General features: G+C 41.0%; 4 protein-coding genes across 5 annotated transcripts in view; 3 read left to right on the top strand and 1 right to left on the bottom strand.

Annotated features, from left to right (window-relative positions):
• The window catches only part of LOC134303218 (cilia- and flagella-associated protein 69-like), a 44,939-nt gene extending 6,416 nt beyond the window's left edge, over window positions 1-38,523 (bottom strand). The window contains exons 1-19 of the mRNA XM_062988592.1: window positions 38,252-38,523; window positions 35,618-35,674; window positions 33,091-33,156; window positions 31,094-31,203; window positions 30,937-31,013; window positions 26,870-26,968; window positions 26,637-26,789; window positions 26,361-26,538; window positions 23,776-23,899; window positions 23,637-23,685; window positions 23,428-23,549; window positions 20,377-20,611; window positions 18,427-18,597; window positions 15,997-16,112; window positions 15,771-15,889; window positions 6,322-6,403; window positions 4,686-4,878; window positions 4,461-4,598; window positions 4,291-4,367 (exon numbers count right to left, since the gene is read on the bottom strand). Coding sequence (XP_062844662.1) covers window positions 4,291-4,367; window positions 4,461-4,598; window positions 4,686-4,878; window positions 6,322-6,403; window positions 15,771-15,889; window positions 15,997-16,112; window positions 18,427-18,597; window positions 20,377-20,611; window positions 23,428-23,549; window positions 23,637-23,685; window positions 23,776-23,899; window positions 26,361-26,538; window positions 26,637-26,789; window positions 26,870-26,968; window positions 30,937-31,013; window positions 31,094-31,203; window positions 33,091-33,156; window positions 35,618-35,674; window positions 38,252-38,374 — 2,289 coding nt within the window. The 5' untranslated portion in view covers window positions 38,375-38,523. The remainder of the gene's footprint in view (window positions 1-4,290; window positions 4,368-4,460; window positions 4,599-4,685; window positions 4,879-6,321; window positions 6,404-15,770; window positions 15,890-15,996; window positions 16,113-18,426; window positions 18,598-20,376; window positions 20,612-23,427; window positions 23,550-23,636; window positions 23,686-23,775; window positions 23,900-26,360; window positions 26,539-26,636; window positions 26,790-26,869; window positions 26,969-30,936; window positions 31,014-31,093; window positions 31,204-33,090; window positions 33,157-35,617; window positions 35,675-38,251) is intronic.
• A 1,970-nt stretch (window positions 38,524-40,493) lies between these two features.
• Window positions 40,494-69,258, top strand: LOC134303132 (lysine-specific histone demethylase 2). The gene is made up of 21 exons (XM_062988477.1): window positions 40,494-40,642; window positions 41,073-41,254; window positions 44,328-44,449; window positions 44,540-44,629; window positions 44,755-44,866; window positions 45,321-45,434; window positions 45,530-45,568; window positions 46,480-46,660; window positions 47,574-47,758; window positions 51,493-51,663; window positions 51,789-51,863; window positions 53,891-54,025; window positions 56,180-56,351; window positions 59,277-59,404; window positions 61,213-61,344; window positions 61,905-61,979; window positions 64,285-64,401; window positions 64,686-64,811; window positions 65,867-65,989; window positions 66,861-67,013; window positions 68,528-69,258. Exons 1-21 carry the CDS (start codon window positions 40,627-40,629, stop codon window positions 68,609-68,611), a joined length of 2,532 nt encoding a protein of 843 aa, XP_062844547.1. The 5' UTR covers window positions 40,494-40,626; the 3' UTR covers window positions 68,612-69,258.
• A 5,051-nt stretch (window positions 69,259-74,309) lies between these two features.
• LOC134319346 (uncharacterized) lies at window positions 74,310-92,229 on the top strand. 2 transcript variants are annotated; one of them, XM_063000457.1, is made up of 9 exons: window positions 74,310-74,676; window positions 74,785-74,859; window positions 77,336-77,419; window positions 77,563-77,658; window positions 81,218-81,304; window positions 82,067-82,243; window positions 83,989-84,102; window positions 87,926-88,030; window positions 90,340-92,229. In XM_063000457.1, exons 1-9 carry the CDS (start codon window positions 74,652-74,654, stop codon window positions 90,345-90,347), a joined length of 771 nt encoding a protein of 256 aa, XP_062856527.1. In that variant the 5' UTR covers window positions 74,310-74,651; the 3' UTR covers window positions 90,348-92,229. The 2 variants fall into 2 exon arrangements, with proteins under 2 accessions (XP_062856527.1, XP_062856538.1); XM_063000468.1 differs by lacking the exon at window positions 81,218-81,304.
• Window positions 92,230-94,750: 2,521 nt separating this feature from the next.
• LOC134319337 (probable C-mannosyltransferase DPY19L4) lies at window positions 94,751-124,055 on the top strand. The gene is made up of 20 exons (XM_063000447.1): window positions 94,751-94,818; window positions 96,347-96,424; window positions 96,796-96,984; window positions 98,893-99,017; window positions 103,530-103,620; window positions 105,657-105,778; window positions 107,108-107,250; window positions 107,878-108,001; window positions 108,244-108,378; window positions 108,466-108,597; window positions 109,720-109,821; window positions 109,905-109,978; window positions 111,878-112,036; window positions 113,657-113,776; window positions 114,293-114,413; window positions 115,466-115,522; window positions 115,651-115,733; window positions 120,384-120,516; window positions 122,115-122,273; window positions 123,891-124,055. The coding sequence occupies exons 2-20, from the start codon at window positions 96,349-96,351 to the stop codon at window positions 124,053-124,055; spliced, it is 2,310 nt and encodes a 769-aa protein (XP_062856517.1). The 5' UTR covers window positions 94,751-94,818; window positions 96,347-96,348.
• The last annotated feature ends 10,698 nt before the right edge of the window (window positions 124,056-134,753 follow it).

Below are 134,753 nucleotides of genomic sequence, written 5' to 3'. Positions count from 1 at the left end.
AGTGTAGTTCTTTGAGAACTCCACAACATTTTCCTGCACATTAGCATTATCAGCCTCATCTGGGTCAATGCTTTATATGTGCATCTCATGGCTAAGTTAACTCTCTTTAGACTAAGTCGGTAAATAAGATAAGATTCCTTTATTGATCCCCATGGGGGAAATTCGAGTGTTACCACAGCTCCAGTACAGTGTAAATACAGTAAATAAAATAGAGTAAAATAAAATAAAAGGAAATGATAATATGAAATTTTTATGATAGGAAATCATAAAAAAAAATTAGCTATGCGATGCAATTACTACTATACAACAGTATGGTAATTACAACAATATAATAAAAACACTATATATTCTATATGTAAATATATACATATGTGTGAATAATGAAACATAGAGTCCAGTGCTGGGAAAAAAGGTGGGGGATCTTGAGTTATTGTATGGGGGGAGCTGGCTCATGTATTCTGCTATTGTTATGCAGTCTGATGGCAGTTGGCACAAAAAAATTTCTTCTGGAGCTATCAATAGTTGTCTCAAATTGTTTATGGGTGTCATAGCATATTTCAAGCTATCTTTAGTTGATACCTTTTCCGAATTTATAAGAGTACAGTGGTACCTTTAAATTCGACGTCCCCTAAACTCAAAATCTTCGTCGACAAATTTGTACCCTTAAACTCAACATGTGTGCGACTGCCGTTTTGTTCAGCGCTTGGCTTGAGCGGTGCGGTGCGGTAAAACAAAGTGCGAATATGAGATGAATCTTCATTTGTGTGGAATAACCGTCAAATTCACTCTGAAAGCTCCACATGTATGTGTTTAGATGTTTCACTTTTAAACTTGTGTTATAGCTCAGAGTGCTGAGAAATGGTAAGAATCAGCGCTTCCAAAAGCATCTTAAACGTTAATCATTAAAAACAACTTAATGTGACCTAATGTATTAAAAGAAAGACACAAGAACACTAAACTTCTCTTAATTATTACTGCTCATAAGTTCTCTCCACCTATGAAATTCATCGCTTGTTGTTTTAGTACAATAAGTCACATTAAACTTTGTGCACCACCACACTAAATAGGAAATAACAGAACAGCAGCCCAAAGCGGTTTTGCCACTTCTCATGTGAATGCACCTTTAGTGAACAGAATACAGTATTCCAAGATCAAGCATAAACAATAAAGAAGTAAAGGTAAAGTGCAGCTTTTATTGTATTTAACTCTTTTTAATTATATTTCAGTGTTTTTCATATTATATTTGTGTTATTTTCAGTGTATAAGTGTCAAAAACAACCCTGTTATTTTACATTAGCCTAAAATACAAATCACAAAAGTGAGTACACCCCTCACATTTCTGCAAATATTTTATTATATCTTTTCATGGGACAACACTATAGAAATAAAACTTGGATATAACTTAGAGTAGTCAGTGTACAACTTGTATAGCAGTGTAGATTTACTGTCTTCTGAAAATAACTCAACACACAGCCATTAATGTCTAAATGGCTGGCAACATAAGTGAGTACACCCCACAGTGAACATGTCCAAATTGTGCCCAAAGTGTCAATATTTTGTGTGACCACCATTATTATCCAGCACTGCCTTAACCCTCCTGGGCATGGAATTCACCAGAGCTGCACAGGTTGCTACTGGAATCCTCTTCCACTCCTCCATGATGACATCACGGAGCTGGTGGATGTTAGACACCTTGAACTACTCCACCTTCCACTTGAGGATGCGCCACAGGTGCTCAATTGGGTTTAGTCCATCACCTTTACCTTCAGCTTCCTCAGCAAGGCAGTTGTCATCTTGGAGGTTGTGTTTGGGGTTGTTATCCTGTTGGAAAACTGCCATGAGGCCCAGTTTTCGAAGGGAGGGGATCATGCTCTGTTTCAGAATGTCACAGTACATGTTGGAATTCATGTTTCCCTCAATGAACTGAAGCTCCCCAGTGCCAGCAACACTCATGCAGCCCAAGACCATGATGCTACCACCACCATGCTTGACTGTAGGCAAGATACAGTTGTCTTGGTACTTCTCACCAGGGCGCCGCCACACATGCTGGACACCATCTGAGCCAAACAAGTTTATCTTGGTCTCGTCAGACCACAGGGCATTCCAGTAATCCATGTTCTTGGACGGCTTGTCTTCAGCAAACTGTTTGCGGGCTTTCTTGTGCATCAGCTTCCTTCTGGGATGACGACCATGCAGACCGAGTTGATGCAGTGTGAGGCGTATGGTCTGAGCACTGACAGGCTGACCTCCCACGTCTTCAACCTCTGCAGCAATGCTGGCAGCACTCATGTGTCTATTTTTTAAAGCCAACCTCTGGATATGACGCCGAACACGTGGACTCAACTTCTTTGGTCGACCCTGGCGAAGCCTGTTCCGAGTGGAACCTGTCCTGGAAAACCGCTGTATGACCTTGGCCACCATGCTGTAGCTCAGTTTCAGGGTGTTAGCAATCTTCTTATAGCCCAGGCCATCTTTGTGGAGAGCAACAATTCTATTTCTCACATCCTCAGAGAGTTCTTTGCCATGAGGTGCCATGTTGAATATCCAGTGGCCAGTATGAGAGAATTGTACCCAAAACACCAAATTTAACAGCCCTGCTCCCCATTTACACCTGGGACCTTGACACATGACACCAGGGAGGGACAACGACACATTTGGGCACAATTTGGACATGTTCACTGTGGGGTGTACTCACTTATGTTGCCAGCTATTTAGACATTAATGGCTGTGTGTTGAGTTATTTTCAGAAGACAGTAAATCTACACTGCTATACAAGCTGTACACTGACTACTCTAAGTTATATCCAAGTTTCATGTCTATAGTGTTGTCCCATGAAAAGATATAATGAAATATTTGCAGAAATGTGAGGGGTGTACTCACTTTTGTGATACACTGTATATGCAATTCCACGGGACCATGGAACACATTAACAGGTTTCCCATACATCCTTATGGGAAAAAAAACCTTGTACCTCAACGTCAACTCACTGCCACTCCCAGAACCAACTGACGTCAAGTTTTAGTGTACCACTGTATATAAACAGGTAATAATTCTTTCTCGCCCTCGTGGAAGACGGACGCGCTTTTTCCTTCCTCCTGCCTTATCTTTCCTGCTTGGCTTTTCCTGTATCGTCTTGTCTCGTCTACTCTGCTCTACAGAGATTTTTCTAGCACTGCTTCTCAAAGAACAAATTATGGAATTGGTTAAATGGTCTCTGAATGCTATTGACACCATCTTCTCATCGAGAAGTTCGGGTTCGGGGGAACCCACATGCCCCGACGGAACGCAGTTGGCAGGATACGCGACGGACTCGTGGGGGAAGTGGGGAGTCGTGTGCCTGGCACCTCTTTCGTTGGAGGACGCAGAGGATGTCTACATATTCGGAACTTTGATTGTGGGGTTTCCGCTGATTGGATTAGGCGTTATCCTGCTGTATCGGGAAATTAAAAGAGTTGGGTCAGTTGTCAAAGGTCCCCAGAAACTGCCCAATTTGATTTGATTAATATGGTGGGCAGAGCCGTTGGAACTCAGACTGCGCATATTAATCGCACCATGGAATCGATCATGGAGAAACTAACGGATTTGCGAAATGAGTCGAATCAGAGACGGATTAATTCAGAGAGTCTGTGTTAAAATTTTACAGCGCTCAGACAAAACAATAGTCATTTCTTCTCTTGGCTCCCCTGTTATCAGCAACGGCCTAGCTGATAAGGAAATTCCTCCGCAGGATTTGCTGCTACGTACCTACCCCGCATCCACTGACTGTTTTTCATTCTTGGCAGTAAGCGCTGTATACTGCCATGTTATCGCGAACTTTGTACAGACTTTTTTTTGCTGCAGGAATGAAGGACAGAACTCTTTCCCAACCCCCTCACCAAACGTCTCCACTCTCTGCTTCTTAGCTTAATTCCACCAATACAGTAGTTGGTTACTTTTCCGATCCCCCCATCCCATCCCTAACCCGTGGCTAGTTGTGTGATGTTTTTACATGTGCTTGTGTGCTGTATGGGGCTGTTTTTTTCGTGTTACCAAAATGTGCTCCTAAAGGGAGCACAATCTGGTTGCTGTTTTTTTTTTTATCCCCTTCTTTCCCATTTTTTTTTCTTGTTTCTTCGAAAGATGGCGCCGGTGAGGTGGCTGCCGTCAGACTGCTCCGAACTACTGTGGCGGCGCAGTCTCAAAAGCATTTCACTGCTAGTTGTACTGTGTGTATGACCATGTATGTGACAAATAAACTTGACTTTGACTTTGATATACACTAACATTTTTAAGCTGGTGCACTTTGCTTACCTTAAAATCCAGGTACCTGTTCACTACGCACAATGTGATTTGGTCTTCTGTAGTCAGGCCTGGCAGATTCTCAAAGCCTACAAACACAGTTATAGATAAATAGACTAATTTATTTTCCTATTTATACATATATACTTCCATATATCAAAGTATACATCAAACCCACTTACCCAGCCTGCAGAAAAGAGTGTAAATTTTGGCACGCAGGTTTTCTGAGACGTCTAAAACAGCAGGACTGGGTGTGTTTGCAGGTACAGACTGTAGTGCTTCCTGTTCCTGATACATCGAGAGGATGGGATTCTTCACATCTACACATTAAACAGTCATCAAAGCCCAATCAGTGCTGATTTCAACCCATTTTAACTTAAGAACATAAGACTTGATGAGATCTGTACCAGCAAGTTTGCCGTGCTGATCTCTTTTGACTCCGATCTTGGCCTCCTCATTTCTCCAGAGCTGCAGCAGTAGTGCAGGAGCTGTGAGGTCTTTGTTGCCCCTCCAGGCTTGAATGTGTGCCAGCGTTTTGGGGTTGTCGCACAGTTCTGATAGTGTCCCCAGCACCACACTCTGCATGCTCCTTTGGCTCGACTGAGAACGAAGTTGAGTTTGGAGTAAAAGTTGAGATAGTGGTAAAACCAAACCATGTGCTGGTTAAAGAGATCCAGTGTAATAGTTGCCTGGAACTTATTTTATACATAATTATAATGATTAGAATGAAATGATCAATTATAATGATCGAATTTGCCAGATTTTAAGGTCAAGACTCAAGGTCCATATGTCATAACCATGAATGTAAGCTCTCTATTTACAGTCAGTCCCACTGGCTCAAACCGAAATGTTGTTGCCATCTTTGCCCAGCACAACTGGCCTGTGGGGGAAATCCTTCCATACACTATATTGCCCAAAAGTATTCACTCACCCATCCAAATCATTGAATTCAGGTGTTCCAATCACTTCCATGGCCACAGGTGTAAAAAACCAAGCACCTAGGCATACAGACTGCTTCTACAAACATTAGTGAAAGAATGGGTCGCTCTCAGGAGCTCAGTGAATTCTACCTGTGCAACAAGTCCAGTCGTGAAAGTTCCTCTTTACTAAATATTCCACAGTCGACTGTCAGTGGTATTATAACAAAGTGGAAGCGATTGGGAACGACAGCAACTCAGCCACGAAGTGGTAGGCCACATAAAATGACAGAGCGGGGTCAGCGGATGCTGAAGCGCATAGTGCGCAGAGGTCGCCAACTTTCTGCAGAGTCAATCACTACAGACCTCCAAACTTCATGTGGCCTTCAGATTAGCTCAAGAACAGTGTGTAGAGAGCTTCATGGAATGGGTTTCCATGGCTGAGCAGCTGCATCCAAGCCTCACATCACCAAGTGCAATGCAAAACGTCGGATGCAGTGGTGTAAAGCATGCCACCACTGGACTCTAGAGCAGTGGAGACGTGTTCTTTGGAGTGACGAATGTCGCTTCTCCGTCTGGCAATCTGATGGACGTCTGGGTTTGGCGGTTGCCAGGAGAACGGTACTTGTCTGACTGCATTGTGCCGAGTGTAAAGTTTGGTGGAGGGGGGATTATGGTGTGGGGTTGTTCTTCAGGAGTTGGGCTCGGCCCCTTAGTTCCAGTGAAAGGAACTCTTAATGCTTCAGCATACCAAGAGATTTTGGACAATTTCATGCTCCCAACTTTGTGGGAACAGTTTGGGGATGGCCCCTTCCTGTTCTAACATGACTGGGCACCAGTGCACAAAGCAAGGTCCATAAAGACATGGATGAGCCAGTTTGGTGTGGAAGAACTTGACTGGCCTGCACAGAGTCCTGACCTCAACCCGACAGAACACCTTTGGGATGAATAAAATTATTTAATATGGATCCAAATGAATCACAAATCTGGACTGTACTGTGCATAAAAGAGTCATGTCAACATTGTCCAATTGTTGCCGGATATTTCTGGCTTTAATCTTACCTAAAAGGAACAGATGGGCAATGAAAACATGTACAGTGTAATATGGTCTGAGATAGCTTCTTACCTGGAGAAAGTCAAGTAAGAGGAAAATGCCCTCCTTCTCCAAAAACAGATCCTCCGTTGGGTAAGAGCCAACAATGCAGGACCTGCATGGTTATACAGTCGTAGATAATAATTTATTATCAACAAATTTCCTTTGGGATAAATGAAGTATCTGTCTGTCTGTCTGTCTCTCTGTCTGTCTGTCTGTCTCTCTCTCTCTCTCTATCTCTCTCTCTCTCTATCTCTCTCTCTCTATCTCTCTCTCAATTCAATTCAAAAAGTGCTTTATTAGCATGACAAATATTCATATTTGTATTGCCAAAGCGCATTTACAAACTAGATAATAAATGAAAAAAAAAAAATAATAATAATAATTGCATACGTAAACATTCATATTAATTTAAAGGATGTTCAATAACCTTAGTAATTAGCCTTAAAAAATGAACATAAACAAATTAGAACAAGTATATAAAGTGTGTATATGTATGTGTGGAAAAAGTATTTGTAAGTGTGTGTGTGTGTGCGCGTGTGCGTGCATTTGATGGTGTGTGTGTATGGTGTGTGTATGATGATGTGTGTGTGCGAGTATGTGTGAGTGTGTATGGGATACAGTATAAGGTCACTCACTGTCCCTCACCTGGTGGCAGGTGTGTAAGTAGAGAGCTGCGAGTGTGCAGCTCGCTCTGTGCTCCACCAGTAGGTAGGGCAGCTTGTCAGGGTTTGAGAGAGAATTAAAATTGGGGATAATTTTGTTGATTTTGGTAAAAAATTGTTTTCGAATTTGTGTGTATTTTGTACATTCAGTGAGGAAGTGCAGCTCTGTCTCTATTTGGTTTGAAGAGCAGTGTTGACACACTCTCTCCTCTCTGGGCATCCAGGACTGTCTGTGTCGTCCCGTCTCGATGGCCAGGCTGTGTTCGCTGAGTCTGTACCTTGTCAAGCTGTTTCTGAGTTTTGGATCAGTTATAGTGCTGAGATAATCTGCCACACTATACTGTCTATTTAGAGCCAAATAACATTGTAGTTTACTTTGGAGTTTAGTTTGTGTTTCCCAATAGGCCAAACAGTTTATCTTTAATTCATGTGTAATTTGATCAGTTCTGATTAGGTTCTGGTCTTGAGTCTTAATAGTGTTAGTCTGTGTTAGTGGTGTGTTAGTATGTGTTAATGGTGTGTTAATGCAATGACTCAGGACCAGTTGGATGAGGGGACTGGTATCTTTGCTCAGCTCTTGGTATTGCAGAGCTTTGTAATGATACGAGTGTGGGTCGCTCTCTTTGAGATGATTCCAGAATTTTATTGCCCTTTTTTGTCTATTAATAATAAGTGGGTATCGGCCTAATTCTGCCCTGCACACATTGTTGGTGGTGTGTCTGTGCACCTTTAATATTGTTTTACAAAATACAAAACTCAATTGGATGTTGTTCCCATTTGTTAAATTGTTGGTGTGTAAGCGGGCCCCACACTTCACTGCCATACAGGGCAATTGGTTCAATTATTGCGCCAAATATTTTGAGCCAAATTTTGATTGGGATTTCTACAGAAGTTTGTTTTTTTATGGCATAGAAGGCTCTGCGTGCTTTTTCTCTCAGTTCATTCACTGCCAGGTTGTAGTTTCCTGATGAACTAATGTTTAGTCCAAGGTAGGTATAGTTTTTAGAGTGTTCAATTTCATGATGTCCTAATTTAAATGTGTGTTTGGTTCCCTGAGATCTGGATCTTTTCTGGAAGGTCATAATTTTAGTCTTTTTGAGGTTGACTGTCAGGGCCCAGGTCTGACAGTACTGCTGCAGCAGGTCCAGTTTGTGCTGGAGACCCTGAGCGCTGGGGGACAGCAGGACCAGATCATCTGCATACAGCAGGAGTTTAATCTCCGAGTCGTGTAGAGTGAGACCGGGCGTGGCAGAGTGCTCTAACATGGAGGCCAATTCATTAATATAGATGTTAAATAGAGTTGGGCTCAGACAGCAGCCCTGTCTCACTCCACGCTCCTGAGAGATAAAATTTGTTTGTTTATTGCCAATTCTTATTCCGCACTGGTTTTCTGTGTACATAGATTTGATAAGATCATATGTTTTCTCTCTCTCTCTCTCTCTCGCTCTCTCTCTCTCTCTCTCTCTCTCTCTCTCTCTCTCTCAGTTCAGTTCAGTGGTGCTTTATTGGCATGAATGTAATTAGATACACTATTGCCAAAGCGGTAAACAATAAACAGTAAATAGAAATGAGAAAATAAGATACATATATATAATAATACAAAAACAATAATAATAAAAAAATAACTAATAAAACATTAAAAATACAACTCTAGAATTAAAGTTATTTACAGGATTATTAGTGATCAATAAAGAAAAATTAATAAAATAAATAAAAATAAAAACCATGTAATATCAGTAAAAATCAATAATAATTTGTGCTCAGCCTCACTGGTTGTCCCTCAGATTGTGACACGCTGCTACAAGTTGTGCAGCGTGTGTGATCAGTCCTCTCTTCTCTCCCAGTATGTAGGGCAGTTTGTGTGTGTTACTGCAGTGTAGGAACTCAGGGGAGATGCTGCTGATCTTCCCATAGTATAGACTCCTGATAGAGCTGTACTTGGGGCACTCTGTTAGGAAGTGCAGCTCTGTCTCCACCACTGCCAGCTCACAGTGAGAGCACAGCCTGGCCTCTCTGGGTGTCCAGCTCTGTCTGCGCCGCCCGGTCTCGATGGCCAGGCTGTGCTCACTGAGTCTGTACATCGTCAAAACCTTCCTCAGTTTTTTCTCTTTCATTTCTGTCAGGTAAGCCGCCAGAGAGTAATCTCGGTTCAGGGCTAAGTAGCACTGGAGTCTGTGTTGTTGTTGAATTGTCTCAGTCCAGTATTTAATGTAATTTTCTTTTTGTTTGGTTATAATTTGGTTGGGTCTAATGTTTTGGGCGAGTGTGTGGTGAGGCTGATTGGTGTGTGTGATGTTAGTGTGTTTTAGGTCACTGAGACTCAGGACCAGCTGGGTTAGGGGACTCCTTTCCATGTTCAGCTCTTGGCATGTCAGCACTTTATAATGGAGTGAGTGGGGGTCACTGGATTTGATATGTTTCCAGAAGTTTAGAGCTCTTTTCTGAATGCAGAATATTAGTGGGTATTGTCCCAATTCTGCCCTGCAGGCCGTGTTGGTGGTCTTCCTCTGCACACTGAGAAGATTTCTGCAGAACTCTGTGTGCAGAGTTTCAATTGGGTGCTTGTCCCAGTTAGAAAAATCATTTTGGGTTAGGGGCCCCCACACCTCACTACCATACAGTGCAATGGGTTCGATTACAGATTTAAATATTTTAAGCCAAATTGTAATGGGTATTTCAAACTGAATTGATTTCTTAATGGCAAAAAGAGCTCTCCTTGCTTTTTCTTTAAGTTCCTTCACAGCCAAGCCAAAACTTCCAGTGGAGCTTATTGTTATGCCCAAATAAGTGTATGCTTTTGTATGTTCTATTTGTGTGTTATTAATTGTAAAAATATAATTCCCCTGACTTTTACACCTTTTTTGGAAGACCATAATTTTGGTTTTTTGGTGGTTTATTTTCAAAGCCCATGTCTCACAGAAGTTCTCCAACAGTTCTAGACTTAGTTTTAGTCCCTCTCTTGTAGGTGACAGTAAGACGAGGTCATCTGCATAGAGGAGACATTTAATGCTGGTGTCACCTAAAGTGAGACCAGGTATGTTACTGGATTGATCCAGTTTTTCAGCAAATTCATTAATATATAAATTAGTGGGGCTCAGGCTACAGCCTTGTCTTACTCCTCGTGACTGGTGAAAGAAATCAGTTCTAAGCATTCCGATTTTTACTGCACATTTGCTCTGTGAATACATTGATTTTATGACGTCATACATTTTACCCCCCACACCATTCTCAATAAGTTTATAAAGTAATCCATTATGCCAAATTGAATCAAAAGCTTTATGAAAATCCACAAAGCAGGTAAAGATTTTGCTCTTATTTTGGTTTACATATTTATTAATGAGTGTGTGGAAAGTGAAAATGTGGTCTGATGTTCTGTGATTTTGTAAAAAGCCAATCTGAGTTTTGTTTAGAACATGATGATCTGTTAGAAATTGCGTAACTCTGGTGTTCAGGATGCTGCAGAACACCTTCCCCAGGTTACTGCTTACACAGATTTCTCTGTAATTGTTTGGATCAAATTTGTCGCCAGATTTAAAAATAGGAGTTATGAGTCCTTCATTCCAGACTCTTGGGAAGTGACCAACATTTAAAATAAAATTGAATAGTTTTAGAATAGCCAATTTGAATTTATAGCTTGTGTTTTGTAACATTTCATTTAAAATACCATCTGCGCCACAGGCTTTCCTGGATTGCAGTTTTTTTAGTTTGTCCTCTAAATCTTCTTCTGTAATTGGGAAGTCCAGGGGGTTTTGGTAATTCTTAATTATTGTTTCAAATGTTTGTAGTTTTTCAGATATATTTAATTGTTTCACATTCATTGATGGATTACTGTATAATTTTTCAAAATGGGTTTTCCATGAATCTCCATTAATAATTGTTAAATCGTCCTTTTGTGTTCTTTTTAGTGATTTCCAGTGGTTCCAGAATGAATTGGAGTTAATGGATTTCTCCAGGTCATTTATTTGACTTTGTATATATTTGTATTTTTTAATTTTAAGTATGTGTTTATATTCTTTAAGTGCCTCACAGTATTTTGTGCGCAGGTCCTGATTATGTGGTTCCCTATGTTTCTGATTGGATATATATCTTAGCTCTTTTCTCTTGTTTTTGCAGTCCTGATCAAACCATTTGTTTTCTTGGGTGGTCTTGGGTTTGCTTTTACTAATTGTCAACTTTGATATTTGAGTGGCATGGTCAAAAATACTGTTTAAATTTTCCACAGCCATGTCAACTCCTTCTGTATTTTGGGGATAGGTGTCTGACAGAAAAAAGTCGAGAAGTGTCTGAATTTGCTGGCTACTAATTGCGTGAAGATATTTTTCAGCGCTGTCCTGAGCCCACCTGGGGGGTTGTTTAAATGTATATAGTTTGCTGGGTTTTTGCCAATTAGTATTTACAGTTGGTTTGTTCAGGTATACTGTAATTTGGCTGTGGTCAGAGAGGGGAGTTAGTGGCTTGACTGTGAAGGCTCTCAGGAAGGTCAGGTCCAAGTCTGTTATGATGTAGTCTACTGTACTGTTGCCAAGAGCTGAGCTGCATGTGAACTTACCAAAGGAGTCCCCTCGCGTCCGTCCGTTCACAATGGACAGACCCAGGCTTCGACAGAGCTGCAGTAGATTTCTTCCATGTGCATTTATTGAGTTATCACAGTTTTCCCTGGGGGAGTAAGTGGGAAAATGAACATCATCTCCTGTTATGAAATGATCACCCTGTGTGCTGATGAAGTCTGGTTGGTCTCCCGTTCTAGCGTTTAGGTCCCCGCAGATCATTACATGGCCTTGTGTTTGAAAATGACTAGTTTCTTTTTCTAAATTTGGGAAGGTTTCTTCCTTGAAATAAGGGGATTCTGTTGGGGGAATATATACTGCACAAATAAATAAGTCCTGAGGTGTTGAAATGGTCTGTTTGTTGATTTTTATCCACAAATAGTTTTCTCCTTTTTTTACTACTTCAATAAAATGTGATAGTTCTGATTTAAACCATATGAGGATCCCCCCTGAGTTCCTACCCTGAGTCACTCCTTTTAACTTGGTAGAAGGGACCACCAATTCTCTGTAGTGTGGGGGGCAACCAGTGGGCTCTTCTCCTTTACACCATGTCTCTTGTAATATTAAAATGTCAATATCTCTAATCTGATTAACAAATTCAGGGTTTTTGCTTTTTAAACTAAACAGAGAAGAGTTTAAACCTTGAATGTTCCAAAGTGAAATGCGAAACGATGCCATTCTGTTTGAACTAAAATGTATGTCATTTAAATCTGGAAATGAGAGAAATCTTGAAATGATTAATCATTATATATATGTTATATACAATTATATAATAATTATATAATCTCTCTCTCTCTCTCTCTCTCTCTCTCTCTATCTATCTAGATCAATTTAAAAGAAGATAAATAATTTCCACACACTTTTATCACTCTGTAAATTATGAATGTATTTTCTTCTTGTTTCATTTTCCAGTTTTACCACAACCTTATCTTGATCAATGTTGTGGCAGGTCCGGTTTTTCCAGAATCACTGGGTGCAATGCAGTAATACACCCCGGACAGGATGCCAATCCATCACAGGACCTTAGCCCTTATTTAGTTACAGCCTATTATGTCTGTATGTATAAATCTGCCCGAGCAATAGCACCACTGGTGATTTAAACCCTGAATCCCAGCAGTAGTGGGTCAGTGTAATTTACTGCTGTACCACCAGAGCACCCTATTTATTATTTATTTATTTATTAGGATTTTAACGTCATGTTTTACACACTTTGGTTACATTCAAGACAGAAACAGTAGTTACTGGTCTCACAAGATCATCAGTTCAGGAGGAAACCGGAGCTCCCGGAAGAAAACCCACACAGACATGGGGAGAACATGAACTTCACACAGAAAGGACCTGGACTGCTCCATCTGGGAATAGAATCCAGGACCTTCTTGCTTTGAGGCAACAGTGCTACCTACTAAGCCACCGTGCCGCCCTCAAGGCGCCCTTTAATGTATGCATTCAGGAGACAAACTGGAGGACACTGCATGCCAAAAATGCCTCATACTATGCTTCAAAATAGTATGTACTAACTGGTGCACTTGTAGTTGGAGAATTTTGGAAAAATAGTAGCAATTTGCTTTAGTTTCACTAACACCAAAGCAAATTCAAATCAGAGATTAGAGAGTGTTGGAGAGGCCTAGTCAAGTCCTGACTTGAACAATTGGTATGCTGGGAAGGAACCTCTCACTCACTCACTCAGTGTCTTAACCGCTTATCCAATCAGGGTCACGGGGCAGGGTGGGGGGTGGGGGGAGCGTGCTGGAGCCTATCCCAGCTTTTCAATTGGAGCAAGGCACACAGTAACACCCGCGCCAGTCCATCGCAGGGCAGACACACATACATAAACACACACACACACACACATTCACCAATATGGTAATTCAGTGTCTCCAATTAACCTGACTGCATGTTTGTTTTTTTTACTGTGGGAGGAAACCGGAGCTCCCGGGGGAAACCCATGCAGTCACAGGGAGAACATGCAAACTCCGCACAGAAAGGACCCAGACCTGGGGATCAAACCCAGGACCTTCTGGGAAGGAACCTAAACAAGTAAATTATTAATGTCAGTTTTTTTTTAAATTGGTCGAGTGTTTGCTGTTTTCTCCCGTATCTAGTCATATCCAATTGATTGTATCTTACCCCTATTGCTGACAGAAGATAGTCACATGACTCTCACACGCCCCCTCTGAAACTTTTAGTGCCGACTGCTTCTTTTCACCTGCATGAGGCAAGTTATCCATGCACTGACCTCTATTATCCCTCACCTCATTGTGCAGGTGCTATTCATCAGACAGCAGAGGTCATACTTGCATTAGTTTATGAGGTTTCTCCCTCGGCAGCCCCACCCTGCAGATGAGCCAAGTAATGCCTAGTTCACACTACACGATTTTCGCCCTGATTTTCGCTCGCCGACGCTAGATCGGCGCTAGATTTGCCGGCTCAGGAGCAACTCCATATTCACTCAGCGATCAAAACTCAGCTCTCAATCGCTATGTGTGAACTGCTCAACAACTCGATCTGAGCAACTGAAGAAAGATATCTAGCATGTCAAATATCTGGATATGAGTTGCCCAACTGCGTTGTATCATTAAACCCCTCTTCACTTCTCGCGTTTGTTTTCATGACAAAACATAGTTTGGGAGACCAGAGAAGATCGCCTGCGATTCCAGTTGGTGATAGATTGTGTAGTGTGAAACCCCCTATCACCGATCAGTCGTGTAGTGTGAAAACCACAATGACTTGAAAGACTCCCGATTACAAGAGAGCCAGCTGTGTAGTGTGAACTGTACAGCGACCTGACGACTTGGCAAGTCGTGTAGTGTGAATTTGGCATAACATATAGGCACACGTCACAACTGAGATGTCAGCTCTGGTGTGCAAGCGCTACCTGTGCTCCATCAGTTCGTAAGATTTAGACAAGTATTGCAACAAAGAGTGGACTATAATTCCTCCAAGTAATGATAAAGACTGATAGTGCAGTCACTGCTGCCAAAAGTAGTGCAAGTTATGTCAGGCCGACTATTACCTTTTTTACAAGGGTGATATTGGTGTTGGAAAACCTTCCTTCAATACTGCTTCACAAATGCAGCATGAAATCAAGCTTTGCCTTTGTGTGAGAATTTCAATAATGTGAATTAATTTAGTATGATTAACTTATCCAAAGCAACTTACAGTATACAGTCTAAGCAGTTAAGGTTTAAGGGCCTTGCTCAAGGGCACAACAGTGGCAACCTGTCAGTGGTAGGGCTTGAACCAGCAACTTTCTGATTACTAGTCCAGCACCTTAACCACTAGGCTACAACTGCCTGATTCCAATACTTAGCTTGTTTTGTTAGAAATCAATATAGCGACTCGGTGGGTAGCATTGTTGCCACAAAGCAAGAAGGTCCTGGGTTTGATTCCCAGGTGAAGTGGTCCAGGTCCTTTCTGTGTGGAGTTTGCATGTTTTCCTCGTGTGTGCCCTGTGATCTACTAGCAACCTGTCCAGTGGTAGTTTCCTACCTTTCGCCCAGTGAATCGGACCCACCGCGACCCTTAATAGGATAAAGCAGCGGTAAAACAGACAATGAATGAATAAATACACTGATCAGCCATAACATTACAACCACCACCTTGTTTCTACACACACTGTCCATTTTGTCAGCTCCACTTACCATATAGGAGCACTTTGTAGTTCTACAATTACTGACTGTAGTCCATCTATTTCTCTACATATCTTTTTTAGCCTGCTTTCACCCTGTTCTTCAATGGTCAGGACTCTCCCAGGACCACTACAGAGCAGGTATTATTTAGGTAATGGATCATTCTCGGCACTGCAGTGACACTGACATGGTGGTGGTGTGTTAGTGTGTGTTGTGCTGGTATGAGTGGATCAGACACAGCAGCGCTGCTGGAGTTTTCAAATACCGTGCCCACTCACTGTCCACTCTATTAGACACTCCTACCTAGTTGGTCCACCTTGTAGATGTAAAGTCAGAGACGATCGCTCATCTATTGCTGCTGTTTGAGTTGGTCATCTTCTAGACCTTCATCAGTGGTCACAGGACGCTGCCCACAGGGCGCTGTTGGCTGGATGTTTTTGGTTGGTGGACTATTCTCAGTCCAGCAGTGACAGTGAGGTGTTTAAAAACTCTATCAGCGCTGCTGTGTCTGATCCACTCATACCAGCACAACACACACTAACACACCACCACCATGTCAGTGTCACTGCACTGCTGAGAATGATCCACCACCCAAATAATACCTGCTCTGTATATATATATGAATATAGTTCATGGCTCACCATACACAGTCCACAGCAGAGAGGAAGAGTCTGTTATGTCCCAGACCGCTGTACAGCTGAGCCGGATCCATTTTTAAATAATGAACCATCACCTCCACACCCTGTGCTCCAAACAAATCCTGCTCGAAACACATATCCGCATGTTCAAGTGTCACTGTGTTATATTTTTGTGTTTAACCTTTTACACTTTAAGCAATGGGAATGGCAGCATCTTAAGGTGTCTCACCTTCTTGTTCATGTCCTCATCACAGAGGCTGGACAGGAGGACCAGCACATCTGTCTGAATCTCCACAGATACAGCATCCTCCTCCTCTTTCCTCTCCTGGAATCGCTTTAACAGACCTGTACAGCAGGACACATAGAAACCTGATTCCAGTAAAGTTGTGACTGTAAACAGACATGTATAAAAATGTATTTAACTAAAAACAATACAATGCAAGATATTTAATTACTTTCAACTTATCTAGTAATGGTTATATACGTACTATGATGAGCCAAAACATTAGGACCACCCGTGTAATATGCTGTCACAACATCTCTGACCCATTGAGACACGGACTCTACAAGACATCTGAAGGAGTCCTGCGGTATCTGGTACCAGGTACCAGGATCTGGTACCATTGCAAGATGGATTGTCGTACTGTGCACCCTGGTGCCATCTCTAGTGTTCAAGTTCAAGACTTCAAGAGGGGCTTTATTGTCATTTCAGCTCTATTCAAGTACATATTGAAATGAAACAACGTTCCTCCAGGACCAGGGTGCGACACATAACACAAGTGCAAACAATGCAATATAATAAGTGGGGTAAAAGACATATTCTGATATACAGAATACGTGTGCAGCATTTACCCTCTTCCGTGGGTAAATGATGCACACGTGCCTGGCTGTCCACATGATCTTCTGACACCTTTCTATCAGAACCAGCATTAACTTCTTTAGTTAGAGCTACAGTAGCTCGTCTGTTGGATCGGACCACACAGGCCAGCCTTCACTCCCCACGTGCCTCAATGAACCTTGGCTGCCCATGACCCTGTCGCCGGTTTACCACTGTTCCTTCCTTGGACCACTTTTGATAGATACTGACCACTGCAGACCGGGAACACCCCACAAGAGCTGCAGTTTTGGAGATGTTCTGACCCAGTCGTCTAGCCATCACAATTTGGTCCTTGTCAAACTCACTCAAATCATTATGCTTGTCCATTTTTCCTGCTTCTAACATCAACTTTGAGGATAAAATGTTCACTTGGTGCCTAATATATCCCACCCACTAACAGGTGCCGCGATGAGATAATCAGTGTTATTCACTTCACCTGTTAGTGGTCATAATGTATAATGTTATGCCTGGTCGATGTATATTCAATGTATATCATCATTTGGGGATTGAAAACGTCAATTAATCCGGTTTTGAAAGTGTAATCCTTTTCCTGTAGTTATGCTAGCTGTGCAACCATATCAACCGTTTTCTATTGCTCCTATGTCCAGTTCTGATGCCTGCGTGCCCACTGTAGGTGCTTCAGACATTAGACAGGAGTTAGTTTGAGCACTTGTCCCAATCTATGCCTTGCAAAAATTTGATCTCAGAGATCCACAGACAGTTTCTTAGACTCATGGCTTCTTTTTGTCCTGATAATGCAGTGAAAATTGTGGGTTCTTATTAAATCAGCTGTGTGCCTTTCTAAATAATACCCAATCAATTCAAGTTGCAAGATGTGGACTCCAGCTGAGTTCTAGACACGTCTCAAGGATGATGAAAGCAAACAGGATGCACCTGACTACAATTTAGAGTAAAATTATTAAAATTGGTTTATTGAATTTTTGTTATGTTTCTCCGTGACCCATTTTTTTTGGCTCGTGACCCACCCAAGGGATTGAAAAACCCTGGTATAGATTGATGGGTAGAAATGACAGTTATGTCCATTCTAAATCCAATCCACAACATAATATAGTATGCAAAATGTGAAAGGATTCAGTTGGAATACTTTCTGAATGGCCAAACCTAAGCGAGATCCAGAAGAACGACACCTTTATTTGTCATATACAGTACATGTGTACAGTACAATGAAATCCTTTTTCTGCATATCCCAACTTGTTTGGAAGTTGGGGTCAGAGTGCAGGGTCAGCTATTGTATACCGCCCCTGAAGCAGACCGGGTTCAGGACCTTACTCAAGGGCCCAACAGTGGCTGCACAGCAGAGCCCGGATTTGAACTGTCAATCTTCTGACTGATATAGAAATGGTTTGACTAGTTTGCTGTATAGAAACTCTAGTGGCCTGCACAGAGCACTTACCTCAACCTTACTGAACACCTATGAGGTGAACTGTGTTAACTACAGGCCAGGCTTTCATATCCAACCTAAGAAATGCTCTTTAAACTGAATGGGCACAGATTCCATTAGACACACTCACACACAGTGGCAGCAAAGCAGGGTTCTGGATCTGTATTTGTAAAGGGATATCCGACCATGGTCAGGTGTCCAAATACTTTTGAAAAAGTTTGTTTGTTAGAAGATTTAACTCTAAAGCTAAGACGTATCTGATATTTCAGTGTAATGCTGAGCTCATAAACCACACATGCCGTTCTGTGTACTGTTTTTAACATTGCTTTGGCAGGTATTCCAATAATTCTGGAGCTGAAAATATGTGGCGTACTACTCACCAAGGAGTTGGCTAATGGCTCCCTGGTCGCTGAGGTCCTGGTTAATGAGGTCGTTGCTAAGCGAGGCCATGCAGCGAAGAAGACGTATGCAATACCTCATCTGTGCCTTCCTTTCACCTTGGCCTCCAATACCGTAGAAGCCTTGACCATGGCCACAATGGGAGTCTGTTCCTGGTAAAGAGGGAAAAGAGCATGTATGTCTTATTATAAATGTATTATGTATGGCTTAAATTCTGAATGCACGTTTAAGCTGATCTTGTTTTGCTTGCTGTTGTATTTGTTAACAGTGGATTTAATTATAGTGCATGTTTGTATAAATCACAACAGTTCATAAAATGTCAAATGACCTATACTTAGTATACATAAACTGTATGTAAATGCATCCATTTATTTTAATTCTTAATATCTTTACACATAATACATGTTTACATTAGCATGTTTATACATAATCATCATCTGGGGACAGAATGCGTCAATCGGTCCAGTTTTGAAAGCGTAATCCTTTTGTCATTCCTTAGTTATGTTAGCTGTGCAACTATACCCGGTTTAGTTAACAAATTGTGAACTTCATAATGTGCCGGCAGGCCCATCTAGCACCTGCACTCTCTGATTACACAGTCATGCTGTTATAACATGCACAATGTGGACACATCTCAGGAGTAAGTACAGTACGCAGGATGCACCTGACCTCAGTTTGGAGTTTCGTAGGAGTTCCAAAGGATCTGAATACTTTTTGTGAATAAGTGAATACTTTGTAAAAGTCTTTGCTTTTTAATTCATTTTGAAAAACTCTAAAAATGCCTTAATTTTGTCGTTATGGGTGATTAGTGTGGACTAAATGGCTGTAAATGGTTATTATGTTTTATTCAAAACTGAATCTACTAGGGTGCTCAGGTGGTGCAGCAGTAAAACCCGCTAGCACACCATAGCTGACATTTCGCACTCGTCGGTTCTTAGCTCTGCCATCCGGCAGGCTGGGCGCCTACATGAACAATGATTGGCTGTTGTTCATACAGGGTGGGAGCCGTAGCCAGGACCTCATAACTGATGTAGTTACGACCTCTGCTGGCTGATTAATGGTGCCTGCACAGAGACGAGGGATAATGCGGTGATCAGGGTGTGTTGAAAAGATGCAGTCGGCTATTGCACATGTGTCGGAGGGGGCATGTGTTAGTCATGGCTCTCCTCAACCAGGGAAGAGGTCAGCATCAGTAGAAAGGAAGCGTAATGCAATCAGGTAATTGGATACTACTAGATTGAGAGGAAAATTGGGGGAAAATAAATAAAACATTTAATCTACAAGGGAATATAGCGTGGAAAAAGTCAAGGGGTCTGAATACTTTTAAAACGGCCAAAAGTGACGAATTTGACTAGTAAGCTGTGCACCACACAGGGCTTTATGTGGCACGTTGCACTTTACTATGTTCCACAATTCGGGTTTCCACTGTACATCAGTATTTTTTCCCCCTTTTTCTCCCCCTTTAGCTCATCCAATTGTTCAATTTGCATTGTGCTTCCTCTCTGTCTATGCCGAACCCTGCCCTGACCGAGAAGATCGAAGCTAACCCATATCCCCTCTGAAACATGTGCAGCAGCCGGATGCATTTTTGCCACCCACACATTGTTGAGTGTTGTGCATGCGGAGAGACACACCCTAAGGGCACTCTTCCTCATCTCTGTGCAGGCACCTCTAATCAGCCGGCAGAGGTCGTAATCGCATTCTGACCGAGAGAGACCCACATCTGGTTCTTTGTCACGCCCCCCAACTGAGCAACCGGCCAATCGTTGCTCATACAGCCACTCAGCCTCGAACCGGTAAGGCAGAGCTGGATTCGATACGATGTACTCAGAATCCAGCTCTGGTTGCAGTGTGTCTTTTTACCGCTGCGCCACCTGAGCGGCTCCTGTACATTAGTATTAACAGTTGATTTCCGACCACAGGTCTGTTACCTTGCTGTAAGCACCAGTCCAGAAGCACGAGGAGGCAAGTGTTAGCCTGGCACGCCATGTACTCATCCAGCATGAGCGGTGCCACTGTGGACAGAGCGGCTAATGCCTGAAGTTGCAGCTCTTCCAGCTGAATGGATGTCCAACTGCGCCGGGTCTTCCCACTACGCCTGCCCTCTGAGGAGCCGGGTCGAATCAGCAGCATCAGAGCCAGCATCACACGGTTTTCTTTAAACAGCTACACAAACCACACAGATTACACACACTTGATCATAAGCATTCACTTTTATTTCTACAATGCCAGCCATATCAAAGACAGTAGCCTTACATTTAAAAGCTGATTTGGTTTAAAGTAGCCTATAGTGTCCCCAGAAATATTTAGGTGGTCCAAATATGCAGATATGCACATCGGCTATCAATCGTAAGATTGTCGGTTAAAATCCAGCCGCTGTTGGGTCCTTGAGCAAGGCCCTTAACTAGGGATGTCCCGATCAAGGCATTTTTTAACTGATCGGTATCGGCTTTACTAAGGCCGATCCTAAGCCCGATCCTTTGTTTTACGTCAGCATGTCCGCTGTGTGGAAATACTTTAAATTGGAAAGTGAAACAAGTCCAACAGTGAAGTGTAATGTCTGCACTGCGAGCGTTTCACGAGGCGGTAGTAGCAGAGCTGCGTTCATTACTGTAGAATTTTACTGTTTATATGGTGTGTGAGTCAAGAATCACACCGGTTTACAAAACAATAACTTTTAATCAGAGTATGAAAACTTCAGGACCATAACATACAGCTTTTACGAGTTTATGTGTTACAAGACTGAACGACATCTCAGTATCAAGCACTCTGATTGCCTTAGTTATGTAACCGAGCGTTGTAGTGATGCACTCGCTTAATAAAGAAATAAATACACGGTATATTCACAAATTGTCGGGAGCAGAACACTTTATTAACTTCTTCTGTTACGGAACCGAATAGCGGACAGCTACGTAGAGTCATTGCGTTATCCAAGCACGCTATTCTATGCACTATGGAAGCCCCAAAGGGTCAAAACACACTCACTTCGCGTAGAAACGTCCATCAAACCACTGTCACAATACAACCACAGAAAAGTTTGTTACAGTTACAACACGCATACAAGTACGGTGGCTCATAAGAAACAAACCAGATATCATTTAACCAAACGTTCTACAATTACTACCAATTTGATACGGCACCTAAAAAATAAACACTCAGTCGAATACAGTGAGTTTATTATTATATGATGAGAAGAGGAACCAGCTGTCCGCTAACAGCAGAGATGCTGATTTTCCTCAAAAAGAACCTTCACCTCATTTTGAGTGTTCTAGTTTTACTGCTACAATGCTGCACTAAGTTTGTTTACTTTTATTTTGTAAAAGAACATTAAGTAATAGCTTGGATGCAGGCAATTTTTTTACTACAGCACTGCAGAGCTATTCAGTTGTTAAACATGTACATTGGATTAATTTGAATAACTGTAATGTACTTGAAGTGTGCACTGTGTGAATAGTATTATCTAGTTCTTATCTAGACAATATCTAGAAAATACAAGTATTGGTTTGAGACTCGGTATCGGATCGGGATCAAAATTAATGATTGGAATCGGGAACAAAAAAACCTGATCGGAACATCCTTACCCTTAACCCTCTTTGTTCCAGGGGCGCCGTACAATGTATATATGACAAATAAAGGCACTCTTCTTCTTCTCAGTCAAATACACCAATGAGGCATAACATTATGATCACCATATCATATTGTGTTGGTCCCCCTTTTGCTGCCAAAACAGCCCTGCAACTGCGATGCACTGTGTATTCTATCAGAAGCAGCATTAACCTTCAGCAGTTTGAGCTACAGAAGCTCGTCTGTTGGATCTGACCACACGTGCCAGCCTTCGCTCCCCACGTGCATCAACAAGCCATGACCCTGTCTCCGGTTTACATTTACATTTTCAGCATTTAGCAGACGCTTTTATCCAAAGCGACTTACACAATGAGCTGAACACGATGAGCAATTGAGGGTTAAGGGCCTTGCTCAGGGACTGCTCAGGCATGCTCAGGGACCCAACAGTGGCAACTTGGTGGTGGTGGGGCTTGAACCGGCAACCTTCTGTTTACTAGTCCAGTACCTTAACCACTGAGCTATCACTGGCCCGTTTCACTGGTTTACCACTGTTCCTTCCTTGGACCACTTTTTAAAAATTATTATTATCTATTTTTCCCCACTTTTTTCCCACAGTTTTTCTCCGCTATTCTAGTCGGGTCCAATTACCCTGACTGCGTCCTCTATACTGATTCGACCCTTCACCGCTGACTGAGGACGCCTCTCAACTGACTTGCGCCCCCTCCGGTACACAATCAGAACAGACTGCATTTTTCACCTGCACGAGTCGAGTTCATACACTAATGGACGCTGTGTACGGAGGGTCACACCCCCATCAGCATTATTTCTCAGCCCTGTGCAGGCACCATCAGTCAGCCAGCAGGGGCCACAGTTGTACCAGTTATGAGGACCTATGATCCAACTCTCTACCCTCTAACCCTGAACAACAGCCAATTGTTGTTCATACTGCCGCCCAACCCAGTCGGAAAGGTAGAGTCGAGATTCGATGCGATGCATTCAGAACCCCAACTTTGGTGCACAAGCGTACTTTACCGCTGCGCCACCTGAGCGGCCTTGGACCACTCACTGACCACTGCAGACCGGGAACACCCCACAAGAGCTGCAGTTTTGGACCCAGTCGTCTAGCCATCACAATTTGGCCCCTGATAAACCTTGCTCGCTCAAGTCCTCACACTTGCCCATTTTTCCTGCTTCTAACACATCAACTTTGATGATAAAATGTTCACTTGCTGCCTAATATATCCCACCCACTAACAGTTGCAGTGATGAAGACATAATCAGTATTATTCACTTCACGTGTCAGTGGACATAATGTTATGCCTCAAACACAGAATACTTTCAAATTGCTTTTTTTTTTTAACCTATTTGTTCTATGCAAACCAAGTCTCTAAATCTAAATCTTCTAAATCTCTCCTTACCTGCACAGCAGTCAAATCTCTGGATAGCACAACAATTAGGTTTAGCAACAGCTTCTTCATCTCAAAGTCTTCACTTGTAAAAGCCAGCTTGAAGTTTCTGATCAGTGGGTTATGGCTTCTCACTGCAGCACAGAAACCAAAGTTGCTTTTAAATTATATAATAATCTTATTAATCATGAGATTATCCAGTGAATGGTTTGAAAACTTACACTCAGGATAGGTGGCGAACATGACAAGCTGCTTGGCAAACCCACTCTCCTGGAGGAAACAGCATTAACGTTGTTTTTTAATAAAATAAGAACAGTCAGGATTGAGGATGGTGACAGAATGAGCAATAGCCATACATACTACTAGAGAAGCTTTGGGGTTTTCTGCGATCAGGGTGGTAATCACTAGAAGGTCGTTGCGGAGCTGACGGTCGTAATGTCGATAGCCGTTAAGTAAGTGATGCAAAAAAGCCTCTTTCAGAACCCTGCCATACAAATCACACTTAGTCATGTAAGGAACAAATTACATCCTCAACTAGTCAGAATAGATTTATGACATAGTTATTGCCTCTAAACAACATGAACACAAACAGAACAAAATACATTAAAATCCAAAATTTAAAGCTGAGAAAATGCTTAGTTTAAACCCCAACACAAACTTACTCAACGCTCTTAAATACTTACCTTATTGGGTAATAAAAGCACCTGCAGAAATGCCATGAACCAGCATTCATTACTCAGCCCTGCCTCGCTCCATTTATTTTCTTCTAATTTATTCATTCATGGGTGGCACAGTGGCTCAGTGGGTAGCACTGTCACCTCACAGCAAGAAGGTCCTGAGTTCGATTCCCAGGTGGAGCGATCCGGGTCCTTTCTGTGTCGAGTTTGCATGTTCTCCCTGTGTCCGTGTGCGTTTCACCTGGGAGCTCCAGTTTCCTCCCACAGTCCAAAGACATGCAGTCAGGTTAATTGGAGATGCTACATTACCCAGCATTTGTGTGTTTGCCGTGTGAGGGCAGCACAGTGGCTCAGTGGGTAGCAATGTCACTTCACAGCAAGAAGGTCCTGGGCTTAATTCCCAGGTGGGATGGTCCGGGTCCTTTCTGTGTAGAGTTTCATGTTCTCACCGTGTCTGTGTGGGTTCCCTCATGGAGCTCTGGTTTCCTCCCACAGTCCAAAGACATGCAGTCAGGTTAAATGGAGATGTGTGTGTGTGTTTGCCCTGTGATGGACAGGCGACCTGTCCAGGGTGGTTCCTCATTCATTTGTCTTTCACCAGGTGGTGAGAGACGGATTTTAACACCAACCAGACCGTAGGAGGCGCTGTTTCATCATCAAGGTAATGACTCCATCTGAACTTTCCTTCCTCATAAATGATGGTGTTTGTTGAAGGGCTGACCACTTTTATAAATTGACTTGTGTCAGCAATTTATAATTATTTACCCTATATGCTTAGTAATGATTTATACACATTCTGCTAACCCTAACTGATGCAGTAAGTAGCTTCTCATTTGTAAACAACCATGTCATGGAAAAGATGTTAATCTGTTTCAGAAGGGTCAAATTACTGGCATGCATCAAGCAGAGAAAACATCTAAGGAGAAGCTGAAATTACTAAAATCGGGTTAAGAACTGTCCAACACATTATTAAAAAGTGGAAGGACAGTGGGGGGGAAACATCATCTTCGAGGAAGGAATGTGGTCGGAAAAAAATCTTGAATGATCGTGATCGGCGATCACTTAAACGTTTGGTGAAATCAAATGGTAGAAAAACTACAGTAGAACTCAGGGAAATGTTTAATAGTGAAAGTAAAAGCATTTCCACACGCACAATGCGAAGGGAACTCAAGGGATTGGGACTGAACAGCTGTGTAGCCTTAAGAAAACCACTTGTCAGTGAGGCTAACCGGCAAAACCGGCTTCAATTTGCTAGGGAGCATAAATATTGGACTCTGGAGCAATGGAAGAAGGTCATGTGGTCTGATGAGTCCAGATTTACCCTGTTCCAGAGTGATGGGCGCATCAGGGTAAGAAGAGAGAGGCGACTCATATAGATTTGAACAAGGGAGTATTGGGGCAATTGTTAAATTTTTGTACTTGTTTCGATTTTGAGGATTAGATCAAAATGGTGTCCTATGACGGTCGTTGTTGGTTTGCCAGTTTAAAGTACCACAGACAAAATGGAGCATATTAAATGAATTTTTTTTACAGTGGCTCTGGTTTACCGTCGTAGGTTTTAATGGAGGTATGTGACAGAATGTGGCCTTTTTTGGCCAGTGAGGGTGTCGTGAATGCAACTGAGGGCATCAGGGTACACAAAGGAAATTGGATATACCCTAGATGGGACAAAGTAAAGGGACGTACCCAGCAGACATCCCCAGCTTTTGATTGCTCTTGTTTTTGGGGATCGCCACAGCAGATTATTCTGGTGCAACCCTCCTTATTTTTATCTGGGCATCACAATTCAGTGGCTAAGCTGTTCGTCTGTGCTACTCCTGTTTCATCTACTTTTACTGTTGTGGGCTGCAGATGTTTTTGTGTCTTTGATTTGTTAATTTGTTTCTGTTATTTTGGCCATATTATTCATTTGCCTTTAGCCCTATTTGTTAGTGACTTTTTATCCACAGAATTTTTCTACCTTGGTTAGAACAATTGCAGGTGTGTGGATTCGTCTTACGTTTTAGAAGCAAAGCACGTCTAGCCTCGTTATAGTTTTATTTATTCAACAATAAATAAATAAAAAACATACAAAAAAAAACAGTTACAGAAATCATTTAAATCTGACAGCAAGTGTAGATGGGTAAGCAGTAGCAAAACTGTCCTGAGTACTTTTTTGCCATTACCGTTTTTCTATCTGTGACTCATTAAACAATAAGTTTACGTTACAGAAATGCATTTGTAAAATCTGTTTAAGTGCATAAGTCAGAGTAGATGAAGAGAACTCACATGATGCAGTCCATGTTGCTGAGCTGGTTGGTAACCTCCTCTCTGGAGCCTTTGTCTAACAGGTTCCACAGGATCTCAGTGGAGCGGAAAAGCATCTGTCCTGACGGATCCGGCTCGTTCATGTGAAAACAGATTTTCTGAGCTCCCTCTGCCTTCAGGATCAGGCTACAATTTACAGCTAGGAAGGCCACATATAGGATAGGATCATTACACACATGCTAACTTTATTATACACTCCTGCCATTACAAAATAATCTGACTGAATGAAGAGCTCACCAGAAGAACGGGACAGAATCTGTAGGACCTGAAGGACTTGCAGTTTGACCGACAGCTGGTTCTCCAGAACAGCCAGTGACATCAGAAGAGTTTCGGCCAGACTGCTGTGCTCTATCAGCTCCCGTCTGTAAGCCAGACTTGTGGGACACACACCTAATGTATGAAGACCCATTACATTAAATAAAACGAAATAAACACAAAATAAAAAAGTATGATGTTATGCAGAGACTCACCATCGTCATAGTGCTTTGGTTTGTCAGGAGTGTACAGTGATATAATGGAAGCACAGATTTGCTCTCTGACTTTGGTGTTTGGTAACCTCATCAGATAACCTGTAGAAATAATCTCAGTATAAATCACAACTACATACTCTCATCAGATAATCTCATTATAAATCACAACTACAGACTATCATCAAATAATCTCAGTATAAATCACAACTACAGACTATCATCAAATAATCTCAGTATAAGTCACAACTACAGACTCATCTAATAATCTCAGTATAAATCACAACTACAGACTCATCAAATAATCTCAGTATAAATCACAACTACAGACTCTCATCAAATAATCTCAGTATAAATCACAACTACAGACTCTCATCAAATAATCTCAGTATAAATCACAACTACAGACTCTCATCAAATAATCTCAGTATAATTCACAACTACAGACTACCATCAAATAATCTCAGTATGAATCACAACTACAGACTCATCCAATAATCTCAGTATAAATCACAACTACAGACTCTTATTAAATAATCTCAGTATAAATCACAACTACAGACTCTTATTAAATAATCTCAGTATGAGTCACAACTACAGACTCATCTAATAATCTCAGTATAAATCACAACTACAGACTCATCAAATAATCTCAGTATAAATCACAACTACAGACTCTCATCAAATAATCTCAGTATAAAACACAACTACAGACTCTCATCTAATAATCTCAGTATAAATCACAACTACAGACTCTCATCAGATAATCTCATTATAAATTACAACTACAGACTCTCATCAAAAAATCTCATTATAAATCACAACTACAGACTCATCAAATAATCTCAGTATAAATCACAACTAAAGACTCATCAAATAATCTCAGTATAAATCACAACTACAGACTCTCATCTAATAATCTCAGTATATATCACAACTACAGACTCTCATCAAATAATATCATTATAAATCACAACTACAGACTCTCATCCAATAATCTCAGTATAAATCACAACTACAGACTCATCAAATAATCTCAGTATGAATCACAACTACAGACTCATCCAATAATCTCAGTATAAATCACAACTACAGACTCTTATTAAATAATCTCAGTATAAATCACAACTACAGACTCTTATTAAATAATCTCAGTATGAGTCACAACTACAGACTCATCTAATAATCTCAGTATAAATCACAACTACAGACTCATCAAATAATCTCAGTATAAATCACAACTACAGACTCTCATCTAATAATCTCAGTATAAATCACAACTACAGACTCTCATCAGATAATCTCATTATAAATTACAACTACAGACTCAACTAATAATCTCAGTATAAATCACAACTACAGACTCTTATTAAATAATCTCAGTATAAATCACAACTACAGACTCATCTAATAATCTCAGTATATATCACAACTACAGACTCTCATCAAATAATCTCATTATAAATCACAACTACAGACTCTCATCCAATAATCTCAGTATAAATCACAACTACAGACTCATCAAATAATCTCAGTATGAATCACAACTACAGACTCATCCAATAATCTCAGTATAAATCACAACTACAGACTCTTATTAAATAATCTCAGTATAAATCACAACTACAGACTCTTATTAAATAATCTCAGTATAAATCACAACTAAAGACTCTCATCAAATAATCTCAGTATAACCACAACTACAGACTCTTACTAAATAATCTTAGTATAACCACAACTACAGACTCTTACTAAATAATCTCAGTATAACCACAACTACATACTCTCATCAGATAATCTCATTATAAATCACAACTACAGACTATCATCAAATAATCTCAGTATAAGTCACAACTACAGATTCATCTAATAATCTCAGTATAAATCACAACTACAGACTCATCAAATAATCTCAGTATCAATCACAACTACAGACTCTCATCAAATAATCTCAGTATGAATCACAACTACAGACTCTCATCTAATAATCTCAGTATAAATCACAACTACAGACTCTCATCAGATAATCTCATTATAAATCACAACTACAGACTCTCATCAAATAATCTCAGTATAAATCACAACTACAGACTCTTATTAAATAATCTCAGTATCAATCACAACTACAGATTTATTAAATAATCTCAGTATAAATCACAACTACAGACTCTTATTAAATAATCTCAGTATAAATCACAACTACAGACTCTCATCAAATAATCTCAGTATAACCACAACTACAGACTCTTACTAAATAATCTCAGTATAACCACAACTACAGACTCTTACTAAATAATCTCAGTATAACCACAACTACAGACTCTCATCAAATAATCTCAGTATAAATCACAACTACAGACTCATCAAATAATCTCAGTATAAATCACAACTACAGACTCTCATCTAATAATCTCAGTATAAATCACAACTACAGACTCTCATCAGATAATCTCATTATAAATCACAACTACAGACTCTCATCAAATAATCTCAGTATAAATCACAACTACAGACTCATCAAATAATCTCAGTATAAATCACAACTACAGACTCTCATCAAATAATCTCAGTATAAATCACAACTACAGACTCTCATCAAATAATCTCAGTATAAATCACAACTACAGACTCTCATCTAATAATCTCAGTATAAATCACAACTACAGACTCATCAAATAATCTCAGTATAAATCACAACTACAGACTCATCTAATAATCTCAGTATAAATCACAACTACAGACTCTCATCAAATAATCTCAGTATAAATCACAACTACAGACTCTCATCTAATAATCTCAGTATAAATCACAACTACAGACTCTCATCAAATAATCTCAGTATAAATCACAACTACAGACTCTCATCTAATAATCTCAGTATAAATCACAACTACAGACTCTTATTAAATAATCTCAGTATCAATCACAACTACAGATTTATTAAATAATCTCAGTATAAATTACAACTACAGACTCTTATTAAATAATCTCAGTATAAATCACAACTACAGACTCTCATCAAATAATCTCAGTATAACCACAACTACAGACTCTTACTAAATAATCTCAGTATAACCACAACTACAGACTCTTACTAAATAATCTCAGTATAACCACAACTACAGACTCTCATCAAATAATCTCAGTATAAATCACAACTACAGACTCATCAAATAATCTCAGTATAACCACAACTACAGACTCTTTTAAAATAATCTCAGTATAACCACAACTACAGACTCTTACTAAATAATCTCAGTATAACCACAACTAAAGACTCTCATTAAATAATCTCAGTATAAATCACAACTAAAGACTCTTATTAAATAATCTCAGTATAACCACAACTACAGACTCTTATTAAATAATCTCAGTATAACCACAACTACAGACTCTTACTAAATAATCTCAGTATAACCACAACTACAGACTCTTATTAAATAATCTCAGTATAACCACAACTACAGACTCTTACTAAATAATCTCAGTATAACCACAACTAAAGACTCTCATTAAATAATCTCAGTATAAATCACAACTACAGACTCATCAAATAATCTCAGTATAATCACAACTACAGATTCTTATTAAATAATCTCAGTATAACCACAACTACAGACTCTTACTAAATAATCTCAGTATAACCACAACTACAGACTCTTATTAAATAATCTCAGTATAACCACAACTACAGACTCTTATTAAATAATCTCAGTATAACCACAATCACAGACACTTACTAAATAATCTCAGTATAACCACAACTACAGACTCTCATCAAATAATCTCAGTATAAATCACAACTACAGACCCTTATTAAATAATCTCAGTATAACCACAAATACAGACTCTTATTAAATAATCTCAGTATAACCACAACTAAAGACTCTCATTAAATAATCTCAGTATAACCACAACTAAAGACTCTCATTAAATAATCCACAACTAAATATTATAACCAAATTATCTCATCATAAATCACTACAGACTTTCATCAAATAATCTCATTCAACATAACTGCAATCAGCTGATTATGTAATAATTGCAACATGTATAGTCTCATAACATACCCATCTGAGACAGCGAGTCTGTCACTACTTTAGCATGCTTTACTTCATCAGAAGTCTTCTCCTTCAGAAAAGGAAGTCTACAAAAGAATTAATCACCATTAACTTACTGCAGGAACCAAGTTATTAGTGGTATGACTGGTAAACATGGAGAACTTACCTGCATATGTGTAAGAGATCACACAGTATGGAAGCATATTCAGCATGTTCTTTAGATTTATCCGCACAGATGTTTATAATCTTAAAGATGTCTGCAATATCTTTCAAAAACTTGAATAAGTGATATTAAGGAAAAGCCCTTATTATAAGCCCCAAATTTAGAATTTCTAAATTTAACATTCATGACAGGGACGGTAGTCACTCATTACACAAGGTTAATCAGTTCACAAGTTTATATTGAACACAGTCATGGACAATTTTGTGTCTCCAATTCACCTCACTTGCATGTCTTTGGACTGTGGGAGGAAACCGGAGCTCCCGGAGGAAACCCACGCGGACACGGGGAGAAAACACAGAAAGGACCCGGACCACCCCACCTGGGGATTGAACCCAGGACCTTCTTGCTGTGATTTGCCATTTCATTAGGTGCACTGTCATTTTTTACAAGCAAAATTACAGTATACAATTACTGACTATAGAGCATATGTGCTTATTCCACCAGTATGATTTTTTCTTTCCAAGCTTCAAAGTTTTTAAGATAATGTTTTGGACCCCCACACAGGCCATCATGTTTTTCCCTTTTTCATTTAATTGCGGTAATGCTATACATTTTTTTAGCTTAACATGCATAGGAAACTCTATTCATGTTCTACACTACAGTAAAAAGGGGGTTAAATTAAGCTTGTAACATTGCTGTTTTTCACCAATAGCCTACATGTTGTCTAAATGTCTTATCATATGTTTTAGTTTGGAAATTATATTTTCATTAACTACCAGAACATCACAGAGCAAACAAATGCTCAACTCACACCTATGGGTAATTAACAGTAGTCAGTTACTCTTTAGCATGTTTTTATGAGGTGAGTGGAAACCCTATTCACTATTACTACTATGTCATTCACTATTTAAGTCATCAAACCAATATGCCTCCCAATATATTTATGCATTTCTATATTGCTGATTAGAGCTGTGGCAGGTAAAACACTGGCCACATAACAGAAATACACCCTAAACCATAGGTGCCAATTTATCCCAGGATGTCACAAATTCACTAAATTACACATATGGATACTTTAAAGTAGCCACTCCACATTGTGTTTACCAGAGTTTCACACTGTGAAACCAGAGTACCGGAAGAAAGCCCACACCAATAAGGAAAGTGATATTTACATTTCTTATCTGTTCAGCATATTTTTTCTCTGCTAGGCCAAGCTTTTTTTCTTGAGAGCCACTGCTCTAGTCCAGTACACCCTATATGGCCAACAGTATGTGGATACCTGACCATAAGCTTGTTGAACATCCTATTCCAAAACTATGGGCATTACTACACATCTACAAAAGCCTTCACTCTTCTAGAAAGACTTGCCAATCAACTTCTACATTTATTTCAAATGTGTTTAATGGGGTTGATGTCAAGGCTCTGTAAAGGCCACCAGACTTCTTTCACACAAAACTTGTTAAACCAAACTGTATGGACCTTCCCTTGTGCAAACTGTGGTCATCTTGAAAGCATCTGGATGATTTAAATGTATTGCTTTAATACACCTGTTAGCAGTGGGTGTTGCTAAAACATCTAAACTAATTAAGAAGGGTCTAAGTAATTAAGACTCATCTAAGTAATTAAGAGGGGTGTATACATAGCTTTAGCCATATAAAACATGTTAAGGTGTGTCAAAGTAGACTTACCATCTAAATAGTGTCTGGTCAGTAGTGGTTTACCTGTGGTCCCTACAGTGCACCCATATGGTTTGCATAGTTAATACACCTATCATATAGTTATTAGGTTTAAGGTAGGTGTACCAATGAGTCCAGGTAGGTAGTACAAGTTAAGTGAACCTAATAAACTGGTAATTTAATGTTAACCAGATGCTGGGAAAGCCCATATATAATAAGGTACAGTAGATAGTCCATAATTAGACTCAACAGAATCAGCCAGCCTGTTTAATTCCCCTTTAAGACATGGGCATGTGGCACTTATTATGTTCTCAGTAAGGATACATAGCCTTTCTGGCATCTCTTCACTACTTTCTTCAAGGCAAAAAGGTTCCTCTCTTTTAGGGAGCACTGAAAAAGAGAACATACTTAAAATAATCTTAGTATACCAAATCAGTTTACCAACCAGTATTTTACCAACCCAAGTATTTTTCAACCCAGGCTCTGTCTACCACATCTGCAGCCTAGCAGTAATTGCATCAAACATAGGCCAGTTGTCAGAGCAGACTAAGGCCAGTTGTCAGAGCAGACTTTATGCAAAATACTTTGTTTTAAATGGCTTTAAAAACCAGCTCCATTATTTATTAGAACCTCAAACTAATTATGTTAGCCAATTAGTGAAGAGATTCATTTATTCATGTTAGTAATTGATGTAAAGGAGAAAAAGTTTCCAGCTTTCATCCAAGGCTGCCCAATCCAGTTTTGAAAACGTATTTTCCCTTTACACAACATCAATCTCATACTGGCATTTTTATTTTTAAAGTTATGCATCTTTTACTGATTAAAAACTGCATGTTCTCATACCCAGTGTAGAATGTATGGTAATTGATTATAAAAGTTCAACTGAAGGTTGAATTTGCATATTTGATTTGGCACAGTTTTAACGCTGGATGTCCTTTCTGGGCTTGGGACCAGCACTGAGAGCACACTGACAAGCGCACCTCCTCACACACATCCAATCATGTCTGTGTAGGCACCCCACCAGCCAATATAACCTACTGAGATTCTAACCAGGATCTCAGTGGTGGTGGGCTAGAGTAACAGACTGCTGCACCACCCCAGCCCCTGTTATGTAAAATAGTATTATACAACAGTTAGTTCCGACCTTACAATCTGATTGGTTGAGAAGCGTTCTAACTGTGCTGATATTGGTGATAACAGCACGGTCTTTTCACACCACAACTGTATTACTCCGCTGACGCGTTGCCAGTAACGACAAGCTTCATGCACACAAACGCGCACGCAGGCGACACAGCCTTTTTTTCCTGATCGCGTTTTAAATCCATTATCTGATATACAATCTAGCGCACTGTGTAGGGAACATAACCAATTGTCTAATATATTGTCTAGTGCACTATGTAGTGAACATGAATGCGTTATCCGATACACAATCTAGTGCACTATGTAGGGAACATTAATGTGTTTGTAACGCGAACAGTTAGCTTAATAGCCCAGTTAGCAGCTCCTAAGAGTTCTGTTCTCACCAATATCCTTGGGTGTGTGCAAGATGTTTTTTGTTCCTTTTTTTCTCTTCGGAGGTTCTTGACTTTTTCTTCTTGTTGTTCTTACCTCCCTGAAATGAGTTTTTTCAACTTGGGATGTCTGCTTTGTAGTGTTAAACTTTATATTCGTTGTGGAACTACTTTTTGGCGGAAGGTATTGTCAATATTAAAGCATATTTATTATGAAATTCAGGGCTTCTTTGATTTATTTTCTTTCTTTATTTTGTAAAAACTGTTGTATTAAAGCAATAGAACACTCGAGGTCGTGTGTTATCACGAATAACATCACGGCTGTGATTCGGTCGCAGGCACGAGCCGAAGGCGATAACACACTCCCTCTCGTGTTCTATTGCTTAAATAAACAATAAATTAGTAATTTGTAAGTGTACTTTGACATATATTTAGACAAAACATTAAAAAAAAAAGATACACGATGAGGCATAACATTATGACCACCTTCCTAATATTGTGTTGGTCCCCCTTTCGCTGCCAAAACAGCCCTGACCCGTCAATACATGGACTCCACTAGACCCCTGAAGATATGCTGTGGTATCATTAACTTCTTCAGCAATTTGAGCTACAGTAGCTCGGCTGTTGGATCAGCCACACGGGATCAGCCTTCGCTCCCCACGAGCCTTGGCTGCCCATGACCCTGTCGCTGGTTTACCACTGTTCCTAGCTTGGACCACTTTTACTGACCACTGCAGAACTTGAAACACCCCACAAGAGCTTCAGTTTTGGACATGCTTTGACCCAGTCGTCAGCCGGCCTTTGTCAAACTTGCTCAAATCCTTACACTTGCTCATTTTTCCTGCTTCTAACACATCAACTTTGAGGATAAAATGTTCACTCACTGCCTAATATATCCCACCCACTAACAGGTGCCGTGATGAAGAGATAATCAGTGTTATTTACTCACTCATAATGGAACTGTTGCACAATGGAAACTTGTTTTGTGGTCTGAGAGTCGGCTGAATGCTACTTTGTTGACATTTTTAGGACTGGTTCTTTACAAAATACTAATTATTAAACCTGATGGTTGTTGTGGTCAATATGCTAGATCACAGCTAAATTACTAAATGCCCCACAAAGGAAAACATTTTCCAAAGCCCGACCTCCCAGTCTTAACCTGATCACATCTATTTCAAACAAAATACTGGTGACTGCAGTTTTTATGTGTTCATTTTCTGTTACTTTCTCGTACAATACAACAAGCTGAAACTACTGTCTATAATAATAATACATACAATGGCATACAAATGTGGTGAACAGAAATTGAAAGATACGGTTGTTTTAGCAATATTACTTACTGAAACAGGATCTTGCAGGAGATGGATGACACGGGGAAGATCAGGATGTCTAGTGGCCTGTAAAATATCAGCTTTTTAGATGCAACCCACAAGGGTATTTCAAAATAATAGTGAAGTGAAACAGGTATAATTGAAAATGTGATAAACATGTGGTTAAAAATCTTGCAAGCAGTGATTTATAATAAATACAAATACTTTTAAATCCAGTTTTATTGGTCTAATTTTAAACATGCTTTAGGTTATGTGTTTGGATATTATACACTTTAGTAAACAACCTACAACAATGAATAGATGGATGATAGGTAGGAGAAAAGTAAACTAACTTGCATGGATGGATAGATAGTTGTGTAAATGGATGGATGTATGAATCGACAGACGAATTATTGAATGGATTGATGGATGGATGGATGGATGGATGGTAAATGGATAAATAAAGAGATGGGTAGACTGACCCGAGCATGCATGAATGGATAGATGTATAAATGGATGGATGCATGAATGGACAAACAGATAATTGATGGATGAATAGATAGATGAACAGACTGATAATATGGATGGAGGAATAATGGAAATGGGTGAATAAAGAAATAGGTAAACTAACCCAAGTGAGCATGAATTAATGTATACTGTAGATCAGGGGTCATCAAACTACGGCCCGATGCTTTCATCTGACCGGCCCCTTTAACCACAGCAGCAATACATGTTGTCTGGCCCCTGTTCATCTTTAAACTCACAGTATTATAGCGGGGAAAAAATAACAGAAAAAAACAAAAATTGGCCACCTGGAGCCTCCGTAGATTATACGGCAGCGATCCAACGGGTGGCGCTCCAAGCATGGTGGGTTTGGCGAGAGGAGTGATTGTGCGTATCGTGATTGTGTGAATATCATTTCCATGTATTAGTACATGACTTGAAATAGTGTTCAACCAAGTTAGTACTTGTTCTTTTCAGTGGCGTATTAATATGGGATGATGTGAGGTGGTGACAGGTGCGCTTATATCGGGGATTTTACAACGGCTTTGAACGCGGCTCAGCCAATCAGATTTTAGGACCGGAACTATCCGTTTTATACATTATTTTATACAACCCCATCAACGTATAATATGCCAATAACAATAGGATTTTTTTTCATGGGAACGGATTAATCATTTTCCCTTTATTTCTAATGGGAAGAATTTGTTTGGTATACGTCCTGTTTGGTATGAATCCAAGGATCTGGAATGGATTAAGGACGTATACCGAGGTACCACTGTACCTGTGAGCAGACTTTATCAAGTTTAAACACCTTAAATCTCCAACCAGATTCAGACTCATTCATCAACACTTATTACCTATTATGACTGGCAGTAACAAATATGGAACCTGATGCTTACTGTCTCGTCAGGCAAAAGCAGACTCACAGTTCACACTGATTTTTGGGGAAACACGTATGAGTTGGGATAATGGAAATGATTAAAATAAATAAAATGTCTGCATTATCATTATGAAGTAAAATTATACTACAGTTATACACAGCAGACAATACATCCAGTATACATAGTAAATAGCTGTTTTTGGGGTGTGTTTACTATTTCATCTGCGGTCCGACCCCCCGAAATACTGAAGAACAATAATCCGACCCTTAAGTTAAAAAGTTTGAGGACCCCTGCTGTAGATGGATGGATGAATAATGGTAAATTGATAAAAAATAGAGATAGGTAGACTAACACGAGTGTGCATGAATGGATGGATGAATTGATGGATGAATTATGGTAAAATGATAAATAAAGAGATACACCGATCAGCCATAACATTAAAACCACCTCCTTGTTTCTACACTCCAATTTCTCTGCATACTTTTATTAGCCTGCTTTCACCCTGTTCTTCAATGGTCAGGACTCCCACAGGACCACTACAGAGCAGGTATTATTTAGGTGGTGGATCATTCTCAGCACTGCATTGACACTGACATGGTGGTGGTGTGTTAGTGTGTGTTGTGCTGGTATGAGTGAATCAGACACAGCAGCGCTGCTGGAGTTTTTAAATAGTGTCCACTCACTGTCCACTAAATTAGACATTTCTACCTAGTTGGTCCACCTTGTAGATATAAAGTCAGAGACGATCGCTCATCTATTGCTGCTGTTTGAGTCGGTCATCTTAGAGATCTTCATCAATGGTCACAGGACGCTTCCCACGGGGCGCTGTTGGCTGGATGTTTTTGGTTGGTGGACTATTCTCAGTCCATCAGTGACACCAGTGAGGTGTTTAAAAACTCCAGCAGCGCTGCTGTGTCTGATCCACTCATACCAACACAACACACACTAACACACCACCACCATGTCAGTGTCACTGCAGTGCTGAGAATGATCCACTACCCAAATAATACCTGCTATGTGGTGGTCCTGACCATTAAAGATCAGCATGAAAGGGGGCTAACAAAGCATGCAGAGAAACAGATGGACTACAGTCAGTAATTGTAGAACTACAAAGTGCTTCTATATGGTAAGTGGAGCTGATAAAATGGACAGTGAGTGTAGAAACAAGGAGGTGGTTTTAATGTTATGGTTGATCGGTGTATGTAGACTAACCTAATTATGCACAGATGGATAGATGAATGATGGTAAATGGATAAATAAGAAAAGAGGTAGGACTAACCTGAGTATGCGTAGGTGTTTCAGTGAGTATTTGTTTAATAACCGGGACTTTAGCAGTGCGTCTCTGTAAAGTAGATCCGGCTGATCTGTGAGTTGTATTTATCCGCGTCTCAGTTGAAATCATACCGCAAACACAAGATGCTCCTTAATAACTGACATTAATATTCTACCTTAATAACATAAATAAATCACAATATGTTAAAACAAACAACTTTTTAAACAGCGCTTTACTTCTCTCGTACACTCTGCTGAACTGAAGCTAAACTGTTTACACACGCTACTTAGAAACCCACCCTGAATGAGACGCGCAACCGTCACCATGGTAACAACTACACCATACGGTGTGTTAAACGGGTCAAACTTTATTAGTGCATTAAAAACAAATATAGTACTTTTTTAAGGGTTTCTTTAAACGTATATACATTAAATATAATATTGTTCTTTTAAAATCTGATGACTATTAATAATAATAATAATAATAATAATAATAATAATAATAATTACATTAGGTTGACTATTTAACAATAGTGACAGGTCTGTTTGTCCTCTTGTCCCTGTAATACCTGTAGTTCTCTTGGAACAAAAAGTCAATAAACATTTACAGGGAATAAAGATTGCTGTCTATTCTGTTGATTTTTTTTTATGACCTGAGTGTAAAGACACTTAAGTACACATTGCTCTCCCACATCAAGGGGTAATTTGGCCAAAATATTTAAGAAATATGTTTTTTATATAATTTAGGTGGCAGTTGTAGCCTAGAGGTTGAGGTACTTGACTAGTAATCAGAGGGTCTTTTGTTCAAGCCCCACCACTGCTAGGTTGCTGCTGTTGGGCCCTTGAGCAAAGCCCTTAAACATCAATTGCTCAGACTGTATACTGTCCCAGTAGTGTAAGCCGCTTTGGATAAGCTCGTCTGCTAAATGCCAAAAATGTAAATAGGTGACAGTAAAGCAGAACATGGTATCGGTCCAATGTGTTTTATGAATTATGCAATAATTGTAGATCTAGAATTACCTTTATCTTACATTAAAAACATAAATCTAAGATTTAAAGTAAACCTATTCTAAGGGAACGCTTGTGCATTTCACCCCCCATGCACAGTAAGAAGACTATGTGAAGTGAGAATTTTGTTGTACTGTACACCTGTATATACAGATCAGCCATAACATTAAAACCACCTCCTTGTTTTTACACTCACTGTCCATTTTATCAACTCCACTTATCATATAGAAGCACTTTGTAGTTCTACAATTACTGACTGTAGTCCATCTGTTTCTCTACACACTGTTTTAGCCTGCTTTCACCCTGTTCTTCAATGGTCAGGACCCCCACAGGACCACCACAGAGCAGGTATTTTTTAGGTGGTGGATCATTCGCAGCACTGCAGTGACAATGACATGGTGGTGGTGAGTTAGTTGTGTGTTGCAGCAGCGCTGCTGGAGTTTTTAAATACCGTGTCCACTCACTGTCCACTCTATTAGACACTCCTATGTAGTTGGTCCACCTTGTAGATGTAAAGTCAGAGTCGATCGCTCATCTATTGCTGCTGTTTGAGTTGGTCATCTTCTAGACCTTCATCAGTGGTCACAGGACGCTGCCCACGGGGCACTGTTAGCTGGATATTTTTGGTTGGTGGACTATTCTCAGTCCAGCAGTGACAGTGAGGTGTTTAAAAACTCCATCAGCATTGCCGTGTCTTATTTACTCATACCAGCACAACACAAACTAACACACCACCACCATGTCAGTGTCACTGCAGTGCTGAGAATGATCCACCACCCAAATAATACCTACTCTGTAGTGGTCCTGGGAGAGTCCTGACCACTAAAGGACAGCATGAAAGCAGGCTAAAAAAGCATGCAGAGAAACAGATGGATGACAGTCAGTAATTGTAGAAACTACTAAGTGCTTCTATATGGTAAGTGGAGCTGATCAAATGGAGTGAGTGTAAAAACAAGGAGGTGGTTTTAATGTTATGGCTAATCAGTGTATGTATATATGACAAGTTTTAATGTAATGGGTGAAGTCAAACCAGGCCTATTTATAAGAGTACACTGAAGTCACCACTTCTAGAGTATAATTACAAACCAGAGCTTTGAAAAACCAGTCAAAGTTGCTGTGTTTTGTAAGAGAAGAAAAGCTGTTACAATTGTATTTGAGAAAAGAGCTGGGCTTTTATTTTGAAGTCTGTTATGCGTTGAGCAAAACGGAAGTTGTAGTAAACGGTTTGATGCTGGAATAGCTTTTCTTTACTATTTTAAAATAAATGATTTAATTTGACAAATACATACAAACTATTGTGGTATGACTTATTAAACATATATGGTAAAATAAGTCATATTTATATCATTAAAAGGATAAAACCCGGTCTCTGTTATGCAGTCGGACACAGGTCTGTGTGAGAGCTTTTGTCTGCTCAGCTGTTTAACTACACAATACTACTAATACTACTCTACTACATAGTATACATCTGTCATACTTTGACCATGCTAATTTTACATACTATCTAGTACGGTAGTATGTAGGGTTTTTGCGATTTAAGCTCATTCAATTCCATATATTTACATTGTCTAGATGTCATGTGTGTAACCAGTATTGCCCAGCTGTGGTCTTTAAATGCAGTCTGCTGTATGTTCTGCATTATTCATCCCTATTCAGCTTATTAGTTTCAGTAGGTGTGTTTGCACAGCTTACCAGAGTGGACTCTTATATAGTCTCATGTTCAGGACCACAGCTCTCAGGCACACTGGTCATTAATGTCCTGGTATTACTTGGTCCTGATTGTGTGTGTTTGTGTATTTGTTTTCGTGATTGTGACTCAGATTATGGTGGGACGACATCCAGTCGCTCTCGGGGAAAGAAGAAAACTGCTCCAGTACCAGCTGTGGACTCATCATCATCAGGAGCAGGCGAAGTGGGAGAAGGCCACTCCACACGTCCACAAAGACAGGCGCCTAATGGCAGGGGGAAAAGAAGCAGCACTGCTCCCGCAGCACACATTAATGTACACAGTGCCTGTCTGTCTGTCTGTCTGTCTGTCTGTTCCAGTATATGTTTGTTTGTTTGTTTATTAGTATTCTAACGTCATGTTTTACACTTCGGTTACATTCATGACAGGTACGGCAGCCACTCACCACACAAGGTTCCTAATTTCTCAAGGTTATATATCGAACACAGTCGTGGACAATTTTGTATCTCCAATTCACCTCACTTGCATGTTTTGGACTGTGGGAGGAAACCGGAGCACCCGGAGTAAACCCACGCAGACACGGGGAGAACATGCAAACTCCACACAGAAAGGACCAGGACCGCCCCACCTGGGGATCGAACCCAGGACCTTCTTGCTGTGAGGCGACAGTGCTACCCTGAAGTATATGTACTTCTCATAACCATCCTTATGACTTACACACACACACACACACACACACACACACACACACACACACACACACACACATAGATACAGATTAGTGTTTTTAATACTATCTAAAGGTATCTGCTACCCATATGGGCCAAACTGAGATTATGTTGTAGTGTCCATCACTCACCTTCTGTAATAGCGGTCAAAGCATTCATTACAGAAGTGCTCTACACAGGAGAGGTGGTACCATCGAGACGTGTAACCGTTTTTTGCGTTTTTTTAAAAAGATGCATTAAAACTGGTCAGACCACTATAGTGACACCACAGCAACAGATTACAGCCAAGTGCTGACAACATGCAGTTTACCTTTCAGATGCGCTGGCAAAACACACAGGGTATGTAGCAGGGCAGCCAGCTTTCTCACACCTCCAGAACAACCATCCGTCCATCCATTAATTCCTCCTTCTGGTTTTGATCATCTGTACATCCATTCACCCTCCCTCTCTTTTCTACACACTTCTTTTTGGCTTCATTCATTTTCCAAATCTAGTTTTTCACGGACCATCCATACATCCATTCATCCAGTATTCAGTTGTCCAAGATGTCGAAATCTAATGCAGAAAATTGAGATCCATAAAATTAAACACATTTTCCAATGTGGGCCCCATTAATAGGAGACTGATCTGGACTGCAGTCAGGCCAGTCAAGCAAACACACTTTGTGTCTATGAAGCCATGTGGTTGTAGCATGTACAGAGTGAGACCTGGCATTGTCTCAAATCTAGTTTTCCACGGACCATCTATACATCTATTCATATTCAGTGTTCAGTTGTCTGTCCAACTCTGAATGAATGATGAATTAGATACAGCCTTCATTAAGAAATAAATTTTTAAAAACGTTAATTGATATAAATAGACTGACATACTTTAATACATTTATACTAGCACTAAAGTGGCCTTTACTTTTTTTATGGGGGGGATTCAGTTTTCTATGTATATAAACTCATTTCATCCAAGTTTGCCTGTTCTCCCATCTATATTATTGTTTCTTCGTTTGATTGTATGTCTTTCCATCTGTCCTACCTTTCATAATGACTGTTTATCCGTCAAATGTCCCCCCACCATGGCTGGATTGCTGACCGGGCCAGTGGGGCCAGCGCCCAGGGGCCCTTGAGGTCAGGGGGCCCCGGGGGGCCCTGGCCCAAAACATTCTGCGATGCCTATCAACATTTATGATACAATATATTTTTATTTCCGAGAGCCCTCCATTTTAAGGATCCTCTGACTATTAGGGACTTTCACCCCAGGGCCTCTTGGGGGCCCTAGCCATGCTTTTGGGCCCCTTATGAAAATGGATGAGGCGTTGTGGCACTGCTCTGACTTCGACTTCTGGCTATTAGGGGTCCTAGGAAAGAGGGGGGCATATTTTTAGAGGGCCCTGGTTATGAGAGCCCCTACCAGGGGGCCCTAGAGAAGAGCAGGGCATACCATTAGAGGGCCCTTGATCACGAGGGCCCCTGCTATGGGGCCCTTGACTTCCATAGAAGTCGTTTACCATGGCTCCTTGACTTTCTAGGGACCTACAAATTGCCAGGCAAGCTACCGTATTTCATAACAGACGTTTTGTTGCAAATATGCGATTCAGGCCCTTACTTAATGTTTCTGAATTTGTATTGTTTCAAAATTATTATGTTCAATTTCTCTTAAGCGCAGAGACACAAATTAATTTTGCAATTTTGCAAATATGTAAATTTAAGACAAGCAATTTCAAGCAGTTTGAATGCATACACACACTTAACTGAGCTATTTGATGTTCTTTTCATGCCTGACAATATGTCCAACAGTGAGCTCACTTTAAAGGCTAACTCACTCACTGCAGCATATCCTTCAGATCTGAACATGAGCCTGGCAACTCTTTGCCCAGGGGCCCAGACTATCCTTAATCCGTCCTTGCCCCCCACCCATTTGCTTCCTATGTACTCATCTCCAATTCCCTACCATTGTAATCTTGCTACTAGAACTGTCCCCACACTGGCTGAGGAGGCTTGAGACTATCAGTATATCCGACACAAGGGCAGTCTCTGAATGCATTGTTTTACCTTCCTGCATCGGAGTCTCATAGAGAGCTACTTTGCATACAGAGAGACACACTTAGCCCTCCAGATGATCCATCACTTGTGCAGTTGCCTCTACCAGACAACAGAGTCCGCAGTTGTACAACTGCAATGAATTCTGCCCTTTCCCTTTAAATGGCATAGCCAGTCAGGCCTGGGCACCTGGCTAGGTCAATAGCTTCTTTGTTTGCCCGGGCGGAACGGTGGCTAAGTAGCACTGTCGCCTCACAGCAAGAAGGTCCTGGGTTCGATCCCCAGGTGGGACGGTCTGGGTCCTTTCTGTGTGGAGTTTGCATGTTCTCCCAGTGTCTGCGTGGGTTTCCTCCAGGAGCTCCGGTTTCCTCCCACAATCCAAAAACATGCAAGTGAAGTGAATTGGAGACACTAAATTGTTCAAGACTGTGTTTGATATAACCTTGTGAACTGATGAACCTTGTGTAATGAGTAACTACTGTTCCTGTCATGAATGTAACCAAGAGTGTAAAACATGACGTTAAAATCCTAATAAACAAACAAACAATCTTTGTTTGCCTATAGGGAGTTGTGAGATGACAGAAGGCCTGCATGTGTGCTCATTATTGTTTGCTTTTTCCTAAATCCTAGCCCAAGAAAAAGGCCACGGATGGCGATGAAGAAGAGGAGCAAGTTGAGAAGAAGTTCAGGAAGTGTGAGAAAGCTGGCTGCCCTGCTACCTACCCTGTGTGTTTCGCCAGCGCATCAGAAAGGTAAACTGCATGTTTTTAGCACTTGGCTGTAATCTGTTGCTGTGGTGTCACTATAGTGGTCTGACCAGTGTTAATGCATCTTTTTTAAAGATGTGCAAAAAACGGCTACACGTCTCGATGGTACCACCTCTCCTGTGGAGAACACTTCTGTAACGAATGCTTCGACCACTATTACAGAAGGTGAGTGATGGAAACTACATGTGGGTAGCAGTTACCTTTCGATAGGATTAGAAACACTAATCTAATATGTGTGTGTGTGTGTGTGTGTGTGTGTGTGTGTGTGTGTGTGTGTGTGTGTGTGTTAGTCATAAGGATGGTTATGAGAAGTACATATACTGGAAGAAGCTGTGGACAGGAAATGGCAAGAGCGAACCAAGTCTAAAGGCATTCATGGCTGACCAACAGCTTCCTTTCTGGGTGAGACAAAGACTCATGGTTTTTAATGTTTTCTTTTACAACAACTACAAACCCCATTTCTAAAAAAGTTGGGACATTTTGTAAAATGCGATAAAAACAAGAATGTAATTTGTTTATTCTCTTTTATTGTTATTTATTTATGTATTAGGATTTTAACGTCATGTTTTACACACTTTGGTTAGTTGTTAGCTGTTGTTTTCAGACCCCCTTTTTCCGTAGTCTTCACTTATTTCTGTTTTTTTCATTGCTCTTATTTTTCTAATTGTTTTTATCTTTTGTTTTTTCCAATTCCAGTTTTATTTCCATATATTTGGCCTTTTCACTTTTTTAGCTTTATGTTTCGGATAATTCTGATGATGTTTATATTTCTCCTTAAGCTTCTGTTGTATTGTTTTACACATTCTGTACACTTACACTACACCATTTCCGTCCCATTTCTGGTTTGTCCCCTCAGGTGCAGTGTACAAAGCCAGGCTGTGGAAAGTGGAGGCAGCTTACCAAAGACACTCAGCTAACAGCTTCAGTGGCTGCTACATATCGCTGTGGCATGAAGCTTAACAATGTTAAAGTATGAACTTTAGACAGACCTTGTACATACACATACAAATATTTTTCTATATATATTTTTTTGTTATTAATTATTGTCATTTGTTCTTTCTAAAGAGTGAAGGACAGAATCAGTGTTCTCAGCCCGAAGACCAGGTGAGTAATTGAATACTTTACACAGCCAAACGTATTTGGACACCTGACCATGAGCCTGTTGGACATATAGAGTGACCTCTATATGATCTTTTCAGCTTGAAAAACCGCCACACCTCTGATAAGGCTTCTGACAACAATTTGAAGTATGTCTGTGGGAATTTGTGCCCATTCTGTCAAAAGAGCATTTGTATGGCTGGTCACTGCACTGGTGTTGATTAAGAATGCTTCAGTTAATGTTCCAGTTCATTCCAAAGCTGTTTAGTGGGCCTGAGATTGGAGCTCTGTGTAAGCCACTGGATTTTCTTAGACCAGGATTTTCTACGTTTTATAGAAACAGGAACAGGAAAGGGCCTTCCCTAAACTATTGCTGCAAAGTTGGAAACACATAATTTCCTTTATATCATGGATTTATTACACCTGTTAGCTGGGCGGCACGGTGGCTAAGTGGGTAGCACTGTCACCTCATAGCAAGAAGGTCCTGGGTTCGATCCCCAGGTGGGGAGGTCTGGGTCTTTTCTGTGTGGAGTTTGCATGTTCTCCCCGTATCTGCGTGGGTTTCCTCCGGGTGCTCCAGTTTCCTCCCACAGTCAGAAGACATGCAAGTGACGTAAAGTGGAGATATAAACTTGTGAACTGATGAACCTTGTGTAATGAGTGGCTACCGTTCCTGTCAGGAATGTAACCAAAGTGTAAAACATGACGTTAAAATCCTAATAAAACAAAACAAACACCTGTTAGCAATTGAGGCGGTGTCCCAATACTTGTCCATCTTTGATGTCTGTCTAGTCATTATTACTATTTATCACTATTTTGGAACATGATCTTTAGACATGGTATTTGAATATACTATAGAAACATTGATCTCAGACAGTCAAGCTCATTTCTGTCTTCTTTTTTCCTCTGTGTGACAGAGAGTGGCCGGAGTGAGTGACAGTTGGTGGCCCTCTATGTTGATCTTACCACCGCTGCTGAAGGACAGCCCGGCAAATCCTTTCCTCACCGCTTATTACCCTGACTGTGTGGGCATGAGCCCATCCAGCTCCACCTGTGATTTACGACCGGAGCAACGGCGCAATATTCAGCAGCCACAGAGTTAGTCATCTTTTTTTGTCTAATGACAAATCATAAGATTTTTAATACTTAGTCGACTACTAATAGTTTTTTGAGGTGACTGTAAATATATTAAATATTAATATACATATTAAAATATATTTACCCTGAATTAAAGAATTACCCAAGACACCTGCCTTAAACTGGTCTTAAGGGGGTGGGGTTTGACCAAACTTTTACAATTGAATGTGGCTTTGTCCAGGGTAGTCCAACCTTGGGCCCGGTGTTTCCTGGTGGAACTGGACCCAATGCAGCCCTGTGCAGGATAAGCACTTAATAGAAATCAAATTAAATGAGTAAAAAAACATTCATGAATTAAGAGAGAGATCAATTGACTATCTACCGTTACACTTTTAGTCACATAGACTTACCTCTGAGATTTAGGACACAGTATGACACAGTATGTATCTAAACACCACCCTGCTGGCTGACCAGAGTTAAGGGGGAAATAAAAAATGTACAGACCTGTATGAAAGATGGCATATCACAGCGGGAGGAGACCCCGTCCGACCTCATCTCCCTCAGACATGGCCAACTGTGTTCATATGGACAATCGGCCAGGTCGGTGGCTCTGCTGAGATTCAAACTTGCGAGTTCTGACACTATGTCTTCAAACTTCATTACCGTAGTGGTAAAATCTCCTATCGATTATAAGACAGGTCCAGTTTTGTTGAATTCCAATTACTCTGACCTTAATTAGCAATGATTGGGTCACTGGAAACGGTCTGTTTGCATATTTTTTTTACTTAATCTGGCCCCAACAAGAAAAGTTTGGACACCCCTTGGATAGATATAGATATAGAAATAGATATACGCAGAAATACAAACCATAAGCAAACCATTTGCACTGTACAGTTCTAAGTGTGTGTGTGTGTGTGTGTGTGTGTGTTCTCAGTTCCAGGTCTTTGCCCATACTTCCAGCCTTTCTACCAGCCCAACGAGTGTGGCAAAGCTCTGTGTGTGCGGCCAGACATGATGGAGCTGGATGAGCTCTACGAATTCCCAGATTTCTCCCGGGACCCCACTATGTACCTCGCTCTACGCAACCTGATCCTGGCCATGTGGCACAGAGACTGTAAGGTACGAGAATCTGTCTGTGGGAGATGATGGAGAAGAACGATACCTTCTAACATTAGAATAGCTGTTTGCTTCTGATCAATGCAACAATTGTAGGGTTTGTTCAGATAACACACTGCCAGCGTTTTATGTCCATTTATTTTTGCAGATTTTAAACCTAAATAAATTCAGTTATATTCACTGATCAGCCATAATATTAAAACCACCTCCTTGTTTCTACACTCACTGTCCATTTTATCAGCTCCACTTACCATATAGAAGCACTTTGTAGTTCTACAATTACTGACTGTTGTCCATCTGTTTCTCTGCATGCTTTGTTAGCCCCCTTTCATGCTGTTCTTTAATGGTCAGGACCCCCACAGGACCACTACAGAGCAGGTATTATTTAGGTGGTGGATCATTCTCAGCACTGCCGTGACACTGACATGGTGGTGGTGTGTTAGTGTGTGTTGTGCTGGTATGAGTGGATAAGACACAGCAGCGCTGCTGGAGTTTTTAAACACCTCACTGTCAGTGTTGGACTGAGAATAGTCCACCAACCCAAAATATCCAGCCAACAGCGCCCCGTGGGCAGCGCCCTGTGACCACTGATGAAGGTCTAGAAGATGACCGACTCAAACAGCAGCGATAGATGAGCGATCGTCTCTGACTTTACATTTACAAGGTGGACCAACTACATAGGAGTGTCTAATAGAGTGGACAGTGAGTGGACACGGTATTTAAAAACTTCACAACGCTGTTGTGTCTGATACCAGCACAACACACACTAACACACCACCACCATGTCAGTGTCACTGCAGTGCTGAGAATCATCCACCACCTAAAAAAATACCTGCTCTGTAGTGGTCCTGTGGGGGTCCTGACCATTGAAGAACAGGGTGACAGCAGGCTAAAACTGTATATAGAGAAACAGATGGACTACAGTCAGTAATTGTAGAACTACAAAGTACTTCTACATGGTAAGTGGAGCTGATTATAGCCATACGTATGGGGACATCTGATCATAAGTTTATTGGACATTTTATTTCAAAAAGTGGACAATAGCCTCCACTCAGCTGGGAAGGTTTTCCACAAAATACAGTATTGGGGTGTGACTATGGGAATTTGTGCCAGTTCAGGCACAACAGCCCAAATTATGTCTTGATGGGACCTGGCTTTGTGCATAGATGATAGATGCAATGTCAAGCTAAAACAGTAAAGGGCTTTTCCCAAATTTATAGCCACTATTAATGATTTGCAGTTTCTTGGGCAGTGGTAGCTTAGTAGTTAAGGTATTAGATTTGGTATTGAATCTTTTGGGCCCCTGAGCAAGGCTCTCAGCCCTCCTTCAGATAAAAGCATCTATAAAACCAGGCAAGATCAGAAACAGCTTAGTCATTACAGACAAGCACATTTTCCCTGTGTTGCATTCCCAAGAGTCATGACGAGCTATTACGCTAAGTGGAAAGTGCAGATGTGTGAGTTCTGAAAGGTGAGCTCCCCGCAGGGTGCAAGCTGGAACAGGACCAGGCCCGTGGCGAGGAGAGGTGTAAACGATTTACGCTCTAGCCATGGAAAAAGGTCACTAACAAGCCTGTCAACAGCACTGGGATGACGCTTAGCAAAATGGCTTTTACCTTAGGGACAGACAAATTGTTCTTGCAATATACCCCATTCAGGATGTGACGGGTTTTTTTGTATTCCACTCCTTTAATTTTCCAGTCTAGTCATTTCCAATTCCCACCGCTTGCACAACCCCGATCTGATCACCACGCCACCTGTGGTCGCTTCTTATCACTTGCCAGTTCTGGCTTCCCTCACAGACTCGTATCGTGTCCGCCCTGCCCTCGCACAGGCACCCGGACCAGTCCTGGAGATTGCATATCGCAGCGGCAACGAGAACAGACCCTGTCCGACCTTTCCTCCATTGAACATGACCGTTAGTGTTTGTATGGACGCCCAACCAGGTCGGTTATTCTGCTTGGATCTGACCACTCCACAGTGGTGTGCTAGTGCATTAGACTGTAGCAGGGCAATTGTAGGCTAGTGGTTAAGGGACTGGACTAGTAATCAGAAGGTTGCCGGTTGCAGCCCCACCACTGCCAGGTTGCCACTGTTGAGTCCTTGAGCAAGGCCCTTAACCCTCAGTTGCTTAGACTGTATACTGTAAGTCGCTTTGGATAATAGCGTCTGCTAAATGGCAAAAATGTAAATGTAGACTACCGTGCCACCCGTGCGCCCCCCCCCCCCCCCCCCCCCAAAAAAAATACGACTTTTAAAACGTACAGCTTGAGACATAAATAGTGGTGAATGGAATCTTAATAATTTAATATTTCATCATTTTATATTAAGTTAATTTAATATCATTTTATTTTTTTATTTGTGCCACAGCTACATCCTGGCCAGGGTCACTGTGTGTCAGTTTCTTTTAGAAGAGTGTCTTTATTTGTCATATATACATACACAAGTGTACAGTACAATGAAATTCTTTCTTCGCATATGTCATGTTTGGAAGCTGGGGTCAGAACGCAGGCTCAGCCATTATACAGTGCCCCTGGAACAAAGAGGGTCAAGTGCCCAACAGTGGCAGCATGGCAGAGCCGGGATTCGAACTCTCAACCATTCGATTGATAGCCCAAAGCTCTACCCACTAGACTACCACTGTACCACTGTTTTTCCGGTGTGTTCGGAATCACTGTGGCAATGCAGTAACACACCCCAGACAGGATACCAGTTCATCGCCGGACCTTGGCCATCCCCCTTACTTCCCCCCTCAGACACAGCCAATCGTGTCTGTAGATGTTGATGCCGGATGGCCGATAGCACTGCTAGGAATTCAAACGCTGTATCAAAGTAGAAGTATGCTAGCGGAATTTACAGTCGCGCCAACTAAATGAAATATTAATAATAAAATAATGAAAAATAATTATAAAAAATCATAAAAAGCCTTTTAATGGCGCCCAGGTGGCGCAGCGGGATATTCCGCTAGCACACTAGCGCCGAGTTTCTGAACTCTTCAGAACGGCCGGCTGGGCGCCATCTGGCGGGCATAATTGGCAGTGCCTGCAGCAGATACTAATTGATCTGCAGGGTGGGGGCTGGACTATATGTGGGTGGGATCTTTATACGCTGTGTAAGGACCCTGATTGGCGGAAGAGACGCCACTGTAGAATGCCGGGGGGCGAGAAGAGGAGGGCTGTGCACATGTCGGAAGAGGCGTGTACAGCGACGTGCTCTCATCTGATGCAAACGGGTATCTCTCAGCAGCGGAACACAAATTGACTGCACTAAATCGGGACGACAATGGGGAGAAAATGCATTTTGAAAAAGCCTTTTAAAAGCCTTGGGAAGCCAAGTTCAGTCACCTCAGGTCACTATCAAAATGTTGGCATGTTCTCCACACACATGTGGGATTCCTCCTGCTGCTAGGTTGACTAGTGTGTTTCTGCTTTGTGGCCTTTGATTTTAGGTGGAACTGGATCCACCACAACCCTGATCACAATGAAGTTATCTGTGAAAATGAATAGAAAGAAAGATGAGCAGTTTTAATCTGCTAGTGTTAGCTTGATAGTAGTAGTTTGGTGGTTAAGATACTAGACTAGTAATCAAAAGGTTGCTGGTTCAAGCCCCAAAATTACACACTTGCCACTTATGCGCCCCTGAGCAAGGCTCTTAACCCTCTGTTTTCACAAGTGTAAGTCACTTAGGATAAAAGTGTCTGTTAAACACCGTAAATGTAATGTTCGATTGCTCTGCAGGAGGCTCTGATGCCACAGAAGTGTGCCCCTCATGTGATCGTACGAGGGCTGGTACGAGTGCGCTGTGTTCAGGAGCTCCATAAAGTTCTCCACTTCATGACCCGCAAAGGTTTAATCAACACCGGAGTGCTGCTCACCAAACAACCTCTCCTCCCAGAGCTGTACCGCAAAGTGAGTCTACATAAACTTTCCTGACTGGTAACTACCCATGCCAGCGATCTGAAAAACAATGGCGGGTCACAAATCTAGGCTGACGATCTTTCTCTGTCTCTCTTTTCTTATTCTCATGTTCGCAGGTGAAGGTGTTGGTGATTGGTGCTGGAGCTTCAGGCCTCGCTGCTGCCAGACAGCTGCACAACTTCGGCATGCAGGTCAGACTCACATGTACATTGCTCGGGGGCCAGACATTGGCATGAACCAACAAGATTCTGATTACTAGTCTAGTACCTTAACCACTGAGCTACCACATGTCAGGTTGTTTATGCATCATTGGAATAATTTACATATACATTTACATTTTCAGCATTTAGCAGACGGCTTTATGCAAAGCGACTTACAGTACAGTGACAGTATACAGTCTGATCAATTGAGGGTTAAGGGCCTTGCTCAGGGGCCCAACAGCAGCAACCTGGCAGTGGTGGGGCTTGAACCAGTGACCTTCTGATTACAAGTCCAGTACCCTAGCCACTAGACTACGGCTTGCCCCTATTCTTCGTTGCAATTTTGCATCGGTTTTTCTCCTCCGTCCACATCCTGGAGGATCAGCTACAGTGTCATGGGCTGTAAACTTCTTAAAGACGTTGTTCTTTAGAGGTGGACTTGCAGCCTTGAGATTGTCCATGATTTGCACATTTTGTCATTCCAGACAATTTTGTCCAGTCTGTTGCTGGAAATCTGTCTAGAATGATCTCAGATTCGAATTTTTGGCTTAGCATATTTCTGTGTTATGCCTAAATCACAATACACAATTTTTTACCAGATTTTTGCTCGCCGACAGGTCGCTGCTAAATGTGGCAGCTCGGAAGCAACTCTGCGTTCACTCGGGGATCGAAACTCGGTTCTCGATCGCTGTCTCTGAACTGTTCAAGGACTCAATCCGAGCAGCTCGCAAAGTGCTCACAGACCGAAGAAAAATATCCAGCATGATAAATATCTGGACCAGTCGTCAAAATCATGTACTATGAAAGGCATTGCGAGCAGGTTGCGACTGGCAGCGAGTGCTATGTCGAACTACAGCCAATGAAAATGCCAGATATGGGGTGAGCTGTAAATATGTGGTTCAGGGTTTGGATTCATTTATTTTTCCTCCTTGCTTTTACGCTACACATCAGCCCATAAACAGCTTGGATCGCTCGCTTATTGCTGACGTGCATTTTTGGACATGGTATCATTAAGCCCCTTGTCACATCTCGCGTGTGTTTTCATGACAAAACATAGTCTGGGAGACCAGACCGACTCGTCTGATATTCATCCTGGTGATAGATGGTGGATGTGTGAAAACCACAACAACTTAAAAGACTCCCGATTACAGGAGATCAAGTTGTGTAGTGTGAAGTGTACAGCAATCTGAACAACTTGAAAGTCATGTAGTGTGAACCTGGCATTACTCTCAGAGAGACACCCTATTACCACCTGCACTAGTAGTGGCATACTGATAGACGGCAGAGGATGCAATTGTACAGCAACATTAAAAATCAGTCAACTTACCTCTCCCATCAATGCCCATCCAGGTCCATAGCACTGCCTGGGATCTGATTGTTGAAAGACAATTAGATAAACTGTTAGTAGATCAAGATGACACCCTGTAAACTCAAGTTTCTTGAGTTCATGACTACTATGCTGATGCTATGCCGATATTTGCCTGGGTTATCTACGTAACATAAAAAATGGAACAGTGGGAGCCTGGTGGGTAGAGCTTTGGGTTAGAAGTCAGAAGATTGTCGGTTCAAATCCAGGTTCTGCTATGCTGCCACTGTTGGACCCTTGAGCAAGGCCAGGGGTGCTGTATAATGAGTGACTCTGAGCTCTGACCCCAGCTTAAAAAAAAAATTGTACTGTACACGTGTAGACGTATAAATAATAAATAAAGGTAAACAAATCTTTGTAGGGCAGTTGTAGCTTAGCAGTTAATGTGCTGGACTAGTAATCAAAAGGTCATTGGTTCAAGCCCCACCAATTCCAGGTTGCCATTGTTGGGCCTTAAGCAAGGCCCTTAACCCTTAATTGCTTAGACAGTTTACTGTCACAGTACTGTGAGTCTAAATGCCGAACATGTAATGTAAGAATCTGTAGCCTGTGCTGATCTGCTCAGTCTGCTGGCATCATAAGGTGATGATAGAGAACTGGGCATGAGATTAGATGAGTTGAAACATTTGAATAGTACTGTCCTTGCTTTTAGGTGGTGGTGTTGGAGGCAAGAAATCGAATAGGAGGCCGAGTTTGGGATGACAAGTCGCTGGGCATTACTGTAGGCAGAGGAGCACAGATTGTTAATGGATGTGTCAACAATCCTATTGCTCTTATGTGTGAACAGGTAACACACACACACACACACACACACACACACACACTGGACTTTAATTAATATGCAGGTTGAACCCCCATGCCATGAAAACACATACAACAAGCAGTATGACCCCAGGTGATGCTCGAGTACCTGACCATATGGTCCTCCTCTCCTCCTCCTGTGTGGCAGCTCCACCCTCAACCTCCTTCTTCCCACAGAACTCTTATTCCTCCTCTGCACACGCCCAAACCGTCTCGCCTTCTTAACTATGTCTCCAAAACATCCTACCTGTGTATTCTTGTATTCCTCTATAACACATTCTCAATTACTTTGTACGCTTCACCCCAAGTCCACTTTTACTACCACAACTTGCAACCTGTCACATGTACTCTGTTTTACTGCTACGTACCCTATTTATTTTTTTAGAAATAATTATGCCAGGGAGGCCCTTTTTTGGCTTGAGCATCTGTCTGTGCATGTTCAGAACGGCTATGCTTTAATAGGGATATGCTAGTGTGCATCCTGTAGCCTCTTTTACACATGTCATCAATGTAAAAACCTGGATACCTTGATTGGAAATGTCCCGGCAGCATGTCGTTGCTATCACACAGCAGTTTGTTTTGGATTGTACTCTTTTTATCTATTATTCCTAGCAAACACTGTCCATTGTTGGCAAGGCACACTAATCATTTTGAAGTAGCATGCTTGTGACAGACGCTTGTGAAGTGTGTATTGCTCCTCTAGAAGAGGAACACAGATAGTGCTTTTCCACCAGAAGAACTTGAACCGGTTCTGTTCTTCAGAGAACTGGCTGCATTTCCACCAGTTTTGAGAGCCATGCATGCGTCAACAACAGTGTATGTAGAGAGTAGTAACAAGTAGTACAAGTGGAGAGTAGTAACATGGTGACGGAGTGTGTAGAGTGTGTACCTGCGAGCATTTGTGCTGTTCTTACAGATGTTCGTTTTTATGCAAAAGCATCGGTCAGCTATCGTTGATAAGACGTAGAAGGCGACTCCGTTCCTCATGTTTGTCACCATTGTTGCTTTCTTTAGTGCATTCACATGAGAAGCGTTTTTCGCTTCACTCACCGCGACCCTCGGCACAAATAACCGCTTTGCTCAAGTTCCTGGGTTCAATCCCCAGGTGGGGCAGTTCAGGTCCTTTCTGTGTGGAGTTTGCATGGTCTTCCTGTGTCCGCGTGGGTTTCCTCCGGGTGCTCCGGTTTCCTCCCACAGTCCAAAGACATGCAAGTGAGGTGAATTGGAGAGACTAAATTGTCCATGACCGTGTTTGATATAACCTTGTGAACTGATGAACCTTGTGTAATGAGTAACTACCGTTCCTGTCATGAATGTAACCAAAGTGTAAAACATGATGTTAAAATCCTAATAAACAAACTTCACATGTGGTGGTTTTACTTGTATTAGATAGATGGATGGATGGATGGATGGATGATGGCTGGATGGATAGATAGATAGATACTTTATTGATCCTTTGCAGGAAATTTCTTAATTATGCTTATTATGCAGCTCGGAGTTCTGAGAATCAGCTTCTCGGAAGAGTCGTAAAAGCTTAACGTAAAAAAAAGCTTAATGTGACCTAATGTTCTAAAAATCAACACAGGAACACTAAATTTCTTTCAGTTATTACTGGTTATAGGTGCTCTGTACTGCCAAAATTCATCAGTCGTTGTTTTAGTACAACAATCCACGTTAAGCTTTAATTTTCACGTTAAGCGTTTTTCGTACTGTCTGGGTCGCTTTTACCACGTCATATGAAACAGTTCATCTCATTTGAGGCGCTTTGAAAATATCAGCAGCAAACTGGCTCAAAATTTAGATCTCGTCATCTGAACGTTAGCGTTCAGGGAGATCCCATCATGCAAAACCTATTCAGTTATTAGTTAGAGGGGTAAATCCTAGTATTTCTATATCAGGTATAGAAAAGCTGGATGAGGAGTCACCATCTTGCTGCTACGACAGCGAGTTTCATTGTCTGTACAGGCATTAAAGGCTTTGTGTTCGTACTTGGTGTTAATCCAGGCAGCTCTGTTTGGCAGAGCGCAAAGGGGAATTGGCTATGTATAAACAAAAAAAAAAAGGAGGAAGAAAAAAGAAACTGATCATACTACCACCACCATGACACTTTAATCATTGTTTGATCTTCACTGTGTTGTAGCTGGGAGTGAAAATGCATAAACTAGGCGATCGCTGCGATCTGATTCAGGAAGGCGGCCAAGCTACTGATCCCACTATAGACAAGCGCATGGACTTCCACTTCAACGCCATACTGGATGTGATCTCTGATTGGAGGAAGGACAAGTCACAACATCAGGATGTCCCGCTTGGGGGTAAGTAGTGAAAAATGCACACATTTGGGAATATTGAGTCTGTTGGCAACCTTCAGGCAAGCACGTTTAAGAACATTTTAATGCCCGTTTCAGATTTTTCAGGTCCCAATTTGTGTCACTCTGAACTCAGTATCAAATCCAATTGTATGAACGTTTTATGAATAAATAAGGGCTCCACATGAATGTGGTCTAGGTCAGTGGTCCCAAATGGGCCGCACAGAAAGAATAAATAATTTTTTTAGTTTGTTTTATTGACAATCACACCCTCATTATCATCTGTTCCTCTTGACGTGTTTGACATGTACCTTTTTAAGTCTTGTCTTATAATTTTATTTCTTATATCTTAAATGAAACCAGTCTATGGTGCAAGAAAAGGGTTGGGGACTGCTGGTCTAGGTGACATTGTGTCTGAAACACATCACTTGTTTGGTTACATTTTATTGATTACACTCTGAAATGTAGTCTTTTGTCAAAACACATTTTCTAAACATTCAGCCAAATGATCGTTATGGGATACACTGTCTTATTAAATGTATAGTAGTGAATCCATGATTTTTTTTTTTTATGCATGTATTTATTATTCGTGGGATTTATTTACAGTGCTTATTTCATAGCCGCAAAGCTTGGACTTTTTGTAAAATGCAGTAAAAAAAAAAGAATCTGTGATTTCTCTGAGCTTTTTTTTTTTTTTTACTTTAGTTAGTTTTTATTTAAGTATAAAGGACTGACTTTTAATGTTTTGTCTGAGCAACATACTTGTATTTTGTTGCTATGAACTAATTTAGAATTGATGCCTGCAACACCATCCAAATAATCCCATAATTCCATAATAAGCAGGTGCATTGGTAACAACTGAGGGAATTATGACTGGGTATAAAGGAGAATCCACCAAAGGATCAGTTTTTGAAAGCGAAGATGGGTGGTGATCACTTTGTGCCAAACTTTAATGAAAGAATAGTCAGTTTAAGAAGAACATTTGTCAATACAAGCTTGCAAATAATTTAGGTCTTGCACCATCTGCCGTACATATTATTGTAAAAAGATTCAGGGATTCAGGAAAAATCTCAGTCCTATTTTGGTATTCTCAGTTCCCAAATAAGTAAAAAGTGTAATTAATAGGAAACACAGAGGTAGACATTATTCCAAGGCCTTTATTTGTCATATATACATATACAGACGTACAGTACAACGAAATTCTTTCTTCGCATATCCCAGCTTGTTTGGAAGCTGAGGTCAGAGCCATGGCTGGATTACTGACCGGGCCAGTGGGGCCAGCGCCCAGGGGCCCTTGAGGTCAGGGGGCCCCGGGGGGGCCCTGGCCCAAAACATTTTGCGATGCCTATCAACATTTATGATACAATATATTTTTATTTCCGAGGGCCCTCCATTTTAAGGATCCTCTGACTATTAGGGACTTTGACCCCAGGGCCTCTTGGGGGCCCTAGCCATGCTTTTGGGGGCCCTAGCCATGCTTTTGGGGGCCCTAGCCATGCTTTTGGGCCCCTTATGAAAATGGATGAGGCGTTGTGGCACTGCTCTGACTTCGACTTCTGGCTATTAGGGGTCCTAGGAAAGAGGGGGGCATATTTTTAGAGGGCCCTGGTTATGAGAGCCCCTACCAGGGGGCCCTAGAGAAGAGCAGGGCATACCATTAGAGGGCCCCTGCTATGGGGCCCTTGACTTCCATAGAAGTCGTTTACCATGGCTCCTTGACTTTCTAGGGACCTACAAATTGCCAGGCAAGCTACCGTATTTCATAACAGACGTTTTGTTGCAAATATGCGATTCAGGCCCTTACTTAATGTTTCTGAATTTGTATTGTTTCAAAATTATTATGTTCAATTTCTCTTAAGCGCAGAGACACAAATTAATTTAGCAATTTTGCAATTATTTAAATTTAAGACAAGCAATTTCCAGCAGTTTGAATGCATACACACACTTAACTGAGCTATTTGATGTTCTTTTCATGCCTGACAATATGTCCAACAGTGAGCTCACTTTAAAGGCTAACTCACTCGCTGCAGCATATCCTTCAGATCTGAACATGAGCCTGGCAGATGAATTGATACAATACAAATCATTCATAAAAGAAAAATGTCCTAGTAAAATGCTCAAAACCATGATAAATTTGAATTTACAGTCAACCTTTCCAAATGTCTACATAGCACTTAGACTTTTTTTGACTGTGCCTATCACAAATTGTGAAGGGGAGCGTTCATTCTCCAAACTGGCTCGTATTAAGAATGAACTCAGGATTAGGATGCGCCAAAACCGCCTGAACTCACTGTCACTTCTGGCCATTGAATCAGATTTGGTCAGACAGCTTAATTTTGATGAATTAGTGGATGACTTTGCAAGAAAGAAGAGTAGAAAGAAACTTATATAAAATAGATTCTTGTGTTAGGGTTAGTTATTGACAGGTTGTTTAATGTATTAATTTATTTATGTTTTTGGAGGGGGGGTGGTCCCCTGGGCAACTCTTTGCCCAGGGGCCCAGACTATCCTTAATCCGTCCTTGGTCAGAGCGCAGGCTCAGTCATTGTACAGTGCCCCTGTAGCCAAGAGGGTTAAGGGCCTTGCTCAAGGGCCCAACAGTGAAAACTTGGTAGATTTGAACCCTCAACCTTTCAATTGACAGCCCAAAGCTCTACCCACTAGGCTACCACTGAAACATTGGAAATTTTCTACTTTTGTCAGTTACCTAAAGGTTCAAATAAATGAATAAATCACAGATTCTTCTTTTTTTATTGCATTTCACCAAATGTCCCAACTGTTGCAGAAACTGGGTTTGCAGTTCTGTGTTCCTGTTCTACATGACTGCCATGTTAAACTTTTCAGACTGTCAAGAAGTAATCTGTTCTTTAATGACCTCTGCTCTTATGTACTTATTTACTTCTTCCATGTTCCCTTGTCTTTCGCTTCTAGAGAAGATCCAGGAGGTGTACAAGACATTTCTGCAGGAGTCAGACATCCGGTTTAGTGAGCTGGAAGAGAAAGTGATGCAGTTTCACCTCAGCAACCTGGAGTATGCCTGCGCGAGCACACTGGAACAGGTTTGTTTCATTGAGCATGAGGTCTGCGTGTTGAGGTCTGTGGCTAGGTGATTGATTTTATACACCTGTGGCAATGGTACGAACAGAACACCTGAGTTTAGTGATTAAGAGGTGTGTCCCAATACTTCAAGACTTAAACTGATATCCTATGTCATCCTATCTTTGGTACATATTAATAGAAAGACTCAGATTTCTTTCTAACTTACAAACACACTGTGGGTCTGTCTGAAAACCTAGTGATCTCTCTACATAGACGCATTTTATGTCATTTATACATGCTCCCAAGAAGAAGACTTCTGAATTCTTAGATGCCTTAAAATGCTGTCTACTAAGGTGCCTTATTTTGAAGCTATAAACTGACTGAATGACGAGGGAGCATCCGATGCTTCCGAAACTGTGGTGGTGTAATTGCTGTCTAAGTAGTGTGTCTAAATGAGTCGATGTCTTATTAGAATCCTTTTCACTTAGGCAGCTGCTTAGGTAGGCAGTAGGCAGCAAGGCAGCTCACTAGGTTTTCAGGCAGACCCAGTTTTTTTGTTTGGCTTTTTTCATTTAAGGGGTCCCCACAGTGGATCATTTTGGTCTGCATACCTGGTTAGGGGCAGTTTTCATACTGTATGCTCTTCCTGATGCAACCCTCCTTATTTTTATCTGGTTTTTGACCTACACTGAGAGCGCAATAACAAGTGCACCTCCCAGTATCTAGACTGTTCGGTCCTCTCTACCTCAGACATTGCCAATCATGTCTGTGTAAATGTTTAACTGGCTGATAACACCATTAAGATTTGAATCCAGGTCTAAGGGGTAGTGGGTTACTATATATATACGTATATATTCAGCCATAATATTAAAACCACCTCCTTGTTTCTACACATACCATATAGAAGCACTTTGTAGTTCTACAATTACTGACTGTAGTTCATCTGTTTCTCTACATACCTTTTTAACCAATTTTCACCTTGTTCTTTAATGGCCAGGACCTCCACAGAACCACCACAGAGCAGGTATTATATAGGTGGTGGATGATTCTCAGCACTGCAGTGCCAATGACATGGTGGTGGTGTGTGTAGTGCTGGTATGAGTGGATCAGACACAGCAATGCTGCTGGAGTTTTTAAATACCGTGTCCACTCACTGTCCACTCTATTAGACACTCCTACCTAGTTGGTCCACCTTGTAGATGTAAAGTCAGAGACGATCTCTCATCTATTGCTGCTGTTTGAGTTGGTCATCTTCTAGACCTTCATCAGTGGTCACAGGATGCTGCCTACGGGGCGCTGTTGGCTGGATATTTTTGGTTGGTGGACTATTCTCAGTCCAGCAGTGACAGTGACAGTTTTTAAAAACTCCATCAGCGCTGCTGTGTCTTATCCACTCATACCAGCACAACACACACTAACACACCACCACCATGTCAGTGTCACTGCAGTGCTGAGAATGATCCACCACCTAAATAATACCTACTCTGTAGTGGTCCTGTGGGGGTCCTGACCATTGAAGAACAGGGTGAAAGCAGGCTAAAAAAGGTATGTACAGAAACAAATGGAATACAGTCAGTAATTGTAGAACTACAAAGTGCTTCTATATGTTAAGTGGAGCTGGTAAAATGGACAGTGAGGGTAGAAACAAGGAGGTGGTTTTAATGTTATTGTCGATCGGTGGCTTTGCTGTATAGTGAAATGCCATGCATGGATGGTCATTTAGCATGACCAGTAATAACACCTTTCCCTGAACGAACAGTGAAATGAACAAAAAATAAATGAAACGCTGCACTAGTCCATAATTTGTCTCATCCTGTGTGTTTGTCAGGTATCTGCTAGATCTTGGGACCACAACGAGTTCTTTGCACAGTTCTCGGGCGACCACACACTGCTGACTCCTGGCTACTCCACTCTGCTGCACAAACTAGCACAAGGCCTCGACATTCACCTCAGCACACCGGTAATGAACCTGTTATTGTCTCTAAATAGGTTATTTAGCTACTGTGCACAATTGAATGAGAGGGAGGGTTGAAATATCTAGCTATTATTAGAGGAGTCCATATTTGGGTGCTTGGGTGATGTTGCAGTTTAATGTGCTAACTCACTGCCACTGAAAATTCGAGCTCTCGACCAGCCGTGAACCCAAAAACACAGGATCGGCTGTGTCTGAGGGTGGTTGGCTGTGTCTGAGGGTGGTTGGCCGATCGGGTTTCTGTCGTTGTTGCTGCAGTTGAGGCCTTTGCTGCCTTGTTGAGGCGGCTTTAGGAGGGATGGTTGATTCACGGATAGCAGGGTGGGACTCTCCATATGCTGTACTGCACATTGTGAAAAACAGTGGCTCTCCTCGGTCAGGATGGGTGTCTGCAGCAGAAGTATGAGTCAATATTTTGTCATAGATTGGATTTTATTAAACTGACCTGAATGTGTAAAATAAACTTGTAAATTTTAGATGATTTAGATGAGATTATTTTAAAATGTTAACGAATAAGCTAAATATGTATATGCATTATTTCTATACAGGTAAAGTCGATTGAATACTCAGGCGATGTTGTTATGGTCACCACCTCAACTGGAACTCAGTATTCAGCTCAAAAGGTAAAGAGAGAGACAAACAATCTAAAAACCGAAACATTTGCATACGTTATATGGCCAAAAATATTTGGACACCTCTTTCTAATTATGAAGCTTAGGTGTTTCAGCAGGTGTATAAAATCAATTCTATAAACCAGATAATATGCTCTTACCTTTGTGATAACAGTTTTGGGAAAGGCCCTTTCCCATTTCAGTGTTTCAGCGTGTCCCTATTTATAAAAAAGGCCCGTAAGGACATTATTTGACTCATTTGGTGTAAAGGAACTTCAGTGTTCTGCACATAACCCTGACTTTAACAGCACTGAACACATGTGGGATAAATCAGACCACTGACTGTGAGCCAGGCCTTCTCGTACATCATCAGTACCCGACCTCTGAAATGCCCTTTTTATAAATGGTACAAATACAGATGCACTCTTAAAGTTCCGATTTCCATGGTTTTTAATTAGGATGTCTAACAAGCTTATGGTCAAGTGTCCTTATACCTTTAGCCATATAGATTGATAGGATGAATGGAAGGATGGAGAAGGGTGGATAGAGGGACGGATGGTTGGATGGATGGATGGACGGACGGACGGATGGATGGATGGACGGATGGATGGATGGAGAAGGGTGGATAGAGGGATGGAGATGGATGGATGGATGGAGAAGGGTGGATAGAGGGATGGAGATGGATGGATGGATGGAGAAGGGTGGATAGAAGGATGGAGATGGATGGATGGATGGAGAAGGGTGGATAGAGGGATGGAGATGGATGGATGGATGGAGAAGGGTGGATAGAGGGATGGAGATGGATGGATGGATGGAGAAGGGTGGATAGAAGGATGGAGATGGATGGATGGATGGAGAAGGGTGGATAGAAGGATGGAGATGGATGGATGGATGGAGAAGGGTGGATAGAAGGATGGAGATGGATGGATGGATGGATGGAGAAGGGTGGATAGAAGGATGGAGATGGATGGATGGATGGATGGAGAAGGGTGGATAGAAGGATGGAGATGGATGGAGAAGGGTGGATAGAAGGATGGAGATGGATGGATGGATGGAGAAGGGTGGATAGAGGGATGGAGATGGATGGATGGATGGAGAAGGGTGGATAGAAGGATGGAGATGGATGGATGGATGGAGAAGGGTGGATAGAAGGATGGAGATGGATGGATGGATGGAGAAGGGTGGATAGAAGGATGGAGATGGATGGATGGATGGAGAAGGGTGGATAGAAGGATGGAGATGGATGGATGGATGGAGAAGGGTGGATAGAAGGATGGAGATGGATGGATGTTTGGATGGAGAAGGGTGGATAGAAGGATGGAGATGGATGGATGGATGGAGAAGGGTGGATAGAAGGATGGAGATGGATGGATGGATGGATGGATGGATGGATGGAGAAGGGTGGATAGAAGGATGGAGATGGATGGATGGATGGATGGAGAAGGGTGGATAGAGGGATGGAGATGGATGGATGGATGGAGAAGGGTGGATAGAAGGATGGAGATGGATGGATGGAGAAGGGTGGATAGAGGGATGGAGATGGATGGATGGATGGAGAAGGGTGGATAGAAGGATGGAGATGGATGGATGGATGGAGAAGGGTGGATAGAAGGATGGAGATGGATGGATGGATGGAGAAGGGTGGATAGAGGGATGGAGATGGATGGATGGATGGAGAAGGGTGGATAGAGGGATGGAGATGGATGAATGGATGTTTGGATGGAGAAGGGTGGATAGAGGGATGGATGGATGGGTAAGGATGGAGAAGGGTGAATAGAGGGATGGATGGATGGATGGATGATGGAGAAGAGTGAATAGAGGGATGGATGGAGAAGGATGAATAGAGGGATGGATGGATGGATGGATGGATGGATGGATGGATGGATGGATGGATGGATGATGGAGAAGAGTGAATAGAGGGATGGATGGGTGGATGGATGGATGGATGGAGAAGGGTGGATAGAGGGATGGATGGATGGGTAAGGATGGAGAAGGGTGAATAGAGGGATGGATGGATGGATGGATGGATGATGGAGAAGAGTGAATAGAGGGATGGATGGATGGATGGATGGATGGATGGATGGAGAAGGATGAATAGAGGGATGGATGGATGGATGGATGATGGAGAAGAGTGAATAGAGGGATGGATGGATGGATGGATGGATGGAGAAGGATGAATAGAGGGATGGATGGATGGATGGATGGATGATGGAGAAGAGTGAATAGAGGGATGGATGGGTGGATGGATGGATGGATGGAGAAGGATGAATAGAGGGATGGAGATGGATGGATTGCTGATTGTTTTGTGGTGTTGTAGGTATTAGTGACAGTTCCGTTAGCTCTTCTACAGAAGAACATTATCCAGTTCAACCCTCCCCTTCCAGACAGAAAGCTTAAGGCCATTCACAGCCTGGGGGCAGGTATCATAGAGAAGGTAAGACCCAACAAACTCTTCATTTATCATTTTTGGGTGTATCGTGTAATTAGTACCTATGTTGCCTGACTGTTTATTGGCTCTGACGAATCAAACATACCTGTTTGATCTACCAAAGTCAGATCTGGAAGAAAGTCTGATTTAGGCTATTTTACATTTTAGTCCTCATACTGGACCAATATGATGGAAATGTTACAGGACGTTTCCTCACTGTTTGTGTTCGTGTATGCTGTTCATTCTGGTTACCACGTCTGGAAGCTGAGACGATGTTTCCCATATTTTAGATTGCTCTGCAGTTTCCCTACCGGTTCTGGGACAGCAAGGTCCAGGGAGCGGATTATTTCGGCCACGTCTCACCAAGTCCTGAGAACCGAGGCCTTTTCAGTGTGTTTTACGACATGAGACCAAAGGTGAAACCATTTTTCCAAAACGATTTTAATTTATTTATCTTTTTGACCAGTTTTTAACAATAGGAACTTAGGAACACTCTAGAAACATTTTCGTTACAGGTTTGAGCCAACAGTGCAAAGCTAACATCAGTCTTCTACGTATGCTTAGTCAGCACTATCAATTGTAGGTTCAGTGTTCCATCCGCCTTATGCGATTGTCAGTTGCTTCAACTAATCACTGGAAAGGAATCCCCCCCACCCCCTACATGTTTAGAGAAATGTTTGTCAGCCCTACATAGGTGGGCCTCAAATACAAGTGCTGCACAATTTACAGGGACCAACTTTATCTTGCAGTACCCTGCAGCGCCACCTGTGGCCAAAAATAGACACATTTACTCATTCATTCATTTATTAATAGATGACAGAGATAGAACGCCTTTATTTGTCATATACATATACACATGTACATTACAACTAAATTCTTACTTCGCATATCCCAGCTTATTTTTAGAAGCTGGGGTCCAAGTGCAGGGTCAGCCATTGTACTACTCCCCTGGAGCCACGAGGGTTAAGGGCCTTGCTCAAGGGCCCAACAGTGGCTGCATGACAGAGCTGGGATTTTAACTCTCAACCCTTTAATTGATAGCCCAAAGCTCTACCCACTAGGTTACCATTGTGTTTTTTACCACTGCTTTAGCCTGGTCAAGGATGCAGTTGGTCTGATTCATTGGGCTAAAGGAAGAAAACACCATGGACAGGTCACCAGTTTATCACAGGGCACACACACACATTCACACTTAGAGCATTTTTAGTATCTCCAACTGGCCTGACTGCAAACCCACTCGGACATAAGGAGAACAAACAGAAAGGACCCTGTTCGCCCAGCATAAGAATCAAACTCATGCCATTTATGCTGTGAGGCGACAGCGCTACCCACTGCGCCACCGTGCCTACACTCCTCCTCTCCCCCCAAAAAAGTACATGAGATGCATTTAACACTGGCCTAGTAGTCTCTGTTTCTTCCACATAGCACATCCCAAAAGTAATTGTGTAATTGTGCTTGTGGTTGTGTGCAGGGACAGCAGTGTGTGTTGATGTCGGTTATAACCGGAGAGGCTCAGGCCAGACTGAGAGAACTTGAGGACAAAGAAGTGATTGAGCTGTGCATGAACGTCCTCAGGGAACTCTTTAAGGACCAGGTGAGCTCATCCAAAAAATAGGTGTACACACACAGGCTTATGCAAATTAAGTACAAGAGATCTTCAAAAAGTTTCTGCACTTTTATATTTTGGTTGGAAATGGTGAGGGTGGGAGGAGTAGTAATTGGTCGTGTCTGAGCGACTGAGAGAGAGCTTATAGTCCGGATTTAGCACCATCTGATTTTCACTTTTTTGGACACTCAAAGAAGCTTTAAGGGAAAGAAGATTTTCATGTGATGATGACGTGAAAGCAGCGATGCATCAGTCACTGGGAAAAATGTATGGGAAGGTGACTATGATGAAAAGTGATGTAATTTGTTTTTGAAATTCTTAATAAATAGAGTTTAAAAAAAATGCGAAAACCCTCGTATAAGATAAATACATACACTTTTATATGTTAAAAAAAATTGGCGCCAAGATATTCTGAACTCCTCGGTTCGAAACTCGGCGTTGCCACTGGTCAGCTGGACGCCATTTAGCGGACATTCTGCTAGGGCGGGATGACCAGACTATGTGGGTGGGGTCTTCAAATGCTGTGTAAGGACCCTGATTAGCAGATAGAGAGGCGCCTGTGCAGAACGCATGGGTAAAAAAGGGTTCCACTAAGGGCTGCACATGGGTTGGAGGAGGCGTGAGCAGCAATATACCCACCTTGACTGCAAATGGGGATCCCCCAGCAGCGGAAGACAAATTGACTACGCTAAATTGGGAGAAAATGCATAAATAAAATAGAAGAAAAAGATTTCGTCTAAATAAGACATTTAGCATATGGAATTTAGCCTGTCATGTTTGTATAAATACAAAGCACGCTATTACTACTATCTATTTTTTCTACTTCTATTACTGAGTAATGTGAATAACCTACTTGTAGGAGGTTCCAGATCCGCTGAAGTACTTTGTGACGCGATGGAGTAAAGACACATGGGCTCAGATGTCATACAGCTTCGTCAAGACAGGGGGCAACGGGGAGGCCTACGACATCATTGCTGAAGACATTCAGGGGAAGGTCTTTTTTGCCGGCGAGGTGAGACGTTCCACAATTTCTCTTTATTAGGCTGCGGCTCGAAAGCTAATCTACTTCATGTTACAAAATCAGCTGTGTAGTAATACACTGATTCTTTGTATTTTAAAAAGGTGAACAAACAAAGACCTGAAAACTCATGTCCTGTATAAATATGTGAGATGTGTGCTAGACTGTGGCCCTTTTCAGCCAGTAAGGGCATTACCCAAGAGCCGCCGGAATACAGTTCAAATCGGAGTAAAGCAGTATGGACACTAAAAGGAACATGTTGGAGGATCTGTATCATTTTTGAGCCCTTTTACCACCCTAGACCCATGATGTACAACAAGATTCTTTCAAAACAAATTTGTTTTTTTCCTTTTTGCCTTGAAACTAAAACTGGATCATGCTTAGATCACACAAATTGGTCGAATCTTAGATCTGCTATCGGTCGGCTGGGTGCCACCTAGCAGCCACAACTGGCAGTGCCTGAAGCAGACAAATTGGCTACTTGTCTTCTGGGGTGGGGTCCCTGCTTCGACACTGTATAAGGACCCTGGTTAGTAGCCTGAGGCGCATGTACGGAAGTGAAGGAACGCAATGGAGGAAACTGGCCTCAAGTGCAAATGTATTGAAGTAGGCGAATAAGAAGGGGTTAGAGGGAACGTGTATCAGGCAAATATACTCTCCTCAGTCGAGATTGGGGTCTCCAGCAGCAGGAGACTAATTGTCTACGCTAAAATAGGAAGAAAAAGGGAGAGAATGAATAAAATAGCACAAAAAACATAGTAGTTTAAATGAATAGAGACTCTGGGTGTTTTTTTATTTTTTCATTATTTATTTATTTTATTTTATTAATTATTTATTTATATATTTAATTTCCTAACTATTTATTTACTTATTTTAATGCACTACTCAGCAGGACCATGCGTGATCCCAGGCCAGGCTGGGGAAGGGAGGGGGGGGGGGTAAAGGGGAAGGGGGTAAAGGGGTGGGTAGCTTATAAAGTCAAAAGGGCGGGGCCAGGAGGGGGTTGAAAGTTTGGTGAATACACAGATGTAGGTATGTATATACACATATGTATGTAATATAATTTTTCTATGTGTGGTTTCTTTTCCTGATCTGTCTTCTTGGACTTTTTTTTTTCTTACTGTTGTATCACCTTATAAACCTAATAAAAAGATAAAAACTAAAAAACATAATAGTTTAATGACCATAAAACTAAGCTTTTGCCATGGCCATCCCGGTCACCTAATCCCCATTAAGAACAGTTATACCTGTAGAGTCCACAAGTGTGGATCTATAAGCCTGAAGGATCTGAAACGATTCTGTTTTGAGGTAGAATCTCATATACTGTGGATTTACTGTGGATCTCATCGAGCACTATCAAAGAAAATGTAGTGGTGTTATGGTGGGATGGGACTGCACAAACCTGATTAACCTGATGAACTCTAAATCTGTGCATCAGTCATTCATTCATAAACGTTTAAATGTTCAATTCATCTATCATTTATTGTTTCTTTCTTTTCACTCTGCAGGCCACAAACCGACACTTTCCTCAGACAGTAACCGGTGCTTATCTGAGTGGAGTGCGAGAGGCGAGTAAGATTGCAGCATTGTGACGGAGCTGAATGACTGTTGGAGCTCTCTTTATTTTGAAGCAGGCTTATTTAAAACCCCAGTCAGGAATTACAACGTGCGCTGTGTCGATATTTATAACTGTAGCACTACTGCACTCAGTATGATGTACAATAGTGTACACAGTCTGGAAAAGATGAGGGTGTGTTTAGTCAAGCTGTGTGATGTTAGTACTGTAGTGTAAGTGTTCCTCAGTTGGTTAGAAATGTGCAAGCATTATTTCCTCTAAACACATTTAACCCTGGAACATCAACCAGAGTCCAGGTACTGAACTAGCAGGTTTCCGGTTCCAGCCCCTTTTACCGCCATGCTGCTACTTTTGGGCTCCTGAGCAAGGCCGTTGACCTTCAGTTGCGGTCGCAATTAAAAGTCGCTTTGGATACGTGTCGTAAATCTAAATGATAAAAACAAAACTGACATTAATTGATTTATAGTGCTGTCATGAGGAGTTTGGGTTCTAGAGAATAGAAAGCTTTGGGTATGAAATGAGTACATCAGTCCATATTGATCGAAAATGATTTAGTACTTGCTTCAGTTATGACGACTGACTTTTCTTTATAAAAAAAAAATGTAATATATATATATACTGTAATTTATACCAGTGTTTGTCAGTTGTTTGCTTTTTCAATATAAATTCTAAAATAACTAAACACATTGAATTGTTTAATTCATCTTCAGCAATGTTCCTATTACATTATACTTTATTTTGTTAAGATTTTGAGGTCATGTCTTACACACTGGTTACATTCATGACGGGACAGGTAGTTACTGGTTACACAAGATTCATCAGTTCAAGTTTTAATGTCAAACACAGTCATGGGCAATTTTGTACGTTTTTGGACTGTGGGAGAAAATCTGTGCTCCTGGAGGAAACCCACACAGACACGGGGAGAACATGCAAACTCCACACTGTAAGGACCCAGACCGCCCCACCTGGGGATCGAACCCAGGACCTTCTTGCTGTGAGATGACAGTGCTACCCACTGAGTCACCATTGCATGTCATGATCAGGGGTCTATTAAATGTTGGGCTGATAGTAGTTACTTGTAGATCACAAGCAGCAGATCTAATCAGCATAAAGACCTAAGTGACTTTTATAAGAGCCATGTCACTGTGGCCAGACGGCTGGATTGAAATATCTTCAAAACAGCCAGCGACTGCTTACTGTACTGCTGTTGTATTTTGTATATTTTATATATTTTGTATATACACTGATCAGCCATAACATTAAAACCACCTCCTTGTTTCTACACTCAAGTGACTCAAGTGAATCGGATCACATTACTGAGTGACTCAGATTAACCCGAGTCCATAAAATGAACCGAATTTACCACCACTAATCAGTACTGTTAAGGTACTAAAATCAGTCTTGTTTACTTCAGTCCTATTTTCTCACTCACTTAGCGTCATCAGGTTTATTCGTTTATCCATTCATTGATCCGTTCGGTAATTCTCTATTTCATCGCTGCTTTATTCTGGTCTGTGTTGCGGTGGGTCTGATTCATTAGGTGAAATTCATGAAACACCTCAGACAGGTCTCTCAGTCCATCACAAAGCAGACACAGTCACACCCACACACACATACACACACAAGGCAATTTCTAGTATATTTATTTGGCTTGACTGCATGTCTTTAGACTTGTGGAAGGAAACTGGAGCGCTCAGAGAACATGCAAACTCCACACAGAAAGGACATTTGCTGACCAAGCTAGGCTGCGTAGAGCGACACATGGAGCAGCTCTTTACAAAACTGCTACCACATTACAGGGTGCTACTGCAAAATCCGGACCCACCGCAACCATGACCAGGATAAAGCAGTGGTAAAAATAAAGAGTTTCTTACATTTACTTTGACTTGTATTTGATTGCAGACATGATGAACCTGAGATATTTCATGTTTTATCTGCTCAACTTAATTTCATTTATTAATAAACATCCATTCCTGCATTTCAGGACTGCAACACATTCCAAAACAGTTGGGACAGTAAAGCATTTACCACTATGTAAAGTTGCCATTCCACAATTAAAAGACGTTTTGGCACTGTGGAGACCAAGTGATTTAGTGTTTCAGCTTTTATTTTGTCTCATTCTTCCTGCAAACACGTCTTAAGATGTGCAACAGTACGGGGTTGTCGTTGTTGCATTTTTAATTTAAAAATTCTCCACATATTCTCTGCAGGCAGGCCAGTCCAGTACCCATAACATCTTCTTCCACAGCCATGCCTTTGTAATGTGTGCAGCATGTGGTTTTGCATTGTCTTGTTGAAAAATGCATGAACGTCCCTGGAAAAGATGACGTCTTGAAGGCAGCACATGTTGCTCTAAGATCTCAATGTACTTTTCTGAATTAATGCTGCCATCACAGAAGTGTAAATGACCACTGACACCGCCCCATACCATGACAGACCCTGGCTTTTGTACTTGTTGATGATAACAGTCTGGATGGTCCTTTTCGTCTTTGGTCTGGAGCACACGGCATCTATTTTTTTCAGCTGATTTATCTGACCACAATACACATTTCCACTGTGTGATGGTCCATCCTAGATGCCTTCGAGCCCAGACAAGTCGACGCCACTTCTGGATATGGTTAACATAAGGCTAAGTGGCATTTGTGCATGTAACTCTGTATTGTAGTGCTTAGCAAAGGTTTGCCAAAGTAATCCCTCACCCATGTGGTTATATCAGATATTGTTGAGTGGTGGTTCTTGATGCAGTGCCGTATGAGGGACCTAAGATCACAGGCGTTCAGCTTAAGCTTGCGCCCTTGGCCTTTACTCATTGAAATTCCTCCCGATCTCTTAAATCATTTAATGATATTATGCACTGTAGAGGGAGAAATATGCAAATCCCTTCCAATCTTTCTTTGAGGTTCATTGTTTTTAAACATTTCAATCATTTTCTCACTCATTTGCTGACAAACTGGAGATTCTCTGACCATCTTTGCTCATCAAAGACTCAGCCTTTCCTGGATGCTGTTTTTGTACCAAACCATGATTACAATCACCTGTTGACATCACCTGTTTGGAATCACATTATTGTTTAGTTTTTCCACCTCATTACTAGCCCTAAATTGCCCCTGTCCCAACTTTTTTTTGGAATGTGTTGCAGGCCTGAAATGCAGGAATGAGGGTTTATTAATAAATAAAATGAAGTTGAGCAGATAAAAGCAGTTGAAATATCTCAGATTCAAACTATCTGCAATCAAATAAAAGTCAAAGTAAATGTAAGGAACACTGTGTTTTTATTTTATTTGCATTTATTTGCAAGATAAGAGGTGAAATTTTCCTGGAAGGGGACATTATTATTCATCAGGGTGCTCCTATTGACCGGATGTTTTTCATCAAGTGTGGACGGGTCATGGTGAAGGCACCCTCATACCAGGAAAAACTGTGTGATGGCGACTGCTTTGGAGGTATGTTAGTGCAGAAAAACAAAATCATGGGGCGTGCTGGAGCCTATCCCAGCTTCTCAATGGGCTCAAGGCATACAGTAACACCCTGGACGGGGCGCCAGTCCATCGCAGGGCAGACACACAAATACACACACACATTCACTTATAGGGCAATTCAGTGTCTCCAATTAACCTGACTGCATGTTTTTGTACTGTGGGAGGAAACCGGAGCTCCCAGAGGAAACCCACGCAGACACAGGGGAAAACATGCAATCTCGTGCACAGAAAGGACCCGGACCGCCCCGCCTGGGGATCGAACCCAGGACCTTCTTGCTGTGAGGCGACAGTGCTACCCACCCAGCCACCGTGCCACCCAGAAAGTATCTCCCCCATGTTATTAGAGCCTAATGCTGAAGCTCCCTCTTTTTGTTTGTTCTGATCTGATTTGCAGAAATCTCTCTGCCGAGCCGAGGAAAGGGAACGGCAACAGTTTGTGCCCTCACGAATTGCCAACTGCTCTCCTTGTCTGCAGACGATTTTCAGCAAGTCCTGCAGGAATTCCCTGATGTACAAGGAGATGCTGTGCAAGGGGCTTACCAGCGCCACAAAAACTCCTGGAGTCAAGATCGGGGTTCACCAGTGAGAATTGAAGCAGTAAATTAGTTACATGGAGCCGACAGCAGACCATTTAAACCAGCAATAACAAGCAGCAGACAAAGAAATTAAAAGCATGGAATCTGAACTAGCACTTGACTGACTGGGACAGCGCCATACCAGCATTATACCAACACAAACCAGCACCAACGAGAACAACAACAAACGAACAGCATCATATCAACAGAAGCCTACACAAGCCCAAAATTCATTTTACAAAAGCAAAATAAAGTCAAATAAATCAGACCTGATTTGTGTTTGTTTCACTTGAGCAAAACAAATCTCAAGTAATACCTTAACTGAAAGAGGGACAGAAGCTTTTAGGAATCAATAATGAGGCCAAGGATTAAGGTTCAACATGTACAGTATATGTTTTATTAACAAACAAACAAGCAATAGCAAGCAAAATACATACAGTAAATGACACATAAATTACTATAACAATATTAATATACATCTGCATACTTTGTTATCCTGTTTTCACCCTGTTCTTCAATGGTCAGGACTCTCCCAGGACCATCACAGAGCAGGTATTATTTAGGTGGTGGATCATTCTCAGCACTGCAGTGACACTGACATGGTGCTGGTATGAGTGGATCAGACACAGCAGTGCTGCTGGAGTTTTTAAATACCGTGTCCACTTACTGTCCACTCTATTAGACACTCCTACCTTGTAGATGTAAAGTCAGAGACGATCGCTCATCTATTGCTGCTGTTTGAGTTGGTCATCTTCTAGACCTTCATCAGTGGTCACAGGACGCTGCCCATGGGGTGCTGGTGGCTGGATATTTTTGGTTGGTGGACTATTCTCAGTCCAGCAGGGACAGTGAGCATTGCTGTGTCTTGTCCACTTATACCAGCACAACACACACTAACACACCACCACCATGTCAGTGTCACTGCAGTGCTGAGAATGATCCACCACCCAAATAATACCTGCTCTGTGGTGGTGCTGTGGGGGTTCTGACCAGTGGCGTAACTAGGGGGGGAAGGTGCACTGGGGCCCATGGCAGGGGGGGAACTCTCCTTCACCCACCTCACTGCCCCCCCCCCCCCCCCCCCCCCAATGGGCTGCACGTATTATGCATGTATTATGGCAAGCCAAACAGGAAATATATAAATATATAGCAAACACTAATTAATATATATGGAATAAATAAATATATATATATATATATATATATATATATATATATATATATATATATATATATATATATATATATATATATACATATATACAGTATATATATACATATACGGTATATACATATATATGACATTTGTTGAGGGGGCCCAAAAAATTTTTTTGCACTGGGGCCCATGAGCTCCTAGTTACGCCACTGGTTCTGACCATTGAAGTGTTAACAGGGTGAAAGCAGGCTAAAAAGTATGTAGAGAAACAGTTGGACTACAGTCAGTAATTGTAGAACTACAAAGTGCTTCTATTATGGTAAGTGGAGCTGATAAAATGGACAGTGAGTGTAGAAACAAGGAGGTGGCTTATCAGCGTATGTATTGCGTAAATCGTGCGCAGCTGCGTGTGCATGAACGCGTCTTCTCTCTGCATGTGGGATAATCTACATTAGCGGATTATTTTGCACGTTTTATGTTTTAGTCTCTTGCAGATCTTTATGAATGTTAATAATGCATTAAGAAGCGTCCACAGCGCGTTATATATGAATCCGATGGAGATGCATTGATTACAAAGTTAATGTAGCTTAGCCACGAGGTGACATGTAGCTACATTGGATTAGCTGTGACAGTCAACGTTACTGTGCATGCAACAGCCAGATCAAAGCTGTTGTGTTTGTTTATTTGTTTAAAAGTTGCCTTTATGTGCTCTTAACATACAGCACTGAATATACTGAACCATCTGTCCATGTAAATTGTAGTTATTTACCCACTTGCATCCATTTCTAATCAATCTAAGACGTGACAGTTTCTTGTTTAAGTTAAACTCCCTGAGAAGCATCTGTTATGACGACCATTCTTAACAGAGATGGTAAATGACTTCACATTCTTCTATTTGAAGTATTTCACTGATTCATGTCTCTGAGATCTGACTGTGAAGTGTGCTGGTGGTGTGTTTTCATATCCTCTGTGTGTATAGAGAAACTAGAAGATGATGATGAACCATTGAGTAACCTGGCGAAGCCTGGCAGGGCCAAACGCTCTGTAGAAAGACGTAAGAGATTTTTAGATTTATTGCATGTCCTTTTCTTTCTCCTCCCAATTTTCCTCCCAATCTAGTCGTATCCAGTTACCTGATTGCATCACGCTTCCTTTCTACTGATGTTGATCTGTACTCTGATTGAGGAGAGCCGAGACTGACACTTGGCCGAATGCACATTTTCACCTGCACAGTGCACAGGGCGAGTTCATACACCGATCAGCCATAACATTAAAACCACCTCCTTGTTTCTACACTCTCTGTCTATTTTATCAGCTCTACTTACCATATAGAAGCACTTTGTAGTTCTACAATTACTGACTGTAGTACATCTGTTTCTCTGCATGCTTTGTTAGCCCCCTTTCATGCTGTTCTTTAATGGTCAGGACCCCCACAGGATGGGGATGGCAACTTTCAGAACCGGAAATAAGGAACACCCTGGGCTGGCGGGTTGGTGGAAGGCATAGGGTGTGGGGTGGTATGGCGGGTGTTTACCTGAGCGAGAGCGGTGGGGGGGGGTGTAGGAGGTTAGGGTTGCACCTATAAAAAATATAACGGGTCTTACACCGTCATAGGAACATTATCAAAATGTTTTATTTAGGCTGTTTAACATTTATTATTTTCATTCTTTATAATAATAAATCAGAACCATATTTTAGGCAAAACAACATAAAGAACATCATGTAACATTTTTTCTCAATAGTGCAAACAACATTTGTACATAATCCATCTTCACACTGACATGCAGCCCCGGTTCAATGCCCGGACGATGCCCACCCCAGCGCCCCCATAGCGCCGGCCCTGCCTGTGTTAATTTAGTTTGGCCCAAAGCCGGATTCGAACCTAAGGTGTAAAAATATGCGCGATGCGCTCTGCCCACTGCGCCACTCAAACAACAGAGTAATAAACAGGTTGTTATGCTGATATAACCTGCACACACGGCGTTACTAAATCTAAAAATGAACACTACTTAAAATAATAACCAAACGCTGTCTAATTCCCACAGTAGCAGCAGTTTCCTTATGTTTCATACATATCGCCCTGTCTCAGTTTAATCTGCTGCTTTTCTCTCCCATTAATAAAAATACAGAACAAAGCGCGTCCTGTATCGGTTCAATACGGAACACGACGTTTAGTTTCTAAATAAGGAAGGATTCCATAATTTACGGGACGGTTGGCAACCCTACCACAGGACCACTACAGAGTAGGTATTATTTAGGTGGTGGATCATTCTCAGCACTGCAGTGACATTGACATGGTGGTGGTGTGTTAGTGTGTGTTGTGCTGGTATGAGTGGATAAGACACAGCAGCGCTGATGGAGTTTTTAAACACCTCACTGTCACTGCTCTACTGAGAGTAGTCCACCAACCAAAAATATCCAGCCAACAGTGCCTTGTGGGCAGCATCCTGTGACCACTGATGAAGGTCTAGAAGATGACCAACTCAAACAGCAGCAATAGATGAGCGATCGTCTCTGACTTTACATCTACAAGGTGAACCAACTAGGTAGAAGTGTCTAATAGAGTGGACAGTGAGTGGACACGGTGTTTAAAAACTCCAGCAGCATTGCTGTGTCTGATCCACTCATATCAGCACAACACACACTAACACACCACCACCATGTCATTGACACTGCAGTGCTGAGAATCATCCACCACCTAAATAATACCTGCTCTGTAGTGGTCCTGTGGGGGTCCTGACCATTGAAGAACAGGGTGAAAGTGGGTTTAAAATGTATGTAGAGAAACAGATGAACTACAGTCAGTAATTGTAGAACTACAAAGTGCTTCTATATGGTAAGTGGAGCTGATAAAATGAACAGTGAGTGTAGAAACAAGGAGGTGGTTTTAATGTTATGGCTGATCGGTGTATGTGGATCAGCTTTGTGTATGGAGAGTCACACCCTGATTAACATCAGCTCTGGTGCGCTAGTGTGTTTTACTGCTGCGCCATCTGAGCTGCCCTGCAGGTCCTTTTTACCCCCCTATTCCCTCTTTTATAACATTTTAGTTTTCAGTCCTCCAATACAATTCCTCTGCCGCTTGAACCTTTTTCACACTTGCAGACTACCGACCGCCCCTTCAGAAACCTGCAATTGCTGGACGCTTCTTGTCACCAGCTAGCGATTGATTTTTACTAAGACACATGCTGAATACAGAGAATCATGCTACATTCTGTTTGTTCCTCTACTATTTGTCCTAAAATAAAATAAAAAGATTTTGCATTTGCTGTGTCGATGACGAGAAACCCTATTCCACCTTCCTGCATTTAGACACTGCCATCTGTCTATTGAGCATTCCTGCTAGATATGATGGGAACCTGGCGTGTCTGCACCAAAAATGTCCAAAACTCACTATGGACTTTGTTACAGTCTGGACTTAATAATGATATTTGTGGTAGATTGATCATATTTGATTTCTGTGCTTTTGTGCGATTTATATTGAAACATGACTTAGTTGTGATCGTGAGGTGTGTTTGTGCTGTGTGTAGAGTCAGTAGAAGACAGCTCAGATGATGATGAACCATTGAGTGACCTGGTGAAGCCTGGCAAGGCCAAACGCTCTGAAGAAACACGTAAGAGATTTAAACCATTCTTTCAAAAGATTGTCTTTTAATTGATGAGATACATTTTCTGAAAATTGGGTTTGTTATTGAATCTAGACAATAAATAGATAAAGTACATGAAACATGTTGCTGTTTTACCTACCTAACATCAGATGTAAAAGAGCTGTCGGATGATGACCAGCCGCTGACGACGATGATCAAGAAAAAGAAGAGAAACAGACCAGACAGAGAAAAGCTGGCCATACTGGGTGAGTTATTGTGCATTATCTTCACTAACTTGCCTAGAATGTGTTTTATTCATTGTTGATTCTTTTTTTTTTGTAATATAATTGACATGAAGTTTTAAACATTTGATAGATTGGTTTTAGAAATATAATCATTTTTTTATTTTGTTATGAAATGTAAAAACATGAAATTATGCTCATCTTTTTTAATAGTATAAATCTTACTCTAGAGTCTATTAATGTTATATTATGGTAAAAATCCTACTACAGTGGACCCTTGACTTACGAATTTAATTGGTTCCGAAGGGCTGTTCTTAAGTCAAAATGTTTGTTAGTTAAACCTATTTTTCCCATAAGACATAATGTAAATGGAATTAATCCGTGCCAGACCCCCCAAACCCCCTGCCCATACCTAACCTCTCTAATGTCTTACATGCTCTTTTTTGTTATAAAAACAAGTATATTTTACCTTAAATCTTAAATTATAGAATAGACATTTCTGTAATAAACAATATTAAACAACAATACACAGTAGTACTGTACTGTACATAAAACACACATCACATCTCAGTACAGTTCGTGTGCTGTACCATACACCATAATACATTTCCTTCTTTTTTTTTATAAATGTATCTACCAGAAACAACAATAATTCTCATATTTCTCTATTATTTCCTTCTTTATTTCAATAGTGTTGTATTTTGTAGGTGTAATTGAACAAAAGAAAGAATACTTTACTCAGCCGACTTCCTTCTTCTCTCTCTCTCACTGCCCCCTCTGTCTGATACACAGTGACAGCTACTGGCAGGAGTAATTATACAACACATCAAATAGTGTTTTTTTAATTTTCTCACTACTGCGCTTCCTCTGCACATTCTTTGAGGCCATTTTAATATAGAATTTTACAAAATATAAAGAAAACACCGGAAAAACACTGTCCGCTGTTCGAATGTTTGCTAACTATATATACAGGGGTTGGACAATGAAACTGAAACACCTGTCATTTTAGTGTGGGAGGTTTCATGGCTAAATTGCACCAGTCTGGTGGCCAATCTTCATTAATTGCACATTGCACCAGTAAGAGCAGAGTGTGAAGGTTCAATTAGCAGGGTAAGAGCACAGTTTTGCTCAAAATATTGCAATGCACACAACATTATGGGTGACATACCAGAGTTCAAAAGAGGACAAATTGTTGGTGCACGTCTTGCTGGCGCACAGCAAGTCTTTGTGATGTATCAAGAGCCACGGTATCCAGGGTAATGTCAGCATACCACCAAGAAGGACAAACCACATCCAACAGGATTAACTGTGGACGCAAGAGGAAGCTGTCTGAAAGGGATGTTCGGGTGCTAACCCGGATTGTATCCAAAAAACATAAAACCACGGCTGCCCAAATCACGGCAGAATTAAATGTGCACCTCAACTCTCCTGTTTCCACCAGAACTGTCCGTCGGGAGCTCCACAGGGTCGATATACACGGCCGGGCTGCTATAGCCAAACCTTCGGTCACTCGTGCCAATGCCAAACGTCGGTTTCAATGGTGCAAGGAGCGCAAATCTTGGGCTGTGGACAATGTGAAACATGTATTGTTCTCTGATGAGTCCACCTTTACTGTTTTCCCCACATCCGGGAGAGTTACGGTGTGGAGAAGCCCCAAAGAAGCGTACCACCCAGACTGTTGCATGCCCAGAGTGAAGCATGGGGGTGGATCAGTGATGGTTTGGGCTGCCATATCATGGCATTCCCTTGGCCCAATACTTGTGCTAGATGGGCGCGTCACTGCCAAGGACTACCGAACCATTCTGGAGGACCATGTGCATCCAATGGCGGTGCCGTGTATCAGGATGACAATGCACCAATACACACAGCAAGACTGGTGAAAGATTGGTTTGATGAACATGAAAGTGAAGTTGAACATCTCCCATGGCCTGCACAGTCACCAGATCTAAATATTATTGAGCCACTTTGGGGTGTTTTGGAGAAGCGAGTCGTAGTGACCTGGCCACTATCCTGCAAGAAGAATGGCTTAAAATCCCTCTGACCACTGTGCAGGACTTGTATATGTCATTTCCAAGACGAATTGACGCTGTACTGGCCGCAAAAGGAGGCCCTACACCATACTAATAAATTATTGTGGTCTAAAACCAGGTGTTTCAGTTTCATTGTCCAACCCCTGTATATATATATATATATATATATATAGATTTATATAGATATATATATATATATATATATATAGATATATAGATATATAGATATAGATATATAGATAGATAGATAGATAGAGAGAGAGAGAGAGAGAGACGGTTGGAGTGAACTTGTTCGTGACGCCACGTGTTCCGCGAATTTCTGTTCGTAATCCAAAATTTGTTCGTACGTTAAGTTGAAAAAGATCGTTCGTAACCCGAAATGTTCGTATGGTAAACCGTTCATAACTCGAGGGTCTACTGTATTATGGTTATTAGCTGCTTTAGACTTAGAATTGAATTGCCGTAGGATTGCTAGGACCACTTTATAGTGCAAATAAACCAGTAAACGTGAGGCACTTGAATGCTATGTGAATGAAAAATTCCACCTCTAAATCCACAAATTAATATTCTATGTTGCAAAATAGTAAGCACCAACCCCCTGAGGATCTATGGCTTTACCCTTGCTTCTGGTCACTGTGTGCCTGTCAGTTGCCCTATGACAGATTGGTGCCCTACCCTGGTGTAAAGCACATGCACCAGTCCATTGCAGGGTTTCAACCAACCCCCATCCCTTCTCAGACATAGCCAATTCCGTCTGTGTATGTGTTTGACGGCACCACTAAGATCCAAACCCAGTTCTCAGCAGTGTTGGACTAGCGTAATAGACCACTGCGCCACCCGAGCTACAAAAATCCAAATGAAAAATACAATTTCAGCCCTAGAATGAATCCAGTCATGTAATATTAATTACATTTCATTAATTAAACCCTGATATGCTTAAATGAACTTTAAGCGTACAACAGATCCCTTTTATTTTCCATTTCTTAAGATGCCAATAATCAGTTGCTAAGAGATGTAATAAATCAATGATATAAAGCTATATATAAGTTTTCATCACTGCAGCAACAGTTTAGGGAAGGTCCTTTCCTTTTCCAGCAAAACTGTGCTCAAAGCATGATCTATGAAGACACAAAGAATATCTTGGTTTAAAGAAACTCCAGTAGCCTGCACAGAGCCCTGACCTCATCCTCACTGAACAGCTTTGGAATGAACAGGAACATCAATTGAACGTCAGTGCCCAGTCATACAAATGCACTTTTGACAAAATAGGCACAAATTCCCACAGACACTTTTCAGTCTTGTGTGATGCTTATCAGAAGAGCGGCTGTTGTTATAGCTGAAAAGAGCACATGGAGGTTACGCTATTTTAATACCATTGGTTTTTTTAATGGGATATCCAACAAGCACATGGTCGGGTGTCCAGATATTTTTGGTCATATAGTGTATGTATAAGTTGTTTTGAATAGTGTAATAATTCCTTTAATTTTCAGATATTCTTGTGCACATGTAACGATAAAGAATAAACAGTATTCTATTCTTTGTTTTTGTCATAGGCAAGGAGGACAAAAAAGCCTCTGCACATTCTCCTGATAAGAATGCAGCACCTAAAAGAAGAGAAAGTCCTAAAAAGCCAGTTAAAGGTAGATAACATGCAGCACAAAAAGCATTGTTTTAATAGAGTTTGGCCTTTTTGAGGTCCTTTTATGAAGTGTCATAGTTACATAACATTCAACTGGCTGGACAGACGGTAATAGGTTTGTAGGGCTAACAATGTATACAACATCTTGTGATGTATCTACAAATGTGTTTACCAGACTCCAGAGTTTAATTCCCAGCTATGCTACGGACCGGCCGGGTGTCTAAACTAGGGTGACCATATTTTTTTTAATGCATTTTCTCCCTTTTTCTCCCGATTTTTAGCGATTCCAATTTTTTACCCAATTGCGTTATGCTTTCTCTCTACTGGTACTGACCCCCGCCCCTGATTGAGGAGAGCGAACTTACACACGCCATTTTTTCACCTGCACCAGCCGAGTTCATATGCGAATCAGCCACACCCTGATCACCATCGTTCCTCTAATCTGTGCAGACACCGTCAACCAGCCAGCAGAGGTCGTACTCGCTTCAGTTATGAGGAATCCACTCTTGCACCCTCCCTACGAACGAGCCAATCATAGTTCGTGTAGGCGCCCAGCCTGCTGGTTGCAGAGCTGATGTTCGAACTCGAGTCATGTCAGCTCTGGTGTGCTAGTGTGTTTTACTGCTGACCACCTAAGCACCCAGATTTTTATTTTATTGTGTTTGACCTCAACTTTTCTGGTAATAGGGTTTATAGTTTTATTAGTTTAGCATGGTGTTCTGTTTGTATTCACATCACATCAATGTTTTTTGTTCGATTGCAGTGCTGTCCAATGACAGTTCAGACGATGAACCTTTAACTGAGTTGGTAAGGAAGAAGAAGAAGCCGCAGATGAAGCAGGCAGTGGTGCTGTTGGAAAAAATGTCCAAAGAAGATGTAATGGACTTGATCGCACAGAAAGACAAATGCAGCCAGAAGGGGAAAAGCACGACTAGATCAGGTGATCACAGTGCTAACAGTATCTACTCGCACAGCTCTACCGGCCTGGCTGAGCACTCAGAGGACACATCTGAGCGTGTCTGAGAAACAAAGGTTGAAGAGGGTTTTTCCTCATAGCTGCTGCAACACTGACCCCTGCTGTTTGGTGGAGGTGTCAGGACGAGTGGTGGAGCTCATTGATTGGGCATAGTGTGACTCCATAGATGATAAGTGAAAAAAAAACAGTGGCCAGAGGCTTCCCAAATGTTGGAAGGGGTGATTGCCAGTCTACTAGTCTAAGCCTCTCCTTGGTCAGCGTAGAGGTGGTGCAGCAGAAGTGGAATTGGGATTGGAAATGACTAAATTGGGGCAAAAAAAGGAAAAATGCCTAGCAGCTCAAACACAGCTGATTGTGTCTGTTAAGTGTCCAAGTGGGCAGGTAGCAAGTGTTTACAGGTGTGTGATAGTATGAGTGTGTGTATATATATATATTATATATACATAATATTATATTATATATAATATATATATATACACACACACACACACACTGATCAGCCATAACATTAAAACCACCTCCTTGTTTCTACACTCACTGTCCATTTTATCAGCTCCACTTACCATATAGAAGCACTATGTAGTTCAACAATTACTGACTGTAGTCCATCTGTTTCTCTATGTACTTTAGCCTGCTTTCACCCTGTTCTTCAATGGTCAGGACTCTCTCAGGATCACCACAGAGCAGGTATTATTTAGGTGGTGGATCATTCTCAACACTGCAGTGACACTGACATGGTGGTGGTGTGTTAGTGTGTTGTGCTGGTATGAGTGGATCAGACACACCGTGTCCACTCACTGTCCACTCTGTTAGACACTCCTACCTAGTTGGTCCACCTTGTAGATGTAAAGTCAGAGATGATCGCTCATCTATTGCTGCTGTTTGAGTTGGTCATCTTCTAGACCTTCATCAGTGGTCACAGGATGCTGCCCACGGGGCGCTGTTGGCTGGATATATTTTTGGTTGGTGGACTATTTTCAGTCCAGCAGTGACAGTGAGGTGTTTAAAAACTCCAGCAGCGCTGCTGTCTCTTATCCACTCATACCAGCACAACACACACTAACACACCACCACCATGTCAGTGTCACTGCAGTGCTGAGAATGATCCACCACCCAAATAATATCTGCTCCGTGGTGGTCCTGTGGGGGTCCTGACCATTGAAGAACAGCATGAAAGGGGGCTAACAAAGCATGCAGAAAAACAGATGGACTACAGTCAGTAATTGTAGAACTACAAAGCGCTTCTATATGGTAAGTGGAGCTGATAAAATGGACAGTGAGTGTAGAAACAAGGAGGTGGTTTTAATGTTATGCATGATCAGTGTATATGTGCAGGTGTTTGTGAGTGTATGTTAGTGTATGTGTATGTAAGTTTGTATATGAGTGTGTGTGTGTGAGAAGGTAAAGCATGATTTTAAATATTTTTGTCTTTGTACCATTTTAGTATGAGTACAGATCAAAGACATTTTTTTCATTTAACAGCCTGTCACTACATTGCTAAAAAATGATAATAAATGTCAGACAGGATTCTTGGAAATCTGATTGTTGGAGGAAAAAGGTTGTTCAGTGAAATTCTGAGTGATAGATGATTGTTCTCTGAATTTGGGTAACATAAATGGTTTGCTTTCAGCACATAATGGGTAGAGTGAAACATTTCAGTTCCAAAACATGACAGTGCTATTTCTTTTTATTCTGCTCCACACGCTCAGCAATCTCACTTCCAGAGAACGAGGTCGAGAGTTCAGATGACGAGCCTCTGAGTCAAAAACTGAAGAGACTGAAAGAAAAAAACAAACGTGCAAGAGATAGAAAAGCAAAAGCAGGTAAGAGTTCCTAAATAATTCAATCATTAAGTGACAATTAATGTTATGTCATGATACATTACAATACATTAATACAGATCAGATAAGTCCGTCCTGAAATTCATCCTAGGTGCAGATGATGTGAAAGCAGCGGTGCATCAGTAGCATTAAATAGTTTGTACGACGCTCTGTGTATGCGCCATCAATCAGCCAGCAGAGGTCGTAATTAAACCAGTTATGCCTGCCGGTTGCAGAGCTAAGGTTCGAACTCACTAGATTGAGATGACAGCTCTGGTGTGCTAGCGTGTTTTACTTAGGGCTGCCACTAACGACTATTTTTCTATCGATTAATCTATAGTCTGTTTTATTGATTAGTTGATTAATCTGACGATTAATTTTTCTTCAAAAAATTGTTCAAATTGTACAAACTGTAGGCATAATAATAATATGGCACAAAACTACATGTAAACAGTGTTTATGTCCATATTACCAAATTCTCAAGTGATCTACAGTAAACAAAGTGTAACGTGTTTATGGCATTCCGTACACAAAGCAAAGTGCTTAAACTTATAGCAGAAATAAAATAGAGGTAGGCACGTCTCATTAAGCCAACGTACAGTAACCACAGAATGAGCCCAGATTCTAACCTACACATTCACTCAAAACTTACTTCAAATTGTAGCTCAAAGTGAGGTAAATTGGAGATACTAAATTGTCCATGACGGTGTTCAATATAAGCTTGAGAAGTGATGAACCTTGTGTAATGTGTAACTACCGTTCCTGTCATGAATGTAACAAAGTGTAAAACATGACGTTAAAATCCCAATAAACAAGCAAACAAACTTCAAATTGTAAGCGATGTGAACACTGGTAAGCATTTTACATGAGAAGCTTTTGAGCGCTGCGGCAACCGCAATAATCGCGAGCCCAACGCAGCAAGTGTGCGGCGCGTGTGAATGTGCCCTAACTGAACTCGCTAAGAAATACAGTATTCCAAGATCCCCGCGATTAAGAAGCATAATGAAACAATATACAGTGCCTGACAGAAGTTCTGTCGCTTATCCCTGTTGTGGAAACAAAAGCTTATAACCTGACTTTAAATTCATCCATTGGTTTTAGAAGTGACTCATATGAAAGCTGAAACCCTCCCAAATGAGGTTTAATTTACGAAAATAAATTTGCTTCACTGCAGAAATATTGATCATTTAATGAACACAGAAAGGTCAGATTTTGGCAAGACAAAAGTTTTGTCGCCTTGTCATATAATGCACCCAATCCTAGTTTACAGCCTCACCTGTGCTCACTAATTGATCGGTTAATTAGTGGGTGTGTATAAAAAGAACCCCAGCACCCCAGACCTTCACTTGAACTGCAACTTCACCTCTGACAACATGCCAAAAATCCACCCTGCGACCAAAGCCTTGATTATCAAGAGGCTGAAGACCAGATCCACTGCAGAGGTGGCTGGCACCTTTAATGTGTCTCAGCGTCAAGTACAAATAATTAAAAAAAGATTTGAAGAGACTGGAGATGTTTTTGACAAGCCCAGGTTCGGCAGACCCCGCAAGACAACTGCTAAGGAGGAACGTTTGTTGGTTAGAAAATCCAAAGCCAGCCCCTCTTCCACTGCAGCAGAGCTCCACCAGGCCTGGTCACCTCAAGTCCCTGTGTCAACTAGAACAGTTTGTAGGATTCTGTCTCGAAATGGCCTCCATGGTCGAATCAGTGCCCAGAAGCCAGCACTAAACAAAAGGCAATTAAAAGGCCCACAGCCTGCTAAACGGATGGACGCTGGAAAAGTGGCAGAAGGTGGATTTCTCAGATGAATCTTCAGTTGAATTACACCACAGCCGCCGCAAATACTGCAGGAGACCTACTGGAGCCCGTATGGATCCAAGATTCACCCAGAAAACTGTTGTTTGGTGGTGGAAAGATCATGGTCTGGGGTTACATTCAGTATGGGGGTGTGCGAAACATTTGCAAAGTGGAAGGCAATATCAATAGCCTAAAATATCAAGAAGTATTAGCTACCTCTTACATTCCCAATCATAAAAGGGGTCAAATTTTGCAGCAGGATGGTGCTCCATCTCATACATCCATCTCTACATCAAAGTTCCTCAAGGCGAAGAAGATCAAGGTGCTCCAGGACTGGCCAGCCCAGTCACCAGACATGAACATCATTGAGCATGTTTGGGGTAGGATGAAAGAGGAAGCTTGGAAGACAAAACCAAAGAATCTTGATGAACTTCTTTGCTATTCCTGATGACTTCATCAATAAATTGTATGAATCATTGTCGAACCGCATGGATGCAGTCCTTAAAACTCATGGAAGTCACACAAAATATTAAATATGGCTCTAATAGCACCACAACTTCATTCACCAATGTTATGAAACATATCTTTGTATTTGAAGTAAATTATTTGTTTGATTTTCACATTACTTTCTGTGAGCGACAAAACTTTTGTCTTGCCAAAATCTGACCTTTCTGTGTTCATTAAATGATCAATATTTCTGCAGTGAAGCAAATTTATTTTCGTAAATTAAACCTCATTTGGGAGGGTTTCAGCTTTCATATGAGTCATTTCTAAAACCAATGGATGAATTTAAAGTCAGGTTATAAGCTTTTGTTTCCACAACAGGGATAAGCGACAGAACTTCTGTCAGGAACTGTAGAAGTAAAAATGTGCTGTAACTGACCTTGCTAAGGAATACAGTATTCTAGGATCTCCCCGTAGTTTAAAGAAACAAGACAAGCAACATCGCGCTAGTGCTTCTGTGGTACCATTAAAGCAGTGTATAAACCTTTTTGTTTTGTGCCAGTTTAAGTATTCCCAAACTTTTGATGATTTTGGTCTAGGAAAACTTTAAGCTTTTTCGCTTAATGCAGCCTGGACCAAATACGACTTAGGTCATGTATGCAGCAAGTAGTGCTGAGGGAAATCATATGAACGCTTATATGAATGGAAACATTGTAGAAATTAAAAAGCATTGACTTAAAATATTGACCAATCGCGGCAACTTTACAGAATCCAGGACCGACAGACCAAAAATCCCTGTTGAGCAAGCAGAGGGCGACAGTGGCAAGTAAAAACAACCTTAAAATTACAGGAAGACACCTTGAGAGGAAGCAGACTCAGCAGGGACTTCCATCATCCTTGTGTGGCCTGGAGAATAATTATATTAATTAGACCTACACATCATACATGCACAAAATTAATTACAACTTAAAGTTGAAAAGTAAAGAATAAACAAGCAGTTAGAGTTCTTCATTATTTAGCCCAGTCTGTGATAAAGTCCATAGTGAGTTCTGGACATTTTCGGTGCAACGTTAAGTTCCCGTCACATCTAGCAGGAGCAGCATTGTTGGCACAGCAGTCTCAACAGTGCCTCATCACATGCCCACAGTAACATAATTTGTGGGTCTTCATGTGTGTCCGTAGCTTCTTTTCTGTTCTGGCCGTCTTGTACACCAGCTCAGTGGTCATCATCTTCCTGCAGGAGAATTAAAGCAGTTTTCTGATGCACTTGTTCTCAAAAGCCTGAATGTGTCTTTGTTCCTCTGTCTTCAGTGTCCAGGCTTCACATCCATCTGTGGCTACTGACCAGACAGGCTTTTGATTGTATTGTTCAGGGGCCAAATTCATTCAGTAGTGTTGCTATAAGTAGTAAAGCAAGACCATCAGCTTGTTATGAGTTTAAAGGGAAAACCTTGAAAGGGGTAAAGGCTGAGGACCTGTGTGATGCATTGGCATCCCGTCAAGGGTATTCCCGCTTTGCGCCCACTGCTTCCCAGTGAATCCGGGCCAAATGATGAACTTTTAATGATATTACTTCTGTTCACAGATGCCAGTTCAGACGATGAACCTTTAGTGAAGTGGGTGAAAACTGTGAAGGTAAAGGACAAGTCAAGGAAGAGGACCAGCAGGGACAAGGACCCAGTCGAACAAGGTGAGCATATGTGTATATTACATGGTACATGGTAATGTAGTGATACCGTGTTATGCCAGGATTTGGACGCCCCTTGGTTAAATTCTGTTCTCTATAGCAGGAATTTTTTTTCAAGCCACCCACATTTTGTCTAGGATTTTTACCACGACCCAGGCAACACATCAAATTCATCAAAACAAAACACCAAACTAAATATACTTCATTCATGAAAATGGTGTCAATCTGGTTCCACTGTGGTTTACAAGATGTAACGTAAAGCCTCCACAATGGGACGGTCATGTACAAGTTTAATTTACACTGATCAGCCATAACATTAAAACCACCTCCTTGTTTCTACACTGTCCATTTTATCAGCTCCACTTACCATATAGAAGCACTTTGAAGTTCTACAATTACTGACTGTAGTCCATCTATTTCCCTTTTCATGCTGTTCTTCAATGGTCAGGACTCTCCCATGATCACCACAGAGTAGGTATTATTTAGGTGGTGGATCATTCTCAGCACTGCAGTGACACTGACATGGTGGTGGTGTGTTAGTGTGTGTTGTGCTGGTATGAGTGGATAAGACACAGCAGCGCTGCTGGAGTTTTTAAACACCTCCCTGTCCCTGCTGGACTGAGAATAGTCCACCAACCAAAAATATCCAGCCAACAGCGCCCCGTGGGCAGTGTCCTGTGACCACTGATGAAGGTCTAGAAGATGACCAACTCAAACAGCAGCAATAGATGAGCGATCGTCTCTGACTTTACATCTGCAAGGTGGACCAACTAGGTAGGAGTGTCTAATAGAGTGGACTGTGAGTGGACACGGTATTTAAAAACTCCAGCAGCATTGCTGTGTCTGATCCACTCATACCAGCACAACACACACTAACACACCACCACCATGTCAGTGTCACCGCAGTGCTGAGAATGATCCACCACCTAAATAATACCTGCTCTGTAGAGGTCCTGTGGGGGGTCCTGACCATTGAAGAACAGGGTGAAAGCAGGCTAAAAAAGCATGTAGAGAAACAGATAGACTACAGTCAGTAATTGTAGAACTACAAAGTAATCCTATATGGTAAGTGGAGCTGATAAAATGGACAGTGAGTGTAGAAACAAGGATGTGGGTCTCTCTCTGTCAGAATGCGATTACGTTCTCTGCCGGCTGATTAAAAGGCGCCTGCACAGAGATGAGGAAGAGTGCCCTTAGGGTGTGTCTCCCTGCATGCAACGCTAGGTGGCGCCAAACTCGTCAATATGCGGGTGGCAAAAATGCATCCGGCTGCTGCCCATGTTTCGGAGGGGATATGGGTTGGCTTCGATCTCCTCAGTCAGGGCAGGGTTTGGCATAGACAGAGAGGAAGCACAATGCAAATTGAACAATTGGAAAAAAAAAAAAAAGAAATTTGTTTATTTAATTATTATTATTATTGTCTGCAACCCATTTTTTTGACTCTTGACCCAAAAACTCTGTCCCTGTATTTGAAGAAATATATATGACATACAAGAAACCCAAACAATTGTTCCAAAAGTATATGGACTCCCTAAATAATTTAGATGTTTCCAACTTTGTGGCATTAGTTTGGGGAAGGCCCTTTCTCTTCCAGCATGCCAAGAACTCAAGTGGTCAGCACAGAGCCCTGACCTCAACCCTATTGAACATCTGTAAGAAGAATTGGAATGTTGATTGTGAGCCAGGCCTTCTCGCTCCAACATCAGATGCTTTTTTCGACTAAATGGACACAAACTCCCACAGACACACTCCAAAATTGTGTGGAAAGCTTTCTTAAAAGAGTGGAGTCTGCTAATATGGGGTAATTCTATATTTATGCCCATTGTTTTAAAATGAGATGTTTCACATGCTCATGGTCGGCTGTCCACATACTTTTTAACTTAGTGTTTGTACAGTCTGTTAGATGAAGTGATTTATATATGTGTTTTTACCAATGCAGTGTGAGGCGGCACGGTGGCTAAGTGGGTAGCACTGTCGTCTCACAGCAAGAAGGTCCTGGGTTCGATCCCCAGGTGTTCGGTCCGGGTCCTTTCTGTGTGGAGTTTGCATGTTCTCTCCGTGTCTGCGTGGGTTTCCTCCGGGTGCTCCGGTTTCCTCCCACAGTCCAAAGACATGCAAGTGAGGTGAATTGGAGACACTAAATTGTCCATGACTGTGTTTGATATAACCTTGAGAAGTGATGAATCTTGTGTAATGAGTAACTACCGTTCCTGTCATGAATGTAACCAAAGTGTAAAACATGACGTTAAAATCCTAATAAACAAACAAACAAACCAATACAGTGTACAGATAACCAGTTTCTTTTCTTTCAGGGGTTTAACTTGGACATTGTGTGAAAGCAGAAGGTAGAAGACAGTACAAAAGGGCTTGCTGACTGGATGAAGAATGAACTTCTTGTTCTGTAGTACTAGATTTTATTCTGTCATTAATTCATAATTAGGGTGACAATGTTACTCATTTCTTTTAATCAACAACCGATCCACAGTGGAAGGTTAACTGATAACCGACAAGCTCCTAGCGTCATGTTAAGATATTAAACACTTCACTGAGTTTTATATCAACAACTTTATTTATTACAACAGCATCATAGCAATCATGGCAGTGATGTAGAACAGTACAATTAACATAAACACTGTGAGCAGAACCAATCCAGTATTCTGATCTTATACAGTACAGGTCATTACAAACGTGAACTGAACATGCTAATCATAATGAATAGAGATGCAGTCGGTATATAAAAGCATCCTGACAACATTACTGTGCTTATTAATAATTGATAAGCAGAGTTTAATCTTAATATTGATGCACGATACAAAACATCCACATCATTGTATAAACAAAGTTACACACAGATTCACATGTGCAAAATGCAACAGGCAGTCAGACTTCAGACTGACACCAAACAGATTCATCGAATGTAAATGAGAATATATATATATATATATACACTGATCAGCCATAACATTAAAACCACTTCCTTGTTTCTACGCACACTGTCCATTCTATCAGCTCAACTTACCATATAGAAGCACTTTGTAGTTCTGCAATTACTGACTGTAGTCCATCTGTTTCTCTGCATGCTTTGTTAGCCCCCTTACCTGCTCTGTAGAGTCCTGACCATTGAAGAACAGCATGAAAGGAGAAAGGTTTTGGCTGATCGGTGGGGCTTGAACCAGCTTACAGTACGCTTACAGTACGCTTACAGTACGCTTTCAGTGCCAATCACAAGCTCGGATAAAAAAGGGAAGCCAAATCAGGTATGCAGACCAGAATGTTCCGCTGTGGTGACCCCTGAATACAGGAGCTGCTCCTATTCAGGTTACGAAATGGCAAGAGGGGCAAGCCGTAGCCTAGTGGTTAAGGTACTGGACTAGTACTCAGAAGGATGCTGGTTCAAGCCCCACGACTGCCAGGTTGCTACTGTTGGGCCCCTGAGCAAGGCCCTTAACCCTCAATTGCTCAGACAGTATACTGTCACAGTACTATAAGTCACTTTGGATAAAGGCATCTGCTAAATGCCGGAAATGTAAATGTTTGGACAGTTGTAGCCTAGTGGTTAAGGTACTGAACTAGTATTTAAAGTCACTGGTTCAAGCCCTGCCACTGCCACTGTTGGGCCCTTAAACAAGGCCCCTAACCCTTAATTGCTTTGGATAAAAGCTGGGAATGTAAATGAGATGAGGTTGTATTTAAAGCTGGAACATGCACCCAGAGGGTGGGTGTGTTACAAATCAGCACTATCAATAGAATCTGTAGACATCAGTATTATCGCTCTCGATTCAAATCAATCAGCAGCTGTTGCAGATGAATTTAAATGACGTTTTTAACAGACAGCATTAATCAAACGACTTCTTTGTTGGTTATCTGTTAACCAGTCCATCATTGATATCCCATTTTATAATAATTATCAAACCAACTACAATCATGATACACCGATCTGACATTCGTACAGTTGAACATACACTGAACTATAAATTATATATATTTAACATCATGCATCTAAGTAGCGTTTTTATTTTATTTTTTACATTGTTTTAAATATTTTAGATTTTGTATTGTTTTAATTAGTTGTATTTTATGCTGTTTATGCTGTTTTTTTAGTAAACTGTACTAAATGTATTTTACTGATTGTTTCTTGAGAGACAAGAATTTGGGACCGTATGTAAAATACCAATAAAAAAAAAACTTTGTGTAAATTGAAACTGATTGTTTTATTGTTTTATTTTACCAGTTTTGTTATTTTTGAAAATACTGTAATGCTCATTCTAAAATTGGCATCTTAAAGACATTCCAAGAAATGCTGGGACAGGGACTATTTAAAATGACTTAAGGATGTTTTATACGTTTAAAAGACATCTTAAACAGGTGATCATGCTAGAGAGTAAAAGCAGCTTCCAGGAAAGGGCCAAGTCTTTATGAGCATGAAATGGTGGGTAGGGTAATAAAAATAGAAGATCAATAAAATAGAATAAAAAAAAAACAAGCTTATATATAAAAATATAAATGTGAGTGTATATATACATTTAAACATTGTAAAGTGCAAATATGCATCGTTATCAACTGCAAACAGTGGCAAGATTTAAAATAGCTTTCTAGTGTGATTGATAAATTGATGAATAATACTGCATGAGAGGTTAAGTCCAGACTGTAGTTTGAAGTGATGTGATAGTTGTAGCCTAGTGGTTAAGATATTGGCTAGTTCAAGCCCCACCACGGCCAGGTTGCCACTGTTGGGCCCTTGAGCAAGGCCCTTAATCCTCAATTGCTTAGACTGTATACTGTAAGTCATTTTGAATAAAAGCGTCTGCTAAATGCTGGAAATGTGATATAGCACATGTCCAGTGTGTGAGTGTATGTAATGTAAGTGTTGGTAAAGTGATTAAGAAGAAGGTGAGTAATACATTGTTCAGCATTCTGATGGCCTGCAGGAAGAAGCTGTTCTTCTGGATTTTATGCTGCGGTACCGTCTACCTGAAATGTCTATGCATAATGGTTAAAAACAAAAACCACTACTGAATGTTTGTGACCTTTAATCTCCAGACGACACTGCCCGAAAAATTGTTTTTGTAATATAAACAACACAGGCCTATGAATGCCGTGACAATTTTGTCATGTCAACACTGTAGTGTAGCATCCACTCATGCAATAACACCAAAGACTTTTGTGGCCTCAAGCTCATTTAAAATAGCCTGAAATTACCTGTATGAAGTTTGAAAAACCTGAGATCATCATGGTAAGCGTATTTTGGTGCCCCTGCCATTAGTAACCAAATTTTTTAAAGCACTTTTATTGCTGAAATATACATACGTAAAGATTGCTGGTGCTAGCTGATTGCTATTTTTTTTAATTTTTTTTTAATTTTTTATTATTTGTATTATTATTACATATTTTTAAATAAATGCAGCTTTTTATACTTTATTATTAAATTTATCCTCATATATTTAATGGTATAGTAATATGCATAATTATTATTTAAAAATTAAATAATTATTTAATGATACTTTTATGGTAATTTTTATTTTAAATAATTATTCGTGTGTAATAATAATTGTCAATAATGATATCAACATTATTATTAAAATTATGCTAATAATTGCAGCTATTGTATAATAATTATTTGTATTATCATTACTCTTATTCTAATATTAAATGTATAATATTCACCAATATTATTCAAAACATGTATACTTCATGACTATTTTTTATCAATAATGATATATTAATAATAATAATAACAACAACAAAACAATGGTGATAATAATAATAATAACAACAATGGTAATAATAATAACAATAATAACAGTAATAATAATAATAACAATGACAATAATAATAATAATAATGGTTATAATAATAATAATAATAATAATAACAATGGTAATAATAATAATGGTGATAAAAATAATAATAATAACAATAATAATAATAATAATAACGGTAATAATAATAATAATAATAATAATAATTATTATTATTATTATTATGTAGTAATAATTATCATCATTGCCAGGGCAGTTGTAGCCTAGTGGTTAAGGTACTGGACTAGTAAGCAGAAGGTCACTAGTTCAAACCCCACCGCTGCCAGGTTGCCACTGTTGGGCCCTTGAGCAAGGCCCTTAACCTTTAATTGCTTAGACTGTAATACTGTAAGTAACTTCTTTAAAAGCTTCTGCTAAATGCAAATTTAATGCGTAAATGTAAATTGTCATTATGGCATTCAAGCTACAGACCCACGTTGAATCTGATCAAGATGAAGCTGTTACTACAAATAAAATAAATAAATAAATAAATGACTTAAAGCATACAATAATGAGCCAAAACATAAGGACCATCTGTCTAATACTGTATACTGTTGACAGAGCCCTGTTCATGCTCTGCTCATCGTTTGCCGTTCCTAATATTTTGGCTAAGGTTTATTCGACTTGTCTGCGCATGTGGTGCGCAGGGCTGATGTTTAAAACTCATCTGCGGTTGTTGCACTATGCGAGACGGTGTTTTGTCCCTCGGAGTGATCCGTACTTGCGTGGTGTAAAGTTGAAGCTGAGACAGCTGGAGGAAGTTCTAGTTTAATACAGCTCTGTTCCTGATGCTTCACATCATGATTATAACGTCCTTCATTAACTCTCATCATCCTGTTATTACTTAGAACAAGTCTGTACATCAGCGTCCTTTTTATTCTGTAATAAATCATCTCCAGCTGTGCTGAATCAACATATAACAACAAACACAGCAGAGTAATGCTCTTCTAACTGCTGCTCGAATCTTCATCTTCATCATCAGTCTGTGTAACGGTAAGATACAGACATATCTGACTCTAAACAGGTCTTTATGTTACAGTCAGTAGCTGTGATTGTAATACTCTTTATATGTAATCCATTGCTAACGTTAGCCAGCATCCTTATAGTGTAGTGTAGGGCTGGACGGTATGATCAAACATCTGTATCACGGTATTTTCTAAGATTCTGACGGTTTCACGGTATATCACTGTGTGTTTTTTTGTATTACTGAGACTTTTCATATGTCTGTGGCTTATTTAACATTGTAGTTCTACAATTACTGACTGTAGTCCTTCTGTTTCTCTGCATGCTTTGTTAGCCCCCTTTCATGCTGTTCTTTAATGGTCAGGACTTTCCCAGGACCACCACAGAGCAGGTATTATTTAGGTGGTGGATCAAACACAGCAGTGCTGATGGACACCTCACACCTGTCACTGCTGGACTGAGAATAGTCCACCAACCAAAAATAACCATCTAACAGCTTCCATAATGCAGCGTCCTGTGACCACTGATGAAGGTCTAGAAGATGACCAACTCAAACAGCAGCAATAGATGAGTGATCGTCTCTGACTTGACATCTACAAGGTGGACCAACTAGGTAGGAGTGTCTAATTGAGTGGACACTAGTGAGTGGACACAGTATTTAAAAACTCCAGCAGCGCTGCTGTGTCTGATCCACTCATACCAGCACAACACACACTAACACACCACCACCATGTCAGTGTCACTGCAGTGCTGAGAATGATCCACCACCTAAATAATACCTGCTCTGTGGTGGTCCTGGGAGAGTCCTGACCATTGAAGAACAGCATGAAAACAGGCTAAAAAAGTATGTAGAGAAACAGATAGACTACAGTCAGTAATTGTAGAACTACAAAGTGCTTCTATATGGTAAGTGGAGCTGATAAAATGAACAGTGAGTGTAGAAACAAGGAGGTGGTTTTAATGTTATGGCTGATCAGTGTATATAATGAAGATTTTGAGTACTATAAGCTTTGCTTGGCCCCACAAGATGACACAATATATAATGGAACCAGTACGTGTGAAATGGTTTCAACAAATACAGTTTTATTTAAGTATTGTACCATTAACCCTAGCTCTCCCTTTAACAAATAAAACAACATTCACAAACTCCACTGTACAACTTGACCACAAGTCTGTTGTAGAAAAGTGGACGACTGCTGTGGGCGGTGCTGCTGTTTACCGTGCGCTTTTATTTTGCAATGATAGCAAAGCATTATCAAATATTGAACTTTTTTGATGCTCATTTATTTGAAGTAAATTGACTGTGGCTTACTTTGTTAAGTTTATGTTATATTTTATCGAGATATGAGTTTTTTAGTCATATCACCCAGCCTTAGAGAGTAGGTGTCTCTTTTAAAAGACTCGTGATACTTTCATGTTTTATTAACGTGTTAATGTGTGACTAGTAACTATCGGTAAAGTATCAGGGCAGATCAGCAAAACTGCATGTGCTATGGTGATAGCCCTAACAAGATCAGATTTTTTATTTTTATTCATATTTAACCCTAATTTTTTACAGAAATGGCTGAACTGCGATGTAGAAAACCAGGTGAGAAGAAGGAGGCTGATTCTAAAGTGGATAAAGCACAGGACAAAGGTAACGGAGCTGACTAAGGTTCTCCCGTACCCCAAACATAATCTGTAACAGCAGCCATATATACAAGCCCAGACATGTGACGATAGCTGCCATACTCTGCAAACTAATGTTAGATTTAAAGTGCTGATCATGGTGTTTATGGCAGTTGTAGCCTAGTGGTTAAGGTACTGGATTAGTAAGAAAAGGTTCAAGCCCCACCACTGCCGAATTGCCACTGTTGGGTCCTTGAGCAAGGCCCTTAGCCTTCAACAGCTTTGACAGTATACTTTCACAGTACTGTAAGTCACTTTAGATAAAAGTGTCTGCTAAATGCCGAAAAATGTAAATGTAAATATTTACAGATCTCCCTGTTCGACAATGTTTTTCTGAAGATGTTAAAGCAGATCCCAGCGCTGTCAAAACAGAAGACACAGACAGAGAAGGAGCAGCGGATGATACCGTGACTGAAGAAGTGCAAAAAGGGGGCGTTGCTGACACCTCCTCACCCGCCGAGCAGGAACAGAAAGTCGAGCAGGACTCGAACCCAGCGTCAGCCAAGGAGGCACCCAAGAACAGCAAATGTGAGTTTTAACCATCTTCCTTCCTTGACGTGGCCTAGTTGAGCAAGGCCCTTAACCCTCAATTACTTGTAATTGCAAGTCATGTTGGGTAAAAGCGGCTGCTAAATGCTGTAAACATGAACACCGCTGCACCTGATACTCACTCCAGAACTTCACACCGCTACCATTGGTTTGAATGGCCTGAGGCTAACTGTGTTAGCTTAGTAAGTGAAACTGCGGTGACGTAATAACCGTGTAAGGCAGCAAGGCAGCTCACTAGGTTTTCGAAACAGACCCTAGGTTTTACTGTAGTGCTGAGAATGGTCCACCGCCCAAACATCACATCAACAATACCGACTAAGACCCTTGGACAAGCTCAAAGAATGCCAGCATGATAAGCTACATTTGTAATTTTTTTAGCCTGACTGCTCAGGTGGCACAGAGGTCTAACACACTAGCTCCCCGCTGTGAAGTGTCTGAGTCTGTGTCTAAGGGAGGGAAGGCTTTTTTCTATTCAAATAGGACCTAGTGTGACTCTTTGTACGCGGTATGTCTAAGAAGTGGCTGCCGACCACCCAATTTTTAGAGTCTCTCCTTGGAAAAGATCAAAGAATGCCAGCATGTGACCTGGCAGAAATAGTAGAACCTAGCCTCTTAGGTGACCCAGGAGTCACTGAGGCAAGGACACCATACGAACACAAAACAAATAAACAAGTCAGAAAGCAAAATGCCCAATAAGTACTGGTAAATAAAAGGATCTCCTGAGACTCAGAGACTGTATGATCAAAGAGACCTATGTCCCTCTGTGCCCCCTGCTGGCCATTAATGGCAGGACAGATAGACATGATTCTGCAATCCAAGCCCACTTCCAATCTCCATGGGAAGTGGTCTAATTACAAGAAACTATACATTTTTTAATTGTGCTTTTAAATATTAATACTGTGGAACCTCGATTCAATGGACTAAAAGGGGGGAGCACTGGTACGTAAAATGCAATTGTCCAAAACAATAAGGGGGTGCAAAAATACATGAAAACACAGCACTAAGATCCACAAAAGTGCTAAACCTGCACATATAATAAACAGTAAAATGAACAATGTTAATAGATGTATAAATATGTCATGTATAACATATATTAAAATTGGTGTACTGTACTACTGGGGAGACATTTCATTTACCTTGTGTGGTGGAAGAAATGTTGTTTTTACCTGTGATCGTATAGTGGGGATTCAGAGTATCTATTTTTCTGAGTCTGAAGCACTGCTGGTGGCTACTGGAACAGCGCTGGTGCATAACTAAGCACTAGAACTTCAAAAATGAAGCATAAAACGCCAAGGAAAAGGCGAGAACAAAGTGAGCCTCCAGACAAAATAAAGCCCATCACTCATATAAACACAGAGATGTCGCCGGCTAGTGGACAGTCACTGAACTACTGGTCTTGATACGCCACTCGCAGGAATTGTAAACAATCAGACCAGGTGTTTGGTTTTCCAGATTTTGTCTGTTAAACCCGAAATCCGTTAAATGGAGGTCCGTTAAATCGAGGTTCCACTGTATTTATTAAAGTAAAATTTTTTTTAATTTAATATTTAATTTAAAATTGTACACAGACAGAGACAATCATGTCTGTATATATGCCCGACTGGCTGATAGCACAGCTGGGATTTGGATCTGAATCTTAACCATAGTGGCCTAGGAGGAAATGCTTTGCCCAAACTCATATTTACATCTTATGTTGATTATTTATTTATTTATTTAGGCTTGTTTATTAATAAATATACTACAATTACAATTGCTTTACTTTAGTTGCAAATTCGACATTGTATACTGTAGTCGATATAGATTACTGAACCTGTCCCTGAACACCTGTGACCTGATTATATCTCGATTTTCCTCTGCACCTCACCCCCCACCCCACTTCCTCTGCAGCTGTACTGTTCCAGCGGATGGCGAAAGTGTTTACTGGATGCGTGGCAGCAGTCACCTGCGGGATGATGTACGCCGTATACCTCAGCACATACCACGAGAGGAAGTTCTGGTTTTCCACCCGCCAGGTATAGAGACACGAGCATAAGCAGCACATTGGTGGCACATTGTTGTTAGCACTGTTAGTCTTCTGTCATGTCTGATCAACCACATTCGTAATATTTTTAGACTGATTGCTTGTGTGACACAGAGGTCTAACACACTAGCTCCTCACTCCAGAGTGTCTGAGTCTGTGCCTGAGGGAGGGAAGGTCTGTTGGGATCTGAGATCTCTGGGACTTTTTCCCGAGGATTCATATAGGACATAGTGTCACTCTCTGTACATGGTATGGCTATGTGTGGGAACCCACAATTGGCAGGTGATAAGAAGTGGCTGCCAACCATCCACTTGTTAGATGGGGCGAGTGATAGTCTGCAGCTCTCCTTGGCCAGAATAGGAGAAGGGGTTCAACAGCTAGATTGACAGAGAGATAGACAGTCAGACAGTCAGACAGTCAGACAGTCAGACAGTCAGACAGACAGATAGATAGATAGATAGATAGATAGATAGATAGACAGACAGACAGACAGACAGACAGACAGACATAGATAGATAGATAGATAGATAGATAGATAGATAGATAGACAGACAGAGATAGACAGACAGACAGACAGATAGATAGATAGACAGACAGACACAGACAGAGATAGATAGATAGAGAGAGAGAGAAATAGATAGATAGACAGACAGACAGACAGACAGAGATCGATAGATGGATAGACAGACAGAGATAGATAGATAGAGAGACAGAGACAGACAGATAGATAGGTAGGTAGGTAGGTAGGTAGGTAGGTAGATAAATAGTAGATAGACATACAGCCAGACAGTAACAGAAAGACAGACAGACAGAGATAGATGGATAGACGGATAGACAGACAGACAGAGATAGATAGATAGATAGATAGACAGAGATAGATAGATAGATAGATAGATAGATAGATAGATAGATAGATAGATAGATAGATAGATAGATAGATAGATAGATAGATAGACAGAGACAGACAGATAGACAGATAGATAGGTACAGTGTATCACAAAAGTGAGTACACCCCTCACATTTCTGCAGATATTTAAGTATATCTTTTCATGGGACAACACTGACAAAATGACACTTTGACACAATGAAAAGTAGTCTGTGTGCAGCTTATATAACAGTGTAAATTTATTCTTCCCTCAAAATAACTCAATATACAGCCATTAATGTCTAAACCACCGGCAACAAAAGTGAGTACACCCCTAAGAGACTACACCCCTAAATGTCCAAATTGAGCACTGCTTGTCATTTTCCCTCCAAAATGTCATGTGATTTGTTAGTGTTACTAGGTCTCAGGTGTGCATAGGGAGCAGGTGTGTTCAATTTAGTAGTACTGCTCTCACACTCTCTCATACTGGTCACTGAAAGTTCCAACATGGCACCTCATGGCAAAGAACTCTCTGAGGATCTTAAAAGACGAATTGTTGCGCTACATGAAGATGGCCAAGGCTACAAGAAGATTGCCAACACCCTGAAACTGAGCTGCAGCACAGTGGCCAAGATCATCCAGCGTTTTAAAAGAGCAGGGTCCACTCAGAACAGACCTCGCGTTGGTCGTCCAAAGAAGCTGAGTGCACGTGCTCAGCGTCACATCCAACTGCTGTCTTTGAAAGTTAGGCGCAGGAGTGCTGTCAGCATTGCTGCAGAGATTGAAAAGGTGGGGGGTCAGCCTGTCAGTGCTCAGACCATACGCCGCACACTACATCAAATTGGTCTGCATGGCTGTCACCCCAGAAGGAAGCCTCTTCTGAAGTCTCTACACAAGAAAGCCCGCAAACAGTTTGCTGAAGACATGTCAACAAAGGACATGGATTACTGGAACCATATCCTATGGTCTGATGAGACCAAGATTCATTTGTTTGGTTCAGATGGTCTCAAGCATGTGTGGCGGCAATCAGGTGAGGAGTACAAAGATAAGTGTGTCATGCCTACAGTCAAGCATTGTGGTGGGAATGCCATGGTCTGGGGCTGCATGAGTGCAGCAGGTGTTGGGGAGTTACATTTCATTGAGGATCACATGAACTCCAATATGTACTGTGAAATACTGAAGCAGAGCATGATCCCCTCCCTCCGGAAACTGGGTCGCAGGGCAGTGTTCCAGCATGATAATGACCCCAAACACACCTCTAAGACGACCACTGCTTTATTGAAGAGGCTGAGGGTAAAGGTGATGGACTGGCCAAGCATGTCTCCAGACCTAAACCCAATAGAACATCTTTGGGGCATCCTCAAGCGGAAGGTGGAGGAGCGCAAAGTCTCGAATATCCGCCAGCTCCGTGATGTCGTCATGGAGGAGTGGAAAAGCATTCCAGTGGCAACCTGTGAAGCTCTGGTAAACTCCATGCCCAGGAGAGTTAAGGCAGTTCTGGGAAATAATGGTGGCCACACAAAATATTGACACTTCAGGAACTTTCACTAAGGGGTGTACTCACTTTTGTTGCCGGTGGTTTAGACATAAATGGCTGTATATTGAGTTATTTTGAGGGAAGAATAAATTTACACTGTTATATAAGCTGCACACAGACTACTTTTCATTGTGTCAAAGTGTCATTTTGTCAGTGTTGTCCCATGAAAAGATATACTTAAATATCTGCAGAAATGTGAGGGGTGTACTCACTTTTGTGATACACTGTAGGTAGGTAGATAAATAGTAGATAGACATACAGCCAGACAGTAACAGAAAGACAGACAGACAGACAGACAGACAGAGATAGATGGATAGACAGACAGAGATAGATAGATACAGACAGACAGAGATAGATGGATAGACAGACAGAGATAGATAGACAGACAGACAGACAGACAGACAGACAGACAGACAGATGGATAGTAGACAGACAGACAGACAGGCAGGTAGGTAGATGGATAGTAGATAAACATAAAGACAGACATACCGACTGATAGACAGACGGATGGACAGACAGAGATAGATAGATATAGATAGATAGATAGATAGATAGATAGACAGGTAGACAGACAGACAGACAGACAGGTAGGTAGATGGATAGTGGATAGACATACATACAGACAGATAGGTAGATAGATAGATAGATAGATAGATAGATAGATAGATAGATAGATAGATAGATAGATAGATAGACAGACAGACAGACAGACAGACAGACAGACAGGTAGGTAGGTAGATGGATAGTAGATAGACATACAGACAGACATACCGACAGATGGACAGACAGACAGACAGACAGACAGACAGACAGACAGACAGACAGGTAGATGGATAGTGGATAGACATACAGACAGATAGGTAGATAGATAGATAGACAGACAGGTAGATAGATAGATAGATAGATAGATAGATAGATAGATAGATAGATAGATAGACAGACAGACATACAGACAGACAGACAGACAGACAGACAGGTAGATGGATAGTGGATAGACATACAGACAGATAGGTAGATAGATAGATAGACAGACAGACAGACAGGTAGGTAGGTAGGTAGATGGATAGTAGATAGACATACAGACAGACATACCGACAGATGGACAGACAGACATAGATAGATAGATAGATAGATAGATAGACAGACAGACAGACAGACAGACAGATAGATAGTAGATAGACATACAGGCAGACATACAGACAGATAGGTAGATAGACAGACAGACAGGTAGGTAGGTAGATGGATAGTAGATAGACATACAGACAGACATACCGACAGATAGACTGGCGGATAGACGGACGGATAGACAGATGGACAGACAGACACACAAACAGAGATAGATAGATAGATAGATAGACAGATAGATAGATATAGTTTGCTGCATGTAGCTCTCACTGTGGTTTGATAAAGTCCTACAGCTTCTGAATGTTTTTAGGACCCTTTTAAATAAATTCATTCAGTTCATTTCCGATTCCTGATTGTGAATCCGCAGCTGCTTGCAGAACCCCAGATCTGATCAAGGAGAGTCTGAACACTGCAAACCTGTTCCCATATGTGTCCAGTTTGCGTCTGCTTCTGGTCACCTGCAGTGTTGGGTTCCCACACAAAGCCATATTACGTGTACGGAGGGCCACCCTGAGCTCCATGTGACCCTCCAACTCACACAGGCACATGGACCATTCACCGAAACTGCATATTGCGACACTCTGTGCTAGAGTCTGACCTCCCCTCCTGGTGGCTCACAGTGGTGTGCTAGACAAAATACCTTATCTTTTTTTTTAACTTGTTCTCCTTTGTGTCATATCTGCACCCCACTTTGGAATGCTGTATCTGATTCCAACATGTTCATGCACAGACTAATCACATGAGCCCAGCAGCAGAGTTGAAGCTTCACTCACACCAGTTCAAACATCTGTACTAACAGACGACTGCAGAGATCAGGGCCAGTTATACTTTATACCAAGTACAAATCTCCAACCATGCGTATGCATCTTACTCCTGCACAAACAATGTCATGCAGTAGCTTAAACTGAAGGTAACGGCAACTATCATTAGGTATAATAAGTATTATCAGTGTTTGTTTTCTATCCCCCCCCCCTCAGGAGATGGAAAGAGAGATTACTTTCCAGGGAGGCAGTGGTCTTTATTACTACTACTACAAACACATGCTCTTCGCCTCATCCTTCGAAAGGGGTAATCTCACTTTCTTTATTCTACTGTATAACTGTAGCACTTTTATTAACAAATGTATGGTGGCAAATCATATCTAAGTTTTTGCTATTTAATTTATGCATTTACTCCCTTGTTCCCCCAGTTTTGCTGGAGACACCAATCACGTCTGAGAAGGGCATATTTGCCTGACACATGCTCCCTCCAAGACCTTCTTATTGGCCCATATTTTGGTGGATTTGTGCATTAGGCCAGTCTCACGCAGGAAGAGTCAGTATCCTAGTAACAGAATAGAGGAATGTAGAGATCAGCGTGTGACTCTCCCTGCGTGAGACTGGCCTCATGCACCACCTTTTTATAGTCTGGTCTCAGCATAGCCGTTTTTCCCATCCAGCAGACTAGTGGCCCATTTTTTCTGCTGCAAGCAATAGCAGTTGTGCCTGCCAGGGGGCGCCCAGCCAGTTGGTAGCTGAGCTGAGATTCGAATTCCGAGAGATCAAAGTCCCAGCACCTTGGCGCCAAATCCCATCTCTCACAGTGGTCTGCTATGCCAACCCACCAGACATGATTCCGGTACCATTGCCCTGTTTGGATGCTCAGCATACAAGTTTGAGCCTTTTGCTGCTCCAAAAGCTACTTCTACCTCAGAGAAGTTTAAATCAAAGCAGTGTCTTTAAATGCTCATGTAGATGCAATCCGTAGGAAATCCATAATCGTTTATATATGTTAAGGCTTTCTGTAAGAATCCACCAACAGTTTGATACGTTGGAAAACCTGTGCTAGCCTGTTCTTGTCTTTGCCCAGCATTACAGGGTTGCAGTAACAACAGAGAATTGGAAATGACTAAATTGGAGGAAAAACCCCAAAAAACACCAGTTCACATGACTTGCTTTTGGAATATCATTTAAAAACGACACAGTGTGTAACTGGTTGATCTCCCATTGATCTAATGCAGGGGTCACCAACCCGGTGCCCGCGGGCATTTGGTCACCCGCAGGGACCACGTGAGTCGCCCGCAGGGCATGTTCTAAACAGCACTAGTGACGGTAGAGCTCCATCTAAAAATTATATTTGCATTGCTGATCTAATAACACTTGCATTGATGTAGATTTGAACTGACAATAGTGAATATAACATTTTAAGAACAAAAATGTTGTATGTGTATGAGAAAAATGTTGTAAGGTTATATGATCTTGTCTGGGTGCGGAGTTTTATGTCGTGCGCATAACGCTGAGACGAGCAAGATACGCATGCGCAGCTACTACACTGAGCGAGACGCGGGTTTTACCATGAAAAAATAATAATGAAAACATGTCAGAAAAGCAAAAGAAAACTTAATATTTTTGTGTGTTTCATTCGCTGGCGACTGGCGACAGCAGAGAGCTGCACAACGTGGAGAGAGGCTTCAGTACGTGTCACAAAAACGACCATTTGAATCGTAGCTTTTAAAAAAATCTTACTTAAGTGATAATTTGTACAAACATGGGACAGAGTTCATGATTTGTTCTAAAACGTTACAGAGGTAGTGATAAGTACAAACATGATTTGTACAAACGGGACATGATTTGAAGACGTGACTGTTATGATTTCCTAAAAAATTCTACAGAAATGATAATTCTAATAAAAAAAAAGATTTAAAAAAAAAAAAAAGGTGTGATTTTCATCAAAATGCTACAAATGTGCTCATTCATACAAAACTGTCAGGAACAATATTTACAACAATATCAGAGATGTAATGACTGACTTATGTAGCTTAATGTTACATGTTTAAACATATGTGTGTTTCCTGTCATGGTAAATCATTGTTAATAATTATTGTGAGAAATGATTAACGTGTGATCAGACAGTCTCTTCACAGATATATATATTATTATTATTATTATTATTATTAATCATAACATTATCATTAAAGGTGAACCATGCAACTTTATGGTGTTCAGGACATTTGTATCCTACAAGTAGCCCTTCGGCTTACTCAGTACCCTTAAAGTAGCCCTCTGTTTCGAAAAGGTTGGTTACCCCTGATCTAATGCATGTCTAATCTTTCTCTCTGTGTGCAGGAGTATATGAGCTGACGAAAGATAACAGGACAGTTTCAGGTCAGACCATTAATGCAGTAGAGCAGCTCTCGCTCTACCCAGAGCTCCTCAGCAGTCTGCTTTATAAACTGAGTGGCAGCCAGGTAGGAACACTCAAATTAAATTTGTACTAAGCTGACTCATCTCCTTGTTTCTACATTCACTGTCCATTTTATCGGCTCCACTTACTATATAGAAGCACTTTGTAGTTCTACAATTACTGACTGTAGTCTATTTGTTTCTCTGCATGCTTTTTAGCCCACTTTCATGCTGTTCTTCAATGGTCAGGACTCTCCCAGGACCACCACAGAGCAGGTATTATTTAGGTGGTGGATCATTCTCAGCACTGCAGTGACACTGACATGGTGGTGGTGTGTTAGTGTGTGTTGTGCTGCTATGAGTGGATCAGACACAGCAGCGCTGCTGGAGTTTTTAAACACCTCACTGTCACTGCTGGACTGAGAATAGTCCACCAACCAAAAATATCCAGCCAACAGCGCCCCGTAGGCAGTGTGACCACTGATGCTGCTGGAGTTTTTAAATACCATGTCCACTCACTGTCCACTCTATTAGACACTCCTACCTAGTTGGTCCACCTTGTAGATGTCATCTTCTAGACCTTCATCAGTGGTCATGGGACGCTGTCCACGGGGCACTGTTGGCTGAATATTTTTGGTTGGTGGACTATTCTCAGTCCAGCACTGACAGTGAGGTGTTTAAAAACTCCAGCAGCGCTGCTGTGTCTTATCCACTCATACCAGCACTACACACACTAACACACCACCACCATGTCAGTGTCACTGCAGTGCTGAGAATGATCCACCACCTAAATAATACCTACTCTGTGGTGGTCCTGTGGGGGTCCTGACCATTGAAGAACAGCATGAAAGGGGGCTAACAAAGCATGCAGAGAAACAGATGGACTACAGTCAGTAATTGTAGAACTACAAAGTGCTCTTACATGGTAAGTGGAGCTGATAAAATGGACAGTGAGTGTAGAAACAAGGAGGTGGTTTTAATGTTATGGCTGATCAGTGTATATATTAGAATTAAGGAGCTAGTAAGGAGAAAATTTTCAAGAAGGATTGAGTGACCGTGTTGGTCCTATAACAGCAAACAAATACGAGATACTTTTACAGGATCAGGTGCACCCTATGGTGCATCTATGGTAAGTGGAAATTCATTTTGGAATCAAAACCTAGTGAGCTGCCTTGCTGTCTACTGCCTACCTAGACAGCTTTCTAAGTAAAGAGGATTCTTATAAGACATCAAACTTATAATACATCACTTAGCACTACTTAGACAGCGATTATGGTGATTACGTCACCACAGTTTTCTCTTACTAAGCTAACACAGTTAGACTCAGACCATTGGACACCCCTGTGCTAGAGTGTCTGGTTTTAATTTTCTCTTTCTCTTTCTCTGTGCTGCAGGACATTGAGCCGGTGTATTTCTACATTGGTGTGGTGTTCGCACTACAGGCCGTCTATGTGACGGCTCTGTTCGTCTGCAGCTGGGTGATGAGTGGAACCTGGGTTGCGGGCATGCTGGCAGTGGCCTGGTACATCATCAACAGGTCAGAATGACATAGAAATATGAATTAAATCCATTACTAAGCTGAATGGACTACGTAACTGACACATTGGCACGAGTGTGGCTAATATGGGCTTACATAGCTACACTCTGAATGATGCTTAGCCAGTTCTGTGGTTCTTAATTCCAACTGACCAACAGAAACAGTAGAACAGTTCTTGGTGTTCAGGACGACACGGTGGCTTGGTGGGCAGCACCAAGGTCCTGGGTTCGATTCCCAGGTGGAGCGTACTGGGTCCTTTCTGTGTGGAGTTTGCCTGTTCTCCCTGTGTCTGTGTGGGTTTCCTCCAAGAGCTTCGGTTTCCTCCCACTGTCTAAAGACGTGCAAGTGAGGTGAATTGGAGACACAAATTTGACCATGACTGTGTTTGATATTAAACTTGTGCACTGATAAATCGGTTAAGTACCGGTCCTGTCATGAATGTAACCTAAGTGTGTAAAACATGACATTAAAATCCTAATAAATAAATAAATAAATACAATTTGGTTTGGTGCCCAAATACCTTTTGGCCATATATTGTATAACTTTAAACTACAACGGACATTGTATTTTTTCTGATTCCACTTTAATAATATGTAGATCATTTTCTCTGCTCGGTTTGCTTTTCAGGCCAGACACCACTCAGGTAGACTACGCCATTCCTCTGAGAGACAACTGGGCTCTGCCTTACTTCTCATGCCAAGTAGTGGCACTAACAGGCTTTCTGAGCAACAGCGTAAGCTCTGCTACAGAGGTGAGATTTCATCAATACACATCAACCTGTACACACAACCAGCAGGACCAAAACACAGGCGACACAGTGAATACACTTACACTTAAGCTCATTTTATGTATGTTTTATGAACTAGTAGTATTATGCAGTAATATCAAAATGTTTGTATTTCTGATGTTTATAATGAAACGTCTTGCTTCCTGTGTACTATAAGTTTTATCAGTGTCCTGCAGTGATGTCTTCATGCTTGTGATGTGTTTCAGATGTTCTGTTACCTGCTGATGAGTGTGACGACCTTCACCTTCATAGTGATGTGGGAGCACAGTCATTACGTGTTGTTTGTCCAGGGAGTCGCACTCTTACTGCTTGACTGCTTTGACCTTGTACCAGCTCGCAAGGTGCACAGAGCACACTTATACTTTTATAATAAGTCCTTTATTTCCCCGTCAGGTGAATTTACTCGTGTATTTCTTGTTTCCGTTCAGACAGCAGATGTACATAAAGTATACGTGAGCTCCTTGTTGCTGGCCTATGTTCTGCAGTACCAGAAGCCGAGTCTGCTTTCCTGTCCTCTACTCAGTCTGCTTATAGCCAATACGCTGGCCAAATACCTGCAGGTAACCTACTTTCTGAGAAGGACCTGTGTGTGTTACATTAATTATATGCATTTTGTTAACTTAGTATACTGTATGTTACAGCTGCTTTAGATCATATTGTGCCTGGGTTGATTTTTCAAAGCCATTTTTCTCAAAAGCAAGTTTTGCAAACTAAAAAAAGAATTTTAAATACTGCTGTTATCAGCAAATGGTGCTTCTTCTTGTGTCTGCTTGGGTTTCTTCCGGAAGCTCCAGTTTCCTCCCACAGTCCAAAGACATGCAAGTGAGGTGAATTGGAGATACAAAATTGTCCGTGAAAAATGTGAATTGATGAATCTTGTATAACCAGTAATTATTTGTCCTGTCAAAGTGTGTAAAACCTGATGTTAAAATCCTAATAAATAAAATATAATGAAACAAATAAATGAATCAGCAAAAGGTGCAAAAGCCAACATCATGGTATGCGGGTGCATCTTGGGTGACTTGCGTATGTGTGAAGGTACGATTGATTCAGAGACGTATATTGGACTTTTAAAGAGACACATGCTGCCATTAAGACAATGCAAGGGGCCTCATTCTGCACAGGCAACAACAGAGGGGCTTCATAGATACAGAGTGTGTGTGCTTAACTGACCTGCCTGCAGTCCAGACCTTCCTTCTATTGAAAATATATAGTGCATCATTAAGACAAGAATCATACAACAGTGACCATGGACTGTTGAGCATTTGATGTCTTGTATCAAACAAGAATGGAGGCAAAAATCCACCTGTACCCATACAGGTTTTAATAACAATCAGCTAATGTTAATGTCAGACAATCAGCCCAAATTTGATTGTTTCAGCTTTGCATTATTTGTTTGCTTTATGTAGGACAATTTTTTTGACTTTTTTGAAACATTAACATCTTTTCCATGGCACTGGTTACTCATGGGTTAAAGTACTGGAATATTGTTTGGAAGGTTACACAAGGCCCCTAACCCTCAATCACTGGCATTGAATCAAAGAGTCACAATTGTAAGTCGCTTTGGATAAAAGCAAGTCTCTAATAAATGCAAATGAAATGTAAAATCACAGAAATGTTTACCCAAACACCTAACCTCTACCCCTACCCCTACCCCTACCTGTGCATTTTTGTCCTTTTAGCAAAATATGAAGATGGGCCCTTTGGTTGCGAGACTAATAAAGATTGTCCTGCACCTCTACTTGGTTTTTACAACAGGCATCACGTTTAATTACCTCATCACGGTGAGAATGTGAATCTGATTCACTTGTATTTGATATGAAGTGTTTTTTATTTTTTTTATGGAGACTCTCTATTTTATTTATAGAAAATGGTTCCAGGCAGTCAAAGTGATCTCATGCTGAAATTTCTGGAGGTCAAGTTTGGGCTGAATACGACGACGTGAGTGTAAAGCAAATCATCCAGACACAGGCACACTTTCACACAAGATCAATTTCAATTTAGTAAACCTTTAGCTCACCTCCCCTGAGGCTCTGCAGGTCCTTAAATATGTATTAAATTGACTAAAAATGCTATTACATTTTTACAGGTATGAAAACATCTTACATTGATTTGAGGTGCAGTAACCTAAGGTGATGTAGACAGATCGGGGTGATTTACGCTGTGATAGCATGCTCTTATAAAAAAAAAAAAACAGTTCAAAAGGGAGATTAGATGTTACCAGGATAAAACATATAAAAATAGCAAATATTCTCAGTGAATAAAAATACACCAATCAGGCATAAGATTATGACCACCACCTTGCTTCTACACCCACTGTCCATTTTATCAGCTCCACTTACCATACAGAAGCACTTTGTAGTTCTACAATTACTGACTGTAGTCCATCTGTTTCTCTTCATGCTTTGTTAGCCCCCTTTCATGCTGTTCTTTAATGGTCAGGACCACTACAGAGCAGGTATTATTTGAGTGGTGGATCATTCTCAGCACTGCACTGACACTGACATGGTGGTGGTGTGTTAGTGTGTGTTGTGCTGGTATGAGTGGATCAGACACAGCAGCGCAGCTGGAGTTTTTAAACACCTCACTGTCACTGCTGGACTGAGAATAGTCCACCAACCAAAAATATTTCCAGCCAACAGCTCTCCATGAGCAGCTTCCTGTGACCACTAATGAAGGTCTAGAAGATGAGCAACTCAAACAGCAGCAATAGATGAGCGATCGTCTCTGACTTTACATCTACAAGGTGGACCAACTAGGTAGGAGTGTCTAATAGAGTGGACAGTGAGTGGACACAGTGTTTAAAAACTCCAGCAGCGCTGCTGTGTCTGATCCACTCAAAGCAGCACAACACACACTAACACAGCACCACCATGTCAGTGTCACTGCAGTGCTGAGAATGACCCACCTGTGGGGGTCCTGACCATTAGAGAACAGGGTGAAATCAGGCTAAAAAAAAAGTACGTAGAGAAACAGATGGACTACAGTCAGTAATTGTAGAACTACAAAGTGCTTCTATATGGTAAGTGGAGCTAATAAAATGGACAGCAAGTGTAGAAACAAGGAGGTGGTTTTAATGTTATGGCTGATCGGTGTATTTGCGTGTGTGGTCCATGACCCCTCTTATTTGCCCATACTTCAGTGGATTCATGCGTGAGGCTAGTTTCGCTCATGAAGAGTCACTCACTGACCTCCTCATTCCTCTATCTCAGAACAGGCACCTCGCGCTACTATCAAGAGTCCTTACACAGCATCTAAGACTCCGCCCCCTTTTTAGTCTGGTCTTTTCCCACATAGCATGGGCACCCAGCTGCCTAGTAGCAGAGCTGAGATTTAAACTCGGGGAGTTCAGAATCACAGCACTGGTGTGCTAGTGGAATGTGGATGCTTTTTTTTTTTTAATACTTAATCTTTGATGACCTCACCTGTTACCAGTTAAACTGTGGAAGTGTGGAACCTTCCAGAACAGTGTTACTTGTTACCTTAGTCTTTTTTGCCTCAGTCCTAACTTTAAGTGTGTTGTAGGCATCACACTAAAAACTTTACTTTGTACATTTATCAGTTAAATAAAAGTTCAGGCAATTTGACAAATTACAGTTTTTAGAAAGTTTTCCAACTTTATGGAAATGGGGTTTGTTTGTAATGGCTTACAAATTCCAAATATTAAATTATCTATGTATCTATCATCTGACTTTCCAAAATGACGTTTAATAAGATGCTGTCCAAAACATTCTGTATTTCTACCTATAAGATCTCAAATCCTGAGGTTATACCCAGCACCTTTAAGCAAACCAGAACAAATAGTGAGTAGGAGGTGTTTTCTGTTTGTGTGTGTGTTAGGGAGTTCATTCCAAACCTTCTGCTTTGTGAGGAGGGATTTCAGGCACCGGGGCAGGACTTCTTCCTACGGCTCACCCACACCTCTGTCCTGCCTTTCTATGTGCTCGTGCTGCTTGTCTGTGTGCTCTCAACCATGCAAACCATCTACAGAAGACTCAGGTATATATATGTGTGTGTGTGATTGTGTGATTGTGTGTGTGTGTGTGTGTGATTGTGATTGTGTGTTATTGTGTGTTATTGGATTAGCAATGTCCGTTTTAATGATTAACATTGTTATTATTGGTCAGGGTCGCTGCAGGTCTGGTTTCATGGGAAATGCTGAGTGCAAGCCAGGAATACCCTGAACAAAGCACCAATCCATTGGATGGTTTTGGCCTACCACTGTAGGGACATTGGTAGCCTAGTGCAGTGTTTCCCAACCTTTTTGAGCCATGGCACATATTTGACGCTACAAAAATCACAAGGCACACCACCAAGAAGTTGTACTGCTCTCTAGTGGAAGAGAATGTAATTGTTCTGCCTGTCACTACACTCCGCTCGCTTAGATTACCAATTGTAATATTCTGTTATATACTTTTAGTGAGACTCTTATTTTGATATAGCCAGTATGAGAAACAGTAAGTGTGGTTTACCACTAGTTGGCTTCGGTGTGTGTTACGTGCATGAGTGAATGAGTGTAACGGGAGTTAATAAAGAAAAAGTTATAGAATTCATATAACGGTGTGGAACTGGATTTATTAATAAACAGGCAGACACAACACCAATCAGGTGAAATTGGATAATCTTCCACGGCACACCTGATGATTTCTCACGGCACACTTATGTGCCGCGGCACAGTGGTTGGGAAACACTGGCCTAGTGCTTATCACAGGGCAGTGATAGCTCAGTGGTTAAGGTACTGGACTAGTAAACAGAAGGTTGTCGGTTCAAGCCCCGCCACCACCAAGTTGCCACTGTTGGGTCCCTGAGCAAGGCCCTTAACCCTCAATTGCTCATTGTGTTCAGCTCATTGTGTAAGTCGCTTTGGATAAAAGCGTCTGCTGAATGCTGAAAATGTAAAATGTAAATGTAGTGGGTAGAGCTTTATGCTATTAATGGGAAGATTGTGGGTTTGAATCCCGGCTCTTTAACCTTGTTGTCTCCAGGGGTGCCTGGCAATGACTGACCCTGCTCTCACAGCTTCCAAACACGCTGAAATTTATGAATAAAAAACACTTTTTTATTGTACTGTACACATGTATTTGTATATAGGATAAATAAAAGCATTATATTCTATGCTGTTCTATCTCCCTCCCCAGACACAGCCAATCATGTCTGTGTAGATGCCTGGCTGGCCGACAACACAGCTGAGATCCCAGCAGTGATGGGCTATAGGCTAGCTTAATAGACCACTGTGCTACCCCAGCACCCCATTAATGTCAATATACAAGGCTTCTAAATGGTTTATATGACAGTTCTTTATATAATGCTATCTTACCCATCGCTGCAGTCCAATCCTGAAAGGAGTTCCCACTGTCTACCACCCTCAAATAATTATTTGCCTGCCAATCATTGTGCTGTTTTTTGTCTAATTTTCCAAGTATTCATCCCCATCAGATACGTTTCGTAGATCCTCTAAAATATAAATTTAGGGACAAAATGGTATTTGAGTCATGCAACCTTTCACGGATCATTAAGTAAAGCTTGATTGTTTTTGACCGTCCTGTTGAGTCTAAGTGGCTGTTTTACAAGAATCATGGGAAACCTAGTTTCTGAGAATTTCTTGGTGTGTATATACAGTGGGGAGCGGTTTCAGGGCAGCGTACGGATGGAGGATGGCCGGATTGGACAGCGACCGGAGGTGATCTACCACGTTTTCCACACTCTGCTTTTCGGAGCTCTCGCCATGATGTTTCAGGGGTATTAACACTTTCATTACCCATCACTATACCACTAAACACATTCTTTATCCTAGCTAGTTTTGCAGGACCAGATGTTATTTCGAACAAGAATAGAATTTGTTGGATTCTGTTCTTTCAGAAGCCTTTTTATGCAACACTAACAGCTTTTGTTATTTTGAGCTTTGATGACCGATTGCATTGTATTAGATTATGAAATTCAAACTGTAGTTCGGTTGACCTGTGGTGGATTTTAACAGCGGTATAGCACATAGAGAGCAAATCATCCATCACTAGTGCAAACATTTGAACCGGAAAGCATAGGTCACAGTTGTACAGCAGCAGTTTAACCCCAGCCAACTGCCTAATTGGATGCCTGGTCAGGTCAAAAACACCGCTTGATCAGACTCTAGCATTGACCAATATAATTAGCTTACCTATACAGTATATTGGTTAAGCTCTTATTTGTTGCGCGAGGAGAATTAAATAATAATAAACTCTATTAAAATTCTTGCTTTCTTTGTCTCTTTCTCTGCAGGGTGAAGTATCTTTGGACTCCATACTTGTGTATGTTCACTGCATTTGGTGTGTGCTCACCTGAGCTTTGGATGACTGTGTTCAGATGGGTCAGATTAAAGTCGATTCACCCTGTAGTGCTGGTAATGCACACTGCTCTTTATTTATGCTTTATTTAACCAGCAGTGTTCCTAGATGCACTGCAATAAACAGAAATGCAATGCAATGCAACTGTGCATCTTTAAAATGGATTTTAAAGTCACGGGAAGTTACATTGTGTATGAATCCTGTTCATGAGCAAGGCAGCTTTATTATACTGCTACATACGCTTATGACTAGATGCTTGAATGAATGTGTGGTTAAAGGTCTGGATGGGTGAAGGTACAGTTGCAACAGAAAATATTCAAAGAACCACCCAGAGATTCAAATATTGAAGGCGTGTTGCAATCATGGTAAAAACTAAGGACATGATACAAAGGCTAAGAGAGGAAATAATTTTGTCGCACTGGGTGTAAGAACATTTCCAAGACTTTAAACATTTCTAGAGACGATGTTGGGAGTATTGTTTGGAAGTTCTAAACTCATGGTGCTGCAGGAAGTCTGCCTGGCTGTGGGTGAAGGCCCCAAATTTCATCCAGAGACCTTAGCAACCTCACCAAAACAATAATAAACAGTTGTACTATAAAGGAATTACAGGATGGCCTGATACAGTTTGGAACAACCATAAAAGCACTCAGTAACCAAGGACTTCATGGCCTAACTAGAATACACCAGACGAAATTTGGATAGGCCTGAAGAGTTCTGGGACACAGTTCTATAGAGTGACAAATCAAAACTAGAACTGTTTGGCCATTATGACCAGAAGGATACTGTCCCCACTGTCAAAAATGGAGGTGGGCCATTAATGACGAGATGTTTTTCTGCTGCAGCAACTGACCATGTTGACAGTGTTACTGACATGATGGATTCACAGAAACAGAAATGCCAGACATTCATATGGAGTTGCAGGTCAGACCTCAACCCTATTGAACACATTTATGGCTTTGGAGTGGGATGCCCAACAATAGTCAGGTGTCTACATACGTTTGACCGTGTAGTGTATTTAGGAATGGATGGGTTAAGGTGTATCTAGATTATTGTGTAGATGGATGGAAGCCATATTATTATTTATTGTTTATTGTCCTTGTTTCACTAGGCAATGATATTGAGCACAGCAGTACCAACCATCATTGGCTTCAGCTTATGGAGAGAGGTGAGATTGTGTTCTGTTACAGTAAACATACAGCCGTTACAGTCGATATTAAACAAATGTTTTTAATTAAACCGACATTGAGTGAATTGTGTGTGTTTTCGTGTTAAACATACTGATTGTCTTGTCAGTATTTCCCACAAATGCTGTTGGAGCTGACAGAGGTGCAGGAGTTTTATGATCCTGATACGGTCGAGCTCATGAACTGGATTAGGTAAATTTGATTCCAAGTTGATGCTGCACTTGAGTTTTTATGTGTGTTCACATTAGCTCGTTGTTTTGCTTGTAACAAAGACGTATGCATATCAGCAAACTGTTGTGCTGAATCTGAATATGTTTTCAGAATTTCATTTTTTGTTCCAGTATACACACAATACAGTATTTTCATGTATAGTATAAATGTACCAGAGCATTTGAAGTGGTAGCTCACAGGTTATGGTACTGGACCAGTAATCAGAAAGTTCTTGATTGCTGATTCAAGCCCCACCACCACCAAGTTGCCACTGTTGGGCCCTGCATTGCTTGCATTGTATCAGTCATAACTGTAAGTCAATTTGGATAAAAGCACCTACTAAATGCTGCAAATGTAAATGAAACAGAGCTGTTTTCATTGTTTGTGAAGCAAGGACGTAGCCATGAATTGAAAAATGGGGGCGACAAGATCTACCTGGATTCTGGGTTGGGGCATTCTAAAACATTCCTGTCATCCTAGCAACTGATGGAAACACTGACAAATCCTAACTTTACACAAATATAGAAAGTGTATTATGTTTATTTATCATTTTACATCATTATATTTGGGGGGGGGGGGCATATCTAATTTTGAGCATATCTAAATATCAGTATATATTGTGATTACGGGCTTGTTGTGAAGTGCAATAGCTTATTATTGATGATGAACGATTCACCAGAGGCTTGCAGTTACACCATATTTTTGTTCTAGCCTATGAACCTCCTATGTTATGTGCCTTTGAAGTTTCATGACAATTGGTGCAATGCTCTCTGAATCGGAGCAGTATATGTGTGCTTTATGCTTGGCTTGCTCCACTCATGTTTTTGATTGGCACATTTACATTTACATTTTTGGCATTTGGCGGACGCTTTTATCCAAAGCGACTTACAGTACTGTGACATTATATTGTTTAAGCAATTAAGGGTTACGGCCTTGCTCAAGAGCCAACACTGGCAAACTCGCAGTGGTTGGGCTTGAACCAGCAACCTTTCGATTACTAGTCAAGTACCTAAACCTAAACCAGCAACCTTAACCACTACACTACAACTGCCTTCAAAGCACCTGGCAACGACACTATATAGAAGGAAAGTTGGCAACCATGTCATATTAGCCAGGATGCAGGTCTTTAGGTCAGCTTTAGGGGGCGTCAAAACATTTAATATGTTTTTAATTAATTTGTGACAAGAGTAAAGAAACGTTTTTTGTCAAATTAGAGCTGCTTTTTTTGTACATCATAACAGGCATCATATGGACAAATTGCTAATTTATTATTATAATTTAATTACAAATTGGGAAAGAAATGCACATTATAAGATACGAGATAAGATAAGATAACACTTTATTGATCCCGAAGGAAATTGCAGTGTCACAGTACTTTAGAAACAAATTACACAAGGGAAGACAGACATTATTCAACACAATTAGACATAACAGGGCATAGGCAAAAGACAAGACATTAGCAAAAACAGCAGCATATGTAATTATTTCACTAAAGAGAAAAAAAAAATATATATACAGTGTATCACAAAAGTGAGTACACCCCTCACATTTCTGCAGATATTTAAGTATATCTTTTCATGGGACAACACTGACAAAATGACACTTTGACACAATGAAAAGTAGTCTGTGTGCAGCTTATATAACAGTGTAAATTTATTCTTCCCTCAAAATAACTCAATATACAGCCATTAATGTCTAAACCACCGGCAACAAAAGTGAGTACACCCCTTAGTGAAAGTTCCTGAAGTGTCAATATTTTGTGTGGCCACCATTATTTCCCAGAACTGCCTTAACTCTCCTGGGCATGGAGTTTACCAGAGCTTCACAGGTTGCCACTGGAATGCTTTTCCACTCCTCCATGACGACATCACGGAGCTGGCGGATATTCGAGACTTTGCGCTCCTCCACCTTCCGCTTGAGGATGCCCCAAAGATGTTCTATTGGGTTTAGGTCTGGAGACATGCTTGGCCAGTCCATCACCTTTACCCTCAGCCTCTTCAATAAAGCAGTGGTCGTCTTAGAGGTGTGTTTGGGGTCATTATCATGCTGGAACACTGCCCTGCGACCCAGTTTCCGGAGGGAGGGGATCATGCTCTGCTTCAGTATTTCACAGTACATATTGGAGTTCATGTGTCCCTCAATGAAATGTAACTCCCCAACACCTGCTGCACCCATGCAGCCCCAGACCATGGCATTCCCACCACCATGCTTGACTGTAGGCATGACACACTTATCTTTGTACTCCTCACCTGATTGCCGCCACACATGCTTGAGACCATCTGAACCAAACAAATTAATCTTGGTCTCATCAGACCATAGGACATGGTTCCAGTAATCCATGTCCTTTGTTGACATGTCTTCAGCAAACTGTTTGCGGGCTTTCTTGTGTAGAGACTTCAGAAGAGGCTTCCTTCTGGGGTGACAGCCATGCAGACCAATTTGATGTAGTGTGCGGCGTATGGTCTGAGCACTGACAGGCTGACCCCCCACCTTTTCAATCACTGCAGCAATGCTGACAGCACTCCTCCGCCTATCTTTCAAAGACAGCAGTTGGATGTGACGCTGAGCACGTGCACTCAGCTTCTTTGGACGACCAACGCGAGGTCTGTTCTGAGTGGACCCTGCTCTTTTAAAATGCTGGATGATCTTGGCCACTGTGCTGCAGCTCAGTTTCAGGGTGTTGGCAATCTTCTTGTAGCCTTGGCCATCTTCATGTAGCGCAACAATTCGTCTTTTAAGATCCTCAGAGAGTTCTTTGCCATGAGGTGCCATGTTGGAACTTTCAGTGACCAGTATGAGAGAGTGTGAGAGTTGTACTACTAAATTGAACACACCTGCTCCCTATGCACACCTGAGACCTAAAAACACTAACAAATCACATGACATTTTGGAGGGAAACTGACAAGCAGTGCTCAATTTGGACATTTAGGGGTGTAGTCTCTTAGGGGTGTACTCACTTTTGTTGCCGGTGGTTTAGACATTAATGGCTGTATATTGAGTTATTTTGAGGGAAGAATAAATTTACACTGTTATATAAGCTGCACACAGACTACTTTTCATTGTGTCAAAGTGTCATTTTGTCAGTGTTGTCCCATGAAAAGATATACTTAAATATCTGCAGAAATGTGAGGGGTGTACTCACTTTTGTGATACACTGTATATTATTTTACAAAAATATACTGCACTAAAAGAGATTGCACAGAAAAAAAAAAATCAGTCAACACTGTTTGGGTGGCAGGAGATCCGTAGATAATGGATTTTACTTTGTAGTAATCTTGGTAAGGTGTGACTTGTGATGCAAAGTGAAGTCTTGTTCCGATCAGCCACAAGCAAGAGGAACGTGTATAGAAAAAGTAGATTTAACTTCAGCTCATGAGTCAAGGTCCTGTTTTTAACATGTTTTACAACTTGTGTATTAAATTACTTATTCAGGATCCTTGTATGTAAAGTTGTGATCTGCAGTGGCAGATCAATGGTGAAGGTATTGCACTAGTAATCAGAGGGTTGCCAGTTCAAGACTCACAAGTTATCGCTGTTGGGCACCTGAGCAAGGCTCTTAACAATCAGTTACTCAAATTGCTTTAAATAAGCATCCATGTGGTGCAGCGTGATATTCTGGTAGCACACCCCGAGTTCGAATTTCAGCTCTGCTACCTGTCGGGTGGGCACCCCCTAGCAGGCACAATTGTCCACTAGTCTACTGGGTGAAAAAAAAGACTGGACTAAAAAGGGGCGGGGCCATAGATAGACAGATAGATAGATACTTTATTTTTTTATTTATTTATTTTATTTTTATTTTTTTCTCCCCTTTTAGCGCATCCAATTGTTCAATTAGCATCGTGCTTCTTCTCTGTCTATGCCGAACCCTGCCCTGACGGAGGTGATTGAAGCTAACCCGTATCCCCTCCGAAACACGAGCAGCAGCCAGATGCATCTTTGCCACCCACACATTGACGAGTTTGGCGCCACCTAGCGTTGCATGCGGAGAGACACACCCTAAGGGCACCCTCTCCCATCTCTGTGTAAGCGCCTCCAATCAGCCGGCAGAGAACGCAATCGCATTCTGACAGAGAGAGACCCACATCCGGTTCTTTGTCCCACCCCCCATATGAGCAACCGGCCAGTCGTTGCTCATATAGCCACTCAGCTTCGAACCGGTAAAGCAAGGCTGGATTCGATACCACGTTCTCAGAATCCAGCCCTGGTTGCAGCGCGTTTCTTTTTACCGCTGCGCCACCTGAGCGGCGATAGATACTTTATTAATCCCGAAGGAAATTGAGGAAGCTGTGTAAGGACCTTGGTTAGTATACCGAGGCACCTGTACAATAGTGGAACACAGAGATCAGCGCATGACTCTCCATGCACAAGACTGGCCTCACACAATCCACCAAAGTATGGGCGAATGTGTATTGGAGGGAGTGTGTGTCAGGCATATATTCCCCTTCTCAGATGCAATTGGGGTCCCAAACAGCAGAAGACTAATTGGCTACATTAAATTGGCAGAAAAAGAGAGAGAATGTATGAATAAAATTGTAATTCAGCATGACACATTTGCAATAACAGGCAACCAAAAAGACTTTTAAGGTTAAGGGATTTAACTTTTGACTTCTTTCTCTTCTCTCTGTATTGCAGAAGTCAGGCTCCACTCTCTGCCGTATTTGCGGCGAGTCCTGCACTGTCCGGAACAGTGAAGGTGTGCACGGGTTGGCCGGTCGTGAGTCTGCCCCTCTACACTGATCTCAGCCTGCTGCAGAGGAGTGAGAGCGTGAGTGAACGCCTCTGTCTATCGCTGTTGTGGTAACAGAATGTGATGTGTATGTCTCAGTGTGTTTCCACCTGGCAACTCAGGAGGCGTTTAACGGTCCGCTGATTGAATTTCACACCCGTCTCTATTTGTAAAGCATGTACTTACAGGAACGCTCATCTGCAGTCCGCTTCTGAGAAGAAAGGTCAGGGTGTGGAGGGGGTCACATATTTACAATTTACGAATCATCTCTACATAGGGAAGCTGTTTTTAGTTCAGCCAGGCATGCAGGGGTTGCCTGCACATGCAGAATCACCCGAGCTGAATCAGCCTGTGGTAACTACAGAGACACAGAGTGTGTTTACATACATTAATAATTTGATCATTAATTGAATTCCAATTTTGCATATCCTACACTCATGCAGGCCCAGGAGAGCTGCAGACTAGCACACACCTTCCCTGAACCTGTGTAAAGCTGCTTAGGTTAGCGTATTTAACTGCCACATCCATATTCTAGTTTGTCAGATTTGTGCAGTTGTGCACATGATCTTAGTAGGTGTGAAAAATTCATTTAATAAGCTAAGGGTTTAGTTACTATGCTGACACACTACATAGAACACTATTATGCAATTTAAAACACTGCATCAGCCCTGCAGCTTAAAACAGGTGATAAGTGCTTCCTGCCACCACATAAAAATTAAACATTTAATAAACATTTAAATGTCAGAGATTTAAGATTGGGCTTGTTAGAAACTATTATTAGTTATTAATTACTATTAAAATGGCTATTACTAATAATTACTATTAAATTATTAATTATTTTAAATAAAACAGCATAAAAAATTGTCAGAGATTTAAGATTGGGCTTGTTAGAAACTATTAACTTATTAATTATTAATTACTATTAAAATGACTCTTACTAATAATTACTATTAAATTGTTAATTGTTTTAAATAAAACAGCAAAAAAATGGTCAGAGATTTAAGATTGCGGTTGTTAGAAATAATAAATAATTGGATCACACTTATTTTATATGTCTATTGTGGCTTTTTAGCTGGATCAAAATATATAAACAGAAACAGTATCAATTCTTTAATGTCAGTTAACCACACTCAAACTAACCCTTTTTATGGGCACTGAGTTAATTGTCATTATTTCACTTTCTGAAACACTAAAAATATAATTTAATTGGCTACTGTCGATCTGATTAAATGTCATCTTTACCACCCACCGAGCAGCTCCAATTATCCTCTCTGGAGCTCCAGTCCACAGAGTGCTGTACCATCAATCCTCAGTAATGGGGTTGAACGTGTTGTTCGTTGTTATAGACATACTGTTTAAGAATTATAAACAGGACAAATAGTTTTTTAAAAGACAGAAATTGCAGAGAAGTCAGCTGGTGTAGCATGCAGTCTACTGCATCTCGTGTGTGTTGATCAGGTGATAAAAATACTGTATCTCGTGTGTGTTGATCAGGTGATAAAAATACTGTATCATGTGTGTGTTGATCAGGTGATAAAAATACTGTATCATGTGTGTGTTGATCAGGTGATAAACATACTGTATCTTGTGTGTGTGTGTGTGTGTGTGTGTTTGTGTATATATGGTGTGTGTTACAGACGTATCAGGTATACGCTTTGCGCTCAGCTGAGGACGTCTACAAACTGCTGACAGCTCAGAAGTCGAGTTACGTCGTCATCGAAGAGAGTCTGTGTAACGAGATCAGTCCTGTTAGAGGCTGCAGGATAAAAGACCTGCTCGACTATGCTAACGGCCATGTGGGTTAAGTCACACACACACACACTCCAATCAATCCCATATACAGATTAATGAATCAGTACATGAACACCAGCTGAACTATATTTCAAACACATTCACATTAACCAACCAATAGAATGTAATATTGTTTAAAAAATTACTTGATGTACAATTTTAAGGTTTAAAGACACAAATGTTTAGCAAAATCATGCTGGAATCATTTTTATTTTACTAATATTACATTATATATTTTGGTCAATGTTTTGAACATGAAAGCTAGACAATAAGAAAAATGGGACTGTAAGAATATTGACGTCTTTAAACTTTGGTGCTGGCGGATCCTTGACCAAATCAAACCAAACCTGTCACTGGAAGCCCAGATAACTACATGGAATCATTATTATTTTGGACACATTATGAGAAGAACCTGTTTACTGGAAAATACAGTTACGCTTGGAGGAGTTGAAGGTAATGGAGGAAGAGGACAGCTAGTAACAAGATAGATGGATGCAATTGGAGGAACAATGAACAAGCCATTAGAAGCCTGATGACCCAAAGACAGGACATTCTGGAAAAACACCATCCATATGGTTGCAAGGAGTTAGATTCGACCTGACGGAACCTATTATTATTATTAATATTATTAATTAATTAATTATAAAGGAAGCAATAGAAGCAATAACATGGGCCCCTAAATGCCTTCAATGTAAGTGTAAATGATGAAACCCAAGTTAAATTATTACTTTATTAAAGAAAAAAGGTTACACAATGCGTATACTGTATCACCCATGGAAAAAAAGGTTGCCCCCTAACATAACCGACTACTTGTGCCACCTTTGTGGCAGCAAATGCAACCAAATGTTCTCTGCAAACTTTCCCAGCTTTATATAACATACAACAAGACATATATCTTCCAAAAAGTTCCACGTTTGACTCACTGGACCTCAAAACATTTTACCTGCATGGTGCCTGCACTGATCCGCATATGAACTCGCCTCATTCAGGTGAAAAGATACAGTCGGCTACTGCACACGTGTCGGAGGGGGCGTGTGTCAGTCTCGCTCTCCTCAATCAGGAGTAAAGATCAGCATCAGTAGAGGGGAAGCGTAATGCAATCGGGTAATTGGATATGACTAGGTTGGGAGGAAAATTGGAAAAAATGCAGGAAAGAAGTGTGGAAACTTTTTGAAGATCCCTCGTATGTTGTCAGTCAGCTATTTTGGAAGGCATGCCACATTTGGGAATATTAACACTGTTCTAAGCTTTTCCCTATTTTAATAATAGCGCTCACTGTGGTTCGCAGAAGTCCAACAGAAATGATTTTGTTCATCTTTCTAGACTGATCCATTATTATTTTGTGTTTTCCTCATTTTTTTCCAGAGTTTTATTACGTTGCTGGAAATGTTTTATTTAAACAAGGATTGAATTTTCAATGGCAGTGATCAAACCTGCGTGTGTCTAGTCTGGTTAAATTGACCCAGTTATCAATTAAATTTCATAATTAAGTAACCAAAGGGGCAGAACTAAAGTTGGCCCTGGTTTCTATCGTGTTAACACTGGTAACATCTTCTGCATTGTATTTGATAAAGTAACAACATTTTTTTAGATGTATGTGTTATTTCCCCGCTCGACTCTAGGTGGTGCATGACAGCGGGGGGATGTACACTTTCTCCAAGCATGGCCGATTCTGTCACGAGATCAAAATGAACTACTCTCCATACACCAACTACTTCACACGAGTCTTCTGGAATCGCTCCTACCATGTCTACAAAGTCAACTCCATCATTTCCTTCCAGTATTGACTGATGTCCACCTTGCTAATGACTTCTTTTTCTCTCAGTACTGACTGATGTATGCAGGGCGAACATCTCCAACTCTATTTACTCCTTTTATTAGTGCCAGCCTCTACTTCTACTTCTGCACCAGCACCAGTTCTTTTTTCATTATCTTATTATAACAAGCCTTCCTTCTTTTCCCCTTGTTTTTTACAATTATGACTGAACATGATTTTGAGCAATTAAGAGTTAAGGGTCTTGCTCAGGGGCCCAACAGTGGCAACTTGGCAATGATGGGGCTTGAACCGGCAACCTTCTGCTTACTAGTTCTTAATCACTTAGCTATCACTTTTTTCTGTGCTCTGCCATACTGCTTTTTTTATTTTACTTTTTATAGTTTCTTTCCTTCCCTACCAGCAGTACTTACTTTCCTTCCTTCCCTATCGACCCTCTTTTCTTTCTCTATCTTACTTCCTTCCTTACCTACAGTGGCGCCAAAAAGTATTTAGTCAGCCACTGATTGTGCAGGTTCTCCTACTTAGACAGATGAGAGAGGTCTGTAATTTTCATCATAGGTACACTTCAACTATGAGAGACAAAATGAGAAAAAAAAATCCAGGAAATCACATTGTAGGATTTTTAAAGAATTTATTTGTAAATTATGGTGGAAAATAAGTATTTGGTCAATAACAAACAAGCAAGATTTCTGGCTCTCACAGACCTGTAACTTCTTCTTTAAGAAGCTCTTCTGTCCTCCACTCATTACCTGTATTAATGGCACCTGTTTGACCTCGTTATCTGTATAAAAGACACCTGTCCACAGCCTCAAACAGTCAGACTCCAAACTCAACCATGGCCAAGACCAAAGAGCTGTCGAAGGACACCAGGAAGAAAATTGTAGACCTGCACCAGGCTGGGAAGAGTGAATCTACAATAGGCAAGCAGGTTGGTGTGAATAAATCAACTGTGGGAGCAATTGTAAGAAAATGGAAGACATACAAGACCATTGATAATCTCCCTTGGGGTCAAGATCTCATCCCGTGGGGTCAAAATGATCATGAGAACGGAGAGCAAAAATCCCAGAACTACACGGAGGGACCTGATGAATGACCTGCAGAGAGCTGGAACCAAAGTAACAAAGGCTACCATCAGTAACACACTACGCCGAGAGGGACTCAAATCCTGCAGTGCCAGGCGTGTCCCCCTGCTTAAGCCAGTACATGTCCAGGCCCGTCTGAAGTTTGTCAGAGAGCATATGGATGATCCAGAAGAGGATTGGGAGAATATCATGTGGTCAGATGAAACCAAAATGGAACTTTTTGGTAAAAACTCAACTCGTCGTGTTTGGAGGCTGAGTTGCATCCCAAGAACACCATACCTACTGTGAAGCATGGGGGTGGAAACATCATGCTTTGGGGCTGTTTTTCTGCAAAGGGGACAGGACGACTGATCCGTGTTAAGGGAAGAATGAACGGGGCCATGTATCGTGAGATTTTAAGCCAAAACCTCCTTCCATCAGTGAGAGCATTGAAGATAGAACGTGGCTGGGTCTTCTAGCATTCCAAACACACCGCTCAGGCAACAAAGGAGTGGCTCCGTAAAAAGCATTTCAAGGTCCTGGAGTGGCCTAGCCAGTCTCCAGACCTCAACCCCATAGAAAATTTGTGGAGTCCGTGTTGCCCAGCGACAGCCCCAAAACATCACTGCTCTAGAGGAGATCTGCATGGAGGAATGGGCCAAAATACCAGCTACAGTGTGTGCAAACCTGGTGAAGACTTACAGGAAATGTTTCACCTCTGTCATTGCCAACAAAGGTTATGTTACAAAGTATTGAGTTGAACTTTTGTTATTGACCAAATACTTATTTTCCACCATAATTTACAAATAAATTCTTTAAAAATCCTACAATGTGATTTGTCTCTCATAGTTGAAGTGTACCTATGATGAAAATTACAGACCTCTAGGTAGGAGAACTTGCACAATCAGTGGCTGACTAAATACTTTTTGACCCCACTGTACCTACCTGCCTTCATTCCTCCCTTCCTTATCTTTCTTCCTTCCCTACCTACCTTCCTTTCTTACCTTTCTTTGCTCTCTACCTACCTACCTTCCTTCCTTACCTTCCTTACTCTCCTTCTTCACCTACCTTCCTTCCCTCCTCTCCCTACTCTTCTTCCTTACCTTCCTTCCTTACTCTCCTTTCTTCTTTACTCTCTTTCCTTTATTCTCTTACCTTCCTTTCTTACCGACATTCCTTCTTTCCTTACTTCCTTTTCTTCCTCTTTCATTATTTACTTTTTTCCCTTTCTGTATTTGTTTTTACATCTATCTTTCATCCTGCCTTTCTTTATTTAACTTTCATGTCACGCTTCATATAACTGCTATCGTTTTAAACTTATTTTAAATTCCTATCATGCCTTCCTTCAGTCAATACAGATTTTTTTCTTTCTTTCTGCCTTTCCCCCTCTGCTCCTTCTTTCCTGGCTTCTGCCTACCATCTATACTTATGCACAATGACGTTTGTATTGTAAATTATATGTTTATACTATATGTCAGTGTGGAAATGTGTGTGTGTGCGTGCTACAGGTGCTTGTTTGGAGCTTTTTAAAAGCTGATGTGGTCAGTTCACAGCTCTGGTAGGTTTTTGTTTGAATATAGACAGGGCTGTGCATGCAGTCAGCATTTAGGTAGTGCAGGCTGGTTCTGAAGCTGCCTAAAAATTGAAATTTGCGTTCTTATGCCTTGTTTTACACTGTATCTTGTGACATATGCATTCTTAGAAATGAAAGTACTCAACTGTACCTTTCTTGTTGCTGGGATAATACAGTTAAAGGTACATGTTGTGTACAGTAAATGTGGTCAGTCTTACACAATAAAGAAGTATTTTAGTTGATGAAATAGCACACTCTACTAAATCTGAGCAAAGACAATAGAAATAGTTTTTTGTTTAGATAGATTTGTTTTTTCCTGTATTCACATTATTCACCAGGAGCATTTAGTTCAAATGATGCAGCTAGACTTACACCGATCAGCCATAACAATCAAACCATCTCATGGTTTCTACACACACTGTCCATTTTATCAGCTCCACTTACCATATAGAAGCACTTTGTAGTTCTACAATTACTGACTGTAGTCCATCTATTTCTCTACATATAGTTTTAGCCTGCTTTCACCCTGTTCTTCAATGGTCAGGACCACCACAGAGCAGGTATTAGGTGGTGGATGATTCCCAGCACTGCAGTGACAATGACATGGTGGTGGTGTGTTAGTGTGTGTTGTGCCTGTATGAGTGGATCAGACACAGCAATGCTGCTGGAGTTTTTAAATACCGTGTCCACTCACTGTCCACTCTATTAGACATTCCTACCTAGTTGGTCCACCTTGTAGATGTAAAGTCGGAGACGATCGCTCATCTATTGCTGCTGTTTGAGTTGGTCATCTTCTAGACCTTCATCAGTGGTCACAGGACGCTGCCCACGGGGCGCTGTTGGCTGGATATTTTTGGTTGGTGGACTATTCTCAGTCCAGCAGTGACATTGAGGTGTTTAAAAACTCCATCAGCACTGCTGTGTCTTATCCACTCATACCAGCACAACACACACTAACACACCACCACCATGTCAGTGTCACTGCAGTGCTGAGAATGATCCACCACCCAAATAATACCTACTCTGTAGTGGTCCTGGGAGAGTCCTGACCATTAAAGATCAGCATGAAAGGGGGCTAACAAAGCATGCAGAGAAACAGAGGACTACAGTCAGTAATTGTAGAACTACAAAGTGCTTCTATATGGTAAGTGGAGCTGATAAAATGGACAATTAGTGTAGAAACAAGGAGGTGGTCATAATGTTATGCCTGATCGGTGTATGTTGCAGTGGTGTAAATGTAATAAGCATGATGGGCAAACTTTTATTATTATTGGATTTGCAAATCAAACTTCTCAATCCTAAATACAGCAGTGTAAAGAGCAGTATTGTAAGTAAAATAAAAGTGCCTTTTGTAAAACTGAGGCAAAGTTAGATCTGATAAAGCAACAGATGAATTTCTTTATTTTGTCCTTTTTATTTACATAAAAACAACTATAAACTTTACGTTTGTTTCAATTTGCATCAGTTAAATTATTTAATGGGAATTACTTATGTTACAAACAAATGACTAGTAATTTTCACTTAAATGTGACGTGATGTCTGACCTCATTATGCTATTTAAAATAATACCTTAAACATCTGTTATTTTTTTTAGGAATTAAGAAGTCAGTTTTTACAATAAAAACAGTTCTAACTAAATGTATTTACAATTATTCGTATTTTCTTTAAAACAATCAATGCTACTGTATTATTTTAATCCAAAGTATGTGTTTTATTTTAGAGTGGACATTTACATAACCATGCTGTTTATCTTTTTTTTTTTTTTTTTTTTTTTTTTTTTTTTTTTTTACACCCATCACTTAATATTGTAGCAATAATTTTCATGTACTCCATTATTAACTAACCTCTTCATCAGTAAAAGTTTTTTATGTGGTAATAAGGTTGTACTGGGTTTATTTTGTTGTGCACGCCGACTAAACATTTCTGTTATTAAAATTACAATCACAGAACATATTATCATCATCTTCCACTAACCTGTCTGTCACCTTGTCTACGACCAGTGTCTCATATATATACAATGTATATATAATGTATATATACAATGTATACAGTAGTGTTCAAAAAAATAGCAGTGATTTTAAAAAAGTGAATAAAGCACAAAATCATTATAATAACTTTTATTTCCATGAATGCAAATGCACTGAAAATACTACACTTTAAATTCTAAATCAAAACAATAACAAAATTTAGCCAGTTTGTGTTCATCATTTACAGAAAATTAAGAAAAATGAATATTGGGCAGTTCAAAATAATAGCAGTGCCAGCATTTTTCTTTAAAAACTAAAAAAATGTATAACATGAAAAAATGTTTGAGGTTTCACTTTACTTTAAATTACTGAACTAATATTTAGTGGCATAACAATTGTTTCCGAGATCTGTGTTGCATGGAGTCGACCAACTTCTGGCACCTCTGAAGAGGTATTCCAGTCCAGGATGATTAGACGACATTCCACAGTTCTTATGCAATTTTGGGTTTTGCCTCAAAAAAACGCGCTTCAGATTTCAGCCCACAAGTTCTCTATGGGATTGAAGTCAGGAGATTGGGCTGGTCACTCTATTACCTCAATCTTGTTTGTCTGTAACCAAGATGTTTTGGGTCATTGTCATGTTGAAACACCCATTTTAAGGACATTTCTTCTTCGTCATAGGGCAACATGATCTCCTCAAGTATTCTGATATATTTAATCTGATCCATGATCCCTCATATGTGATAAATAGACGTAACACCATGGTATGAAAAACATCCCCATATCATCATTTTGTACCACCGTGCTTTACTGTCTTCACAGTGAACTTTGGCTTGAATTCAGTGCTCGAGGATCGTCTGACATACTGTCTACGGCCAATAGACCCAAATAGAACAATTTTGCTTTCACCAGTCCACAAAATGTTGAGCCATTTCTCTTTGGACCAGTCAATGTGTTCCTTGGCAAATTTGAACCCATTCAGGACACGTCTTTTTCTTAACAACGGGACTTTGCAGGAGTTCTTGCTGGTAAATTGGCTTCACTTAATCATCTTCTGTACTCACTGGTAACTTCAGATGTTCCTTGATCTTTCTGGAGGTGATCATTGGCTGAGCCTTTGCCATTTTGGCTATTCTTCGATCCATTCAAACAGTAGTTCCATGCTTCCTTCTGCATCTTTCAGGTTTTGGTTGTCACTTTAAGGCATTTGAGATCATTTTAGCTGAGCAGCCAATAATTTGATGCACTTCTCTGTATGTTTTTTCCCTCTACAATCAACTTTTTAATCAAAGTACGCTGTTCATCAGAACAATGTCTGGAACAACCCATTTTACCCAGTATTTCAGAAGGAAATGTGCTATGACCAACCTGTGCAACATTTGCCCCCCTCCTACCTTAAATAAGGACCAAAATTGACACCCGTTCTTCTGCAGAATGAATGACTTCACCAATTGAAATTCTCACTGCTATTATTTTGAACAACCCATTTTCAATCAATGCTTCAATTACTCAGAATGAGTGGGATGCATGTCCTAATTGTTGGGTTTGTTTTGTTGTCATTACTCTACTACACTTTCAAGTAAAATTTTTGCTATGTAGAAATAGCATTTCTACTAAAAACAGTGATTCATCAGGTGAATGGTGTTGGACTGCTATTTTTTTGAACACCACTGTATATAATATACAATGTGCATACAATCATTCTGATTGAACAGATGCTTTGTGGTACAGATCTGGACCCAGGATCAAGTCTATTTCATGAAATTTGTTCATGAAAACAAATCTTATAGGGTCTGTCTCAAAACCTAGTGAGCTGCCTACTGCCTATGTAGAAAGAACTCTAAATAACCTTAAACTTTAGAAGGCAGATTGAGATGCTCTACTTTGAATCTAGCTAGCTCTAGACATCATCTGTCCCCGCCCACTGCCACAGTTTTAGATATCCTTTATTTACATTTTACATTTACATTTTCGGCATTTAGCAAACGCTTTTATCCAAAGCGACTTACAATTATGACTGAACAAAATTTTTGAGCAATTGAGGGTTAAGGGCCTTGCTCAGGGACCCAACAGTGGCAACTTGGTGGTGGTGGGGTTTGAACCGGCAACCTTTTGATTACTAGTCCAGTACCTTAACCACTGAGCTATCACTTTATTTGTCATATATACATATACACGTGTACAGTACAATGAAATTCTTTCTTCGCATATCCCAGCTTGTTTGGGGTCAGAGCGCAGGGTCAGCCACCGTACGGCACCCCTGGAGCAGCGAGGGTTAAGGGCCTTGCTCAAGGACCCAACAGTGGCTGCATAGCAGAGCCTGGATTTGAACTGCCAATCTTCCGATTGATAGCCCAAAGCACTACCCACTAGGCTACCACTGACCAGCTTACTATGCTAACACAGTTAGCCTCAGGCCATGATGTTTTACTTAACTCAAAATCATTTACAAGCAAATTGCTTTTAATAACATTTTTTTGTTCTAGTATTACAACATTTTTTATTTCATTTTCATTTTTACTCCAGTTTTATCTTGGTCGAAGTCGTAGTGGGTCCAGTTAGTCAAGTCAAATTTATTTGTATAGAACTTTTTACAATAGACATTGTCTTAAAGCAACTTTACAGAATCCAGGACTGACAGACCAAAAACTCCTGCTGAGCAAGTCAAGGGTGACAGTGTCAAGGAAAAAAAACCCCTAAAAAATACAAGAAGAAACCTTGAGAGGAACCAGACTCAGCAGGGACCCCCATCCTCCTTGGCTGACCTGGAGAATAAAATGATTGAATTTGATTTATGCAAATCATACATACACCAAAAGTAATTTAAACTAAAGGTTATAATGAGCAAAAAGAATAAACAAGCAATTGGAGTTCTTGATTATTCAGTCTGTGATAAAGTCCAGTTCCCTGTAATACACCTCGGACAGGACATCAGTCTTTCTTGGGGCCTCGACTCGGTCATCCCCCCAGACATAGCCAATAATGTGTGTATGTAGATGCCTGACTGACTGAACTTAACCCTGTTGAACACATTTAAGATGAATTAGAATGTCGATTGTGAGCCAGGGCTTCTTCTCAAACACTGATCTCTGACCTCACTAATGCTCCTTTGACTAAATGCCACTTATTCCCGCAGACACTTTCTTTTGGGAAGCCTTTTCAGAAGCTAGAGGTTTCTGGAATGAGCAATCTACCAAGCTCAGGTCTTGACATGCTGTTTATTTCTTTATAATAAATTCCCCCCAGACATAAACAATTACTGTCGCCTCACAGCAAGAAGGTCCTGGGTTCGATTCCCAGGTGGAGCGGTCTGGTCCTTTCTGTGTGGAGTTTGCATGTTCTCTCTGTGTCTGTTTGGGTTTCCTCCAGGAGCTCCGGTTTCCAACTACAGTCCAAAGACATGCAACTGAGGTGAATTGGAGATACTTAATTATCCATGACTGATTGACATTAAACTTGAACTGATGAATCTTGTGTAACCAGTAACTACCTGTCATGTCATGAATGTAACCAAAGTGTAAAACATGATGTTAAACTCCTAATAGATAATAAATAAATAAATAAATAAATAAATACATTTACAGGAAGACACCTTCTAGACTCAGCAGGGACCTCCATCCTCCTTGGGTGGCCATTTGATTGAATAGGAATTGCACAAATCATACATACACAAAATTAATTTCAACTAAAGGTTATAATTAGCGAAAGAAATTAACAAGCAATTGGAGTTCTTTATTAATTATATATGATTTATAATAAAGTCCAGTTTCCCAGAATCACTGGGTGCAGTGCTGTAATACACCTTGGACATCATCATCATCTGTTCCGCTTATCCATTCAGGGTCACAGTGGCAACAGTGCAAGCAAAGAGTCCCAGGCATCTCTTTTTCCTGCCGCTTCTACCAGCTTCCCATGCCAGCTGGGAAATGTAAGACCCCGGGGCCTCCTCCCAGTTGGCCGTGCCTGGTATACCTCCAAAGGAAGGCGTCCAGGAGGCATCCTTATCAGATGCTCGAACCACCTCAACTGGCTCCTCTCCATGCAAAGGAGCAGCGGTGTTGCTGAGCTCCTCACCCGATCACGGAGAGTATGCCCAGCAACCCGCCAAAGAAAGCTCATTTCAGCCGCTTGTATCCGCGACCTCATTCTTTCGGTCATTACACAAAGCTTGTGACCATAGGTGAGGATATGGACATAGATCGACCGGTAAATTGAGAGCTTTGCTTTGCGGCTCAGCTCGCACTTCACCACAATGATCCGGTAAAGTGACCCATTACTGCAGACGCCACACCCAACCTACAGTCGATCTCATGATCCCTCTTCACATCACTCGTGAGCAAGACCCAGAGATATTTGAACTCCTTCACTCCCCTCCTACTCACAGGGAGCATGCCATCTTTTTCCGGGGCAGGACACCAATCGTACATAACCAGACATAGCCAATAATGTGTGTATGTAGACGCCTGACCGAATACACTTAACCCTGTTGAACACATTTCAGATGAATTAGAATGACGATTGTGAGCCAGGGCTTCTTCTCAAAAACTAATCTCTTAGAACGCATCATCGGAACCAAACTCCCCAACTTGGACAGTGTATATAACAGCCGTTTAAAGAACAAGGCCGACAGCATTAGTAAGGATGCAATACACCCTGGGAACTATCTGTTTTCCCTGTTCCCATCTGGAAGGCGGTACAGGGCTATTCGTACACACACGAACAGACTGAGGAACAGTTTCTTCCCAAGAGCTGTGGCCTCCATCACCCCTCCCCACCCCTCATAGACTGTGAACTTGAACACTGCGTATTTGCACATCTTCACACAACCATTCTCTCACTCAAGCATAACATTATCATTTTTGAAACTGAAACTGGTATCTCTACATAGCACAGTCACTTTATATATTCATATTCACCCATTATTTATTTTATTTTATTTATCTTGAAATCCAAACTTCAAATTGTACTGGTTATTCTGTGTAAATATCCATATGTTTATGTAAATACTTTGCTTCTTCTTTTTATCTTTCGGAGAGTGTCAAACTAAATTTAGTTGTACGCAAGTACAGGGTGTCCCAAAATGAACTGACATTTTAAATTTGCCGCCATTTTTTCGCGGCAAAACCAGAGTTTGAGATTTTTAAATTGCTGTCATTAGTAAACGTTGAGGTTAAATCATGAAAAGGTACACAATCGAACAACGCGTAGGAATTGTAAAAATTCACTTTAAAAATGGTGATGTGAACTGGCTGCCGAGATCATGTGACTTGACACCGTTAGACTTCTTTCTTTGGGGTTATCTTAAGGATAAAGTGTACACCAACAAACCACAATCCATTGAGGACCTCAAAGAAGAAATTTGACACAACATTGCTGAAATTTCTCAGCAATTATGTCAACGTGTCATGGAAAATTTCATCAAAAGAGTGAACATGTGCTGCCACGGTCATAACCTCCATGTCTTCACTTTCAAATAAAGCTAAAACATTATTAATGTTCAAATAACAAATGTGTTTTATAAAAAAATTCAAATGTCAGTTCATTTTGGGACACCCTGTATAATGACAATAAAGGTTCTTCTTCTCTTTTTATTCCCACAGATACTTTCTTGTGGGAAGTAGTGGTGTGCGATACTGCAAAATTTGGTATTGATCCGATACCAAGTAAATACAGGGCCAGTATCGCCAATATCTATCCGATACCGATACTTTTTAATAATTAAGGTAGCTGCATCATCAAATTGCTAAATCTGAATAAATTTTCATGACATTTAAGTGTATTATCATAATACATACATTTTTGTAAGTAGCTGCTCTCAGTAGGGTTGTAAATAAATTCAGTTGCTTAAAGCGGTTAGCTTTCTTGTTTCTGGTGCTTTACTTTCTCACAACGTTACCATCATGGCATATCACCACCAAGAGGCTAACTCATAGTTGTGTTTGCTGAGTAAATACATTTGTAAATTTTTAATAGTGACCGAATACATGTTTCCTTGTTAATTTAAAATAAAAGAATCGATGCTATTCTGTTTACATTTATAAGCACAAAGTCAAATGAAAAGAGCTCTCACTCACCAAAACAGGGAATATGCTCCAATTCATTTGCGT

Source organism: Trichomycterus rosablanca, chromosome 1, assembly GCF_030014385.1.
Source record: "Trichomycterus rosablanca isolate fTriRos1 chromosome 1, fTriRos1.hap1, whole genome shotgun sequence".
NCBI lineage: Eukaryota > Metazoa > Chordata > Actinopteri > Siluriformes > Trichomycteridae > Trichomycterus > Trichomycterus rosablanca.
Note: the sequence above shows the minus strand (reverse complement) of the source record. Positions and strands in the feature narration are given on the sequence as shown.

What these genes read in the sequence shown, in the direction of transcription:
- LOC134319337 (XM_063000447.1), top strand. Translation starts at nt 96,349, where the DNA reads ATGGCTGAACTGCGATGTAGAAAACCAGGTGAGAAGAAGGAGGCTGAT. An exon ending in TTTGGGCTGAATACGACGAC is followed by an intron (nt 109,979 to 111,877) that starts GTGAGTGTAAAG and finishes TGTGTGTGTTAG; the next exon opens with GGAGTTCATTCCAAACCTTC. An exon ending in CTCGCCATGATGTTTCAGGG is followed by an intron (nt 113,777 to 114,292) that starts GTATTAACACTT and finishes CTTTCTCTGCAG; the next exon opens with GGTGAAGTATCTTTGGACTC.
- LOC134319346 (XM_063000457.1), top strand. Translation starts at nt 74,652, where the DNA reads ATGACGACCATTCTTAACAGAGATG. An exon ending in GACCATTCTTAACAGAGATG is followed by an intron (nt 74,677 to 74,784) that starts GTAAATGACTTC and finishes CTGTGTGTATAG; the next exon opens with AGAAACTAGAAGATGATGAT. An exon ending in TCCTAAAAAGCCAGTTAAAG is followed by an intron (nt 81,305 to 82,066) that starts GTAGATAACATG and finishes GTTCGATTGCAG; the next exon opens with TGCTGTCCAATGACAGTTCA.
- LOC134303132 (XM_062988477.1), top strand. An exon ending in CTCCCGCAGCACACATTAAT is followed by an intron (nt 41,255 to 44,327) that starts GTACACAGTGCC and finishes CCTAAATCCTAG; the next exon opens with CCCAAGAAAAAGGCCACGGA. An exon ending in CTCAGTATTCAGCTCAAAAG is followed by an intron (nt 61,980 to 64,284) that starts GTAAAGAGAGAG and finishes GTGGTGTTGTAG; the next exon opens with GTATTAGTGACAGTTCCGTT.